This window comes from Ictalurus punctatus, chromosome 1, assembly GCF_001660625.3.
Source record: "Ictalurus punctatus breed USDA103 chromosome 1, Coco_2.0, whole genome shotgun sequence".
NCBI lineage: Eukaryota > Metazoa > Chordata > Actinopteri > Siluriformes > Ictaluridae > Ictalurus > Ictalurus punctatus.
In genome coordinates, this window is record NC_030416.2 from 21,341,771 (window position 1) to 21,485,949 (window position 144,179).

The window sequence follows — 144,179 nt, forward strand, 5'->3', positions numbered from 1 at the left end:
TCATTTGATGTGCACTGTGAAAGAATTGTGTGGATCATAGCACCCATTCTATTTCAGAAGTAATATCCTGTGGCAGAGTGCATGCAGTTTCATGTTTGAGTAAACTGCACATTCTTGCCATCTGTGCTTGTTTTAGTTTAATGTGAATATTTTGTAATGTTCAGTTTTAGTTTCAAACACAACCTGTAAGTGTAAGACTACTAAGAACTACTGATGTCCAAAAAGCCCCTGTGCATCTACTACCTGGGCATGCTTTAATAGTACAACCAAATCATTCTTTTGCTTTGGATAAAATGCTGAATAGTTTTTTTCCCATTAGACAAAGAACTCAATAATAAATATAGCTGCAAGCAGCAAAACATGGGTCATGCCAATTATCAGCACCATGAGCAGCAAAAGCAGCTTTGTGAAATATTTTTTGTTAGAGTCTGATGAACAGTGTATGAGGAGTTATAAAATGTAAACTTTCAATCATAAAAAATATTTATTTTAAAAATAACTAAAAAATAGCTGCTACTTAGAAATTGTGTCCAGTATGTGGTGCTGTTCTGAAACTACTCCGGTAGCATCTGGGCATGATGGCTATTATGCAGGAAAGCGTTCAAGAGTTATGAGCCACAAAAGCTGTTTTTTTTTACTATCTCCTGACCAGTAGAGGCAGTGTGCGGAAGCTCTGCAGGTAACCTCAGGGCTTAATGGTGATGACACGTACCAAGTTTTGTCACAATCCCTCAAAGCATTGCGGAGATACAACCTCAAGTTAAATTTTGCACTTTCTTCAAATTCGTTGAAGCACCATTCGAAAATGGTAGGGTTTATCAAAATTATGTGAATAAAATTTTGTCATGATTGCACCTAGATGATGCAAGCCAATTTCCATGCAAATCGGACAAACGGCCTAGGACGAGTTAGAAAATGTAGGTTTTTCAGAAAATTCAAAATGGCAGAAAAATTTTCATGATATGGAAACTGGAGTGGTGCACTTGAATCATCTTGAGCCAAAGAATCAGAGGGAAAAGGAATTTTGGTTCTATGATGCACAGTTCAAAAGTTATTAACATAAACATGAGTGCAAATTTGAACAGTTGGTGGCACTAGAGGGATTGAGTTTGAGAGTCCAAATTTGCTGTATTAACAGAACAGACTGTCCTCTACCTGTGTGCCAAATTTTATAACTTTCCCCCAAGCAGTTCTATGGGCCGCAATAGACTTCCAGAGCGGAAGAAGAAGAAAACTAACGAAAACAAAATGGGTCTTTGCCCTTTCGGGGCTTGATCCCAAAAGTAAGGTCAGCTCAGCTGACACCAAAAGGATCAAAAAGCTTATCAGGAATGCTTGATACATATTGAGTGTGTAGCCAGACTTGCAAGAGGAAGTGGCTAAGAAGAGGATGCTGCAGAAACTCCTTAGCATCATGGACAACACTGCTCACCCGTTCCATAACACAGTTCTCAGTATTTTCAGCAAGATAATCAGACTACCAAAGAGCAAAACAGATTGCCACAAGTGATCTTATCTCCCAGTGGCAATCAGACAACTTCTCTTTCTGCAGGAAAGGGTTTTCTAAATTGAAATGCTGTTTGAAGTTATGTTATAATTTTTGCACATGGACATGCAAACAGTATTTCTATTTTTTATTACTCATTATACATTAATATTATAGGTTTATATTATAGTGCATTTTCTTACCAAACACATTCATTGTTACTTTTCCATTGTTATTTGTACGATCTTGAGTATGTTGGCACAAAACCTTTCTTTGGAATCAATAAAGTTTATCTTATCTTAAGAAAAAAAAAAAAAAAAAAAAAGGCTATGCTACAGGAATCCCAGAGAAATCCCACTCTGAGAACCACTGGTCTGGGCTAGTAGTAGTGATTTGTGCTTACTTCTTTATATATATATATATATATATATATATATATATATATATATATATATATATATATATATATACAGTATCTCACAAAAGTGAGAACACCCCTCACATTTTTGTAAATATTTGATTATAACTTTTAATGTGACAACACTGAAGAAATGACACTTTGCTACAATGTAAAGTAGTGAGTGTACAGCTTGTGTAACAGTGTAAATTTGCTGTCCCCTCAAAATAACTCAACACACAGCCATTAATGTCTAAACCGCTGGCAACAAAAGTGAGTACACCCCTAAGTGAAAATGTCCAAATTGGGCCCAATTACACATTTTCCCTCCCCGGTGTCATGTGACTTGTTAGTGTTACAAGGTCTCAGGTGTGAATGGGGAGCAGGTGTGTTAAATTTGCTGTCATCGCTCTCACACTCCCTCATACTGGTCACTGCAAGTTCAACATGGTACCTCATGGCAAAGAACACTCTGAGGATCTGGAAAAAAGAATCGTTGCTCTACATAAAGTTGGCCTAGGCTATAAGAAGATTGCCAAGACCCTGACACTGAGCTGCAGCACAGTGGCCAAGACCATACAGCGGTTTAACAGGACAGGTTCCACTCAGAACAGGCCTCGTCATGCTCGACCAAAGAAGTTGAGTGCACATACTCAGCGTCATATCCAGAGGTTGTCTTTGGGAAATAGACGTATGAGTGCTGCCAACATTGCTGCAGAGGTTGAAGGGGTGGAGGATCGGCCTGGCAGTGCTCAGGACATATGCCGCACACTGCATCATATTGGTCTGCATGGCTGTCGTCCCAGAAGGAAGCCTCTTCTAAAGATGATGCACAAGAAAGCCTGCAAACAGTTTGCTGAAGACAAGCAGACTAAGGACATGGATTACTGGAACCATGTCCTGTAGTCTGATGAGACCAAGATAAACTTATTCGGTTCAGATGGTGTCCAGCGTGTGTGCCGACAACCCGGTGAGGAGTACAAAGACAAGTGTGTCTTGCCTACAGTCAAGCATGGTGGTGGGAGTGTCATGGTCTGGGGCTGCATGAGTGCTGCCGGCACTGGGGAGCTATAGTTCATTGAGGGAACCATGAATGCCAACATGTACTGTGACATACTGAAGCGGAGCATGATCCCCTCCATTCGGAGACTGGACCGCAGGGCAGTATTCCAGCATGATAACAACCTCAAACACACCTCCAAGACGACCACTGCCTTGCTAAAGAAACTAAGGGTGAAGGTGATGGACTGGCCAAGCATGTCTCCAGACCTAAACCCTATTGAGCATCTGTGGGGCATCCTCAAACGGAAGGTGGAGGAGCACAAGGTCTCTAAGATCCACCAGCTTCTGTGAAGCTCTGGTGAACTCCATGCCAAAGAGGGTTAAGGCAGTTCTGGAAAATAATGGTGGCCACACAAAATATTGACACTTTGGGCCCAATTTTGACATTTTCACTTAGGGGTGTATTCAATTTTGTTGCCAGCGGTTTAGACATTAATGGCTGTGTGTTGAGTTATTTTCTGGGGACAGCAAATTTGCACTGTTGTACAAGCTGTACACTTACTACTTTACATTGTAGCAAAGTGTCATTTCTTCAGTGTTGTCACATTAAAAGATATAATCAAATATTTACAAAAATGTGAGGTGTACTCACTTTTGTGAGATACTGTATATATTTACAATATGGACAATCTTGCACCTGATAAGTTGTGACTATCTACTATTTACAAAACAAAAATCTTAGTTTTAGTATTAGAACTTTGTTGTCATGAATGGTAACGCTTTACCATATCAATGTCCAGCCATATGTTCAACCCTTTAGATGGCTAGAGCAGGGCTTTTCAAATTTGTTTGGCAGGTGTGTGTGTGTGTGTGTGTGTGTGTGTGTGTGTGTGTGTGTGTGTGTGTGTGTGTGTGTGTGTGTGTGTGTGTGTGTGTGTGTGTGTGTGTGTGCGTGTATTTTTCCTAATTTTAAATAGTCAAATAATTTGTCATCCTATCTCATTATGTCCTAAGCCTTGCACCTTCACATTTTACTAATCTGCCTATGAGAGAAACACGTGAGGAGAGTGCACCATGAAAATTATGCATGGCACACTCAGACTGTGGAACTGCCAATATCAGTTACAGTACTTAACAACTTGGTTTGCTTATAGCAAGAGGATGTGTGTGTTTTTTCCTTCTTTTTTCTCTCTTGATAATCCTGTCACATATTGAGTAACAGACAGTCTGTTATAGCAGTGCACACTGATCATTGGCTAAAGATTCAGACTAGTCATCATGTCCTGCTGCCCACCCTGTCTTTCGTTCACCCACACAGCCAACACAGTAAGGCTTTTGATGACATTTTATAATAAGCAATACTGAAACTCTTCTATTCATTTGTATAGTCGTGGGAGAGACATTCTGCGCCTACACATGAATCAATGAATCACGGTCACATTCATTCCCAATGAGAACTCCAATTTGTTTGCCCATTTGTTCTTCTTAAACATATGCATATACTCCAATTTTGAGTTCTCACTTTTATAGACATCAATGAACACTTCTCCATTTCTATGTTTCTGTTTACATTAGTGAGTGTGAATTGTTCACTGATTTGCAGTCACTTCTAATGGCAGCACTGTCCAGCCATTTAAATCACCATGATGAATGGTACTAGTGGGATTGCATGCTGCAACATGACATCAGAGTGAAATGAGATAAGTCATAGCTAGGGACAATTTAGTTTAGCCAATCCACCTACTGGGATGTTTTTGGACAGGGGAGGAAACCAGACACATGGAGAACATGCTAAACTTCAAACAGAGCAGAACCAAAGCTCATGATAGAACTAGGCACTCTGTAGCTGTTAGGCTTCAATACCCACTGAACCACTGTTCGGCTTATTATAAAAACGATCTTTATATGTAATTCCATGTCTTGCGTTTTATTATAACATTTTACTATATATATTCCTATATATATATATATATATATATATATATATATATATATATATATATATATATATATATATATATATATATTTCCTGCTATGCATAAATTTTAATTTTAATTTTTAAAAACGTGTCTTCCCCTTAGAAGGGTTGCCTACTCACAAAGGATGATTCACTCAGTTTCCACCCAGAAAACTGTGGGTCGTCCAATTTTAATCCACTGGCTGATAACAAGTATCATACTGCTAAATGCAAAAGCTGCGCTGAGTCAAGGCAGGAAAATGAAACCAGCTATGAAAGAAAGACTTGTATGTTGACAAGCTGCCCACTCTAAACTGAAGCTGCTGGTGTAGGTGGGCTTAGTGAGGAGACACTAAAATAGCACCTCTCATGGGTGCATGAAAGAATAAGGACAAGGTGTCAGAGATGTAAAGCTGGTAGTCTTTGCATCTCCACAACCAGTTAATCTGCTTTTCTAGCTGTTTTAATGTAACAGACATCAGGGGCAAACTGGGGCAGAATTAATCCTGCTGAAAAATCCATCTTGGTCTGACCAACTGCCAGCTGCAAAAACACAGTCAACCTGGTAGACCATCTTTGCCAACTGGTAAGTTATTTTTTGAACCTCCTAATTACTTGATCAATTAATGTTTGAGATTTTCTGACTGCCTTACTGTTGTGCTATTTTCTTTAAAACATCTTGACTCCAGTGTCACTTTAACAACACTAGGCACTAGTTTGACCAGCTTGCACTGTATTTTGGAAATTGATAGCTGGTCAGTCCAAGATGGATGTTTAACCAGGAAAGGCATGATTAAAAACCAAATGACTTTTTGTTTTGTTTTTATTTATTTTAAAGTTTTTTATTACTCATTATACATTTATATCATAGGTCTATACTATATCAGCTGCAGAGTCCAAGCTGGATCTTTCAAAAGGGAAGGCATTATTAAAAACTAGCATTCACCAAATGACTCTTATTTTGTTTGTTTTTGTTTTTATTTAATTTAATGTTTTTTATATAACCCATTATACATTTATATTATAGGTCTATATTATATTAGCTGCAGAGTCTAAGCTGGATCTTTCACCAGGGAAGGCGTGATTAAAAACTAACAGTCACCAAATTAGTTTTTTGTTTGTTTGTTTGTTTTGTTTTGATTCATTTTAAAAGTTATGTCAGTAGTTTTTCTAAATTATACGGTTATGTCAGTAGATCACAATCTAATTCTCATCTGTTAACTCCTTGAATGAACCCATATAGAAGACAAGTGAGCGTCTAAAAAAACAGATTATGGGGATACATGTTTACGCCTGTTGTATCCTCACTCTAATCTATAAAGATTATACTGTTAAAAAAATTATTTAACAACTGCTTTGAGAAGAATGCTTAACATGACTGCACGAGCGAGGCTTTTTTTCGGATGCAAGCCAAGGCCTGTAATTGGCTACATTAAGAAGGGGGCAGGTCTCCCGCCTTTATTGGCTGAGCTGCACTGTCACTTATCCTACGTGCGTCATTTCCGTTGTCAGGTGGTGCTGCTATGGAAAGATGTGATCAGCAGTCCCAAGAAGGCTTTTCCTGATTACCAGTTTCGGTAATGCTGTGAAAAAAAACGTGCATTTTGAAAGACAGGCTGCTTTGTGGTGTGGAGGAACTGTCAGTGCACCGCTCCTCGCTAAAGATTTGGACAAAGATGTCAGCGGTTGTGTAGACAACACAGGATATTCCCCCGGCGGTTTTTAGCTAGAGGTGAGTTATTAAATGGCCCGTCAGTCAGTGGACCAAGCTTTGCGTTACAGAGCCTAGCTAACACTCGCTGATTAGCTAGATAGCTACATATATCTAATACGTTGTGTCCGGCTAGCAGGCAGCTCATGTAGTTTTCAAAAATATTATTGTTTGAAGTATTGTTTGAGCTCTATAGAGGTATTAGCTTTGTCCTCGAATAGCATAGCTTCGAGTAAGTTAGCTAAAAAAAAGTATCAGCTGGAAATATTAGCTCTGTGTAGCTAGAACAACCCAAAGACAGTTGGTTTGGCTACAGAAAGAAATCACATCCACATATTTACAAGTTTTACATGTACACGCAAGATAACATTTGACTAACTGATCTCAAATCAGCATTCAGTGTAATCGACCAAGCAGCAGCCAAGCGCTGTTCCTTTCTTCCTTTGACCGATCTGCTCCTAATCTCCAAGTGCTATGGCGTTTCCAGTCAGAACCATTAGCGAGTCTTGCACGGCAGGGGACTTGACCGAGTGAACTAGAAGAAGTGTCTGCTAACTGACTGTCCTCTTGCACATTAATTTACGTTCACGTGAGCCACCGATTCGGCTACAGTTTATAGAGAAGGTCTCTCGTTGTTGTAGGCTGCTACTGTGCTGCGGTCTTGGATCAAATTGCTGGTGCATTGGTTTTTATTTTATTAAAACAAAAGAAAACGGCTCGACCTTTTAAAAGCACGAGAGCAGGTCCGTTGGAAAATTGTCGTCTTGTTATTCCACACACACGGCTGAAACTCGTGGCTTTAAATTTAGCTCCCTGGTTAATGAGACTGGCATGTGTTTACAAAGCGGAGTACACACACACCAGTGACATCATTTCACACACAAACTAGCGCTTTAGACTATTAACAACTTAAGACTGGCTAAGCAGAAAACGCACTTCACTTTCTACACAAAACGTATACGTACATGGTCAAACAGTTTCTCTTTGGACTCCATTGTAATTTCCGTTGTGTGCAGACGTGACCTACAAAACTCTCCAAAACCCTACAAGATAAAGCGTGGACATTGGGTCATTTCGCAGAGCTGTCAATTAAAATATCTCAAAGGGTGATGTCCATGTGATCATGTCTGTCGCATTGTCAGCAGTCTGGAGCTAGACAAGCATCCATGATGATGAAACTGAGAATTTATGTACAGTGGCAGCCAACTGAACTCCTACTCCCTCTAGACAGGCTGTGTACACTGCTGGAGAATGGCTTTAAGGGTTTTGTTTTGTCCTGCTTCTTCTTCAGAGGTATAAAACATGAATTGTACCCCAGATACCTAATTCTCCAATAACGGAATGCTAAGTAAGGAATAAAATATGATGTGACGTTATCAGGTTAAAATCATCCACGGCTGACTGGTTGGCTATGAAATGTGCTTGATTATTTTCCTATAACAGCATGTCTCTTGTGTTTTTTACTGCCAACAATTTTAATTTATTAATGATCATGATGTACTTTTTAAACCATTTAAAGCTGTAGAATATTTGCTAAGCAATTTTGCTAACTGTTATCGTTTACATTAACGTTACCAAGAACCATAAAGTGCAAAGTCCTGTCATAAAGATTATCCTGCGGCGGAAAGCTTACAAAGCACTGACACCTGAGACTGCTTCCATAATGTTAAATGGCTATAGAAAGTTTCACTATCATGTTTTTCTTTGAAAACTAACAATACCCTTTTATACACTTACTATTAGTTTTTGTAGGTTTGCCATAGAAGTCCATGTGAATGAGTTGATACTATAGAATTGATAACAGTAGAGTGAGGGCATTTACATAAACATGTGATTTGACTTACAGTCAGAACTACAGTCAGAGTGGTGGTGCTATCGAAAATTAATCAGATTTGAGAAAACAGCGCTGTTGTATAACTACATTCAAAATGTAAGGTCAGTTCATGTGACTTATTTCATTCCGACTAATAGCCTGAGTTTGTTTGCATTATTACGTTGCTTATCCTAATTTGAAATGGATTTATTTGAGATTTGTCTGGGTTGGACAAAGGACTGACTGCTACTAAATGTTCTCCTCCTGTTATGACTTTTTCTGATGTCACACAAGTATGTATCTAAAGGCATTTTATTAATTTTTTTCCTGACTAGTCTTTCGTAAGTGGGAACCATGCAGTTGCTTTGTGAATCACACTTTAATATTAGGCATGTACTTCCTTCTTACAAGAACTAGGGAGAGAGTTTCAGCAAATTATAGAAACCAGTTTTTCAACAAGATGAATAGGGAAACTTCCCCTGGTATACAGTATATGACCATAGAGTTTTACACTTTGGTCAGGACTGGCTGAATCCTAAAGTAATCTGTTTTTGAAATGTTTGTGAGACTGAAGTTACTTGACCAATGATGAATTTGCAATCTTGTGAGCATTTTGTGCCACTCATGTACACTTCACATATTAAGAATGAGTGGAATGAGAGGGAAAAGGTGTATAGAAACAGCAATCCACCATAAAGTCATAGTCTGTTTTTGTGGGTGTTTTTTTTTTTTTTTTTGTATTATTATTATTATTATTATTATTATTATTATTTTTATTTTTTTTCCATTGGTCTGTGCATGCTGGTGTACAACTCATTCTTTTTGCATGCGGTCTCACTGAATTTAAATGTCTGCAGTATCATTCATGCATTTATTCCCATTGTTTTGCTGCAGTCTCATCTGGAGATTTTTACCCCAGTAGCCATTCTCTGTTGATGCAAATGGACCTGTGATGGCCTGCCATTCATTCAGGGCCACCGCTGTTGGCAGATCTTGTGATTGTCATTAAGTGGTGGGGAGGGGTTATTGCTTACTAAAGCCAGCTCCCATCCCCCCCACATAATTTTTTTTTTTTTTTCCTGCTGGTGACTCACCCTTTGCTGCCAGTCTACTGGAAGCCCTCAGTAACACTGTACTGAATGTCTTCTTTCTGATTTGAAATGTGGTGCGCCAGGTTCTCTCTGTCAGGGTTTTGCTTACTACTGTACGTCAGGCGCTTAGTGTCTCTGCTCAGGACCCGCTGTTTATTATTATTATTATTATTATTATTATTATTATTATTATTATTATTATTTGCTGTAGTGGGGTTTTTTTGTGTGTTTTTACGTTTGAATAAACGTTTAATTTTCATGTACATATGTAAATCCACCCCATTTATGACATTTGAATGCTTTTTGCTTATCTGCTTCTTTTGTCTTCACAGATCTGTAGAATGTCTAGACGCCGTGTTGCAGAGAGAGGGGCAGGAGAATCATCCGGCAGGGCAAGCAAGCTCCTTTGTCCTGGGATATCTGGCAACAATGCTAAGAGAGCTGGACCCTTTGTCTTGGGTAAGAGACCTGAGGCTACTGCATGAAAAGTTTAGTTTCACGCGTGTGTGCTAGTGAAGGTCAGATTGAATCGGTGGGCTGCAAAATGGCAGGAATTTTTCATGTGAACATCTGAGACTTCAGTTCTAAGTCTAGCAAGGTGGTGTTTTGAGATAGGATTTAAATGCATGTTAAGGTGTATATTAATTAAAAATAACCAAGCAATTTAATACACCTTGTAAGAAGTGCAGTGTAAGTTTACATTTGGGCTGGAGGAAATTGCAGACCACTGTACAAACAGTACCATTTGGTCTAACACCAGCTGTTAAATCCCTCCACCTCTCTCTGCTAACAGGGCCTCGACTGGGAAACTCTCCTGTGCAGAGCATAGTTCAGTGTCTGGCCAGGAAAGATGGAACAGATGACTTCTACCAGCTAAAAGTGAGTTTACTAGTAATTTTAATCAATAACCTCCTCCTGTATATGATGTTTGCGGATGCAGTACAGTTCCAAAAGACACCGGTGCTTTTGTTTTAGAGTTGATGTGAACCTTTTGACCTTCTAAATGGGCCTTTTTTATGACCTCCTACAAGAGATTTGGCTGATTTAAAGTTGAGATTTGACCAATTCCCTTACTTTATGAGGTGCTATTAGATAACGAGTCAAGAAGCCTGTAGAGACACTGCCCTAAGTGAACCTTTTAATCCCATTCTCCTCCCAAGAGCCTAGTGTGTCTCATCTCTTAAGTGATGAAAGATCTTATCAGTTTGTTGTTATCATTATCAAGAATTCACAACTGTGATGGTAAGGTTGTTGAGAACCTGTGGATGCTTTAGAGTATGATCTATTGAGGTCATGACCTCTGTGCTTTGACCGGTCTTTAGATTTTGACCCTAGAGGAACGTGCTGACTCGTCTGGAGAGACGCAGGAGGAAAGGCAAGGCAAGATGCTGCTGCACACAGAGTACTCACTGTTGTCTCTCCTTCACAATCAGGATGGAGTGGTGCATCACCATGGACTCTTTCAGGTATAGACAAAACAAATGCAAGGCACATGCCTGTAGCTAAAATAACTGGTTAAATGGCAGGGCTTTAATAGGAATTTGTTTTTAACTCGTTATGTCGTATATCAAGATTCCTTTTTTGCAGCTGCTGCGATTGGACTTGGTTTGTTCCACAAAATCCTGTTCAGTCTTCCTCCTGTGTTATTTGTAATGTAAATATTACTTAGACAGGAACATTTCTCTCCACAGCTCTCAATATGACTCATCAGTTTAGTTTCTGTTTGAGCCAGGCATTCTTTTCCCACTCACTCATCAGTGTTTCTGCAATTGCCTCTAATGCTTTTCTTAAAGCAAAGGAAGGCTTCACAGATGTACTGCTTAGCTTTGGGTTCCATTCATATCAAACAATCATATTGATTGATGTATTAACTCAATCAGACTCCTGTCCACTGGGCCCCTAATCTTTGGCTAACCTCTGAGTCTGCAGAATCTTTCCTCAGCCCATTCATGACAACAATGTTCAGCCATATGTTCAACCCTTTAGATGACTAGAGCAGGGCTTTTCAACTTTGTTTTTCCTAATTTGAAATGGATAAATCCTATGTCATCTTAACTCATTATGTCCTAAGCCTTGCACTTTCACATTTTACTAATCCTGGTATTTTATTAAATAATCGTTGCACTACCACGCAGAAATAAAATATCAAGCCGAACTTAACTGTCTGTGATATTCTGAGAGAACTCAACAGCAGTGGGTTAAATGACATGTAAAGCTTATCCATGAGGTTCTGCTTCTTAATCAGGACTAAAGCAGTGGTGTCTGTCTGCTGCTGGAGAGTTGAATGTATCTCAATGTTTAACCACTGACATCTATTAGACATTCTGAAGGACCAAGTAACATGAAAACACGAAGACCATGAAATTATTCACAGTAGCTGTGCATCAGCGAACGCGTAGCAACTACTCATTCAGTCATTTTAACAATTCATTCACCCCTCTTCAGTATCCAATTGCCTACTTTCAGCAAGTCCCCATACCCCCCACCCCCCCATGCCCATGTCCTAAACCATTTTGCTTGTGCACAACACAATGGGAAGCCCTGCAACAGCATATGCCATAAATTTCATATGTTTCATATTGGGCTGCAGAAAACCATGAGCTATATATACTTTTAGGTCATTTTCCTCCATCATGCATGTATATGTTTGTGTACATATATTTTTTTAAAAAATAATAATTCCCAAAATTTTGTCTGCACTATGACTCATTGGTTTGATGTACTTTTCAATGATGTTTTGTTTTGTACTGCAAGAAAGTATTTTCTCAATTTCTCTAAAATTTGGAAATGACTTAAAGTGGCTTTTTTGTTGTTGTGTTTTGTTTTGTTTTGTTTTCCTATTCCTTTTATTGGTAACTTTTCTCTTTGGTTCTCAGGATCGCTCCTGTGAGATTGTGGAGGATATGGAGGCCAGTAGAGCACGCAGGATGAAGAAGCGGATCTGTTTGGTGCTGGACTGCCTGTGTGCTCATGACTTCAGTGACAAAACAGTGGACCTCATCAACCTGCAGCACTATGTCATCAAGGAGAAGAGACTTAGTGAGCGTGAAGCCATTGTCATCTTCTGTGATGTAGTGCGAGTGGTTGAGGCTCTGCATAAGGTGAGCAGTAGCTTGTAGGTACGATTACAAAATTCGTTTAAAAAAAAGGGGGGGGGGGGGGATACAAAGCCAGACATTTGATAAAATATTGTCTATATGCACATATCTCTTCTCATTTTAAAGTTTTACTTGTGTTTCTCTCCGCAGAAGAACATTGTGCACCGAGACTTGAAGCTTGGAAACATGGTGCTTAACAAAAGGTAAGACTTCCTTGCTGATTCCTTTCTTCTTTTACCCGCTGTGTGGAGCTGAAAGATTTTGGCCTTTGGGCAGACTTGAAGCCAATGCTTATTTAACAGAGAGAAGCCTGGCCTTGTCAGCCTGCTCTAAGCTCAGGAGAATAAAGGTGTGATTCAGTCCTGCGGTTGGGATTTGTTAGTATATTCCTGTGAAGATAAGGCAGTGTGCAACATGCCCATTATGAGTTCTCTGGAAGAGGGAAAGTGTAGTGTGGAAATCACACACGGGAGTTTGTTCAGATCAGTGAAATGCAACCTATAGACCCTACAGTATTCAAACTTTCTGACATTATATGCTTTTCCAGACATTGAGTAATCTGTGAAATGGTATTTATATATATATTTTTTAATTTCTCTATCTACTGACTGACTGTTCACGCCAATGCAGTTATTGGAAGGGGTTTAAATAAATAAGATATGCACCAAAAAAATGAAAATCCCAATTTATTGCTGTTCATCTGACTGCATGTGTTGCTTGAGGCCAGGTTGGGACCACATGAAAACTCCCACAACTAGTCTAAACTTGGAACACATTCTGCTGTACCATGTGAGTCTGACGAATGTTTCTCCTCAACGCCAGCTTATAACTTACCAACTGTGACTGTCATGAATAGTTGATTTTCAGACCTGAAGTGTGTGTATAAGTAAATTTCATCAAGCGATGACGTGAATGTTTGTGTGCTTTAATGTAAAATTAAATTTGCGTGAAAAAAATCGCTGTACATAAGAAAATGCTGAATTGTCAGCAAGGCTAAATTAATTGGACCACTTGGAAGCAGCACATGAAGTTCCATTCATTTAATTCTACATATACACACACGCACGTGCACACAGATGTTCACATGTCTCCTATGGTGTTTAAAGTGACTCTGCCTGGTTCAGTGGTGCTGGAGAGCAGAACAGTCTGTCCCAGCTGGAGACAATACAGAATGCTGCCAAAGAATCCATAACTCAGAGCTGAGTCACACACATGCGCACACGGACGTCACTCTGGCACATCTCTCCCCTCTGCAGTTTTTCCACATACCCTTTCATCTTCTCACCCTGTTCCTTCTGTTGATTGCGAAATCAAACCTAAAAGGAGATGAGGATGTAATTTGTTCTGATTTGGATCAAGACTATTTAAGGGATTCTTCAAGATGGTTTTGACGTTTACAGTAAAAGAAACATGAGATCTTGGTGATTCATTTAATGAGGTGACCAAGTTGAATTATTTCCCCTTGATTATGTTTGATTGAATAGACTAATTGATTGGGCTAATTTAAAGGCAACTGATTGTAGAATAATTTGAAACAAGTCCAATGTACTTCTTTCACAAGTCAAATGTGAGGTGTTTGAAGTTATCACGTTGTCCAATGTTTATTTCAATCTGAAATGTCGCCTAAAATTTCACCTCTTTTATAATAGAAGTGATTGTGGTGGAGGAAGATCACATTAAGTACAAGCCTTATGAAATCTCAAAAATACAGCTGTTGTCACTATGATGGACTGTTAAGCAAGAGGTTAACAAGTGGTGTTTTTGGTCGCTGTGTGAGGTGTGTGTGATGTCCATTTACTCACACTTCTCAAGCAACTGCTTTCACCCTCTCATGTCCTGCTGAGCACACACACACTTTGCCTGTCACTAGGGGTCCTTAGGGCTGTTGATACAAAAAGACCACTCTGTTGGAGTGAACTTTAAGTATCCCCCCCCCCCCCCCCCCCTTTGCAAATGGCAAGTTTTTGGAGGGGATTTCTAAGAACCATTCTACATTTCTACTGTGCATCTGCACCTGTGCTTCCTCACGGTGTTTTTAGTTGTTAAAGAGGCATTGTATAAACTTCCAAATCAGCTTGCATTAGGCACAGACCCATTATCCTCTGGACAATGAAACTTTTGTGTCTGTTTTTTGATTTAAATAGGAACCTGGTTTAGTCTTTCTTCACTGAAGGCATTTCTTAGTGTGAAAATCCCATGTTGTTTCTCGCCTGGAGGCCAGAAATTTCCATACATAAAAATATTTTAGCTTTTCCCATCAGAGCAGTGGTTTTGTTATTTGCCGGCAGAGGAAAGAGTGCCATCAGTTTGCTCGCATGCAAAAAAAAAAAAAAAAGGAACTCGTCCTAAGGGACCTTCATGAGGGTAGCATGCAGACTAGTCTTTCTCACAAAAATTAACTCAAGCTGTCTATCATGTGACTTTTCGACTTTGTCACTATTTTGTATGAACACAGAATGAAATGAAGAGGGTGGATTGGTTGGGGAACTGCGGGCAGTGAGGAACATGCCTCAGAGCCTTGGCGACTGCTTGCAGACTGAGGAAAAATGTCACCAAGACCCAAAATTAAACGGTGATGAGAAATCTGGACTAAAATCATGTAATGTGCCCTAAACTTCATCAAGACAGCTGTTTACCACATTGAAGCCGGAACAGATTCATAGCCTAGCATGCACTATGAGGCACCACATAAGTGTGCACTAGAACCTGACATTGTCTTTAAGGGGCAGTTTACATGACAATGTTTTCAACTAAAAACAGAAACTTTATGCAGTTTGGCTGTTCGTTTACACGACAGTGGCGTTTTTGAAAACTATGCCACAGTCGTCTCCGTGTAAACATACAAAGATGAGAATCTGTGAAAACGATGACTTCATGCACGTGCGTCTTACATGTTCAGTCGATAGGCGTGCGTGCAAGTACATCAGAACTACAGCATTTGTGCTGCTCAAGATTTTGAGTTTATTGATGCTTCTCCAGCAAAGTGTAGATTTACTGCAGCACTACTATGACCAGCTGAGACGCATTTGTACATATGCCAAATTGGTAACCTGCGTCTACGCCGACAAGCGGCATTAAAATCTTATTATCTTTTGTAATTGTATGTTTTGGAGTATATCTGTATCCTTTTATTGCTAATAAAATATAGAAACCAGACTGACTGCCATTGTCTATTTGCACTATTTTGATTTTTTGGAATTTCAGTATTTAAAAAATGAACGAGCTTTTTAACAGAATTCTGACCTGGAGCACAAGAACGGCTAATAGATGTGGTTGAAGTCAGAATAACTTTCCACAATGAAAAAACCTTTATGCACACTTCATGTACATTTACAATGTATTACATTAGGGAAGTGTCAACATTTATTAACCAAAAATAATCCAAATATATCGTTGACAAGTGAGTTTTCACATTTCCTTATGACTATGAATAATTTTACAAGTCTAACTACTGAGATTCTAAGTAACTGGAGACAGAACTTTTCTTTTTTTTGTACTCCACATAGATCACAAACCACTGAAATCGTTTGAGAAATGTAAACGTTATTGTGCTTTTTATCCAGAAAAAGCACAGCTCCCCTGTTTACTTGTTTGTTTATAGGGCTGTTTTGCCCAGATCAATATGGCAGACACATTGAAGTGAATGCTTATGTGCATGTTTCTTTACAAAGTGACATCACCACCTACTGGCCTGGCATACATAATACAGCGTTTTTAGTCATTTTCGCGGATCCATTTGTACGGGGATCGTTTTGACAGCGTTGTCGTCTGTGCATGAAACTTTTCAAAAACGCTAAGGAAAACTTTTTAAATTTGTAGTACATCATTGTTATGTAAATCTACCCTAAGTCAGTGAGAAACTATCCCAGGGAAAACTCTGTGTATCTGCAAGCATCCTCGGTATAGCTCTTGTGAGTCATTGTCAGGGTGTGAAAGTGAGAGAGATTTGGGGAAGCTAAAGAAGAGGATGTGACGAGTTCTGAATAAAGGTTTGCGATCACAAGCTACAATGACTGTTCTTTTGGGAAAGCTGTACACCATTCTGTGTTGGAGCAGACATATTAGCTGAGCAGCTTGTTCCATGTGAGTTAATGTGGTGCGTGCTCTTGTGTGCATGCATGTTAATTGTGTGCGTGCATTAAAATAGCTTTGATCACATCCCTTTACTGTGATAAGTTAGTCATCAAAGGTCTTGTGTTAAGCCACAGGTTGACTCACTTGTTTGTCGAAGAGCTGCTTATGTGTGTGCTGTCCTGTTTAGTTATGTTCTGTGTAAAGACAGGCTATTACAGTTCTCCCTCACTAGTGCTGTGGGTCTCTACCACCCACGTCAGTTTAGTCGTGGTGACATGGACACAAATACCAAACATGTTCATACAGATACGTTCAGTGCTCATCTAGCAACAGTGAAGTGTGTGTGTGTGTGTGTGTGTGTGTGTGTGTGTGTGTGTGTGTGTGTGTGTGTGTGTGTGTGTGTGTGTGTGTGTGTGTGTGTGTGTGTGTGTGTGTGGTTGTGTGGTTTTCATCCTTGTCTCCCCCCCCCCCCCCCCCCCCCCCCTCCCCTGCTGTTCTACCTGTAGACCTTTTTAAAATTGTGGCCTTATGAAACACAAACGTTGCATATTACATACTACTGTTTTGCGATTCTAATTTTAATGATACATTTTATGAAACCCGATTCCTCTTATTGCCATACAAAGAAACAAGGTAAAAAAAATTCTGGCCTAGATATGAACTTTGTTCCATCTGTAACAGAGCTGCTCACCCTGCTCCTTTTCCTCAAAAGGCAAGTCATGTAGAATACATGTCTCATTCCAACTAGTTTGCATTGCAGACAGCAGAAAGCTTTAAACATTTAGTACACAGTCGGTGCTTATATTTAAAGCTACTTGCAATCTGTGAACCAACTGTGCTTATAGAGAGGTGTGTGTGTGTGTGTGTGTGTGTGTGTGTGTTGCAGAACTCACCGGATCACAATCACCAACTTCTGCCTGGGTAAGCATTTGGTGAGTGAAGAGGATCTACTGAAGGACCAGAGAGGCAGCCCAGCCTACATTAGTCCAGATGTCCTAAGTGGTAAGATGTTGTGCATGCAAACGTGTGAGAGACACAATGATTCCTACTCCACATCACCACTGTAATCAAACACTGCACTAATCATACCAGGAATGACAGCATGACTAAGGGTTATGGTTTTCCAGGGTAGCTTATGGCTTGTTTACTGTGCATCTTTGTGAGTTGTCCCTGTATTGTGATATTGGACATAAGTAGCAATAAATAAATCCTTTCCTTGATTTTTCAGTATAAATAACAGAGGTTCAGTAGGTTCATGGACTAAGATAAATTCCCTGTAGGTATGAATGTGTGAGTGTGTAAATGTGTGCGTGAACATGGTGCTCTCCACTGGATTGTTGTCTCATCCAGGGTGTATTCCCAGGAGAGAGTCTGGATCAGTTACTAAAAATGACTAAATGGGTATGTTTACATTCACATCAAATTCTATTTAAGGTCTATGTTTGTGTTGTGGCCATATTCTGAATACGATGTTTATATGGGAGCTACAGCTAAGCATCTGTTAGCACCTATAATTCCTTGCAGACTGAGCATGTGCCTGTGTCTCCTTTCAGTGGATTTTCTGAAGGTGTTTACATGCAACAAATTTTCAGGTTATTAAGGACATATTCCAGGGGTGGGAATCAGAATTTGGGCAATCAGAATATTGTCTTCATCTGAATTGGGCCATCGGATTGTGGCATTTACATGACTCAATAGTAATTAGAATATTGCCAAATTCCCATTAATATCGGAATATTTGCATAGTTATCATTTTTGCCTAATTGGCTAGTTTCCACCAACAGATCACATTTATTAAAATTGTCATTTGGTTGAAGGTGACGCATTTATAGGTCTAATTGTTATTGGATTAAACCCATTCCATTCAACAGACCAATCAAACCTCATAACTATATCAAAATTATTACATTTTGTTATTTAGTTTGTAATGTTGGGTTGTGATTTCCACCACTGTTAACTACAAAATAAAAATATTTAATCAAGTCCCGTTGACCCTCTTTGTGAACCAGTGAAAAGAATAGAATTAAGCCAGCTTTGTGTCTAAATAGCTTTTAGGTTGTATACATGAAATTTTGCAACACCACCACCTTCCTCATAGCTGTGACAGTCATCAGCTAACCAATCACAATTTCCCACTTCTGTTTTTCAGTACCTTCTAGGTGCAATTTACTGTAGTATTGTCAGTTGGAGTAAATGGTTCAGCGTTTGTTTGCACTCCTCCGTTCACATGAAAACAAAGGACTCGTAGATCAGCAGAACGTGACTAAAAACAATGAAGCACTGCCTGAATGAGTCATCACAATGAGTCATACTGAGGGGAAACTCCTCCTGCTTCCTCCTCTCTCTTTTGCTGTTCCCATCTTCCATTTTCTTTCCGTCTTTTAAACCCCCCCCCCCTCCCCACACACACACACACACTATCTTGCTTTAGTGTGTCTCCTTTCTTTTGTTTTATTTGTAAGGTTTTATTTTTTTAATATGCATTGAGTAGAAAAGTACAGCTGAACATATACTGCAGGCAGAGACACCATGAAGCTCCAGAGTAAACATGTATCTGACATACAGGATATGGCGAAGGTGATGATACTGGAGCTGTCATTAGTGGTGACTCACGCTTTTCTGCTGGTCATAAACAGGACATCCTTCTTGCTGTTGTAACATTTGTGGCCATTTTTTCGTATTATGTGCAGTACACTGACACAAATTTCAGTGACTGTTGCATTGACTCATGTCTTGGATGTACAGATGAGCGATAGGGCAGTATATGCCAGGGGTGATATGAAAGTGTCCAGTCCTGCCAGTGGAGTTTAGCATTGTTTAGATTGTTAGATTTCCCTGCACACATACTGAGCCTTGTAGTGAACTCTCTAATAAAACTTTTGTACCTCCAGTGGTAACTTCTGTCTCTTGGACCTAACAGTGTTGAATATTCTGTTGCAGGTCGTCCATACCGTGGGAAGCCTAGTGATATGTGGGCTCTCGGTGTGGTGCTGTTCACCATGCTGTATGGCCAGTTCCCCTTTTATGATAGCATACCTCAAGAGCTCTTTCGCAAGATCAAGGCTGCAGAGTACTCCATCCCAGAGTGAGTGCTACACACATGAACATTGACTCCTGCTCAAAACCACAGGAATAATTTTATTTTCTTTTTAAATATCCATCCCTGTAAAGGCAAGGAAAAATACAAGTAACGTACACTGACCAACCACTATATTAAGAACACCTGTACATCTGCTTATTCATGAAATTATCCAATCAGCCAATCATCTGGCAGCAGCACAACACATAAAACCATGCAAACCATACAGGGCAAGAGTGTCAGTTAATATTCACGTCAAACATCAGAATTGGAGGGTGGGGGGAATGTAATCTCACTGACTCTGACTGGCATATTTTAAACAAATTAAAACAATTGAGTTCCGAATAGTGATCCTGATAAAGTTGTGTGTCAGCTTTGTGAGGGAGCTTCACCCGTGAGGATGTTGTTTTTTTTTTTTTTTTTTTTTTTTTTTTTTTTAAAGCACAAATGGGATGATGTGTCTGCATCTCTGAAATTCTAAATAAAGACTAATTATTTACTGAAACAGTTTAATATTACCTTTTGAGTACATGTATTCAGAAATCAATTTATTTAAAAAATTTTACATTTGTACATTGTACATATTTTTCTTACTGTTTTAAGATAGGAGTGTCGTGATGATGAAAAATTACGTGTTCTGTTGTTGAATTTAATTTGTCTCTGATGCGCATATGCTCTTGTGCAGGGACGGCCGCGTGTCAGATAACACAGTGTGTTTGATCCGTAAACTGCTGTTGCTGGATCCCCAGCAGAGGCTGACTGCAGCGGAGGTGCTCGAGTCTCTCAGTGGCATTATTGCCTCCTGGTGTGTATCACAACTCTGTCTCCTAGCTGCTCTGATTCCTGCTCACATCCTCTCCGTTCACAGTGCCTCTCTTAAAACTCTAATGATTTTCATGGGAATATTATCAGAAACATTATCTTAAGCTATATTTATTTAGATTATTTTTGACCTGGGGCTTGCTCAGTCTGTCTGATGCTTACAATGCTTTGCTCATCTGTCCAACACTATTAAGACTACACTACTGGTTATGCCTTAATGCATAACATCTTGTAAAGCTGATGCACATGGTGGCTGTGGGTTTCCTTACGGCTGTGCATTATTGGGTTTTGTTTTGCCTTGCCTTCATTGTTTTCTGTAGATATGTTTTCCTGAATGCAGTTCTCAGAACCTGGAAGTACATTTCAGCAATGAGTCTTGTGACAAGTGTTTTATAGGAGTCTTACTCATCAACCAAAGTTTAGTTCCAGGCAACAAAAGTGAACAAAATGGACCTTTTTAATTATTGTGCAGCTTTTTAATTAACAGTGCTTGCAACATGTTCATTAATTGGAGCTTGGAGCTTTATTTAGCCATTTATGAGGGCAGAAACACAGCAGGATTTATAAAGTCATGATTAGCTCCCAGGAGTTAATGGACTCGCTCATTTTGTCTGTCGAGCTGTGAAGAAGGCCACAATACGCAAACCTGAATAGCTTTTGCCAGCAAATAAATTATAAGTGCCTTTCTGTTGATGACCCCCACCAGTGATGGGCAGCCAGTTCAACCAGTGACCAGTGGTCATTTGGTCATGATGTCAACAAAAAGGCAGCTTGTGTGTGTCTTTAACATAAATCACAATAGTAGGAAGAAATTAATTCATTTCTTAGGAAGAATTAATTCTTGAGATTTAATTAATTCTCATGAATTCTGAAGAAATGATCGGCTTCAATATCTCCTTGTGGAATATGAGTTTCCGTAGTGTGATTTAAAGATTTGTGATGGAAAAGGCAATTTAAATGCAAGTCGAAATTAATGTAATTCTGCTGACAAAAAAGCTGGTGTACTTTTGCCTTAATACAACATGGACAGTTCAAGATTCCGACACTTCTTTTTAATTGAATTTAAAAAGTTGTCATTCCTTTGTCCATCAAGAGCAACAAAATGGATCCTGAGTTTCTTTGGTCATGTGGGTTTTTTTTTTTTTTGTTGTTTTTTTTTGGGTAGGCATTCTGTATCATCCATGAGCGGCCCTCTGCAGGTAGTACCGGACATCGATGACCAGCTCAACCAACCCGACCATCTACAGGAGGTCAGTGCCTAGATGGCTGCTTGGTGTAAAATAAATAAAATAAGACTGTTAGTTGGTTGGTTAGTTAGTTAAAGAAATCACTTCAGTGAAGCATTGCAAAGAACAAATCTGTGGATATGCTTCAACGTGCCTTAATCGTCTCTGTTTTGTTCAGGTGAAAGTAACAGAAGAGTCGTCACAGTACGAGTTTGAGAACTACATGCGCCAGCAGCTGCTTCTAGCTGAGGAGAAGAACACTATCCATGAGGCCAAGAGCTTCCTGACCAAGAGACAGTTTGGCAGTGTGCCACCAGTGAGGCGCCTGGGTCACGATGCTCAGCCTGTCAGCCCTCTAGACGCAGCCATACTGGCCCAGCGCTTCCTCAGGAAGTAGAGGATCACTGTGCACAGGCCGTGACATGCAGCCGGATTCACATGTGCGTGTGGTTGCTTTAAAGAGCATTTGGGTGACGAGATGCAGCATTTTGGACCATTATCTCTTGTCTGCTTCTCTCACTGGTCAAAGAAGGTGACTCTAGTTAGGGCAACACACAAGACTTATGGGTTCTGAGCCCCTACCAAACCCCCCTCCCTGTCACTCTGCCATACAGACATTAGCAGCAATACCGGAATTGAATCATGTAGCAAATGGGTGTGCACACGTGCATCTCACACACCTCTCATTCTCCTTTTCTACTCTCAGCACTTTCCAAGGGGAACAGCTCAGATCACCTGACCTCAGTTGTCATCTCACCATGTGTTCCTCAGTCCTTCAGTCAACCACACCCATCCATACTGAGCTCCATCTGCATCCACAATTGCAAATCTACCTCTTAACGTCTCTGTTTCTGTCTCTCAGTCCGTTTAGAACTGTGCTCTCAATATTTTTGAAAAACAGGTATCCAAATGTGGGGATATTACCACAAGCACAGGTGAAGAGCATTATTATTATTATTATTATTATTATTATTATTTCTATTTCTTCAGAGTTTTGGCATGACAAAACCAGCGATAAAGTTTTCTTCATAATCTGAATAAGCTTTGCTCCCCTCTCCTGTTAGAAAGGTAGCATTTTAAGAACATGTTCTTTTTCCCCTGCCTTTTTATTCATTTATTCTTGTTTGCCTAAGTTCTTAAGTTATAGTATAACACAAGGACTCTGTAGGCCTTCCTTGCTTGATTGGGCATTCACAGGCAGCTAGCTTTGTACAGCTCAAAATCTAGATGCCAAAAATAGTCCCAAAAGCTGTTGCTTTGCGACCTGTTGCCCTGTGAGGTACGATATTCTCCCCTGATCAGCTAAAGGTGCAGTCGGCTGCAATGGACAAAATGCTTTTGCTTTTCTTTTATTACACCTCAATAGAGAGTTGTCTTGTACGTGTGAATTTCTGAAATTCAAGTACATGCCTTCTGGGTTTTGTTCTTATGATTGCCTGTTATTATCTGAGGTCCTTGAGCAACCAGAGATGATGTAAAGCTGTCAGAAGCAGGATGGTTGAGGCTGCAATCATGTGGAAGTTTAAGCTCCATTAGGCCCCGGAAGTGCAGGCTTTAATCTCTTCCTTGCCCCTGTGGTGATCACAGCCAACATCTTGAGCTGCCCTTTTGAAAATAAGCCAGCACTCCTTTTCAGCCACACCATATCAAGCCGGAACCTTGGCTGCCCTTCTGGTCAATGTTTTGTGGAATGGTCACGAAAACTAAACCAAGGAACCCAGGCATATATACCATACCCTAATCCCCATCTTCCATTTTTAGTGCCATTGTCTTTATTCATCATGTATATAAAGATTATGAGCGCAGTTCTCTTGATACATTAATCACATTTTTATGTTTTTCTCCTCACTTTTGTTGAAAGTTATCGGATATAAATATTTACAATCCTGTCAAACTGTTCACCAATCCAGTCTAAGCTACTTGTACAAATCATTGCCACAGAATATCTTGCCTTAGATTCAGATTTCAACAGTGAGTGGTGATTTTTGTACCTTTTGGTGGTCTAGTATATTTTAGTAAACAGGTAGTCATCTTGCATCAGCCTCTGAACCTGTGACTTAGCTTGTGAAGGCCTGCCTGATTCACTAATATTGGGGGGGTGTAATCCAGTACTGTAGGCCTCTGAGCTTCTCAATGGTAGTTTGTCTTTTCTTTTTGTATTGTGCTCAGTTTTTAAAGTGCAAAGCAATTTGACAGAAAGCATGAGTGAAACTGTTTAACTTTGCTTGGTTTTAATTTTTCAAGGGTGTTCATTTTTATTTATTCACTGTGTACAAATGGTCTTGCTTCCAGGTGTGAAGTATCATGAGATCATCACATAATCCAGTTCTAAAGTATTGCTGTGATCCTGTTTTTCTTTCTTTTTTTGCCCAGTAATCCCCAGTGAAGGCTTCCTTTTTTTTTTTTTTTTTTTTTTTTAATTACCCTTTTTGTCTGAGTAAATGTCACAATCCTGATGGTTTATTAAGCTACGTTAATAACAAGACTGACTTTGCATAGCTCTATTTTTAGACATATGAAATTATAGCACATTGACATTAAGGAATTAGGGAGAGTTTATCCTGCAAGTTTAATACAACACACTCCAGAGGCCAGTGTGCAAATTCCATCCTGATGTAGCTGTACTAGTACACCAAGGCATTGACATGAGGAGTATTTTATCAAAATAATGTTGCCTGCCACTATTGAAAGCATTAGTGTGCTCCCACCTCAATGTGAATATTTTTTTTTTAACATATTGCAGTATTGTAGATGACTTGTGAGTTTTGTGTGTGGCAGTTCAGGGGCAAGTACTAGGTCCCCACGAAAATTAAAACATCACTGCATCCATAATTCTTGAAGAAAGGCAGTGTAGTGACTCCACATCTCCATCATCTTACCACAAATCTGTGGGTTTACAATGTGATTTGGAGTGGTTGTGTAGTCAGTACCTTAATGTAGGCCATAATTGTTGTTGAATGCCCCATGTGAGTGTCTTAACAGAACCTCTCTGCATACATTTTTTTTTTTGCGCCCCCCCCCCTCCCCTCCCCCTCTTGTAGCACCAAGCTGTGTGTTTGCAGCATGACACATTTTTGTTGAGCTATATTGTTTTTGTATAGTAATTAATGCATGACTTGGACTTGCAGGATGTGCCACAAGATCTCTGCATTTAAATTGCCAGAAAATTCAGGTGTGGCTGTAGGTGTCTTTTAAGAAGTAAATTGCATTTGTAATCCAGTTGAAAATACACTAAAAAACAGAAGATTCAACTCAGCGGCACTAAATTGGGAGAATTTATTTTGAAGTCAGTAATTTTGTTTAGAGGTATGATGAATATTTTTTTTTTCTTCTACTTTTGTCCTGTCATATAAACATGTCCGCTAACTGGAAAATGGTGTAAAATGAGATGATGGTGAAATTAGTTAAAAGCCTAAATGTTCGGTGTTGTAAGCTGCTTGTTTGGATAGATATCAAAGAAGAAACTGGGTAATTGTACAGAGATAAAAACAAATTTGTATAAATGACATATTTTTGTACTTCATAAAATCTCTACATGCATGTCAGCAATAAATTTGATATGGAACATACCGGCTTACTTGATATTTATCTGATTGTGAACATGTGTATATGTACCGTATGCAGTCAAATTGAGGTATTTGAGGAAGTGGTGACGAGCTTCTTTATTATCGATATTATCAAACTGTTTATAAATTCAAGTTTAGTTTCTGAAGCATAAAAGCTTGGCCTAAATATGTACTCATACAAACGTGATCATGTAAGAGCAGCTGATCGGTTTAGAATAGCATGCCAACAAACCAAGGCGTTACATATTCAGCATGTGTCATTTGGGTTTCTTGGAGGAGACTGATCCAATCAGCAGATAATATGTATTGGACACTAATTGATGTTGCAGTTCTCAATGTGAACAAATGTGTTATCTTTCAGGTGCCCTCTAGTGGAATACTAATGTCACACAGGATGAAGTCAGAGTGAATCTACAGGACATGCTTGCTGTTAACATAAGCAGGATGTCTGCCCTTTGTCATGGTAAAATAATTTTGTTGGGGCCCTTAAGAGCCACAAAAGTTAAAAATGTATGTTCATTACGTTGTAAAATGCCTATCAATCTACTGATCTATCGTTGCAAGCAAAAAAGTAACAAATTGAAGAGGGGGAGTCTCGCATGCAAATCTAATTGAGTGCCATTTTCTACATGAATCACATTATCATGGTTTTCCTAATCACTAATCTATTCTTCAGTGGATAGGATGGGAGAGGCTCTTTGTAGAGGTGCCAATAATTTGGAAATCAGTGTTCTGCAAAATTATATATTTCTCTTTTTTTTGTGCTAATTTTCATGAAGGGTACTAATATTTCTGTACTTCATTATATTTAGCAATGACAAGTGCTGATGACTGAAAACATGTTTAATTAAAATACGTAATTGTATTGTATTGCAAGGGTGTCGCATTATACCCATGACTGATTGAATATGAACAGTGAAGAGATGTGAACTGTAGATAATGGTCCAGATGTGGAGGTTAGTATACTTCAGTAAGCAGTGTGTGCAGGACCAGTGAGCACATGCTTCCTCTGGAAAGCTCAAACAGGCATTGGACCTAAAGACGAATGCCCTTTCCTCACTAAGTACCCAACGCTCCAACTGGAAGGATTCAGTTTCCCCAGTCCAAGTACATCAAAATAAGATTGCTTATAGTTTCTTCTTTTCCTTCCAAATGAAAGTGAAGATAATAAATTTACATATACATCTATATTTAGTAATTTAGCAGATGTGACTTACAAAATTTGCAAACACATGTAAAGAAATCTGTGCTAAATATATGGAAAATCTGTAAAGATTTTTAACCTCACTACAGATTATTGCCACTTTGTACATGTTCTAAAGTGGTCTAAAGAATAAGGAAAATTACCTGAAACATAAACATAAAGCTTGAGTATTTCCAACACTCTTCAGTAAAATTGAAATTTACCACACTGATTAATTTGTTTAATAATTAAAATTTTTATAAATTAATTAGGAAGCAGTTGTGGTTGGCTGGTTTCATGTGTCTTGGAGGAAGCAAGTGTTAACCTTCACCCTCCCTGGTTGGTAGCTCCCGTATGATCGGGGAGAGCTGGCTCGTGGAAGGGAAATGGCAGGTGAACAAATCTGGGGGGAACAAAAAAAAAAAATCTGTATTTCATGCAAATAGTATTATATTAATAACTATACAAATCCCTAGCAATAATATGCAATTGAAATTCTAGGATGTGCAGTGTTTTTATTATGGGGTCATTAGTTGTAGCTTTATTGGTTGCATCATTTTTCAACTTAATTCATATTAAATTCCTAGAAATTACTCTTAGTTGCTAAAATCCCTACAAATATTAGGAGATTGGGTTGGCTTGGTTGGAGTTGCTGCCCCATGATGCTTGCAGATGTTTCTGAATGAAATTCACGCTCTACCCACTTCACCCTCCTCCACCTGATGCTCTCCCATGTTCAAGACAGAGATCAGCAATATCTCTCAGTGACTTGTCCTGTTATTCAGTTCAACATATTTGCCAAAAAATGCTTTGTTGCAGTTTGGTAATCTATTCTAAATTGCTGACCTAGAAGTTTCCAATGCCTTGCCACACAGATAGATAAGTCACTCTTAGTTGTCTGAAACATCAATTTGCTGTGGGGCAGTGGTAAATAATTTACTCACAGTATAGTTTGTGATATGACTTTAAACCTTTTATATTTGCTTGTTTTTCTTTTTTACTTTGACTCATTACCCAATACCCCAGTCTTTGCTTATTGGCATATGGCTTTAATCTTTGATTTGTTCATCTAAAGCAATTACAAAGGTGAGAAAGAATGTGCAGGACTAGAAAAAAAAACATCCATGACAAAATGGCCTCTAGGATTATTTGTGACTCACCCACCCCCTTTCTGCCAAATAAGAAACATATTTAGCAGTGATGGGTTTTAATTGCTTTGACTCCCACTTTTCTTGGATGCCAGAGCATCAGGTACTCCACCAATATCATTTGGAAGCTTTCCAAATGTACCCATGGTACAAGAGCCCATAAAGCTGGTCTTAAATCGGTAAACACTGTTATTTTTTTGCTCCAGTGGCCTAAACAATTGTTATTAGCCTGTCCGGATGTAATGTGAATTCTATTTTTAACTGAAAATTGGCAGGATGCGAGGATGCTGGAGTGTTTTTTCTAAATATCTCTGACTCCACTGCATCCTGTCAAAGTTTGAATTCATTTGTTCACATGTTGTTTTCATTATTCTGTGCTTTTGTGTGCAACAATCCAAGTCAGATTATATAATATGCAATACAGTGCTGTGAAAGTATTTTCCCCCTCCCGATTTCTTCTTTTTTGGTGTATAACTCGTACTAAATTGTTTCAGAAATAAAACTAAATCTAAGATAATACAAAGGCAACCTGAATAAACACAAAATACAGTTTTTAAATGATATTATTGAAGCAAAAAAGTTATCCAATACCAACTGGGCCTGTGTGAAAATGTATTTTCCCCTGTAGTTACTAATTCCCCAAATCTATGAAACTGCGTTCATAATGTGGTTCAGCTGTATTAGACACAACCAGACCTGATTTACTGCAAACCCTGTTCAATCAAATCAACACTTAAATAGAACATTTACAACAGCATGAAGTTGATGAGGAAGAAGGTGTTTGAAATACATCAGTCTGTGAAGGGTTACAAAGCTAATTCAAAAGCTTTGGGACTCCAAAGAAAAACAGTGAGAGCCATTGTCTCCAAATTAAAAAACTTGGCACAGTCGTGAACCTCCCCAGAAGTGGCCAACCTTCCAAAATTCCTCAAAGATCACAACAACGTCTCATCCAGCAAGTCATAAAAAAGCCAAGAACAATATCAAAGGACGTACAGGCCTCTCTTGCATCAATAAAAGTCACTGTTTGACTCCACTATCAGAAAGACACTGGGTAAAAATGGCATCCGTGGAAATGTGGCGAGGTGAAAACCACTGCTAACCCAGAAGACAATTAAGGCTTGTCTGAATTTTGCCAAAACGCACCTTGATGATCCTCAAACCTTTTGGGAGAATGTTCTGTGTATTGATGAGTTGAAAGTGGAACTATTTGGAAGACAGGGGTCCCGTTTACATCTGGTGTAAACCAAACACTGAATTCCACAAAAAGAACATCATACCTATGGTCAAGCATGGTGGTGGAAGTGTGATGGTGTGGGGATGCTTTGCTGGCAACTTGCAGTAATTGACGGAAACATGAATTCTGTTTTCTACTGTACAAAAAAATCCTAATGGAGAATGTCCGGTCTTCAGTCTGTAAGCTAAAACTCAAGCGCAACTAGATTATGCAGCAAGACAATAACAAGCTAGTTTTACCCATTAGCTCTGTGATGCATACTGCCCACCAGCCATAGAAAGACTCCAGTTTCAATGGACACAGCTCTCTTAAAGTGAATCATCTTCTGTGTAATTGACAAACAAATCAGCGTTAGAACTAAAGGCTGTTTATTCCCTGTGGGTTTCTGTAGAGGACTGTCTTTGTATTCGGCTTATTCACTGCCCCATTCTGGGGCACCATCCTTTATTCAACCCCAAAGCTTCACTGATTCTATTACACAGAAGCCCAGATGCAGATTCAGTCAATGAAAGCTTCCTGTCTTTGTAGGGTCCGTGCTGTTTTATCCTCTATGTCGCTGCCTACAAGGTTTTTCTGCTTCCAACAATGTGTATGTGTACAATATGACTGTCCTCAGTTCTCTAAGGAGATCCATGTGCTGATTTATTGCTTCTATCACCGGAGGGCTGTGGCTGAGCTGCCATAATTACAGATATGCCATATGCAGTGTGTGTGTGTGTGTGTGTGTGTGTGTGTGTGTGTGTGTGTGTGTGTGTGGTGTATTTATCTGTCTGCTGGCATTCCGAGTGCAAGTAATTTGCTTGTTTGATCATAAATTTGATCAATCCATTGACAAAACTTGATTGTGAGGGGAGGAGTCTAGACACAAGTAACTGATCATGAGTGTATCCTAAAAATCTAAAAAGGTCACAGTAGTTAACTGTTAGTCTGTAAAACACTCTTCCTTTCATTGCTAGAAAAAAAAGGCAGTTATTGAGAGTAATCATCTGTGACTCGTATCCCTGAGTCTTCAGAGTCAGTAGATTCTTCTGGGATTTCTTTTCGTTTTGTTTTTTACCTCACTGTATCTCTGTGTATTTGGGAAAGCTAATACAAAACAGAAGTGAGGCTGCCCTTCTCCAAATGCCTACTAACTATGAACATGTGTTTTGGGGAGACAGGTTGACTCTTTCAATAGGTGCCCTTGTTTCTACTGTCAACACAAAATTTTGCCAACACCATTGGAGGTGGACTTGGATGGTGTTCTATTGCAGTATGTATGGCTGCATGTGTATTTTTAAGATATTTTAGCCAGTATCTTCACGAAGCTTGTGTAGAGTATATACTATATAGTGTGTGTATACTATATAGCCAAAAGTGTGTGGACCTTCCCCAAATTGTAGCTACAAATCTGGTAGTGCACTATAATATAGAATGTCTTTGTATGCTATAGCATTAGAATTTCCCTTCACTGGAACTGACGGGCCTAAAAATGTTCATGTGCATTAAGAGAGGAGTTAGGAAGACATGGTTTGCCAAGTTTGGCAGTGGAAGAACTTGAGTTACCTGCACAGAGCTCTGAACTCAACCCCACTGAATAACAGGATGAATTGGAATGCTGACTGCACTCCAGGCCTCCTTGGCCAACATCAGTACCTGACCTCACTAATACTATAGTGGCTGAATGAACAAATTGTGAAAGCCTTCGCAGAAGAGTGGAGATTATCAAAGGGGGACTAAATTTAGTATGGGACATTCAAAAAGCACACATGGATATGATGGTCAGATATCCACAAATGTTTGGCCATTTAGTGTATACTGAAGATCTTAGAGTAACAGATCTTGGAGCAAAGCTTTCACAATTCTCATTAAAAACATTTTCTCTAAACAGGATGTTGCTAATAATGAATGACTGCTAGTAGTAACAATTGGCATCATTTCACTTGCATTCTCTTACTAGCATTTTTAGTACTTTTGGCTGTGCCACCAGTTTAATCATTATCTTTGAAACTGTTTTGGGGTTTATCCACCTAATTGGAATAATTATGCAAATGTATGTTTTTGCACAACAACTTCTTCCTCGTTTTACCCCACCTGCTTCCTCCATCAAACACAGAAACACAGTAAATAGGTTACAAAGAGGCTAAAATTAAAATTAAAGAATGAGGTGTGTGTGTGTGTGATGATTCCAGCTGTCTCCCCTCATGCAAGCAGCAATGTGCAAAGTGAGCCAGAGGAAACACTATGCTCAGCTTCCAGGAGAACTGAGAGCCCAGCAGGGAAAAAAACGGCAGGAAATGCTCAGCACAGCAGCTCCACTCAGGTCAATTCTTCAGCAGTGGGAGTTTAAACAAAATAACGCTTTGGCCAACTGAGAAAATAGCATTCCTTCCATATGGGACATGAACAACAGCCTTCAAGTGAAATCCAATAATGTTTTAATCAGTGACACTTTGGAATGTGTTTCAGCAAAGCCAAGTGTCTGCAGCCATTTGTCTTCAGCAGCAATGGATGGCTTTCAGGACCCCTAGAGACCTTGGCTTTTATTTTTATGCAGAAAAGAGTTTATATGTGAGTTAGTATGTGAGTATTAATATTACAGTGTAAACTAGTGCAGTGGAATGTTCAACTGTATTAGCACCAACATTTTCCTCTTTTTCTCTATTGTTCTCAATATACAAACACACTTTTTAATCTGGTCATTTGAAGCAGTAAACAGTGTCTTTAATGAAAGAGCCAAAGTGCCATTTAACCTCATTAATCTCACTGTGGGATCCATCAAACTTTTTTTTGTGTGTGTGAGAGAGAGAGAGAATGAGATGTAAGCTGCACAGTAGGTGACAGTAAAAATGCATGGATCAATCCATAGATCCTGTGACTGTAAAGATGAATCTTAGTTTCCAGTCAAGGAGAAGATGAGTTACTGCAGCCTAGCTGGGAATAACAACTTGCACAGCTCTGTGGCAAAAGCTGCTATTTTTATTGGTCCCATTCTGGTGCTGTTGTCTTCCCACAGAGCGAAAAGTACAGCTATGTGCTCATTATGGTCTTCTGTGGGTTACACTAAATGGTGACGGGCCCTGTGTGGGTTTGGCTGGATGAGGCACAGTGATGGACAGCCTCACTGGGTGTAATTGTCTCTCTGTTTTTTTCTCAGCGTCACCACAATGTAGCTTGGGTGGAGTGCTGGTGGCCTCATTTGTTGCCATTTTTGCTGTTTTGGAGGGAGATGCTAGCATATCCTTAGAAGCCACAAAGGAGACAGATATAGTTGGGGACTGCCAGGACAAAATCTACTGTGGGCATTCCAGTGGCTTGCCACATGAATGTATAACTTGTCTTTAGGATCACTGGGTCACATCAGCAAGTTTGTTGCTATGCAAAGAGAGATGGTTTATCAGGTGCAAAAGGATCATCAGGTTTTTTTGCTTTATCCTTGCATTTCATGTGATGATGTCACATCATTTTGAGGACCAAATAGGGTACTGACTTCATCAATGTTATTGTATATTCATTCATTTTCATTTATTCTGTATTCCCCAAGTAAGCATGTCCCCATGATGTAAAAGAAAATGTGATTCATCAGACCAGACCGCCTTCTTCTATTGCTCCATGGTCCAGTTCTGATGCTCATGTACCCCTTGGAGGTGCCAGATAACACAGCACACCTTCAGAGTTCCTGTGGAGTCCATGCCTCGATGGGTTAGAGCCGTTTTGGCAGCACAAGTGGGACTTACACAATATTAGGCAGGTGGTTTTAAGGTTTTGGCTGATCAGTGTATATTTGGAGATATACCCAAATAAGGTGACTGCAACAGAAAAATCATGTAACTAAAATGCTAGGATAGCCAGTTAGCTCTGATAAAAAAGCAATCATCTATGAATATGAGCATTAAATGAATAATGACTTTTGGGGTGATTATAGGGTAAATGTATGAAAAGATGGAGATACTTTATGACTGTGAGTAATTAATAGCAGAAGCAATTCTACCCTCTTATTTATTGTGCTTTCAGAGAAACATTTCTGCTTCTTAAATTTTCACTATCATTATGATTCTGTTATTTGGTGTTCACTATCTTTGTTTGACATTTATCTATTGTGAAATATAGCAAATAATTAATTATTAATAATTAAATAATCACACAGTACTTTAGAGAAACTTGGTAGAACTCAGAGTCTCTGTAATATTATGGAATGCATGTAATCATAACAAGAGGATAAGCCTGTCCCTACTCGGCTTGAGAACTCAGGATTTTGTCATAAAGGCCATGTCTCTGAGGACACTGGACTCACAGTCTGGTGTGATTCATTAAAAACATGCCTTTGAGATGATGCTGAGGGCCCACGGGCTGCATATTTCCCCAAAACACAGTGGTTTCCTGTAAATACAGTGGTGCTTGAAATTATTTTAGTTCATATTTTTGTATAATGTTATCCATAATATAATATTTTTTGTCTCTATTGTTTAATTGGGTTCTCTTTGTCTACTTTGAGGACTTGTGTGAAAATCTGATGATGATTTAGGTCATTTATGCAGAAATATAAAAAATCACAAACTTTCAAGCACCACTGTACAACTGTGTGATCATATCATAGAAAAAGTATTTCATATTTGACCAGTAAAATTCATCTAAAAGTACATATTTGTGATAATACATAAATTATATTCTAGCATTTGTATTCTGTAAACTCCCCCTGTCTGGGCAGAGTGCCTAATACCACAATGAGAATGGAGATTGAAATTTATGTTTGATGATACAATGCATTAGTGTTGATATTTGGAATGTCTTTATAGTCATTGTAAGCTGTGTATGTGAGAGTGCTTTATGTATGCACTGTTAACATTATGCTAATGTTATAACGGGACATTGACGGAGTTATTGCACATATCTGAAATATGCAGAGGGAATGATATATCTTTAAAGAACTTCTGGAAGTCACAGATGGTTCAACTTAAGAAGCAAAAAATAACAACAGTAAGGGATCTGCTGAAGATCTACAGTATTAGTTTGATAAAATCTCTTCCTGCCATAATTAAATCCAGCTACCAAATATGGAGTGTTTTTAGGTAGATTTTAGAAAACAAGGAAAGAGAATTTAGATCCAGACTGGAAGCTGAAACAGTCATAAATCAGTATCAAATAGAAAGTTCTGAATTATATATATTGCTGGAGCAAATGCACAAGCAATTAGTCAGCACATGAAAAAGAAATACCAGGATTGGACCATAATACGCCTCCAGGGAGAAAAATGGAAACACTTCATCTTATATTGTATAGTAAGAAAAGCAGTGCCCCCCCTGAAGTTAGCCAGAACAATAATAATTTAACTTTAACATCTGTTAAACTGCTTCTATGTCTTGGTTCCAGCCCTGAACTGTATTGTTCTACTTGGAATCTGGAGCTGAAAGACGGTCCGGGTGTAAAATATGCTTTAAAGGCAATATGATTAGCTTCTGTTCTGGATTAACCAGCACATATAGCGCCTCCACACCTTGCTAGACTTTCTCTACACTGACCCAGATTAGAAGGGAAGTGTTTGTGAACATGAAACTCTGTTTAGAGACAAAAGACACACCGTAAATATTCTTTACATGTGCAGTACATCCTTCTATAAACTGTTACAATCAAAGGTTACTTGGAAAGACATTTTATTTCTGTTTTGTTCCAGATATTTCCAATCATGACTAAGAGAGAAACAGATTTTTGGAGTCTTACTTTTATAATTACTTATATAATAGAGGATTGTTCTCCCTCTGTGTATCCATGTCTTGTTATGGTATGTCAACCCTGTGAATATGTACTTTTGCTTAAACAATATAATATAATTATAATAACATAACTAAACATCTCTGGAATATCACTTAACTATTGTTGGCTTGTAGAGATGACTTTTTTTCCCTGTCTGGAGAATTGCCAGAGTCAATAAAGCTTTGGCAGGTGGGAGGAAGTTTTCCTTTTATTTTTTCACTTAGACAAAGTGTCAGCTGTGTTTACACATCTCCTTTAAAAGCAGACACTCACCCAGCTACTTTTGAATTTTGATAAATATTTAATCCACAGATTATTGCCTCATATTTCAAAGGTTTTCATTTACATCAGGCAATTGTGCATTATATTAAAGCTACAGTGCATAGGATTGTTTTTGCTAAATATGAAGACTAATATGATTATTGTGCTAGGGAAGAAAAAAAATGCTTAAAGATGATGTTCTTGAGCTGCTGTGACAGTACAGTAAAAATAGTAAATAGTAATTCCCAGTCGGAATGTATGAAGGGTTGGATCATAATTGGTGGAAAATTTGTACTTATACATCGTACTCCAGCTCAGACACACCTAATATCATCACGCCTCAGTTTTAGGCATGAAAATTTCCAAGTACAAAATGGCAGATGGGACCTGGCCGCCAATCAGGAGGGAGAGAGAGAGAGAAAGGTAAACAGATATGAGTGAGAGAGTGAAATAGTCTGATATACTGCAAGGGAAAGGGAATTAGGACTGAGCTTTCTCTTTTTTTCTTTGTAGGACAGGTAAGGAGTTTATTTGTTGTCTTGGTGGGAAGCCTATGAATGATAGATGATGGTCAGCTGATTTATCCCTTTTGTGGTGTTCATATTTGTAATCCAGTTGAAAAGTTATTGAGATAAAGACCTCTGGGGAATTAGTAAATTTGTGAGATTTTCCATATTTTTACATTTTAAACTCGATTCAGCAAGCATACAATGTCACCAATATGAAGCATTCATATTGTAGCATTTACACAATGAATTACAAATCATGAAAAAGGCATGTATAAGCAAGAAAGAGTAAATTACAACTTTTGAAGCTACATAGAACTCATACATTAATATCTGCATTTGAATTTAAAAGGTAAGTTTAGTTTAAACAAGAAAAACAAAGTCCACATCTTTACGAACTTCACAAGAAAGCATAACATTGAGGTTTGAGTACGAATTAATTGTTGTTTATACTATTTTTGCATTTGCATTTACTTAAAGCTTTATATTAATCCTTCCAGAAAAGCACAGACACACAAATTTCCCCATGTGGCTCATAATTAATTAGTCATAAGCATGTGAATGTTATGGTTCGGGAGGAAACATGGCAGTGCGCTGTACTGGGCCAGTGAGTTTGGGGATCAGTGATGCATGAGGGATTTTGTCTGTGTTCCAGCTGGCTCAGAGATTATTTTTTTCATTCTTGCTACCAGCACTAGTGCTGAAAAACATCTGAATGTTCTCAGGATTCCTACATGCATTTATCCTTTATCATATTCATTCTGTCATTCTCATAAACCAAGCCTGTTTATATGGTAGCTGCAATTCTACTGACAACATCATTTTGTTAAAAGCTTGCACAGCCAGCACAAATAATCCACTTATGAATGAGTTCTTTCTCCATACTCATACCAGCGTTGTTCTTTATGCCTGTATAATAGTGTGTCATGATGATGCGTAACAGATGATAAGAGAAGACTATCGGACTATAAGAGAAGACTATCGGCAGTGTGTGAGTGGAACCATCTGCAGGGTTCTTTAGTAAGAGTGCGTTGGGGGCTCTACACTCCTGCTTCGCTTGCTCTCAAACCACAAGTGCATAGTTGGAATGCAAAGTGTAAAGAGAGCCTGCTTTGGCTTAGGAGCAAAAAAGTCTGCACTGACTAACGGGATGATCAAATTCCACCACTTCTTATGTTCACACAACCCTGTTCCAAGTACATTTGGTTGCAGGTCATTGAGTTTAATGAGCCGTCTACAGTCCTGAGTGCTGAATCTGCAATTCCCACCAATTTGGCAGCATGACCTAAAACCCAATTACTGTTCTTGGCTCAGATGAGTGCGGTAACTAATGAAATTCAGGTTGTCTGTGTTGAGTGTTAAAGAATGTGCTTGGATAAAATAGCATATGGTGTTTATTTTAATGATTGTGAAATTGATAGAAAACTCTCGTCCAAATGTATTTATTGATTGCTGTATCCCTGTACATAAGCATACAGAGAAACATAGCATTATGTTGAAAAAAAAATCTCAAGAGAGCTCACAATGCTGGTTATTTATGGCGTGATAGTTTTGTTCCAAACTCCAAGGAAGTAGTGTAAACAGACTGGCACAACAAACATTGACTGCACACAAAACAGATGATTTTTTTTCATGGGAGCTGTACTTGCGCATTCCAATGTCACAAGCTTTACTGCATTTGCCAGTGGATTTTCTAATCCAGAACTTTAAAATACAGCATGCTTCTAATGTGAATAAAACAGGTCAAAATGTATTTGTTCTGTGTTAGAAAAAAAATACCTGTTAAAAGATGCATAATGAAACAATTATTTTATATGAATAGTTATCGTATTACATTATTCAGTAACAAAGAAAAAATTGTAATAATGACAAGTAATGCCTTGTACATACCACACCTGGTAGTAAATTATAAGAATAGTACTAGATATGTACAACAATACTTGGTATTGTATGGGGTAAATTTATAGATAGTCTGGATACTATAGTTGTTTTTTTTTTGTTTTTTTTGTTTTGTTTTGTTTTGTTTTTTACACAAGGGAGACATTTTATTACAGAATCCCACCCAAAAGCACAGTGAATACAGTGAATACAGCTAAGATGGTATTTATACAAAGTGCTTTTGTCTGACTACTCACTTGGTCATATCAAAAAAGTGATAGGAACAAATATAAATAACACTTGATGCAATTTGGAAAGATGGAAATGTAAGTACATAGTAACTAATGATTAAAAAAGTATACAATACAATACTTGCCAAATGCCAAGAATTTGTTTAGGATTTGTTTAATATTTTGTTTAGAATGTGTTTGTGTTAGCTTTATTGTTAGCTCACATATACATACATTTACAATTTTTTTTTGTTAGCATTACACCATGATGATGATACATTCAGGGTTTTATTTATTTATTTTTTACATTACTTACTATCTACTTTCATATTGAACTTGTGCATCATCTATTATTTGTAAGTACTACATAATTACACATTGCATTGCTAGTTATTATTGCAACGTCACACCTTATACTGTTATACAAACATGGTCATTTTCACTTGCTACTATGTAGTCAACTTTAAAATTAATTATAGAAAAAATTTGTTTGTCACGTTGTCAGAAAAAAGCACAAAATCACCAACAGCCCTAGTTGTTGATACAGTACCTTTCTTATGCTAATATAAATAATTTTCCAAGCATGGCCTCTCCCAAACCACAAACTGTAACATAAAAATCATCAGCATATATCTGTGCACAAATTAGCATTATCTCTTGAACTTCATGAACTTTGGAAGAATTGGAACAGTGGTAAACATGTTAGTGCTTGCTTGGGAAAGTTGAGAGCCATGGTCTGCATGCAGGGGAACTAACGATTAAGCATTCTTGGTATTGTAGACATACACATAGTGTCAGTGTTTTTGCATGCAAGAGACAGCAGAGGAGTACTTAGAAACAGAAGGTTAGAAACAGAAGGTTTTTTGGGGGCATAATGTTCACTCTGGTGCTGTGCCAGCACGTAACACAACAAAACTCCCCAAAATTCCTCATTCTGAGGTTACTCCTCCTTTAGAATTATAATCATAAGTTAGAGTTGTATCCAGGGCAAATGCAGTTGCTTACTCCCTACAATTAACTGAATTGCATAGCATTTCAACTGCACAGTTCACCCATTCTTTTTTAAAAAGCACATGCATGTCAAAGAAATTAGAGTCCATCAAGGCTGACTCTGTGATAGTTGATGTGGCTTTGTTTTGTTTTGTTTTTTTATTGAAGTTTTACACCGTTTTTAATAGGCATTATGTGTCATGGTGTTGGTCTTGTTCCAGTACTGACTAGAACATAGATTTCCAGGCTTGCCCAGAAGGCATTTACTTTGTCATTTATCAGCTAGTCCCTGGGCAAATCATTTGGCTATAGAAACAGGCCAAGCATTACTAATGAGTCTTTATGTTTTAATTAAGGAGAAGGACCCAAGGGACATTAACCTCAACATTATCGATTTGTACAGGGTTAACAACTGGAGGGGAAGGATCCAGTTCCAACGGCGTGTTTGTTTTAATGAAGAGGTAGTCAGCAGGGAGGGATCAAGGCCGGTAGTGCATCTGACAGCGTGATGAGCGAGGTCACTACAACAGCTTGACACAGAGGTGTTCCAGGTGCTCACAGCCGTGTGTGTCTGTGTGTGTCTGTGTGTGTCTGTGTGTGTGTGTGTGTGTGTGTGTGTGTGTGTGTGTGTGTGTGTGTGTGTGCGTGCATGTATGCACTGCTTTTTGTCTGTCCTAACTTGTCTGGTTTTCAAGGGGGAAGGGCAGTGTTATGGATGCAGTGAAGTTGCTAGCCTTGCTCCTCTCACTCTCCCCTATCATCCTCAGGTTGGAGTGTCCCTATTATTACCATGATCACAGATCTGACAGCCACAGCTCTCATCACTGCTTCAAAGATAAGATATAAATCAGAACACTAGCTCCTCCTCTAATGCGTTAGATCTAGTGGAAGGGATCTTGTAATAACGGAGTACATGTGGTGTGTTGTGTTAAAAGCAACACTTAAATAGGAAAATAATAGATGTGATACACTGCACTATTTATCTGAAGATTTAGCACTTTCGCTAGTGCAAAGATGTCTGAAGGATCCAATCTGTCACCAGGGGGGCTTTCAAAAGGTTTTGATTATTGCAAATAACAACTTAGGAATGGTTTAGTGATAATTTTAAACAGGTCTCTCATCCTGTTTTCATCCTGGATGATGATTGGCTGGCAGCAGAACCTTATAAATCTTTTTTTTTTTTTAAAGTTTAACTGTGACATTTAATGTTAAAATATTACCACAACTTCACAAACAATCTACCAACCTGGGAGGGTGGGGCTAGCATGTGCTTCACATCACATCTCCACACTGTTGCTCATACAGCATCACAGTTCAGTGTAACACATTCGGAGGAAAGCCCTATTCTGCATGCATGAACTCACAGATACCCACAACTGACTAGTGTCGCTCTGATAGACAGGGGAGAGAGAGTATGCCATCCCTCCAACCCAGAAAGCATGGCTAATTTTGCTCTCTCATGGCCACAGACGCTTTTCTGTTGCACCACTCAGCAGCCGTGGTTAACCCATTTTTAACCAAAGTGCCAGAAACTTATAATGCTAAGGTCACTCTATATACCATCAAAGAATCTCAATAATCAAGACAAACCAGTCTGCAACTTTGCACTCTGTAGAACAGTTCAGCATATAAACTAAGACAGCTACAAAGTTTATCTCTTTATTTATCCAGTGTACACTGTATCTCAGGAAACTGTATCTGTGTGTTTATAAAGAGACAAATATAGTAAAGCTCAATATCCTTTCGAGAAGAAAAATAACCCAGGAAGCAGTTCAGCAAAGTGAAGAGGTTAGAGTAGAGGAATGAAAGAGGTGAATGGTCAGTATGTCAACTCATGTCCCTCGGGGGGTGATCACTGAGCTATGAAGTCAGATGAGGCAGAACTGAGTCATTACAATGTGTGGGTATTCACAATTTCACTTGTCCTCTGTCCGTCATAGCAGTGACAGCCAATGTCTCATCATGTAGGCATTCAAAGACACATTTAAGCTGTAGTAAGGAACAAATGAGGACAATGAACAAAAGGTGAAAGGCCAATAAAAACTCAATTCTTGATTGTGGACCGTGATAAGTTTAAAAATATATATTTTTTTACATTGGCTTTTTTTGTTTTCAACTAACGGGAATGCTTGAAGTTTTAAAACATACATGGACTAATTTCCTGTTGGTAGACCACCATGTTTACATGTCGACCAAACCAGAATGGTACAAAACAGTATTGTTGGGATTTCCATTTGGACGAGACAGAGTGACTCCCAGTTGTGGTTAAAATGCAGGCCTACAGCATGGATCAACCTCACAAGAGTCCAACTCACTGCAGCACCACTGTCTGCTTAGAAATCATGATCATTTATGGATGCACATGTGACTGTTGTGAAATGTTACTTCTTCACCACTCTCTTCTCTTTACCCTGCAGAATTTAGATCCTCCTTGGTGTATTTTTTCCATATGACTTGGGTGTGGATATATACATTTTTACCTTTATAGTAATAGTCATATAGTCACAATTATGTTTGCTTTAATCTTTAGGATCAAAACATAATTTACAACCAAGTGTTCAAATGTTGCCTCTAACCACAAAGCTGTAATATATATAATAACTAACACATTTGCCAGTCCCTATTGTATTAACATATGACCTTGAGTTAAGAAGTTATTCTTGGTATGTATGGTGCAGGCCATCATGGAGACCAAATAAAGATTATATGCCTTCGAGAATTCTCTAATGACGTTCATATTCTCTAAAAAGTAACCAATTTTTTAAGCACTTTATTATTCCTGTCATGAAGACATGTCTCCCTAAGCTATATTACTGAAAAAAATAATCTGGAGGTAGAATTTGCAGTGTCTTTTTGAAATAAAGGAATGTTTGAATGTTTATTAAATCTAAATTTGCAAATGTCACCAGCCTCAGGCATTGCTCAATAATCTTTTTTGGAAGCTGGGCTGGGGAGAAAAAAATAGGACATGGTCAACACACAATTTCTTTGAGCTCAGGAACTTTAAACTATTGTATTAATATTAGCTACTGATGAACGATACACAAACATGAAGGTTTCCATAAAATCTTAAACATTTCTCTCAAAAGTAGAGTAGCTAAACAGACATGTCTGTGAGGATATTCAGTATATTAAATAGGCAAGGCAAAAAGACTAGTCAAATTTATCTGTTTAGCTGAGTTTATACAGTGAGGCAACTCAACATGCTTCACAATGCAAAAAGACAAGATATAATGGAATAAAACAGATGCAAATACAACAAACATAATAAAATAAAATAGCAATATACAAACAAGTTGGAAGAAAAATTAAAAGAAAAGCATGCAGTAAAATAGACCAGATATTGTGCAGTGCAATGCTAGCCCTGAGTGCTCATTTAAAAGGCACAAGAGAACAGAAAGACTTGACATAAAAAGAACAAAATTTGGGATGGATCTTAGGTCTTCTGAAAGTTGTTTCCAGCTATGGGTAACATAATAGCTAAATGTAGCTTCTCCCTGTTTGGTCCTGCCTCTAGGCACCATTAGTAGACCTGCTTTCATAGATTCAAGAGACCTGCTTGGTTTATATTATTCAAAAAATGGTTACGTCTATCCACACACTGAATAAGCTTGAGTTTTTAGTGCGATTCATTTTGGAATTTTTATTGGACCTTGTAAAAATAACAAAGTTTAAATAAGTATGTGGCTCTGGACAGTAATGAACATAGCGGCCACTGTTGTCTGCAATTATCCTCCACAGAAACTGGACCATCTCTTTTTGTTCGTGTGTAATTACTGTTTTAGATATGTGAATTTTTGGCACCAGTTTCCAGTAAATTCTGTTAATGACTCAGCTGTAAACTCAAGGCCTGCCAGCAAAAAGGTTTTTGAACAGCAGTATAACATTTATATTACTACACATTTATACAGTATTATGATTAATTAAGGGTTATTTAATTAGCTAAATAACCCTTTCTGTCTTTTGTTTGTTTGTTTGTTGTTTATTGTGACATTCATTTTTCAAGGATTCAAACATGTCCTTACTTTTTGCTCACTGCCCAATCCTTTTCATTTTGCATGCACAACTAGTCAGTGTATATATATATATATTTTTCAGATACTCTATATTTACAGTGCAATGCATGGCAGGAGCATGCCTGCCTGTAAAGGTGATAAACATTTTAAGTAAACCCGCTGCCCCTTGCCCCTCCAAGTCCATCATCACACTCACTCAAGTTTATACTCCACCCCCCACCCCCCCTTCCTCTCCTCTCTCAGTTAAGGAAAGAACACTGAAGCCTTTTATTGGTTCAGTCTTGGTGCTCTGGGAGCGTTGCTGAACATGGACAAACCACATTGGTCCCCCCAAGAGATTTCCTGCCTTAGCCCTCCCATCTAATACCAAACAGACTTCTCCTTCTGCATTCGCTTTCCTAGCAGTCATGCCAGAAGTCTTTCCACATTCACCAAAAACAACATTGGACAGGCGATCAGCACATAGCTCTTAACTAGCTCACGCTCCTTCTACAATAACAAGGGTTCCATAAGAGTGGAAAACATATTTATGTGTTCTTAAGAACACCAGGCCATGAATTCCACTGAAATGTTTCATCCCTCCTTCATGAACCCTTCCAGATACCACATGTTCCACCCAAATGCCTCTTAAAGAGTGGACTTTAAGAGATAGAGGGGTTAACTGGCAGAGACATGTTTTTTTATTTATTTATTTTTTTATGTAAGATGTATTGGGCTGTACCTGTAAAATGTCGTCTTTTTTGGGTGGGATTGTTTTAATAAGTAGGTTCAAAGAGCCAGGAGTCTTCCAGTGTACTAATAGTCTGTGGGGTAGAATTTTCCAAAACTCCCACATCATTAGCAATAGTGCTGAAATTTTGATATCAGTTGAAACGAGTCATGAAGAACATGTTTATGTTTCAAAGTGCTTGAGTTCTTGATTAAACAGAGCAATGAAATGCCTTCCACAAATCCCCTGCTATTTAAATATATGGCATTTTGTAGAGATTACTAACCCACTCTTATTATGCCTCTGTTTCACTTTCACAGCTTGCACTGCAAATGCAATTGTGCTGTAAATTAGTAGATTAGTAGCTGATTTGTGAGATATTAACTGTCTTCAATTCTAGGGTTCACAGAGCATTTAGTTTAGCTTTAGCTTTTCTAGCATATTCAACCACATGCCTAATATATAAACTGTTTTCCATCTTTAGAAGTTCTCTATGCCCCAGATCATTTAGATTAATCAACAGCATTTTCACTGCAATGTTATGTTATGTTATTCATCTTCAGTTTCATAACGGTTTTATCTTTGTCACGGTTTGTGGGGGATATGAATCCTATTCCAGGAACTGGGCATGAGGCAGGAACACACATTGAAAGAGAGAGTTAGCCAATACACATTATATGCTGCTGCACTGAAAGTGTGAACTAAATCCCACATTCACTTAAGACCTATATGCCTGTTAAGCATTTACCTCATTTCACCTTCTTTTTTGATCCTTCTGGACAAGTACTGTCTTGTTTCACCTCCCACCTCCACCCCTCATTATATCTCTCACAGAGACAGGTAGACAGTATTGAAAGATAATGCTACTTTTTCTCCTTTCTCCTTTCATAAACCACTTTCTGAATACAAATGCAAATCACCATGTTCATCGGCTGAGTCATGATACAAGGAATGCTCAAGCAATCATTCTGTGACTCTAAAAGGGAGCATTGGGTTTATGATAAGTCAGCCATGACAGCCCACAAATCCCTGAGCCTATCTCCTCTCTCCCCTACCCCGCATTCCCCATTAGCTTTTTACTGGAGTGTAAATCAGCCGTGGGGACAAGTGGACATCTGCCAGCCAAGACAAGATTCAACTCAGATTGAGAAGTGAGTAATCTAGAATGTTGCTCCTAGAACAAATGGAGCAATACTTTTTCAGCCCTCCAAAATTCATGGTCCTTCCTTCTTCTTCTCTGGCCAACCTTGATAATCCCAAAGAGACTGAAAGGGTCCTGCTGCTGTTTCTTATATCCTGTAAATAAAGGGTTGAGGAAGAAATGAAGGCATTTTGATTGAACCATTCTATTAGTATCCTGCCCTAATATAGTAACACCCCCCGCCCCCTATTTGCATACATGCAATAAAATCTTGCACTTTCTTGTTACTTAGTCATCGATTACATTTCAAGGAATAAAAGTATATAATTAATGGCCTTCATGAGAACCATTTGATTACAGTATGGACTGAATCATTTCTGACCTTCATAGGCTGTCTTAAATGGTGGCGCTTAAAATTATGGTAGCAAGATAGCTCAGATTGATGCAAACATGGACTTGCTCATGCATGCATGCATGCTCCTTACTTCAGGCAAGAATGGTCGGGTTTCATATCTTACTCACACCTACATAGGGGGCAATCGGGGATCAGGAGGGCAATAGGGGATCTGCATGGATTAACACTTCTGTGTATGTTTTTATTCAAGTTAAATGCCTTTAAATATATGTCAGAATGCCATAGGTTTTTTAAAATTATACAAATGATATTTTAGTGATAATGTCTGTGTCCTCCTAAAAATAGTCCAGTTGGTTAGTGTGTTTTCATCTTTATATTGAATGTTCATTACGGAGACATACTTGTTGCTTGAAGCAAATGCAGAGAAAACACATGCAGCCTTTGTTAAAAAGACAACAAAGAAACAAAGAAAGCTTGTGTTTTCACATTTCAGAGTACATTTGAACATGAACACACCCATTTTAGTCAATGCTTTAGTCATTCACTTGTACTGTGAAGTTTTATTCAGTGTGGAAAATCTTAGTTAATTGGTCTCTGGCTTTCTTTTTCTAACTGTTTCCTTAACAACACATAAAGCCTCCCCCCTTCTCTGCTTTCCTTCCCCCTCTTCTCAAACCCTGCCCATTTTAGACGGTTCCTCCTTTTCCCCCCTTTTCTCCTGTTTGCTGTCTCACTGGCTCTGTGACACTCTTCCTGCTGTTTGTAAGGCACGATTTGGAAGGAGAGAAATCTGTCATTACAGTCTAGCTGCTAGAGGAAGTCACCAGCTCTGGGCTCTTGGACAGCAAAATTAAGTCTTTTAAGTATACTTACTACTGAGAAGACCATAGATTGGATGTTCCACTAGGAGTGTATTCAACAGTGCTGGATGGTTGCAATTAGGAGAAACACTGCAGTATTTGGATGAAGTGCTACATGTGTGGAATCAAATCTGGACTTCAGAAACTTTATGAAAAAAATTATTTGCTGAACATTTATCATAAGGTTATTCCATGGTGAGTGATTTTTAATCTTCATGTTTGGTTCTGGCTCTGGTGGCATGCAGCAATGTAATGTTGTTGATAATTTTGTATGTATTCAGTGGTAGTTCAGTATGAATGTAACATCCTTTTCCCAACTATATTTGCTGCTCTGGATGGAAGAACATCATTCCATGGAGATATTACACTTCTGTTCATAAAACATGTTATGATGTAAATCTACACATCTGGAATTGCAACTGATGTATAAGAGGTGACCTTTTTTTACAAGCAGTGTTTTCAATGTCTCTCTTAGTTCAGTACACAGAACAACATGTACAAGTTATTTTTTAGCACTGAATTTCATATGAACTGGTAGAAATTAGTAAAAATGTTAGCTGTGTATGTGTGCTCAGCATCTTTACTATATTGATGAAACAAACCTGTTGCCTGTCCAGAACTTATTTGAACTGATAATACGGTAATATGAACAGACGATCAGAAGTTGTGCCGATATAAAAATGTGCATTTTTTTTTTTTTACACTTTTATTTAATTTGAATGTGATAAAGAGGCCACATTTGTTTTGACACTTTTTTTTTTTTTTTTTTTTTTTTGATTGTTGCATGGAGAGAGAAAAAATCAAGATAAGCTCTACATCTGCTTTTTGTTTTGGAATGGCTGACATACCAAAATCAACTCTCTGAAAGCACCCATATCCTAACCCCAGTCATGTGTGATTCACTCTGACTGCCCTAGCTGTTTCTGGTTCTAGAGGTTAACATGCTCTTCAAATTTAGGTAAACAATAGATCAGTTCTTATCCTTGAACTGCTTGTCTAAATTCCTTCCAGTAGCACCATTCTTGCTAATGCCCCCGCACATTTATACACATAGTGAGCGACATTTCAATGATGTGACAAACCAATGTTGGCAGAAGCAGAGATCTTGACATCTGTACAGCATTGTCTAACTCATTTCATAATATGTGCTGGTCTAAAGAGGAATACAACCATAAGATCATTCACTGAAAGAACATTTGATAGAATGTTAAAATCACCTTGGGCCCTAACCTTCCCTGTTTCCTTGAGGCATGTTCTGAAGCTGGCTTTTTAGCATACCCCAAACTTTGGCTTTCTTCATTACACGAAATCCAAATATACAGTGAATGATTGGTCATGGTCCGGTTACACTGCCGCTTCACAGCTCCAGGGTCTCTGCTTCGATCCTGAGTTTGAGTTACTGTCTATGTGGAGTTTTGCATGTGCACATTTGGTCCACAGTGGTTTCCACCGGGTTCTCCGGTTTCCTCCCACCTCCCGAAAACTATAGGGGGGCTGGAGGTTGTTTGGCTATGCTTAATTTCCCCTAAAATGATTGTGTGAATATGTGAGTATGGTGCTCTGTGATGCGTCCCATTCAGGGTGTGTTCCTGCCCTGCACCTATTGTTCCTGGGATAGGCTCTGGATCAACTGCAACCCTGACTAGGATAAAACAGTTACTGATGATAAATGACAGAATTAATTATTAATCATTCATAGCCACTGTTTTTTCAATACATCATTAAGCTGTTTAAGAATTCTATTCAGTCAAATTTTGAGGGCAGTAGTGTACTATGTGCACATTCTCCATGGACAGGAAAAAGCTAATAATGCCCATGAGAAAGGCAGACCACATGTTTTGCATTGTACATTAATATGGGGCGGCTGTGGCTCAGGTGGTAGAGCGGGTTGTCCACTAATCGTAGGGTTGGTGGTTCGATTCCCGGCCCGGGTGACTCCACATGTCCTTGGACGTTCTCGTTCTTGACGTGTCCTTGGGCAAGACACTGCACCCCAAGTTGCTCCTGATGGTAAGCTAGCGCCTTGCATGGCAGCTCCTGCTACCATTGGTGTGTGAATGGGTGAATGAGACACAGTGTAAAGTGCTTTGGATAAAAGTGCTATATAAGTGTGCCATTTACCATTTAATATGAAGGTTTGCATAATATAGCCAATATGTTATTGTGGCTTGCTGTGGCCCCTGTAGAGTGAATGATCTTCAAATCACATCATGTTCTATTTGTGGAATTTGAGTCTGATATTCACTCTGATATTCACTCTGCAAATGTGTCTACAAGATCATGCTTTTCAAAGTAACTTTTTTCGTAATATTTGTTGTTCTCCATTTGCATGTGTGTAATAGATGGGAAAATACAAATATTTATGTGCCTGATGTTGATGTTGTATTTGGGTTACAAGTCTCTGTAGGGATATAAAAACTGAGGAATGCAAAGTCTATCCAAGATGTGCTAATATCCATAGCTATCCAACATGGAGTGAAAAGTGAGCTATGTGTTTTTATGTTCTCATTAGAAGTGTAAAAGAACTGATAATAGGATGTCAGACTGCCAGGTCTACTATTGATGGAGCCATTCACTGACCAAAATCTGTTAGATTTAAGATTTGCAATAATTCTTCAAATCAGGAAAAAATTATCACAATTGGTTGGTAGAGTGGCATAGTGGACAGAGTTGCTGCCTCACAGGTTCCCAGAGCTTGGGTTAATGTCTGTGTTGTTTCTGTACATTTTTTCTTTGTTCTCCACATGGGTTTTCTCTGAGTTCTCCAATTTCCTCCCACTTTCCTAAACATCCTCGTAGGTGGGTTATCTATGCTAAATTGCCTCTAGATATGAATGTGTATGTGTCCATTCATGTTAATGTGTGTGCATGTTGTCCAACCCACGGTGTATTCCTGCCTCACTCCCCAGTGCTCCTGGGATAGACTCCAGATCCAATGTAACCCTGACCAATATTACTGAAGAGGGATGAATGAATGTATCACAATGTTTTGTGTATTGCTTCTTATTATCAGTTTGGGGTTTTTTCATATTTAATTATATAAAATTATGTAAAGATAAATGTGTCTGTTCAAAAAGTCAAATGAATGAACAAGTATGCAATGAAAATACATATGTACTCAACTAGACTTGCTGTAATTTGATATTAGACTAGATCTTCTATTTCATTTTCAAATAAAGAGAGCTAATAATCCAGAGTTATATGCAAGCAAATCCTTTTGAAGAGAAGCATATTTAAGAGTAGGGTAGTCTCATAGTATTAGTTTGGTGTCTATTCACCCAGCTGGCATGCAGCTTCAGGGTCAGCTCCATTTTGTGTGTAAGGGTCAAGGAGCTGATGGCAACCACATGTCTGACTTGGTTCCAAGTGAAATACCACCCTCACAACAGAGTCAGTGGCAGAGCTCAGAGTATGGGAACCACTATAAACCACCAGTGCAGAATGATCTATCTTCTCTCCAGTCAGTGGTAGCCAGGGCTGTAAAGGAATTCTAATGAAACTCAGACAGCTAATGCTTCTGCCATGGACCTCCACTGAATGTTTTTGCAGGTAAAACAGTATGTCCTTGTGTTGTAGAAATGTGTCCAGGTTTATTGAGTGGGAAGTCACCCTCAGCATCACTGTGGTTTCAGGCAAAAGCTTGAACTTCCATTATACTGTTTCTTACATATTGAGTGCTTCTGGACTCGGTTGGTGGTCAGATGATCCTGACTGGCTTGCGTCATTGTAGTCATTAGAGACTACATGCTGACATGGTTACAAATAATCTCATGCTTGACAATTCATAACAATTCATACACCATTTGTAAATAAATAAATGAAATAAAAATTTTATTACTTTATTCTAATGAGGTTGAATGAAATCTCAGCCACATTGACCTTGTATGTTCCAATTCATGATTTTTAAAAAATGAGATCAAATTCAGGTTCAGGTTCAGCAGTATTTTAAGGTAGGCAAAGAAAATGAATGGTAGAGTTCAATACAGGTTCCCAGATCATATTTATCTGAGGTCAAACTCTAATAATAAGACAAACATAATGTACAATTGTAATAGATCAGTAGGAATATGACAAGTCTTATGCAACTCAATTGTTGAAGTAATAAAGCAAATGAATTCCTTGTAGTTGCAAGGTAATTTCACGGCATCAGAAATGCCAAGAATGAATAAACACCAGCTATCTCCATAGTTCCTAAATTCTATTACCATTCTAACTCATTGAGTAAATTCCACTTATTCACAGTTATTATGTTTAGTAAGGCTTTGTGAGGGAGTCTTGTGGTCAGATCCTTTCTGAATGATTTATGCCCTCTGTATAAGCCTCTGTAAAAAGGGGAGCTTCTGTTCTGTGGTTTAGAGGAGGAAATCTTCTTCTTTAGAGGTTGGCCACAAATAATTTTATGGGTAAAAATGGTCTACTGTGCTTTTTCTTATATTGACAACTTTTATAATCCACACCCAATGTAAAAGTTTAAGGATAATTGAATAAAAGACAACTGTCGTTAGATATTTAGTTTTGTATACAGCACACATAAATAAAGTTACAGCACTTTGTTGCATGTAGACCTGGATGTAGACAGTGGAAGGAAATGCTATTGTGGTCTACTTATTGTGGGAAGCAGCAAAAATATCACCTGATATGATGGTCCCAGGACTTCCCTTGCTGCTCCTCCTTTCACACACAAAGCAAACAACCCAGTATCCAAAACAGAGACTGGCCTTTTCCCCAGACGTCTTCTGTGTTTGCTTTGGAACTGATTTGAATAGTGATAGTACCCTGGTCTCAGCTGTTTTTCATATTGGTTTTTAATATATTTATGTTATGAGCAAAACTCATTTTGTAAAGATAGTCTAAGCAAATATAATTGCCTGCTTAAACAGTTTCCATTAATTAATTAATTGACAGTGGTCTCACCAGTAGTGTAGCTCAAGCTCACTGTAGATGAAGTGAAGTTTTTCATTTCTCTGTCTTTTCAATATTGCCAATCAGAGTAGGAGTATTGCATTAGAATGCCAATCTTTTATACAACCTTGTAGCAACATCTTCACTGGATAAGCAAATTAGGTCAAACCAAGACAAATGCACAACTATATCTGGTATGCAGCTGAAGGTTAGGCAGCAAGGGGTCTGTTAATAATTTCCTTCCCATGGGAAAAACAAAATTCAAGCAAAACTTTAGGGGAGGTTAATGAGTGTTTTGATAGGCTTTAAACAATACTCTGACTGCTATTATCTTTCATTTACAGATACCGGGGCACCACCCAGGATTGCTAGCTAAGGTTTCCAGCCAATACAATATGACAGGATTAATAGACCTGTGGCGTGCAACTGCATTCCCTTATTATTTGTGTGTGTAAAATCACAGTCTGGTCAAGCTAGCCAGCCATATAAACTGGGATGTATGCAAGTTGGGTGAATGATCTAATGCCATTATATTTGATTTCACACTAAAAAAAAAAAAAAAAAGTAAGGATAAAAGGCATGTAGGAAAACAAATATACAAACTGAAAAAAAAAATTAATAAATACAGTGCTATGAAAAAACATTTGCCCCATCCTGATTTCTTCTGTTTTTGTGTATATCTCAAACTAATTTTTTTCAGAAATTAAAACAAATTCTAAGATAAAACAAAGGCAACCTGAGTAAACCAAACACAGAATTCCACAAAAAGAACATCATACCTATGGTCAAGCATGGTGGTGGAAGTGTGATGGTGTGAGGATGCTTTGCTGCTTCAGGGCCTGAGCAAAAATTGAGGGAAACATGAATTTGCTCTCTACCATAAATCCTAAAGGTGATGTCCGGTCTTCAGTCCATAAGCTGAAACTCAAGCAACTGGATTTTGCAGCAAAACAATGATCCAAAGCATAGGAGTAAGTCCTAGTCCTAGAAGTAAGTGACAGACTGATCTCTAGTTATCGTATGCATTTAGTTGCAGTTGTTGCTGCTAAAGATGGCACAACCAGATTTTATGTTTAAGGGGGCAATTAGTTGTTCACATTGGTGATAGGTGTTGGATAACTTTTTTGTGTGTCAGTAATAAAAATTAAAACTGTATTGTGTGTTTACTCATGTTGCCTTTGTTTTATGTTATATTTGTTTGAAGATCTAAAACTATTCATTATGAGATATACACAAAAACAGATAAAAAAATGCATTTTTCACAACACTGTACATAATTTTTATGACTATTGTTAGTTAAATTATAATTAGCTTGTTTGCAAAAAGTTGTCAGTTTATTGGTTGGTATGGTGGTGCAGCAGGTAACACTGCCACCCAACAGTTCCAGGGTTCCCTGATCAATCTTGAGCTTGGGTTACTGTCCATGTGGAGGTTTTTTCATGTTCTCCCAATGTCCACATGGGTTCTCTGGTATTCTCTCATTGTCCAAAAACATAGTAGGTGAACTGGCTACACTAAAATGCCACTAGGTGTGAACAAATGTGTGAATGGCTATGCATGGTACCCTGTGATATACTGATGTCACATATTGGGTGAACCCCCCCCCCTTCTGTTCCCAAGATAGGCTCCAGATGCAGTGTGATCTAGCCCAGGATAGTGGTTACTGAAGATAAATGAATGAAAACATAAATGAACAGAAATTTGTTTAAGCACTACAACCACTAATAAAGCTTCTGGTATGAGGTTTAAGCAAGGGCCCCAAGTTCCCTTTTACCTTAGAAAATCCAGATGGAACAATGTCTAATCAGGTAACCTTTAGAAATCCCTTAATTCAAAGCTTCATCCACTGAAAAATGTGACGTGCAGTTTCCTGTGAATTCTGTAATGCCTCATGTCACTGTTGTAGGCAAGTATTTGTGCCAGCATATACTAGATGAGCATAATCTGGCCACACTCTTCTGATGTCATCTATAGGGTTCATTCCCATTACAACCCCATAGATTACCTCAGAAGGCATCAGGATCAGGAAACAGCATTATGGTCCCAGGGAATGAATAGATACTTCATCTGGCCCTTTTACAAAAATGGGAGAACATGTCATGACTGCAGATTTAGAGGCTTTGTGGTTCTCTATGACAGAGGTATCAAGCAGGTATGGCTGCAAGACACACTCACACAGGATGCTGAAAGACTGTAAAATGTTGACATTTGGTTTTGATTTCTGGTTCATGCTGTTTTTCTATTTATAATTGAAATGTTAGTCCAAAAACTGGTGGTGTGTTTTATTTTTACTTCAGTGTATTTGCTAACCTTCCTAATTATGACAATGTACCCGTTGGTAGAAAGTACTTGACTCCTGTTACCTGGAATTTCCACTTCTCCTGCTGCAATGGTGACCTCTCACTCAAGTAAACACAGAGTAAACTGGAACAAAGGGATTTTCAGAGTCAGCAGTATCCAAATCTGAATAGTACAGCCAAAGGGCTCTGTTAAACCAACTTGTGCTGGCAGTTCCCACCAGCTCCCCTCATGACCATAAAACATCACTCAGACTCTCTACATTGTGATTTATATTTCTGTCCAGATTGCTGGCAACTGGAAAGTAGTTCAGAGGCACTGATATGTTAATGGTGCCAAAGGTACTATTATTCAGTGCATTATTAAAAATGTTACTCAGTAAGCTTTCATCTACCATTTTATTCATACTGCAATATAAAATATGAATCAGTTGTTTAAACCAAGCATTTTATATTCATTTGCCTACAGTCATGTGAAAAAATAAGTGCACCCCATATAAGTTGTTGCCTTTTTTTTTTTTTTTTACTTATTTGGACAAGCAAACACTGAATCCTCATTGAAAGAGTGCCTATTAATAAAGTTGATACACTCTATCAAATGACATAAAATTAACATTTTGTAGCAATTTTCACAATTTAAATAACAAAAAGGTGTGTTGTGTCATCATGCCAAGATCTAAAGAGGCCTTCTGTAAGGCCTTCAGAACAAAAGGTTGTGAATGCCTATGAATCTGGCAAAGGATTTAAAAAGATCTCCAAATTATTTGAAATACATAATTCCTCTGTAAGATAATCTACAAGTGGAGCAGATTTCAAACAACTGCCAATTTGTCCAGGACTGGCCATCCCAGCAAATTAATTTCAAGAGCAAACCTTCTGATGCAAAAGGAAGTCTCCAAGAACCCCAAAATTTCATCACCGGATCTGCTAGTAAGTTGTGCAACTGTTGGTGTCAAAGCGCATGCTTCTGTCAGAAAAAGATTGCAAAAATTTGACCTGCATAGGAGGTGTGCCAGGAAAAGCCTTTGCAAGACTACAGTTTGCTAATAAGCATATAGGCAAAGGCCAGACCTTTTGGACAGACGAATCAAAGATAGAGTTGTTTGGCCACAGTAACAGCAGACATGTTTGGCACAGACCAAAGACAGCTTTTCAGGAGAAGCACCTCATACCAACTGTGGTGGAAATGTTATGGTTTGGGGTTGCTTCACTGCCTCAGGGACAGGACAGATTCAACTATGAATTCTGCATTATATCAGAGTGGTTGAAGATAATGTGAGGCCATCTGTCCGAAAGTTGAAGTTGAACAGAAATTGGACCTTTCAACAAGATTATGATCCTAAACACACTAACAAATCCACCAAGAAATGGTTCAAAAAGAAGAAATGGAGAGTTATGGAATGGCCTAGTCAAAGCCCGGATTTGAATCACTTGAATCTTGCAACTGAAAGAATATTGCATGGAAGAGTGGTCAAAATTCCAGCAAGCCTGGTGGACAATTATGCAAAACACCTACAGAAGTTATTTCTGCTGAAGGGGGAAATACTAGCTTCTGAGGCCAAGGGTATACTTACCTTTTCCACAGATGAATATGGCATCTATTGATATTTCTTTTGAATAAATTATTAAAAATGTTAATTTTACTTGTGTATTCAAGTATATCAACTTCATTGATAGGCATTGTTTCAAAGATGATCAAATGTTTGCTTTTCCAAATATGTTAAAAAAAAAAAAAAAAAAAAAAAAAAAAAAAAAAAAAAACTCCAACAATTTCCATTGGGTTTACTTGCTTTTTCACATTAGTGTAAGTTCTCAGTGCAAGTTTAGGCTTAGTCTTATTCTGACTTCCTGTGTCCACAAGTCTAGCACTGAGCCTGTCATTTGTTTGCTTTGCAGTTGTTTGAATGTGGCTTGGTCAGACATCAATTTGTGCATTTTTTAAAAATATATTATTGTTTCTATTTGCAGCCAAAGGACCTGACCAATCAGAGGCTGGTGTAGCAGATCCAGACAGGGTGAAATGCCAAGTTTAAACCAAACCAACCAGTATATCATGAACATAATCTGAGGGCATCTGTTTATGGTAAGACACTTTGCCTGCTGACATGATGCCTTCTGACGTTTTTGTGTTTTCTTTGATAATCATAATATGGGAAAAAGTACCTGATCTAACACATCGGTTTTATAGTAAAATAATTTTTTTACTATAAAAAGTGTTCACCTCTTCCGTGAACACTTAACTAACCCCTAAAATGCCAACCCCACATTAAAAACACACACACACACACACACACACACACACACACACACACACACACACACACAAAAAAAAAATCTTTTCTAGAACTCAAATATAAATCTTATATGGTAGCACTACTTGTATTGTTCTCCACTTGATATATCGCTTTGCTTGTATTTCCTCATTTGTAAGTCACTTTGGATAAAAGCGTCTGCTAAATAAAAGAAAATGTAAATGTAATTTGTAACAAATAATGTATTTTTATTGAAAAGTTGCCGAGTAAATTTATGTAATAAGAGCATGAAGATTACATGCTTATATGCAATACTGAGTTTTTGTTGTCCTGACCGTATTGCATTACATTTTGTATGAATTAATAATGTAGCCCCAGTGCCTCGCTGTCCATGTACAGCAACGATGAGCTTGGAAAACAAGAGCAAGTAGGGTTAGAAAGGCCAAAGTCAGTAGGAAATGCTATGTGATGCTGATGGATGGGAAAAATGTGTGTGAGGGTTGCACAGGAAGTCTGGTAAGGCCCAGCAAGAGTCCTCGATAACCCCCTATTAAAAGCTTTGCCAGTAAGGCCACATGACCTGAAGCTGCATATCCTGTGACGCAATCTCCCTAGGAGTGTGGTTGGACTGTAGCCAAATTTCCCATCATAGAACTGGAAAAGGAATGGAGACATGTTGACTCAATTAAGCTAAAATCTCTGTAAGCACTTTGTCACTCATAGAGCACAAGAGGGTGTGGTTATGCAGGGGTTTTTTTTCTTAATAGGAAACTTGACACTTTCAAGCATGTTTACAATATGGAAAGTTATTCATTGCCTGGACAGGATTAAAACACAATGGAACCAAACAATCCATTGACAAAACAGGGGTATGTCATGGAGGATGAGTCTGTGGATTGTGTCCAAAAATAAAAATGCAGCCAGCAAACAAGCATTCGTCTGGCTTCTATACACAGATTACAATTCATGGAGATTTGCAGAGGAAAGAACTTTTCTTGGCTCTTGCCAAAAGTGACCCCCATGACCACAATAAAAATGTTTCACATGTCCTCTGGTCTGTAGAATTGTATACTCGGAAAATCTGAATCGACAAAGTCCCCTTTGTCTGTAAATGCCTAATCCACAAATTCCACACCCATATGCTTTATATGAGATGGTCACAGTGTTTAAGACACACCAGAACACTCTGTGTGTCTCTTTCAGCCATCATTTAGATCCGTTAAATACACTTAGTAAAAGAGGAACTGTGCATTTGTATGTTCTTGTGTACATACATGTTCTTGTCTACATGTCATGAGACATACACATGCAGTGAATTAATGATTCAAATCAACACATATTAAAAGTCTGTCATGATCAAAGCAGATCAGCAGATGTTCTCCCTGTGTACTGTACATGTGTGTTTCCTCTGGGTTCTACAGTTTCCTCCCAGTCCCAAAAACATGTTGGTTGGCAGACTGGCTATGATAAATTCCTGTAGGTGCACGTGTGTGTGCACATGGTGCCATGTGATTGACTGGCATCCTAACAGGGGTGTATTCCCTACTTACACCCCGTGTCTCCATGATAGGCTCCACCTGTCCTTTACTGAAGATAAGTGAATGAGTAACATTGGGCAAGGATTTTCTCTCGGCCAAAACAATAGCATAAATTCCAATATGATATAATATTTTTTTTAAAATGTGTTTGTGTTTATGTTTATGTATTGACCTATCAGGTGTAAAAACTCGTGACAAAGCCAGGATGGATGCAAAAAGGAAAGAGATGGACCTTTTGAGCAACAGTATTGCTGCCTATGCTCACATAAAAGGTTTTATTATTATTATTATTATTATTATTATTATTATTATTATTATTATTATTATTCAATAAATGATTTATTTCACATTATCAATATAAGCTGTATATTTGCACCTTTTAGATAATCCTGAGAAGTTTGGCCTCTACTTTGTCATTGGTGTGTGTTTTGGCCTGGTGCTTACCCTCTGTCTGTTAGTGATACGAATTTCCTGCAAGCCTCGAACTACAACTGCGCCCCTCACTCCAGAGAGAAAACAGCTGAAGGACTTTTGTGAAGATGATGAAGATGAAGATAGTGATGATGAGGAGGAGGAGGAGGAGGAGGAAAATGAAGACAAAGTAGGAGATGTGGAGGCTACTATTACCCACTGCAGCACAGAGATCCCCATGGGCAACCACCACAGCACATTGGATGGAAATGTGAATGTGTTTACCTCAGCAGAGGAGCTGGAACGAGCCCAGCGCCTGGAGGAGAGAGAGAGGATCATCAGGGAGATCTGGAGAAATGGACAACCAGACATCCTGGGCACAGGAACTAGCACCATTGGAAGGGTGCATTACTATTAACACTCATTAGAATTGAATGTAGTCCCAGAACAAGACTTATAAAGAAAATCTTGGACTAATGTATTTAGTGTCCAAGCCCACATGTAAAACAGTGGTAATCATACTTACTGCACAAGAGCATACTTTGGTGCTATATTGTACAATGAGACTGCGCAGATGTTGAGGAGAATATCCTAGTAGGTAAGATAGCTGTTTTCAAATGCACTCATAAAAGTCACATTCACCTTAAAGTTTTTTTCAGGGTTTAGAATCAGGTTTTGTACAATGATGCTATCATGATTTCTAGTGGTCAGCCAATTGCACCACTCCACTATACCCTTTGTTCTGGGTTTTTTTTTTTTTTTTAAATACCCTTTGCCTTTTGTTTTGTATAAATAGTGTTGTTAGTATTATGCAAAGTCTTATATTACATCAGTAAATTCTTATATCACATCACTACATTTAGACTGACAGCCCTATCATTGGCATTACTTTTTTTGTTGTTCAACATATATCTTTTTTTAACTAGGCTTAGGCAATTGGGTTTGTCAAGTAGTCTATCAAATGCCAAATGTTCTATCACTGGTGTTGCATTTTATTCCATCAAAAGATCAGACACTGCTTAAGTTATATTTTTATATGGGCCAAAATTACAGTGTCCTCATTGTGAGCAGACCAATAAACATTCTTAAATTACTGTTTAGTCTGTAAGTTATCAATCCACTTTTAACCATTTGTTATAGTATCCACTCCATAGTTTATGTTTGCTCTTTTCTGCATGAAGCATGTGAGAAACCATAAAATCATATTACTTATAGTCCCAGGAAATGAAAGGAATCTGTTTACAAAGGTCTATAATTCACATGTTGTGAATGTAATGCATATAGATATAAATCCATATAGTAAAGCATACCTGCAACTCATAGTCCAGTACATGAGCAACTCATGAGTTACTGTACAGAGTGTCACTAATTCAATTATTCAAGGTCACAATGGATCTGAAGCCTGTGCTGGGAACAGTGGGAGCAAGAATACACACAAGAGTTTGAAATATTAGTCCGTTTTATAACATATCCAAATACAGTTGTGTTCTGATGAGGAACAGAGACCAAAGCTCTTGCTTGGTCCAATATCTGTTTAGTGCAAATATTTTTTTTCTGCAATACTGCAATAAAATATCAAATATATTAAACTAAATTTAAAGTACAGAAATTATTATTGTGTTCATCATGCTCAAGTTGAACCATTTAATATTGTGGATTTTAATTTATCTTAGGAATAAAACATAACCGCATGTTTCTTGCTAAGAACAAGATGCAGTTATGTCTTATTTAATAATAATCATTTAATAATCCCTTCTGAGGATCATGAACTTGAATTGTAATGTCCGGCTAGACTGAAGTGCAGGGTTCAAATTATGTCGTAATTGTGTGGCAAAGCACCAAACTCCATTCAGAGCTGGAATATATGGTGTTATCTGTCTCAGACAGTGATGTCTGAACAGAGTTGAACAGGAGCTGCATGATACAGCTGATACAGTTCAGTGATGTTTTGTAAAAGGTTTGGAAGGGTAAGATGGGGATGGGACTTTGGTATTTGGTGGTGGTTTTGAAATGATAATGAGTTGCTTTTGGCAAATCTGTGAACCCTTTTAGTCAGGAAATGTTATCACAATTGGTCACAAAAGACACATTTGAGATATATGAAAATACCAGGTGTGAATGTCTATCTGTCTCAGATGCTCAGATCTGAACAAGGCCTAAGTCACAAAATAATACTACACAAAATAACTGATAAATGTCACCCTCTTGATGTGAACAAGAAGTATTACAACTGAATAAAAGTTTGCAGTACCAGCTACCCAAATAACATTTGTTACATGGCATATGTGCCTACCATAAAAAGAAGGTAAGTCACTTAGAAAAGATGGATATATTCAATGTGTAATGTATATGTAATACAATCTTTATAAACTCAGAGACTTATCCGCAATATTTAACGTTGATAAATCAACAAGCCACTTAGGAAGTGTGTCAATAAATCAGAGTAATTTGACTATTTTTTTATTAGACTAGTTAATTGCAAGCAGGGACACTGAATATTTATGAACCATTAGTGAAGGGTTTTTGTTTTATGCGTGTGTTATATTGTAATAGGCAATAAAGGTGATATCTCACTGTGCACTGCATAAACAATTCAACAGCACATGACACTGTCCTATAAGTTACTCGCATATAATTTATAGTAAATTAATAGGTAATGAAACATAATATTTCTTCTTATTCTGTATTTTTCTTAATCTGTAATATCTAATATATTTATATATATATATATATATATATATATATATAAAACATTCTGCAGATCACCATTGAATCTATAATTTAAAAAATGGACAGAATACGGTACAAGCATCACTTTGGCTAAAGGAGACTGTCCACGGAAAATCAGTGAAAGAGTAAGAAGGACAGGAGGGCAGAGGATTAATCTATGGGTTTCACACCAGTGGGGCTGAATATGTACAGTATGCAAGCACAAGTTTAACCACAGCAATCACAATGAAGGCTGAACAGAAGGACATCAGTAAAGCAGTCAGTCCCTTTGCCACAGAGATCTATAAAAAACATAAATGCTACTAAAATGTCACTTTCCACTTTTTTATTTATAAGCAAGCCCAATGATGGCATGCTATTTTACAAAACTTTTCTTTATTTATTCACATGCAGCTATTAGCAGCTTTTAAAAACAAAACAAAACAAAACAAAAAACCTCCACACAGTCAGCAACCCAAACTCATGATCAAACCAGCAACCCTGTCACCGTGAGGCAGCAATAGTACTCGCTGTGCCACCATGCCAAGTACCCAGAAATGTTTTGTATAAATAATAAAATATATTACATGGGTGATTCTATGTCACATTAGTTATTTGTAATGCATCCACTTTTATTCCATCACCTTAAATTCACAAATCATAGTGAAGCTCTAGTGTACAAATCCTGAGAAACATTGCAGTTCTGTAATAACACACAGCATAATCCTTAACATAAAAAAGCTTTGTGGTCCTTGTGGTGTACACAATTAAATAGACACAGCTTTAAGATAACTCAGTTCAAAGTGAGGCAAGGTAAGAAATGGGGGAAAATATAACACTGGTTCGGACAGCATGTACAATAACCTTTGAGCTTTAGGAGCTTTTTCAACCAAGTACATCTTAGCAATTTTAAAGTACTTTTAAATTATTCTCATCATTCTGTACCACATCATTACATATACATTTTTTTGTTTTGTTTTATTTAAGTAAAATACACTAATGAGCCATCTACCACCTTGGAAAACATAGGACTAGAAAAAAAAAATGGTGATACTATACATCAACGTTCGCTTAACTGACATAATTTAATGCATTAGTTAACATTAACAAACTATAAACTTCAGCATTAATATACCAAAAGTAATTAAAAAAAAATAAAAAATCAAGTTATAAAAAATATTAACTGAGGCTTACAGGTGTAAGTATTAGAACTTGCTTTTCAGTCTCACTTAACAACCTCACACATGTTCATTAAGGTGTTGTTTCATTTAGTCATTATGGGCTTAATTTTACTCACTAATGGTATGAACATTGGTTAACGGATAGATAATTTTGAGTATTTGGTTTATTTTTTAAAAATCAATACAGGTGTTAGTTACTTGGTTAATGTTATTTATGGTATATTAATGCTGAAGTACAGTACACAATTAGTTCATGTTAACTAATGTACTAAACAAAGACGATAATGATATGTGTGCCTGGAAAAATGGCAAAGTTATTAATAGCTGTGATGAGATTTAAAGATAATTGATAAAATACCATTTAAAATATGGGCTTAGACATCAGATATTAAACTAGAACATTATGATCTTTGGAACACATAGTATGAGGACTCAATGCACACAAAAAAGGTTCTTGGTGTCATAGAAATGTTCTATGAAAATAGAGACATTTATCTTTTCCTATAACCAATAATTGCTATTCAGAGACCCATTAGAATACATGCGCACTTAGGTTCTCCCTCTTGTAAATACAATATATATATAAAAGAATGATTGAATCAATAACTGCTGTGAGGTCTCATGTGTGGGTCTCCAGGTCAGTCTGTTTTGTCTCTTCACTCATACTGTGTGTCACGGTATCCTGATTCAGCATTCCACTGAGAGCAGCACGGCACATTAAAAACACAATCTCAAGTCCAAATCTTTGCTGAGTTGTAGTTACTTCTCCCTCCTCAGCACTTGTACTTCATCCTGCAAACAGTGATCATTTTAATAGCTGGACAATATAATAGCTGGACTTATTGCAGACACATAGAGAAGAAAAGGGTTTCCCAATGGATGATGGATAGTAAATGGATATAGCTTTCTACAAGAGTCCACTAAGAACTTTTAAGGGTTTCTTTAATCTAGATTAAATAGATATATAAACTGTGTATAATTAAACAGCAAATATGAACTTTAGATAAAATATTCAATATAATGTTTTGATATGAATGCTATTTAGGCTTTAGGAATACATTAATCTTGACACAAATGTAAAGGTTGAAGATAATGGTGTTTTGAGTTGGAATTGTTATAAAATATCATAACTCCTGATAAGCTGTTTCCATTCATAATGTTAAAAAAGTCTTATTGCCCTGTTAAAGGTGAACAGTCGCATAGCTAAGTGAGCATAAATGTGACCTAGAGGTTGGTAAGAATGTTTTCTAAATATTGTAATAACAGAATGATATTTTGATCTAAATATTTTTACATGAATCCAGTACTCCACTTACCTGTAATTTCATTCGTTTACTCCTTTCCTCATTTAGCTCGTCTTTAAGCTCTTTCATGTCTGTACTGTTTTAAGAATCACATGTTTTATATCATGATTATTACACATGACCTATATACTGCAGTTTGGTATTAGAATACTAAAATCCGATGGCTACTTTTGCTAGTGTGTAGGAGATACTCACTCGTGCCGGGTTTTGAACAGCTCCATTTCCATGCGCAGTTCTTTCAGCTCAGCAAGAACCTGATCCAGTGTTGGCTTCTCCACTGTTGGTTTTGTCTCTATCTCAGTTTTAGACACAGTGGGATTCTGAGGTGCTAAAATAGCAGAGGTCTTGCTGTTCAATGGTAAATTATTTCCTGTGTCCTGCAAGACATTTTTTTTTTCTTAATTATAATTAGGGCTAAAATATAAAAGTGCAATCATATCATTACATGATAAATAAATCTGAAATGTAATATCTGGCATAGATAATGACATTGACAAGATAACATGTATAGTAATATATGCTAAATTCATACCAAAAATCAGAAAAATAGAGAAATCAGTATTTCTATTATTATGTTTAATTATCCTAACTAAATAAATTAATACTTGCCCAGCTTTTAAGGGATTTGATATAAGCAGATGCACTGTCATAGCTAAAACTACACTGGCATGCTGTATGGCAGAGGCATTTAAACTGGGGGATGGAATTGCAGGGGGGTACAAGTGAGGGGTAAGATGGAAAAGAACAAAATTTATTTTTTAAAAGACAGTATCAGACCTGCCAACCATTATGCATTTTGCATAAGAGTTCCAAGTATCCAAACATCCAAGTTTGCTGGAACATATCCAACATATCCAAAGGAGCTGTTTAAAATCTGCCCCCATTTCACACTAGTAACGTTTTGCCTGTGCTTACAGAGCTTGTAACATGTACTAATGCAGTGTTCTATCAAGGTAAATGGAAAATGTTTTGTTTTTCAGCTGAAAATGTTCTCAAAATACTGGGAAAAATACAGCCTAACTGACCATAATATGCTTTTTGTTGCTAGATTATCATATTTTATGCATATAGTTATAATCATTGGCTGCAGGTAATAGATTTTCTGTTGTGGATGAAAATTCTGATTCCAAACCTTGGGAGGAACTGTATGCTTTTTATCAGCTCCATCTGTTTCTGTTGATGCTGATGCCTCATTTTGGTTGGTGTCACCAGATGGCTTTGGAGAAAAATAAGGGAGTAGTCACATTTCCAACAGATTTACATTTGCAGTTGTAGGTCTATGATAAAGTGCTGTCCATTAGCAAAATATTTTGACCATTTGGAACCATTGTCATATTCTCAATACTGCTATACTCCCTGTATTTAAAGAGTCTTCTATAGTAGTGTGCAAACCTAAAATCTACCTAACATCCACCCAACACTAAGCAATTGGTGGTTAAATCAGACTTACCAACTACATGATACCATGTGTTTTAAGATAATATCTCACATGGAAATTATAAGACCTGTGGACTTCTTGTACCCACAAGTGTAACTTCACTTATATTTGTAAAACTTAACCATCCTTTCAAAGGAGTTTTCAGCTTTTATAATGAAAGGCATCTTTACTTCCACTGCACAAAATATGATTTATGTTTTGAAATGTCAGTGTATCTCATTTTATATTGGGAATACAAAATGCATACTATAATGTAACATCATTGAATTGTTTTATTATTGAAAGAAAATGATTTTTTATTCACAATTTTACACTTAATAATAACCTAATAATCTAATTTAATAATAATCTAAAAACAAGTAGAACTTGTCTGGATCAATTTCAAAATCTAACTAGTTCATCTGCTGGTTACAATGACAATTTCACATAAATCCTAACAGTTATCCATGTCCTCTGTGCGCAAACATTTTCACATTTTCACAAGTAACACTGGCATTCTCCTGAGAACAAATCGTGCTGAACTGATCTGTTTAATTGACCCTAACACACCTGATTAATCCAGGGAAAAAATATCATTAGTTATTGAAAAGGAGGCCCTGGAATAGGAATAATTATTTTAGTAAGTGACAGCAAATGACAGTTTTTAATGTGTACAGGAAACACTTACAGGTGTGTGTGTTGGTGGTCTCCTCTGTGGAGGTTTGGCCCTGTTGGCTGTGGGATGGTTGAGTTTAGCAGAAGACACATCGACACCATCAAACTGGTCTGAATCTTTAGGCTTACTATCTGTGGGTTTTGGTGAGGCAGGAGGCTGGTCATCACTTGGCCTAAAAAAAGAAAGTGTATCTTTGTCTAAAAAAAAAAACTGTGGAATTGAAAGTTGCCCACATGCTATGACCCACCTACATAACGTATGTTAGTAATGTTGTAGGTGTACAGAAAGTGGTAAAACTAGACACACCAGAACACCAGAGGACTTTTCTTCGCATGACGAAACGTGTGGTTTCGGCCTGTGCCATTAATCTTTTTGTGCTGACCTGCAGTGATGAGGTAAATGTCATGCTCAACCAACCCAGAGCTACCAATTCTGAACACCAACTCCTTCCACAACACTCCATTTTAAGTTGTTTCCTTTTTAATATTCATATACTGCAGTGTTGTTGAATTCTAGATTATTGATCAGAAGCAGTTGATTACATTTCTGTAACAGCAGCTCTGACCATAGTTCTGGGTGTAAAATCACAGATTTATATTAATGCACTCATACCGATGTACTATTGTTTCTATATTAACAACTCATTCACAGGGACTTGTGTGGCAGATAAGCTACACAATCTAATGCTAATTATAAATAGATAAAAACAAATGTTATTTAACAAAGAAAAATTTTGCTCATTGATATTAGGAAGCTTTCTGCAAGTATATGTTCATTTAACATTTATGGAGGGAGTCTCAAGTTTCAGCACTTTGTTACAATTGTTAAGTTTCCTGCCACTGAAGAATCTTTAAGAGAAAGGACTTTGTGCTTTGTGGGTTCTTTGTAATTGTATTGTATTCCATTCTATTTTTATTACTCAATATCTGTTCAACAACAGAGACATTGGACTATTCTGAAAATTGTATGCATGATCCATTTTACATGCGGCAAAATAGTTTGGTGGTTGCTTCATCCATAACACATGTTTTATAAATGAATTGTTTTAAATCACATTGTTTAACATTATGTTTGGATTACATTTCCCCCCCATTTTGTCCCCAACCTTGGTAACCTTGGTCACTATTTCCACCCACCAGCCTCATTTCATTTGAAAACTACCAACTGGGGAGGATGAAGGCTAACCTCTGCTTGCTCCAGGACACTTGAAGCCAGCCAACCACGTCTTTTCAAATTAGTGCACATGCTGCGTCACAAGGCATAACACACTCGTAAAAAAGCACTATCTACCCTCTACCACATACATGAGCTCACAGACAATCGTTATATATGAACACATATCCAGAACAGGAAACAAGCTGCTTATACTTGTTTATTTTCAGATTCGTTTAGTGTCTATTTAACTCCATTTGGCTCTTCTGTGGGCCTGGCATTTAGCCCGTATCCACTGATATATCACCTTTAATACAATGCAAGTCAAGGAAGCTAAATTATATCTATAAATCTTGTAGGGCTGACATATTTACCAGTTTCTAAATATATAATTTCCAAAAGGACAAATGTAGTTTCTACTGCAAAGAGGAAATTTAGTTTTGTTGACTTACTTGGATGTAACCTTCTGTGGTTTATCTTTAACTGGAGGCGGTGGGACTTTGAACAAACTAGGCAGCTTTATTTTACCAGGAACATCACTTCTGAGATCTCTGGCTTCCGACTTCTCATCTGCACACAGAAATAAATTATGTGATTGCTTTTCTAAGCGAAATTAAAGCAAAAGGTCTTATAGCAAAAGACAATCTCACGGCTATTACATTTCTGTCCCTTTTGCTTACTTATGCTGAAGATGTGCACTGACAGATTTATCTATTTATCTGCATTGCATGTGTATCATAATAAGTGAAAATTAATACATCCATTTGGAGACAATTATCTCAAGGTTTTATGGGCAATAAATGAGTAGACATGGCATGTTTAAACTTTATAGTCTGTTTGCTTTAAATAGAATTATCAAAACAAGCATAAATTTCTTCCAAGCCAAGTTCTCTTACCTTTGGTTTCTGTCTTTGTGTGGACTTCAGTGCTGCTTTTATCCATTCCAGAAGCTTGGTTTACTGTTATACCAAAAGAGAGATGTTAGTGTGAAAAGGGTTGCATGATAGCACGATTAAGCATCAGTCCCATAGATTGTTTAACATATTTTCAAACAGTGTTAAACTGAAAAAAAAAAATAAATAAAAAAAAAAATAATAAAAAAAAAATCTTAGAGCATTGGTTCTTAAACTGGGGGACACAAAACACTGTCATTCTTAAAAGTGGGCTGTGCTCACAAAAAGGTTAAGAACCGCTGTTTTAGAGCATTCTGAAAATGACAAGAGGTCTCCAAATACCATGGGAATATCAGAGTGCCTTAATGAGGAAGAGGCCCACTGTTTCCTGTGTATGGTTAAATTTACCTTAACCATTTAAAGTTCCATCTTATGATTCCATTATTCATTTTCAAGATTATTAGCATAACTGCTATTAATTAATCAGTAACTACAATAACACTGATAGGAAATGTCTATAGTTCCAAGGGTAATAAATGTTCCCAAAGTGGGGCCACTGGGGGTCCTATTCACAGGTCCTCGGAGTTTAAATGCTTGAGTTTGTTTTAAATAAACAACCTGGGAAATGACGAACTGTGAAATAATTTGTAGTGATTTAATGATAGCCTGTGTCGAGCTAATGGATAATTTAACATTCTCTGTTCAATTGTATTCAGGATTTTCTTCAAATCCTATAGAAAAAATGTTGGTACCCTTTCTGCAAACAAAGAGCAGAAAGGTGAAATTACTTAAGAAAACAATATGACACTTGCCACATTCATAAAACTTTGTGACTGTGCTCATAATTATTTGTGATCTGCATAAATATGACCTAAAACATCATCAGAGTTTCACACAAGTCCTAAAAGTAGACCAAGAAAACCCAATTAAACAAATGAGACAAAAATATTATGTAATATTGGATAATTTTCCTCAATAATTTCCTCAAAATGACCATGTATATTATGATTGTTTCATTTGTTTAAGTGGGTTCTCATTGTCTACATTTAGGACTTGTGTGAAAATCTGTTGATGTTTTAGGTCATATTTATGTATGTATATATATATATATATATATATATATATATATATATATATATATATATATATATATATATATATATATATATATATATATATATATATATGTGTGTGTGTGTGTGCAAAAGTGTCTGCACATGCAAAGAAATGCTGTACAGCAAAGATGCCTTCAATTATTTGTCTTGAAAAATTCAATTTAAATTAAAATATTAGTCTCCAGTGCAGTTTTATTTTTAAAAAAAAATAGCTGGTAAGTTTTATTGAACATCTTGCAGAACCAGCCACAGATCTTCTGTAGACTTTGACTGTCACACTTGCTTCTTATTTTTTCAGCAAAACCCAGCAGCCTTCATTGTGTTTTTGTCTGAAAAGTGGTCTCTTACATAATATGCTGCTTTCTTTAATGACAAACATTTTTCTATAACATTTAATTTAGTGCTAGAAAACTAATGTTCGGGAATCTAAATGTTTGTTTGTTTGTTTTTTTGTAATGAAAAATGTAGAATTCATAAACTAAAAAATCTGTAACAAAGTTTGTACTAAAAAACTTTTTGCTAAATTGTTTCAGAAATAAATCAGAAATCTAAATAAAACTAATATAAAACTAATATAAAACAAAGGCAACCTGAGTAAACACAAAATACAATTTTTAAATGATAATGTTATTTATTGAAGCAAAAAAGTTATCCAATACCAAATGGGCCTGTGTGAAAATGTATTTGCCCCTGTAATTACTAATTCCCCAAATCTATGAAACTGAATTCATAATGTTGTTGAGCTGGACCAGACACAACCAGGCCTGATTACTGCAAACGCTGTTCAATCAAATCAACACTTGAATAGAACTTTTTCAACAGCATGGCACTGGTTAAAAGGTCTTACCCAGTAACACACTATTACAAAATCGAAAGAAATTCCAGAAATTATGAGGAATAAGGTGATCGAAATACATAAGTATGAGAAGGGTTACAAAGCTATTTCAAAGGCTCTGGGACTCCAAAGAACCACAGTGAGGGCCATTATCTCCAAATGGAAAAACTCAGCACAGTAGTGAACCTTTACAGAAGTGGCCATCCTTCCAAAATTCCTTCAAAGCACACAGCACCGACTTATCCAGGAGGTCACAAAAGAGCCAAGGACAACATCAAAGGAACTCCAGGCCTCTCTTGCATCAATAAAGGTCACTGTTCATGACTCCTCTATCAGAAAGACACTGAGAAGAGTGGTGAGGTGAAAACCACTGCTAACACAGAAGAACATTAAGGCTCATTTGAATTTTGTCAAAACATAACCTTTATCCTCAAACAGGCAGTTCATGCTCAAAAACCCTCCAGTGTGGCTGAACTAAAGCAGTTCTGCAAATAAGAGTGGGCCAAAATTCCACCACAGTACTGTGAAAGACTGATCTCCAGTTATCGGAAGTGTTTGGTCGCAGTTATTGTTGCTAGGTGTGGCACAACCAGATTTTAAGTTTAAAGGGGCAGTTACTTTTTCACATGGGTGATAGGTCTAGGATAACTTTGTTTTGCTTCAAAAAATAAATAAATAAATAAAAACTGTATTGTGTGTTTACTCAGTTTACCTATGTTTGCCTACGTCTTTTATTTTGTATTTCATTTGAAGATCTAAATATTATATATATATATATATATATATATATATATATATATATATATATATATATATATATATATATATAATGAGTTTACTAGGCAAAAGTTAAGTCAATTTACTGAAGGTCTGTCCTTAACTCAGCTATACATTCAGGTTAAATGCAGAAAATAATTTTATAATATCATGGAAGTACTTTACACCATCAGTTTTCTACTTAAGGCTAGTTAGTTAGACTTATCCATACAATATCAAAGCTTTAATACCATTTAGAAGTGCAGTGCACAATCCCATCCACTTCTGTGTGTTGTGAAGTCTTAACCAAGTTATATTAAAACAGTAAGAGCTAGGCACTGAAATAAAATTAGAGAAATACTATACAGTAAGTCAGTCTGTACATACCCTCTAAAAGAAATCAAAGTCTTGGTTCCAGCATCTGTCCTGACCTTCTAAACATAGAGATGCCTGTAAATGCTTCCTTCTTCTCCCCTATACTCAGATAATATGACCTAAGACAAGCTTACAACTTCCTGTCAAGTGAAGCGATTCTCTGTGAGCTACTTCAGAAAAGATGTTCAGATTTTTTTAGAATGCAGGAAATGCTGGTTTGTTTACAGCTGCATGTTCCAGAAATAATAATAATAGGGAATATTTTGAGGATTTGAAATATAGGTTAATGTAGACATATTGTTTATAATGCATGAGCTTTTTGAAGTCCTGCTTTTTCAAATGTAATGAATAGAAAAACAACTTCAGAATCACAGGTGTTCTTAGCAATTTTAGTAAGCTTATCGACGTTAAACAAAACCCACTTCCTGTACATGTTGTGTCAGCTATCACTGAGCATTTCACATCCTTTTTTCGACAAACTGAGAGTTTAAACCAGTTTGTCAGGTGTCTTAAGAAATATTAGGTTACACTAAATATTGAATTGTGTCTTAAAGGTTCCAGAACTGATATTTATGTTGAAGGTGTTGTTGCAAATAGCATTAGAGTACACAAATAGGCATCTATATATATATATATATATATATATATATATATATATATATATATATATATATATATATATATATATATATATATATATATATATATAAATATATATAAAATACATATGTGCTCCAATACTGTGATTACAGAGCATACTTAACATTGTGTTCAAGATTCAGAAACAGATAAGCCTATTGTTGATTCATAAATGGCATGGTAATTAATAATTTTCAAAATTTTAATTAAAAAAAAATTGTTTGACTGAGCCTATATTTACAGTATAAACTGGAGGTCCCATAAATAAAGCTTAAATGGTTACTGGCTCCACAACTCAGCAACAAATGAGTGAGTGATTGTGAGGGATGATCATATTTGAGTTCATGTTTATGTACTTCTGTATATTTTAGATTGTCCTAATTTTATGTAACAACTGATTTTGCAGTTATATCATACTAAGATACACAGTATGTGTTTTCTGTATATTATATTACTTAATATTGTATAATATAACATGATAAATTAACACTGATTGAAATTTTCACAGACTGAGTACTGAATAAAGCACTAACCACATACAAAGACATTTCTAAAGGACACTGGCATCTGTTCTAAGCATGTTAATTACAATAGTTTTGCCTCACTGTAAACATGTCTTAGACAATTAAAGATATACTCTATATGCCATAAGATGTCATCAAACCCTATGCGAAGTAAATTTGTTTCTTGACACACAACTCAACATGACTCAGTCTTCAACATTAAGATCACTTCTACATGAAAACATATAATTCCAGAAAAAAAAACTCCCAGATCTGCTATTAGAAGTGTGGCAATTGTCTTACCTGGATGCTTTTCTGTGCCACGTCTCAGTGGTGGTTGGCTTTTTTCCTGACAAGGGAAATACAACAAAATGGATTTAGAGACTATTTTGGTTTAATGCTCTTTCCATAGTGGAAAAATTTTGTTACTGACTTCCGCTTTCCTTATAACAGATGTCTCTGATTCATTCCCATTAAACAAGTTTAAAATAACAGGAAAAAATGCAATCACAGAAAGTCCACAGTAAAGTTAACTGTGGGAACACAAACAAGTGGCATGCTATCTTTTACTTGCATTAAAATGTAATGTATAAATGAATTAATCTACACACTGAACTAATCTACAAACTTTGGTAAAAACCTATAAACAATGTTGATACACTGCCATTCTTGGACACAGGGCTAGCCTGAGAACTTCTCCACCCACTCACTTGGAGAGCTTCCACTGGGATTATCATGACGAAGTTGTCAGGGAAGAAGCCCCTTCGGCCATTCAGTTCACCTTCCCACCATCCCTCATCATCGCTGACCTTCAGCATAGAAGAAAAGAGCAAAAAGTAAAACTCAGACACACACACTTTCTCTGGAAATAAGGAAGCACGAATGAATGAAGAAATATTATATTTTCAATACTGATGGAGTACATTGGGTAATAAAAGAATGTAAATTAAGGTTGACTGCTTTGGTAATCTATTACATAAGTTGAACTAGCACAACATGAAATGTCTATATATATATATATATATATATATATATATATATATATATATATATATATATATATATATATATATATATATATATATAATTTTTATTATTACTACCAGTCAATGGTTCCTTCCACTCATAGGAACAAGGAAGTGAGGCAGGCAGCAGTGTGACAATTGAACATCTGACACACAGGCCAAGACAGTAATGCAATCAATTAAATCTATCTCTGATGTCAGACCTTGTTGATGATGGTGACAATGTCTCCCTTCTTTAGATCTAGTTCATCCTCAGCAATGGCTGTGTAGTCGAACATGACTTGGCAACATTCTTTTACTGTCAGACAACAAAAACAGGAATGTCTAGTGTTTCAAGCTGGTCAACATTGTGATGGTACTCCAAACCAGTTGCTGTAAATGTATGGCATGTTAGTCATCACAAGCAAGGCGAATGGTGGCAGACATAAGCACATGCATTTGGAACAGGTAGAGATTCAACATCATGCATAAGCACTGGTTCATAACAAGTGAATTCTAAATTTTATGGTGTGATGGTTCAAATTAACACCCCAATGGTATGCAGTAATTTGGGGAAATCCCAGGAGGCACCACCCAACAGTTGTCAGAATACACCTAAGCTCATTTTACAATACAGCTACATTTTAAATTACATTAAGTCATCAGAACAGGCCCAACAGAGTTATATAAAATCTTAAAAATTCACTAGCATTTTGTGTATGTACCTGATCAACTTACTGTTTGTCTTTTTACGTATACTTGCTCTCTGCTGTTGTCCTCCCTGTAAAGAAACAGACTGATCAATTAAGTTTGTTTCAGTGCCACAGCTTCTTCTGGACAATGCTACAATGTGCTGTGCTGTGCTGTACCTCTTTAATGAATATGGCCTCAGAGAGTTTAGCTCTGCTTCTCACATCTGCATATCATAAAAAATGCTTTAGGGAGACATACTGTAGCAACTTCTTATATGCCATCCATCTATTTTCTATACCGCTTATCCTACTGGGGGAACCTGGAGCCTATCCCAGGGAGCATTGGGCACAAGGTGGGGGAGACCCTGAATGGGGTGCCAATCCATTGCAGGGCACAATCACGCACTACGGACACTTTGGACATGCCAATCAGTCTGCTGGGGGAGGAAACCGGAGTACCCTTAGGAAACCCCCACAGCACAGGGAGAACATGCAAACTTTGCACACACAGGGTAGTGGCGGGAATCAAACCACCAACCCTGGAGGTCAGAGGCGAACATGCTAACCACTAAGCCATCATGCACCCTGCAGCTTCTTACATTTCTTTATTAATTTGATTGAAATATACAACACATTATGACATACTGCATATAATGTCAAAAGCTATAACCATACCTTTTGGACAGACAAAAATTTCTTTAACAAAGTTTGATGGAAACACTCCTATTTTTCCACCTTTTTTCCCCATCCACCATCCATCTTCAATCTGTGAACAGATTCACAAGCAAGTCAGGAAAGCCATTAAAAAACATGAATATCTTCATGTAATATTACTCATTACTTAATTTTTATTTAATATTACTCAACTATACCAGCAAATCTCAACATCTACACATGTATACAGTGCTACAGTGGGTAATATTGGCACTACTGTTACTCTGTAGAGTCACATGCTCTCCCAGTGGGTTTCCTTTGGGTTCCCCGGTTTCCTCCCACCATACAAAAACAGTGTTAGGTGTTAGTGGTAGTAGTAGTTGTATGGTACATTGGTGCTAGTTGTGTGTGTGTATGTGTGTGTGTGTGTGTGTGTGTGTGTGCATGCCTGGTGCCCTGTGATAGACTGGTTTACATTCGTAAATATGATCTATGTGAGAAGCATGTTGCACACTACCTCTCTGATTATCTCTATAGTCTCGCCAATAACTAGCTCGAGTTCATCTTGGTGCAGTGGTGTGTAGGAATAAGTCACTTCACATTTCCTGCACTGCTCCTTCATCATCTTTGCTGGAATGATAAATGACCAGAGAAGTTATAACATGCTTGAGAATTCCTAGCATTCTGTCAAGCAAATAGAAAACTCAAATGTCTCAAATTTTAATACTTTATTTATAGAACAGTTTATGCACTTATAAATAACATTTATTTGGCTTTTGTCATAGGATGTGGTCAAAGTGAAACCTTGGTTGGAAACCTGTTTATCATGTTGTCATGGCATACACTTTTGACCTACTTCATGCTTAAGTATTTTGCTGTGGCTATACAGGAAATGGTATTGTAAAAAGTACATACATTTTCTCATGCTTCGTGGCTCCCTCTTACTGTCTCCTTTCAAGGAAATAGGCACCTCCTGTATTGGCAGAAATTCAAAGTAAGTAAGGAATGATTCAAAAAGAATCTGTGACTTTAAAATTTAAAGGAAACAAAAGAAAACAGATCAGACCTTGACAAAGTTAGCAGGGAAGATGCCTCTCTTTCCCCGGAGCTCTCCTTCCAGCCAGCCCTCCTCACTGGACACTGTCACATTCTTCACCACATCGCCTGCATGCACTGTTATCTCATCCCCCATTGTTCCCTCAAAGTCTAATAGAACCAGCACCTCTGACATAGACATAGGGCATAGAGTTTTTACCATCAGTATATCAATGGTGGTACAATTTAACTTTGCATGTTGCTAAAGCTCATTTTAGTCTCTTGTTCAGTGCTGATGCCTTGGCCATAATTGCTGCTATGTTAAAAACAATGTATTCTTTTTTCTTTTCTTTTCTTTCCTTTTTTTTTTTTTTTTTTGCTGCCTAGTTAATCCCTCAGTCAATATATTAAAGGTTGTTTTCAGTTGTAGCCTGTTCACCGGTGTATTAAATAATGTTATCTTAGTATGCCTTCAGCCAAATCAAAACTGTCTGTCTCAAACAAGTAGCTGGTTTAGCTTGCACAGCAATGTGTTTCAACAGGCCAGAAGGTATGTGGTATGTGGCATGTAAATCCAGGTTGAGTTTCACTCAGGAGTTGATTGCACTAGCTGTAGTCTTTATTGAAAAGACTTTACAGACAGTTTTTCTATACACTTAACAATATAGCAAGTGTCTTATCTGCTGTCATTATAATTAATTATAATTGAAGTCATTATAGGGAAATATCCACTCTTACAGAGTCACTTGGAGAGGTGAAATTCGGGAAGAAGTTAGGACAAAGTCAACAATCTCATCATACTTTTATGTATTCTACCTCCACAAGACAGAAATAAAGTTTCTCTTCGAAGTAATCTACTCACAAACAAATCCAAAACGAAGGGCTTTTTTAATTAAAGATGGTTTTGGGTATTCTGACAGTGTGAATATTTAGGACTTAAATAGGTTTATATGAACAGCAAGAGATCCTGAGTCCTGGTACCATAATATTATGAAACTCGAAATCATTGTGTGTGGGTACTTCATAGAGAAATGCTTTCATTTCAAATGTTTATGTTATGCCCAAGGCTGTGTAAACATTATTATTTCATTGGCTATTATTTATAGTTTGATTATTATTATTTATTTATTTATTTTTACAAAACTGACAAACAAGGAAAATTGAAAATTGTCCAACTAAGTGTAATTACCTAAATTACCTGAACACAAACTTACCTGAACACTGAAACAGATTTTCATTATATTGGTTTCATTTTCATTACATTTCCATTATATCAATGCTTTTATTTCCATATGATAACCCATAATTGATCAGTTCTGTTCTAATAATATTGACATATACTAAAAAAGTAGAACTCTTCATCTTCCATCCATCTTAAAATCTGCCTCATATCAATCTTAATATCTACAACCTGTGTAACAATCTGAAAATGACCACAAATTCTGTTCCTTAACTGTCTTACATACTTTACTGACCCAATGTCCATGAACTGACTATAGAAAAAAAACTGTACTCTATCCAAACAAAAGCAGAACCTGCTTTTAAACATTTCCACCCATAAACATGTAGAGACTTACCCATTGCACCAAATGTTTTGATTAGTCCTCTAGTTTAGTGTCAGTAGACTCTGGAACTGCCAGAGCTCTGTGTGATGTCAAATTGCTAGTACCAATAGCACAAGATACATAAACACACCAACGGCAGCCTCGGTCGTCCTTTCTTTAGTCAAATATTAACTCTGAGGCAGTCTTCCTAGCTAGTCATGACAAGCTAAAATACGGATTCTGTTTGTGTATATGCATGGGGAGGGGGGGGGGGAGATTAACGAAGAGAGACAAACAGGTGTAACAGGTTTCTGTTGGAATGAATGTATGAAGTACCTATAAAGCTAAAAGAAGCAGAAGGAGTTGAATCATGATACAATAAGTCTACCCATGTTTTTTTTTTTTTTTTGACAAATGGATATCTAGGTCTGTGATATTGTCACCCTCAGTATTTATTGCATGTTGTCAAATGCTTTCTGAGTTTTGCTGAACTGAATCTAAGCTCTGACAGTGTATTTCAGTTAAACAACTAGGGTTTTGTGGGGGGGGGAGTTTGTTTAAGAAATAAGTTTTTTAACATTTCAAACTGGAAATTAAAAAAAAATATCCACTAATTAACAGCAGCATGATAAATTCAAACTATCCATCTCCATCTTCTACTGCTTACTCCTTTTCAGGGTCACAGGGAACCTGAAGCCTATCCCAGGGAGCATCGGGCACAAGGCAGGGTACACCCTGGACAGGGTGCCAATCCATCACAGGGCACAATCACATACACACTCACACACCCATTCATACACTATGGACACTTTAGACACGCCAATCAGCCTACCATGCATGTCTTTGGACTGGGGGAGGAAACCGGAGTACCCGGAGGAAACCCCCGCAGCACGGGGAGAACATGCAAACTCTGCACACACATGGCCCTGGCGGGACTCCAACCCCGGACCCTGGATGTGTGAGGCGAACGTGCTAAAAATTGAAACTATTGTTGTGGCATTTAAGACACAGGAACCTTGTAGATAATTAAATTAAAACAAAATCTATGTTAACCCCCAACAACAAACTAGCTAAGGCATAAACCGATTGTTTCATAGTTCATACTGTACTTATATAATTGTGTTTATTGTATATTATCTTTGTTATGCATGATTTTGACACAGGGCGCACGGTGACTTAGGTGTTAGCATATTTGCCTCACACCTCCAGGGTTGGGGGTTTGATTCTTGCTGCTGCCCTGTGTGTGCAGAGTTTACATGTTCTCCGCGTGCTGCGGGGGTTTTCTCAGGGTACTCTGATTTCCTCCCCTAGTCCAAAGACATGCATGGTAGGCTGATTGGCATGTCCAAAGTGTCCTTAGTGTATGAATGCGTGTGTGAATGTGTATGTGAGTGTGCCCTGCAATGGATTGGCACCCTGTCCGTGGTGTGCCTCGCCTTGTGCCCAATGCTCCCTGGGATGGGCTCCAGGTTCCCCTGTGACCTTGTAGGATAAGAGATATAGAAAATGGAGGAAGGGTGGATTTTGACAAACTACTTAACAACTATATAAAATCTGCATTGTACTTGGCATAACACTGTGTGTGTATGAATTAATATGTAATAAAGTGTAACTCTTATCAGCCAGCACTAGACTGTACCATGTCTAAACTTAACCAGGGGGTTCCATTCTGATTCCTTTACACAGTATGTCTATAAATTAAATGGATTATGACGTTTCTACTGCACTCTTTCCTTATATGATGATTTTCAGAGGTGACACTTACTTACACACATATTGTGCAAGCTTGCAGGCCTACACTATATACGTCTATCATCATTAAAGCTATTTTCATGTGCTGAAAGCTTCTTTTCATTAGTTTCTGAACCCTTGCTTCATCAAGCTGTACAGTATATCTTTTCTAGTTCTAAGGTCATTTATGAACTGTACTGCTAAAAATTGGCATTTGAGTTATCATTGAGTCACTGGCACGTCCTTGTCCGTTAGGAAACCAATCCAGAAAGCTACATAGAAGGAAAAGACTGTACACATCACAGGTCAGATTTCTACAATGTCAGTCAAGATACAAGCTTAGGTGTATAGGTGGATCCCCTGTTGATAAGAAAAGATGTACCTTTATTGTGGTGTAACTGAATATGTGAAAGTAATGCTTATTCTTCTCAAACCTTGGCTTTCATTGTTTGAAAGCCTGGGTTTAAATGTGAGCAATGTTTCAATGTGTACACCAACACAGTAACTTGAATATGGGTATGATAAAGTACTGCAGATATTTATTGCATGAACAATGAGCTATACGCTGAGAGACCAATCAGCTATAAATACACAGCACTGACATACAAGGACATGAAGACATGGTCAACATGGTGAGAAAATCTTTAGAAAAAAAATTAGTCTCATGACAAATATGCATCACAGCAGAAAATTAAATGCAAATGGTCATTATACATGACAAACAGTCTTAATTTGCATATTTATTTTACTGCCACAGTAGACCCACATGAATCTATGATAGAGCTGACATGAGTTCATGATGGGAGGTCAGAACAGACCTCTGTCCAATGGAAAATCATACCCTAGTGTGGTATATGGTACAAGTCCAGTGAGAGTTTACTTTAAATCAACATCAAATTATTACATTTAAGCAAAATCAAATCAGCACATTCAGGTCTGAAGGTATCTCTTGTATTGTACTATGCTTTAAAGATCAATGTTGAATTACTGCATGAAAATCAACTATCAAAGGTGCACAAAAATTCTTAAAAAGTGCTTAAATGTTTTTATAAAATGGGTTAAGAATATCCCAAGTAAAAGAAATAGCTGGGCTTCTAATGGTCTCCTATGAAGTAGACTTAGATGTACTAGAGCATCCCAACCCTGTTGATAAGTGCAACTGCTAACATTGGTGTATGGTGTATGGATTCAGTTCCCTGGTCTCATACACCAACAAAGGATAGGGTTGAGAGTTCTGCCACATTGGCAGTGAGGGAAAGCTGCCAATTAATCTTCATTAGCCCCTGCTCCCTAGGCAATGACTCATGCACTGTTTTGCTCCTTGTGGTCCCTGCTGCCTGGTTCACCATCATCACCACTGGCCTTGAACTTGTCATGGCTCCAGCTAGAGTTATTAGTGGTGATGGAAATGGTGGGCCTCCGTAGGATAAAACGACCCTTGACACGAGGGATGGCAGACTGGCCACGCCCTTGGGTGTCCACCCACTTTCTCTGACCTTCAACAATCTTTTCATCTAGCTACAAAACATAAAGTACAAAAATTTGTTATGCTCAATACTGGTTGTAACTACATTGCTTTTAATTATGGAAATGAGTAAATATGTAATATTGAAACTGAACATTAAGACATAAGAAATAGTAATTGAAGACATAGAATTTATTTTCAATAGTGCAGTGGGATTATAGAATATGTATAAATATCACAGTAATTTAGAAGTAAAATGTGGGAAAATGTCTGTAAAGGTCATGTTTAATAACTTTTTTTGTATATGTTGATAGGGAGTATATTTATACAATTATAAAGGAGAACAATTCATTTGGTTTTGGCTAAAAATGATATTTTTTCTTTGGAAATGAAAATGTAAAGTTAGTAATTTACGCCCATTAAGACTTTTTAAGACACTAAAAAAGGGTTACATTCAAAACCTAATGTTTTTTTTATTAGAGCTTCACTGGTTAGCTAATACTAGCATTATTAACTAGAAGTGGTTAGCATTGACAGGTATCTGGAAAGGTCTCTAATATTCATATAATCCATTAATAGAATATTTCCAACCTGATCTTATTTGAAATGAGGAAGGATGATTTCATTAGATTGTATAGAAATTATGTTATACGGAAACCTCACTGTCTTATTAATAGTACTTAGATTGATTAGAACTTTGTTTGTCCATATATTGGGATTAGCTTTTGAATTTGTTTTTCAGTGTGACTCAAATGAAGCTTTTCTCAAACAAACCCCTCAACTTTTATTATGTACTTTTATTATGTACCCCGTACCAAGTCAGGCTGTCATCGCAAAGTCTCATTAAGTGAAACATATCTCTTTACAGTATTTTTGTTATGTTTTTTGGATAAATACAATGTTAGTTTTATAGAAAATATATACTTTTATAATAAATGTATATTTTTTAACTTCCATAACTGCCAGAGCAAGTGGCATCCTCTGGAGGATTCATGGTGGGGGAAAAAGAAGTGTTTCACTAAAGTTAATGAAGAGATCATAACATACCGGGTAATATTTCTTGCTTTTGGCCATTTGCTCTGAATCCCAGTCCATGTTGTTGGAATGGCCTGGAACATGAGCATTGCTATTGGACTTTCTATCATTTCCAAGGCAATTCACTCTGTTCCAACCCCTACCTCGTATTCGGAAATGCTGCAAAATACACAGTAGTGTTAATACTGTAAGTACAAAGTTAAGTGTGCATAGTGAGCAGTTAATTTAAAAACTGCACACATACAATTTACCTATGAACTTACTGTAATTTGTTATTTGTAGCTTTCTATTCTATACTCAGCAAAAAAAGAAAGTTTTCAGGAGACTGTATTTTAATGACAATTTAGTAGAATCCAAATAAGCTTTACAGATCTTTATTGGAAAGGGTTTAAACAAAGTTTTTCATGCTTTTTCAATGAACCATAAACAATTATTGCACATACACCTGTGGAACAGTCCTTACAGGCAGTAGGTAATTAAGGTCACAATTACAAATAACTTAGGACACTAAAGAGACCTTTCTACTGACTCTGAAAAACACCAGAAGAAAGATGCCTAGGTTTCTTGCTCACCTGCGTGAACATGCTGTAGGCCTCCTGCAGGGAGGCATGAGGACTGTAGATGTGATGAGAGCAATAAACTAAGGCAGTGCTATAGGGAGACAGGAAGGACAGCTGATCGTCCTTGCAGTGGAAAATTACATGTAACCGTGTGTCCCCCAGATATGATCGAGAATCTGCACATGAATCGGTGAAAGAGTGGAGTAATATCTCACAGCAATAACTGACAAATCTGATGCAGTCCATGAGGATGAGATGCTCTGTAGTACTTAAAGCAGCTGGTGGCCACAAGATACTGACCGTTACTTTTAATATTGACCCCCCCCCCTTTGTTCAGGGACTCATTATCCCATTTCTGTTTGTCAAATGTCTGTGAAACTTGTTCAGTTTATGTCTCAGTGTTGATTATTTTTATGTTAATACAAAAATTTACACATGTTGAGAAATTTGCTTGAAATAAAAGCAGTTGAATATGAGAGGACGTTTCTTTTTTTGCTGAGTATATATGGCCTATTCTGCACAATTACTGTGCTATTCTGTTTGCAATTGAAAGTTTAAAAAAAAAAAAAATAGCTTCTACAAACCATGGGAAAATCAACTATTACAATGCAAAACATACCAAAGAAAAGAATATGTGAATATTAATGCATGCTATATAGTACATTTATTGACATTTATGACATCAATTGTTAATGTTTTTGGCTATTGTGTGCTTTTTGAAAAAATGGTCATGTTGTTTATGGTGTTTTAATAGCTGTAGTGCATTTTAGTCATGGAAGAAACTCATGTACAACGCTTTGTGTGTGTGTTTTTTTTTGTTTGTTTGTTTGTTTGTTTTTTACAGAAATAGATATGAACAAAGTAGTTATTAATGTCTGTTAGCAATTGTGAAAAAACTTAATAAATACTTTTCTGATAATTTTGCATATAATTTTGCCCAAAACAGAGGTGTGTCTCAGTTATTTCTTACTTGGATTTGGTGTTTAGACTTTTGCCAGGGCTTAAAAGTAAGTAATTGTTTCCCAGAGGCAATTAAAAAAAACTAATTTAAAGGTCATTTAAAACAAATGCCCACTCAGAAATGCAATTTTATTTAATCTCTGTATGCTTTAGCATTCACATTTTTCTTCACTGAAACTAAATGGCCCAGACTTGTTTCAGCATGACAATGTCCCTGTGCACAAAGCAAGGTCCATAAAGACATGCTTTGCCAATGTTGGAGAACTGGAAGAACTTGAGTGGTCTGCCCAGAGCTCTAAATCCCAACTGCACCCCAGACCCAACTTTAGTGGCTGAATGGGCAAATCCCCACAGTTATGTTCCAAAATCTAGTGGAAAGCCTTCTCAAAATAGCGGAGTTTACTATAACAGCACAAAGGGGAAAATCTGGAATGGCATATTCAGCAAGCATATGTCTGTGTGATGGTCAGGTGTCCAAATATGGTTAGGTCACCAAACAATATAAATACATTACAGTATGCTCATGGAGAAATCTATAACACTAATGAAGGCTTACAAATCCTCCATGTGCCTGTCCCGTCTCTGTGGATTCAACACATTTTCTGCCCTGCAGCTGGGCCAAGCTTTTCTCTGTAGACTTCGTCTCCTCATCACGAACAAAGGAAGAGGAGGAGGAGGAGGAAGAGGAATTAGAACGTTCTCTTTTTTTCTTGCTTTTTCTGGAAGATAAAATAAGAGCAATTGGCTGAAATAGCTGGTCTATGCTTAATGGAATTAGCATCAAGCACAAGTGCAAACAATATTCTGGGGGAAAAAAGCAGAAACATCTTTTCTTTCTAGAGAAGAGATATGTTTGATGAATATTTAAAGACAATGTGGAATATAATATTAATTTATATAATCATATGGCTAAAATTTTAATTGGATAGTAATCCAATATTCTTAATGATCATGCTGGGGCAATATTCCTCAGTGTCTTATATATACAATATATAATGCTATAGAACTTACTTTGACTTTTTGTGGCATTTGGATGATTTCTCAGTTAAGCTTTCCATGCTTGATTCAGGAGATTGCCCTAATTCCCCTCGCTCTTCCTGTTTCTCATTTGTCTCTCTGCTTAAATATTTTTTGCGCTGCTCAACATTCATCAGAAGATCCATTGCATCTCCTTTAAACTGTTTAACTTCAGCCTGTGTTGAGGAGACAAAAAGACGTTGTGGCCAGACTAAAGATTAGTGGTGTATTCTAGTGGCGTCCTTCAACATTATATGGGAAGGGACCGAGACACAAGACTTCACAAATGATTTAATCATGCAAATGGAACAACTAAGTGAATTTTCCTCAGGTTAAACAGGACACTTGAAACCCATTTTTGCACTAACAGAGAGCTTTCATTCATCTTTAGAAAAAGGATCATTCATCTTTGAAAAGATTAAAGCCATCAGGACCTTAAAGGCTTCATCTTCAATTCAGGCGTCCTTCCACAGCTTAACAGTTTTGAAACATTGTAGAGAACAAGCAATGGCAGATTGAGAAAGATCAAATTACCACATCACAATACTTTCAGTGGACATGAAAGTATTTTAAGGTTTTTTTGGCTTGTTTTGCTCTGTTCAGGCTTTGAAGAAGAATACTTACTATGATGTTTGATAAGAGTCCCTTGACTGGCTTTGCCATGGGAGCAACTGGTCACTTCCATTTATGACTGCTCATTTCTTGACCCAACTGCCTTAGGAAGGCTTGTACCCACAGTAAATCATAACCATCAAATGTTGTTGGGAAATTTACAACATAATTAACTGAATGTCCCCCTTTTCACATCTCACTTTCATTTAGTAGTGAGCATATGTCTCTCTTGCAAGAGAAAAGCAGGGGCTTAGCGAGAGAAGGGGGGATGCTAACGATGCTCTGGCTGGCCCACTCTTGCAGCATTCTTTTCCAAAACATGGCATATTTCAAAATTTTCTGTCACCTTGGAGCTGCTCTCCCCGGAGCCTTTCAACTCATCAAACAGGAATGAGTGCCTCATAAAAGCACTGGGAGAAACATCAATTCTCCTGTGAAAAAAGGTCAAAGAAAGAAAGAATTTTGTAATTTTTACAAACATCTAGTTCCTTGCAAGTTTTCATGGAAATAAAGATCCTAAAGATTGGGCTACTGCAATTTCTCAATATAAAGATTATTTTTATAATTATAAAATTATTTTTCAATACCTGTGTATCTCTGGACTCTTTCTTGGCTTCATGATTTCTTTCTCAGCTGCTAGTCTTTGGTACATGGTAAACCGATCACTTAGAGTTATTCCAGAAGAAGAGAAATGTTGCTCTATAGGAGATAGATGTATCTGGTTAATGATAATAATCAATTTGTGTCTAATGTTTGATCAAATAAATATGAACACTGACACAACTAACCCACACACAATAATAATAATTATTATTATTACTATTTAAAAAAAATTTATACCACTTGCACAATACAGATGATTCCTTATGAGTTTCCATACGAGTTTTGAGATAAAGTGACATGTCAAGTCACAGTATAATAGTATCCCAGTATTCCAGTGGCCACTGACCACCTTCTATAATATGCATATTTTTATTAAATTATTCGTTCAGATCTGATTGAATATTATTGCTCTTTAAATAATTGACCCTTGGCTGTGGATATGGGGATGAGTATAGTTTTAATAATACAGTTCAAATAATTTATAGTTTGCTGAACCTTTTTTTTTTTTTTTTTGCATCACCCATGAAGAGTGAAGAAGAGTGCTTATTTATCTGTTGAACCACATATAAAACAATGCATTGTTAAAGATGGAATCTGAAAACCATAACCACAGTGTTCATTATATCATAAAGATTTTAATCACCTGTTATATAATGGACAATTGAAATGACATGCTGTGCAAACAGCTCTTTTGGGCTCCTGCATAAGTTATTACACCAACGGTGCTGAAGTCCCTTTTTATCGCAATGCACAAGACTCATAGTATTCCTCCAATCATTAGACAAAACTGATGATCTGCAAGACATAAACAACAATTAGTAAACAGTGCATAATTTCTCTGCAAAGAACAAATAGGCAAAAACAACATATACTGTAAGACTAAACATGCTGTACAAACCAAATGTGACAGGAGAATTTCACCATTTATTTTATCCAGAAGATCATTGCTGTGCACTGGATTTTGGATAAAATATTTAAGTGTCTGCAGTGTCTCATCATGATGAAAGAAAAGGTGAAAACAAGTTGAATGGTCATTTCTGTCTTCAAAATATAAATACTTTCTGTATGTGCACTTTGTTTCTTTGGTAATTGAGTTATTCACACAAGTCTTCACTGTTCTGCAAAATGTTTTAGGAGTGAGCAAAAAATGATTGAATATCAGGTTTGTCTTATCTGCTGATATTGTCAATGTCTGTTAAAATCTATCATGCTAAATCTACCCTGTAATATGGTTAGCTAGGATAAATCATTACATTTATACTGGTATTGTGTATCGGTCTGATAATGTCTTAGTTTATTCATAATCTTACTGCTAAAAATGGTCTGATTCCAACATCCGATACCACATGGTACTATGTGATGTAAGCCTAGTGTACAATGTTGTGCTAATGAACAGACAACTTGAAATGACAGCAATCTGGACATGATTAATATTGGCAACCAAAGGAAATCAGAGTTAGCCCAGTAGCCTTAATGTGCTTTTCATGAGCACTATTTAAAGTTGGGAAGGATAAACAGAGCTAAATTAAATGGTCTAGGACATCCCTAATTAATTAATCTTTCTGCAGCAGTATTGATATCAGTAAAACATGTACTTGTACTCATACTTAATCTGGGGAAAAAGTAGTATTCCTCCTTTTCCCCTTCTATTCATTTTCCACAATGTCACACCCAAAAGCAAAACAAAAAATCAGGAACAAATACACAGACAGAAATAAAAATGGGAATCATCACAGAATTGCACATTTTAACCAACAGGGATTGGAGGCTAATCATTGCATGATTATAAGTTATATAAAGAAAAAGACATTAAAGAAGAGAATAGTAAGTTAGAAATCAAAAGCTATGCTTCAGCATGGATAGAAGGATTAGCTCAAGGTATTGTAAAAAGAGAGGCCAAGTTTCCTCAACTACTAATATTGTTTCTGCATTTTGCAGAGTTTAAATGATTTCCTAAGAGGTTAAGTCAAGGTTTTATGGATATTTTGGTTCTGTCTTTCCAGTTACAAAATCGTTTCACTTTGGCAATAGTTAGCGACGTTAATGTGAAAGCTGAAAGATCTGTGAAAGATGTTTAGGTATAGGTATGTGGATATGTCACCAAATAGTGCTATAATGGGGCATATACATATAAACAGTGCATATAAAGCCATTTGGGATTGGCCTTACTTGGTGATAGCAGATTTTACATGGATCGCATATAAGAAATCAAGCAGAATATCAGTGAAAATGTCTGGGTTACACATGTAACCCTGTTCCCTGAGACATTGCGTTTAGCATAACAGTATGGGAGCGCCTTTCGCGCGTGACCGGCATCTGAAGCTTGTGTAAAATCATGCCTATTTATAGGACTGCCATTATCAGGTGACATGGCAATTAAGCGTTATATAAATATGGCACCTGTGAACTGCGCCATCAGCCTCTATTATCTGAAGTGAAGACGCAATTCACAGGCCTGCCCTGGTATGACAAAGTTACGCGACGTTTCGTTCCCTTCTCAGGGAACAGGGTTACATGTGTAACACAGATGTTCCCTTTCAAAGGGAACTTCGACGGTGCGTATAGCATAATACTATGGGAACGAGAATACCCACTCCGTCATACTGAGGGTACGCCCTGTTAAAATAGACTCAAGCCTGAGGGTCACTGCAAGACACTCGAGCCCGGGGTGGAATGAATATCCAGGCTGTAATAACGAATGAATGTGTGTGGCATAGACCACCCTGCAGCAGCACACACATCCTGTAAGGATGTGTGTGCTGCCTTTGGACAAAGCCTTTGCGGAGGCGAACACCCTAGTGGAATGAGCCTTTATGCCCAGAGGCGTAGCGAGATCGCGCACCTCATAAGCAATAGAGATTGCTTGTGTTGTGTTGCTGTGCTGCTTTGACACAGCATCACCTCTTCTGTCACCACCAAAGCAGACCAGCAGCTGATCCAACTTACGCCACTGGACATAAGTACAGAGAGCCATTACTGGACACAGCAGGTGCATTCTCTCTTGTTCCGGTGTGGGGAATGGAGGAGGACAGAAAGCCTGCAACACCACAGGGTGGGCAGCCGATGTAGGCACTTTAGGAATATAACCCGGCATAAGATACAGGAAGGCCTGGGCTAATCCAGGGGCAAAGTCAAGGCAGGAAGCTGCAACAGAGAGAGTTTGTAGATCTCCTACTTGCTTGAGAGATGTCAGGGCTCAAATGACAGACCTTCCTGGACCACAGAAAGGTCCCAGGAAGGTATGCACAGCCTGCAGATGGGCCCCAGCCACCTGACACCACGCATGAACCTCAAAGTTAGAGGATGTTGCCCCACAGAGGCTCCATCAACAGGGGCATGGCTGGCCGAAATGGTGGCCACCTAAACCCTGATTGTAGATGGATCCCACCCCGCTGAGAAACGTTCTTGTAAGAACTCCAGGACTGTAGCTATTGTGCAGTTCACTGGGTCTAGCTGACATTCCTCACACCACAAGACAAAAAACTGCCACTTGAGTGCATACAATTTCCTTGTGGATGGTGCTCTAGCATTTAACATGGTCTCTACAATCTCAGTTGTGAGACCAGAATCTATGAGCTGGTGCCCGTCAGGGGCCAGACCCACAGTTTCCATAGTTCTGGCCGAGGGTGATAAATCAGTCCTCCGGCTTGAGACAGTAGATCCACTATAAGGGCTCAAATGGGGCACCTAACAGACCTTTCAGGACTACAGAAAGGTCCCAGGAAAGTATGCATGTGCTGCAGATGGGCCTCAGCCACCTGACACCACGCATAAACCTCGAAGTTAGAGGATGTTGCCCCACAGAGGCTCCATCAACAGGGGCATGCCTGGCCGAAATGGCGGCCACGTAAACCCTGATTGTAGAAGGAGCCCACCCCGCTGAGAAATGTTCTTGTAAGAACTAAAGGACTATAGCTACTGCACAGTTCACTGGGTCTACAGTGGATCCCTGTGGATGGGAATCTCCCAAGGAGTGCCATCTAGCAGGGATATTATCTCTGAGAACCATATTCGAGCTGGCCAGTAAGGTGCTACTAGCAGCAGACATAGACAATTCCTGGGCCTCAGCCCCTGCCTCAACAGGATGTCTTCCCCCATATTCCCAGAATGTACACTGCACTCACTGACAAACTTTCCTTCTGCCCAGAGAAGAATTAGTGGCGCCCGCCTGAACAGGGGGCACGGACATAATCCTCCCTGGTGGTCAATATATGAGACCACCGGTGTGTTATCTGTAAACACATGGTGACCTCTCAATTGAGGAAGGAATTTCAGTGCTAGAAATATGGCCCAAATTTCTAGGCAATTTATATGCCGCTCAAGATGACGGCCGCACCAGAGGCCGTGAGCTGGACAGCTGTCTAAGACCGCGCTCCAGCCCATGAGGGAGGTGTCTGTCATTACCGTCTTACGCTAAGGAGACACCCCTAGAGTGTGACCCAAGGCTAGAAACCGGGGACACTCAAATTCTCAGAGCACGTAGGCATCACCGCATGACACTGATTATTCTCAGAGGTTTTGACCTTGGACGAAACCCCCAATTTCTCAGCCACCACTGAACGGTCTCCTGTGCAATAGGCCCATAAGCGCCAATAGTCTCCCAAGATCCAGCTTTATCTTGCTCAGTGTTGATAGGATTTACCCTACGCATGTTGGGGATAGAAACGCCCTCATCATAGTAGAATCCTTATAGCCCATAGAAAAGTTGTCCACTGCACTGGGGAAAGCATTCTTTTCTGAGGTTCAACCTGATTCCCAAGCTCTTCATGGGGGCAAGAACAACATCTCGATGTTGAACCGCCCGTTCCATGGATCGTGCTAGAATTAACCAGTTGTCCAGGTAGTTTAGTACACGGATGCCCTGGAGTCACAATGGAGCCAGAGTGACATCCATACACTTTATGAAGGTGCGAGGGGATAAAGATAGCGATATTTCTATGTGGAAATATGCACCTTTTAGATCTATCATCACAAACCAGTCCTCAAACTGAATCTGTGGAACGATAAGTTTGGGTGTCAGCATCTTGAACCTGTATGTCCGAAGAGTACAGTTCAGATGACGCAGATCTAAAATTGGCCGCATGCTCCTATTTTTCGCGGACCAGGAAATAACGGCTGTAAAAACCTCCCTCCCTCAGGTTACGGGATACATGTTCTATGGCCCCTTTGTCCAAGAGGGATCTTATGTCCTGCGCTAACGTCGGGCTATGGTCTGTGCTGACTACTGTGGTGAGCACACCTCTGAACTGGGGGGTCGAGCTATAAACTGGACCCAGTAACTCTTTTCTACGGTAGACAGAACCCATCGAGAAAAATTTGGCAGTAGTTTCCATGCTGCCAGATGGTCTTTTAGTGATGTTAACTATTCCACATTCTATTGGAGGGAAAGCATCAGATTTTCGTTGCCCTGTGACAGCTCGCTGACCAGAGAACACTGAAAACTTGGGGACCGCCTTGGCTAGGGGAGGCCCTACAGTAGCACTGGGGGCTAACTGCCCTAACAACCTCATGTCCCCTGATACGTCCCTCCATGGCCCCTCAGGACCGCTCTTCTTTGCCTGCTTGGCCTTTATGACCATTCTCAGATCAGGCTTAGTAGCAGGCCGCGACTGTGGCCACCCAGTTCCCCTGGCTGTCTGCGGGGGTTGGTAGGCTGCCATACTTGACTTCTGGGTCTCCCTCGCACTTGTGCTGGCCCGGGCTCCACTCGTGGATGCCTGGGTGAACTCAAGACAACAGGGAAGGAACTGGCTGAATGCCGACATATGTCAAGCTCACACAGCAGGTCTGCTTGGTAGGCCTGCAGCACTGTCATTGACTGCAGTGACCCACAAGCAAGACTACTACCGCATAGGCCTTGCCCACCAATGCCACGGTGGCCTTACACAGAGGCTTGGATGGCAAAGCCGGCCCCCCTAATTACCTGCCATCGATGGAGAGAGGTAGCTGGAGGAAGCGCCTCCTCCACCTTCAGCATAGCTAAATAGCCATGCTGTTCATTCCCCACAATGGCCGAATAATCCAACATCGTGGGGTTATAAATACGGCTTATGCATGGTTTTCCCCCAGAAGCCTGATATTTTGTCTTCTGGAAGAAAGGAGAGTTTCTACAGTGTGAGGGATTTACTTTCACTGGGGAGAAAAAGGCTCATCCAGCCTTAGTAATCACTTCAAGCAGCTCTTTATATGCTGCTCTCAGTTTTTAGCACATCCTTCTGGCTCCTCAGTGTCAGAGAGGAATTATTACTATTATTTTTGTGTGTGTGTTTTTTTTCCCTTTTGGCTTTCTATAGCGGAAGGAGGAGTCACAACGCGAGCTCCAAAGTCCAGCGGAGAGCCGAACCCAGAAGACAGAGCAAGAGATAGAGCAGCGCTTGTCTCCGGCTCCTCTTTCGGATCCATAAGAGATCCCCCGAACCTGAGACGGCCAGCCCAGATCCGCGAGGCTCTGAAACTCAACTCGCTTCGGCTTCAAGCCGAGCTGTTTCATGTAGGCATTACCATGCACAATTTTTCGAGGCTGCCATCACATGCTGCATCCCTAGACACTTCAACCAGAAAGTGTGCACTATTCCCTGAGATGAAACAGGAGCAAGCTGTAACACACTTCCTGGATTCTCTCTCTCATATTTTTCTCTCTTGCTCATTCCTTTTTTTCTTCTCTTTTTTAAAGGGATAGAAAAGTTCTGAGATTTTGAGAAAAGATAGCGAGGAAATGAAGCATCTTTTTGTTTCTTTACACAAACAACTGACATGCAGTTGTAATAAAGGCTGATGGCGCGGTTCACATGTGCCATATTTATATCACACGACATGCTTAATTGCCACGTCACCTGATCATGGCAGGCCTATAAATAGGCATGATTTTACACAAGCTTCAGATGCTGGTCACGCGAGAGAGGCGCTCCCATAGTGTTATTCTAAATGCAACGTCGACATTCCCTTTGAAAGGGAACATAATGTCTGTAAATAACTAATAACTGTGAAGCATTAAATTCTATGATAAAGTTGTGAAAACACCTTCCAAATCTGGAAAAAAAAAAAACCCCAGACATTTGAGAAGAGAAAAACTTTACAATAATTATACTACTAAAGATTACTGTGCAGTGATTCTAGCCAGAGACATCAATCAGGACAATTCTGAGAACATTGCATTTATCAGTAGTCTTCACTTATTCAAACTCCACCCATATATCACTGTTTATCACTGCCGGGAAGTAAGGGTAACCAAATGTAAAATGGTACTGGCTGACTTAGTAATGGAAGTAATAGCAATGTGGGATCATACTTAATTTATTAGCCATGTTGTACCATGCAGCCAGTGGAAAAGCACTATGAAAATAGGGAATTATTTACCTTGCCAGATCTTCACTAAGGGAATCCATCCTCAGACTAAACTCTCGTTCCCTTTTCCCTGAAGTCCTGGGTGAGGATTCATCACCGAAATTCATGAACACATCTTGTTCTTGGGTCTCAGAGCTCCTTCGTGAAGGAGCCTTGTATGTGGGAGAGGGGCTCAATGTCATTTTGTCCTTTCGTTTCACCTTTGAAGGTCTTTCAGGGGAAAGGTGCTCAAACTTACGTGCAAACTTCTCCCTCTTAGTCAGAGCCGATAGAATGCTTGCAGCCCTCTCCTTCTCTCGGTTTATTAGAAAGGCCTCAAGCTCATCGTCCCATGTTCTGTCATCCAACCTTCTCATATGTTCCTCAAACAATTCACGAACCGACACTGTGACTTTGCTTTTACGGTTAGGAACTTCATTCTCCTCAACGTTCATCTGTAAATGGCGTTCAGTTTCCTCACCATCTTCCTCCTCCCCATCTTCAGAGAGGATTGCTGGCCTGAAATTATTGGATGATGTGCTCCCCTTGAAACTGTCTATGTATTTGTACTTTTCACTCTCCTTTTTGTTGTTTTGTTCTGCAGGCTTGGAGAGTCTTGGACCAGATGACCAATCAAAAGTAGCCTCACATTTGCTATTTCTATTTTCAGGAAATTCATTTTCATTGTCTGCCATATTCTTCATGCTTTTATCTGCAAGAGCCTGCTTTTTATTCTTCTGCTCCTCTAAGAATCTGAGAAGCAAAAGAAAGAGACTTTGGCAGTTAATTATGCCTGACACAAAATAGTATCAAAAGAAAAAATACATTAACTCCAGGAAGGAAGTCTCTGGGAATTATATATTTGTCATGTATGTCGAAAATAATTATGGCTAATTTCTACATCAGACTTGTCAAGTTTGAGGCCATATAGTTGTAAAATTACCTTATTCACATCATAACTATAACTACTGTATACATAGTATACTATGTGTACTATGATTAACCATCTGACCCAAATATGACATGAGCTTCCCTGACTACAAACCTTCCCAGAAATTCATGATTGGATTTCTGTGAATGTTTGTTTAGAGATTTTTGTGAATTTCTCATAGAACTTTCTCAGAAACTGCCACTTTGTTGTTTTACAGTTACAGTATAATTTAAATGCAGACTGTTCTCCTAAAATCTATATCCAACAGTGTCCACTGCTTTTCCCTGTCTCACAAAACCACAAAGGGTTTGCAATGGGTTATTTCAGTTTATAGTCCGACCCAAATTACAGGGTCAAGAATGCATCAGTTTGGTAGAAAAAATACCTGTAGCTGCCATATATGGCTGAATCACTGAGTGAATCATTCTCTCTGGGTATTCAACGCAGCTAAAATCTCTGTACCCACAACACCTAACTTACAAGTACAAGCAAAATAGGATCAAATCATGTGCCGAGTAACTAGCTTACTTTTTAAAAGCTATAGAGATGGCAACCGTATCCTCTTCCTGGTCAGCGTTTGAAAAAAGCCCAAAGCCTGAGAAAACTGTTGTTGGACTTTTCTTTTGAGGGCTACTGTTAGAGGGAGTAGAAGCCAAATTCTGGCTGTAGGTGGCACCATTACTAGTTGCTCCTGAATTTCCAGGCACAGGACCTGATTCACTGGAGGCTGGATCATCCTGGACAGCACTGACAGCAGAGTGAATATGTGGACTGGCCCTCTTTGGGCTGCTGTCATGATTTATAGCAAACAGCCATGTTTTAGGGGCCTTCTCTCCACTCGTACTTCCATCTGCCTCTGGGTGGTGCCCTCCTTGCACTGACAGTGTAGCATCTCCACCTCCAGCTTTCTGGCTGTCCTTGGATGCAGACAGAATCTCTATTCCCGCCTTACAATTCTGCTTACCAGACACAGTTATCTGTCGAGATGAGCTGGAGGAAGAGGAGTGGTGTGAATGCAGTGATGAAGATCTGTCAGAGCGGTGTGATTGATTTTGGGACTGCGGGCTGCTTGAACGTTTCTTGGGGGTGCGAGAGCGCCCCCTCTTGGGGCTGTGAGAATGCCGCTTTTGCTGTTGCTGTTGCTGTTGCTGTGTCTGCGGCTGTTTCTGCTGTTTCTGCTGCTTTTGCTGTGGATATGGGCCAAAGTTTTGCCAGTTGTGTGATCTATAGTTATTGAAGTTATTGTATCCGCCCCCACCACGCTGAAAGCGGCCACGGAAGAAGCCTCGTCCTCTTCCCCGGAAGTAATAAGGCCTCCGGAAGCCTCTGTGGTAACCTCTGAACTCCCGATGGTTCTGATATTCCCGTGGATGTTTCCGTCCCCGGTTCTGGAATGGAGAATGGGATCTGGACCGAGACCGGGATCTAGAGCTTGAAGATGACAAGAACACAACTTGACTGAGTATATAGTTGGGCCAAATTTGCATGCTCATTAATATTTCAAGAAGGGATTGATACACACAGAGAACAGTTTAGGTCATCAGAAGCTAACTATTCCAATGTATGAGTTACATTTAGAATCTATTACAATCAAATACTGTAATAGAAATTACAAATCAGCATCACTTTGAGTATGCAGTTGTAGCTGCAGGGAGTATTTTGTTCACAAGGTGGCCCTAGAGCACCACATATCCCAAAACACAAACACTGGTCCCCTTATTCTCTGTTGCTGTATTATCACTCGCACACTAATTCATACATGATAAACAGCTGCTAAACTGCATCAACTACGATGCCCTCAGAATTCTCATAAATACAAATATTTACCCATGATTATGTGCACATTCAAATATGAAAAGTTCTTTGCATGGAGCATATGCAGAATGTATTACAATCATTCAAATCACATGAGCCTCTTTACTCGCATGCCACTTATCTAATATTTGCAACTGATTTTGAACAACAGTGTAATGAAACGGAAATTCATTTTAACTACTATATTAATTTGTTAGAAATTAGCTTTTTTTAAGTAGATGCAAAGCACATATACACAACACAATAACAATTCTTTAGCTGCAAGTTAAATTGGTTCATTAACTGCCTGTAAATAGTCTTGTTAATCATTTTAATACACATTTGTACTCACCCAGTGAGTTTTGTCATTGGAATAAAGAGAAAAGAGATACTCAGAGCAGCACAACACTCTTATAGAAAGTGAGAGAGGTTCTGCATCTCTTGTGCTGAGTGTGTATGGAAAGAGTCAGTCACATGGGTCATCTGGGAAAGATTTCCACTCTTATACTGCCAAGCAGGAGGAGGTTTTTTGACTGCCAGTTACGCCACACTATTCTTACCCAGAAAATAAAGCTAAGGGTATAAATATAAGAAGTCCTTTTTATATTTAAAAACAATGTGAATTTGATTCAGCTCTTGAGTGAATTTAACAGACTGATTTCACTGAATTCATATGCCTTTATACTGAGGATAAATGTTTTGGGCATTTCAGACTCTAGAGCTTTCTTAGAAAATGAAAATTACTGCATTACTAAAGGCCAATAAATATTCCTAAGTAAAGTAAATCTCAAACTAAATTACATTGGTGGCTGTGCATCCTTCAATTATTGAAATTATTATTAATAATTATTTATTTATTTATTTATTTATTTACAAATTGAACAAGATGTCACATGACTCTGCAAGGAATTATGTGGCGGAACCACCTTGTTCAGCATTTTGGAAAAGGCAAAACAGATCTATTTATATTCATAGTATAATATAGCAGCTGGAGAGAAATCTGGAAATTATCCTATTCAAACTGAAAATCATAGTCAGCCTTCATAAACCTACGATTTTTTTTAATGGTACAAATAGGATATGTTTTGCTGACAAACCTGAAACTTTAAGCTAAATCTAAGTTGGGTCATTTGGACAACCTTATATACTCAGCAAAAAAGAAACCTCCCTTTTTCAGGAGACTGTATTTTAAAATCCACATAAGTTTTGCAGATCTTTATGGGAAAGGGTTTAAACAATGTTTTTCATGCTTGTTCAATGAACCATAACTAATAATAATAATGATAATAATAATAATAATAATAATAATAAATGTTATTTTGTAGCGCACCTTTAAAGGCAGCTTCTCAAAGCCCTGTATACAAAAAAATTATATATATATATATATATATATATATATATATATATATATATATATATATATTATAAAAGTTAATAAGAATAAAAACAACAACAGTAATAATAATAATAATAATAATAATAATAATAAAAGTAGACATCAGCAGTTACATTTTAAAAAGTCCTTGACTGCTAGTTTGACATGTTTCCTGACAGCCGATTAATGGCCATTGTGATAAATTTTTCCTCCAATTAAATTCTGGCAGTGTCAGAAGATTTGAGGCACAGTCATGTAGTGTTGCTTCTACTACTCTTTACGAGTCTTCTTGAGTGCCTCTGTTTTTCGTGTCTTGACTGTCGTACAGTCTAACATTAATGACAACTGAGATCCTACAGTGTGACATGGCTTACTGTGGGGATCATGTTCGTACAGTCTGACAAGCAACAGTCGCAAAGGACAATTAAAAATCGCACAGTGTGCACCCGGCTTTAGACAGTGCTACAGGGAGACAGGAAGGACAGCTCTTCATCCTTGCAGTGGAAAATTACATGTAAGAAGACTGGGGTAACATCTCACAGCAAGAACTGACGAATCTGGTGCAGTCCATGAGGATGAGATGCACTCTAGTACTTAAAGAAGCTGGTGGACACACCACATACTGACTGTTACTTTTAATACTGATCCCCTCCATTTCTGTTTGTTAAATGTCTGTGGAACATGTTTAGTTGTTGAATATTTTTATGTTAAAGCAAATATTTACACATGTTAAGAAATTTGCTGGAAATAAAAGCAGTTCAATGTGAGAGGATGTTTCTTCTTTTTTTGCTGAGTGTACATAAGGTGACCTGGTCTGAGAGATAGCTCTTCCACAACATGATTTTGTTTTTACTATGGAATATGTCATTCAAATTAAGTTACACATAAGCTTTGCGTATGACCTCTGTTCTTTCTCTGTATTCTTCAGAACATCTATTACAAAGTTGAAACATTTATGGAGTGCTTTGTAAGGCACTGAGATCTTGAGGTTGTTTTTAAATGTTTTCATTTAAATCAATTCTCAAAGGACAACTATTTAAAAATGGGAAGCTGATTATTCTTTTCACAACAGATACTACAAGACTAGAAAGCAGTGAAGCCCTTCAGTTAAATGGCTTGCTACCCTGTCTTTTGTTTTATAATGCACTGAGGCACAGTATTCACTTTTGTAAATAAATACCTTGAGCAAAATATTCAACTGTTATTTAAAGCATGTAAGCAGGAAGAAAAAATCCATTCATTTGTTTAATGTAAATGTACTGTGCTCTCAGTTGTTGCTTAAACTGTTTTTCATTGAAACTGTGGCTTGAAACCTATACCTGATACTATAACTTATTTGCTCATTTTAAGACCAAAATTAAGGACCACCTGTGTGAGTATTTGTGCTTAACAACTTGTAACTGTAAAGGCTACAATCCCTAACCACAGGCTTTTTGGTATGTTTGAATAGGAATTTACCCATAGTGGTGCTTCCTCGACCGAGACTGTGAGCTGCTTCGAGACCTGGAGTAGGAGTGTGAGTCAGAACCTGATCTCGATCTGGAGGCTGAGCGTGAGTGAGTTCTGGAAGAAGATTTTGGTGTCTTAGACATCACTGCTGGAGAGTTTGCTTACAGGTTCCTGTCAGAGAATGCAACAGAAATCAGCCACTGAAAAACACATACTGATGGTACTCTAGATTTACTTACTAAGTTGGTGTTAATGGATTTTTGATTAAACATAGGTTTAAGGGCAACAGAAAGTATCATTGAGATTATACTAAATCATAAGGATACTTCTGTTAAGGATACTCTGGTACTTTCTATTAGAAAGGAACCACACTTTTATGTCAGTTGCATTGGAAAGATGGGTGGCTAAAACTGAGGAAGTAGTTTCCATATATATAAATTAAGCTTTAGTTTTGGTAGGGTTTGACAAATTGTGCCCCAGCAGTCAAATCTGACCTACCTTAAAATATTATTTGGACCGATAACAAAGCAGAAAGCGCTCCGGTCCGCATGTAAAATTATATACATTTAAACTAATTTGTGTGAAAAGTTCACTTCAGGTACAACTTTGATGCTTTGAACAACTGTATGCCAAGGCACACATTAATAAGTCCATGTATGTTGTATTTTGTCCTTTAGTTTGTATGATTTATGTTGTACTATAGTTCCATCCATCCATCTTCTACCACTTCTACTTCAGGGTCACGGGGCACAAGGGAGCACATGGGAGCATTGGGCACAAGGCGGGGTACACCCTGGACAGGGTGCCAGTCAATTGCAGGGCACAATCACATACACACATACATACACTACGGACACGCCAATGAGTCCACCATGCATGTCTTTGGACTGGGGGATGAAACCGAAGTACCTGGAGGAAACCCCCGCAGCATGGGGAGAACATACAAACTCCACACACACATGGCCCTGGCAGGAATCGAACCCCGGAGGTGTGAGACGAACGTGCTAACCACTAAGCCACCGTGCACCCGTTGTACTGAAGTACTATAGGGGGAAAAAAATAACTTGCCAATCTTTTTTGTCAACTATGGATTTAGGTATTTTTAGAGGTGCTGAAAGGGCATTTGGAGCAGTTGTCTATCATTGTCATTGTTGTCTCAGGTTTAAATGGCCTGGTACTTAGCATGTGATAAAGCAGTGAAAAGGGAAAATGCGTAATAAAGTAAAACAGTGTCAAGTTTCTTAAAGGATGACAAGCTTATTTGGGGCTGCTTGAACATTTCTTTGATTAATTATTACTAACTGTAGCCACTCAGCAATTAAACATTTTCTCACCATAAAAATAAAGGACACTTTTAATCTAGACTATGTACTATCAATAGCAACCATACAAAATAAATAAGAACTGAGGTGTATTAAATTTGTTAAAAAATGCTCATTTTTAATTTGCTAAAAATTATGATTATTCATACACATGGCAATTAGTCCAGGGTGAAAGATCTTACCACTCAACAAAACTGCTATTTTGTTTTTTATTTTTAACCTCATATAAGTTTATATTCTGATCATAGATTATACATGATTATCATTCATCCACAGGAGACCTACATCACACACATGACCTTACCACTGCTAAGAGTTAACATTTTATATTAATTCACTGCTAGAAATATTGTTTACATTGAGGCCCATCTGGATAAAAAAAAACTGCAGACCAAACACTGAAAGTCCACGTGCCATCTTTGTTCAGCACGCAGTACAGATTCGCTGTAGAGCCGCCCATTTATAAAGCGCAAGAATTTTTCATTTTGGGTAGCTGTTGCTTTTGGCTCATAGGACATAATTTCCTTCAGCTTCCAGACAGGGAGGCTATTTGCTAACTATGCAAACTGTTTGCAACAGTGTTGAAAATGTGAAAATTTATTGAACTGGGTTCAATAGTGCATCATATTCCTATATGGGAAAAAAAAAAAAAAAGAAAGAAAATTCTCAGTTAAATAACTCAATAAAAATACTCAATAAAATAACATTACAATTTTTTTTAATGACTGGTTCTTTTTTATTATTTCATTATCTCTATCCCTTATTTATTGAACAGTTGAGGCCAAAACTTTAAATGAATCTAGGCTAAATATTTACCATCTCACTGTTTCAGAACTCACAAATTTTGTCAATTAGGGCAGCTTTTTTTATTCAGAATTTTTGAAACAATTGATTAGAAGCAGACTTAATTCTGCATTAATTCACGATATTAGAATTCTAGTGGGTAAGATATTTACATGCATTAAGTTGCCTGTCTCTTTCACCAGTCTGGAAGATTCCAGAAATTGATGTAATGACTATCAGAAGCTTCTGATTGGCCACTTGTCATAAATAGTAGTTAATTAGGAGTGTACCTGTGGTTGGACTTAAGGGCCAGTGCCTTTTGCTCTTGATACTATGGAAAAATCCCAGCAACTCAGGCAAGACCTCAGAAAACAAATTGTGGACATCCACAAGTCCGGTTCCTCCTTAAGGAAGGTTCTGAACAACTGAAGGTACCATATGCATCTGAACAAATAGTTGAATGCAAATATAAAACTCTTGGGACACACAGGCACTGCATTATTCTGGAAAGAGGCACAAATTAACTCCCAAGGATAAACAAACTTTGGTCCAAAAGGTTCAACTGAACACCAAGACAACAATAAATGAACTTGTGAAGGATTTGGAGGCGTCGGGTACAAAAGAATATACATCCATCGTTAAAAGAGTCCTACATAACCATGGACTGAAGGCTGTTGTGCAAGAAAGAAGCCCCTAGTCTAAGACCAGGAATTTTTTTTTAAAACAGACTAAAGTTTGCAAGTGATCACCAAGATGAAGGCCTAGACTTTTGGGGGACAAAAACTGCACTGTGTAGATATAATGATCAGTGTTCCATATGGAGGAAAAAGGGTGAGGCTTTTAATCTGAAGAGCATCATGTTGTGGTGGTGTTTTGCTGGAAAGTGGATTGGATTGTACACTTCATAAAATAGATGGCATTATAAAAAAAGAGGATTAGTTAGAAATACTGAGGAAAAACCTCAAGACATCAGCCAGAAAGTTGAAACTTGGTCACAACTCGATCTTCTAGCAATGATCCTAAGCATAACTCCAAAGCTGTAACAAATTGGCTTTGTAAAAAAAAATTGTGGACTGAACTTAAAAAAAAAAACACACGTCCATGCAAGAAGGTCCACAAACCTGACTGAGTTACACCTGTTCTGTCTGTGTCTGAAATTGTGAGAAGTCTGTGGAACCCTAGTTGTCTGAAGCTAAGCAATTCACTGGCAATGCCTCCAAATATTAGTAACATGTATGTACACATTTGACCCACTGAAAATCTGTAATTGTATAGACAGGAAATGTATGTTAACATAAATGGTGTGAAGTTGTGAAAACTTGAGTTTATGCTAGGTGAATATAAGCTTAGCCTCAACTGTAACTGATTGAAAGTGACATCTGTTTGTCTACATTAAAAGAGCCCTTTGTGTAGTGAGAAAATTACTACTTTAACTAATTGTTGAGTTAATCAAATGTACTAACTATTAATTAATCACAGCCCTAATTACTGATGTAAAAGACAGACAAACCATAGGAATTTTGAAATTGCATTATGATATTTATACCACAGCACTGTTGAATTCTCAAATCTGATTAGCATTGGCAAATTTTGGTGGTATAAGAGGAATAAAACACTCTGGAAGACTACTGTTAAAGGAAAATAACCAACCTCAGGGTGGTTATGGCCCTTAGTTATTATCATATGAAAAGAGGCTAAGACTGACATTATGTTCAATGATTTGGAGTTAATAATAAATCTAATTGCATTTTAGTTGGCTATGAGTATGTTGTATTTGTTCACATTAACAAAAAAATCAAGTTTCTCTTAATATGTTATAATAAATAAGCAAGTTGTCTGTAAATGGAAAATCTTATTAATTTCACTTTTCTGAAGAAGAACAACTGTATTCTAGGGGTGGGAGAAACAATGAGATGCTTTTCAAAGCAGGAGATTAGTAAAGAGCAGCTGTTCCCAACACAGAATGTGCTCCATGGCCCTGATTTGATGTAAAAATAAATAAATAAATAAATAAATAAATAAATAAATAAATAAATAAATAAAAATTTAAAAATGAAAATTAATAATAATACTGCAACAAATAAATTCTTGTGCATTTGTTACCCACAAAAACACACACCACCTCCTCCCCATGTCCTTCATGTTCTTGCTCTCTATCTCTAAAACACACACACATGCACACACATGCTAACAAATGCCTCATGAAAATGGCAGCTTAAGCCTTATCACCTGTTCAATTGAGGGGGTTCAAGCTGATGCAAACAATTGTAAAGAAACCTGATATGGCAGCACTAAGCACCCACCACTCAATCAACTGCTCCACCATTAAGGCCATGGATATCACATAGGCAGCCCCAGTCACGTTTGCTATCTATGTAAGACAAATGGGGTATCCGCTCCTACAGCCAAGGTAATAACAAAAAAAGCATTTGTTCCATTAATGTACCAAATGTGGTCAAACTTTTTTTTTAGCTTTCAGTCAATACAAAGATAAACATTAATAGAACATACAGTACTGTGCAAAAGTTTTAGGCACCCTATTTTCTTTAGTACAAACTTTGTTATAGATTTTTAATTGACAACTTCTACATTATCGAGTCAGTACAAAAACATTGTCAATCATTTGTTTTCCAACACAAAATTAAATGTTACAGAAAAATGTTTGTAAGTCAAACATTTTTTAATGTTTAAAAAACATTTGCTTTTTTAAAAGAAAGCAGTATATTATGTAAGAGACACTTTTAAGACAAAAAATATAGTGAAGGCTGTTGGGTTTTGCTGCAAAAGTAAGAAGCAAGTATGACAGTCAAAGTCTCCTGAAGAACTGTGGCTGGTTCTGTAAGATGCTCAATAAAACTTCCCAGCTAATTTCCTTATAAAACTGCACAAATTGTACCTAAGACTACTAATTTATTTATTTTTTAAAGCAACAACATAACAAATATTGACTTTGTTTCATTTATTACTTTTTCTTCTCTTGATAGTTTTTTTTATGTAGAAACGCTGAATTTCATTATTTTTGAAGACATTTTTGCTCTACAGCATGTGCCTAAGACTTTTGCACAGTACTGTATGTATAACTGAATAGAATTTCTTTCTTGTCATTGTATAATAAAGAAATGTTTGGTTATAATGATTTATGGTTTAATCCTTTGTGTTCATCTCCAAGATTTGGATTAACTGCTGGGTTTTCAATATCAAGCTTATGTAGAATTACATAAAACGTGAATCTGTAAAAATTATTTGTTTATTATGATACTGAATTGAGACATGGTGCAATCAGATTTACTGAGCAGAGATGCCCCCAGTACATTCATGATGTACAACACATGGCTTTCCTCCCACAACCCTGATGAGAACATTCTGTTTACAGCATGATGGAGAAAAACAAAACTCCATATCCCCACACACAATGCAGTTTTTCCTTGTATTATTATCACAGATTGTTTTAGCAAGCTATTTTAAAGTCCACAATAGGTAGTTGGACTTTATTCCAAAATATCTAAAACAGAGTGGACCACAGGTGGTGAGTGTTCTTGTGGAACTGGTAGAACTTAGTATATAAGTCTGACAGAAAGTTGAGGTAGGCTAATGAGGATATTTCTGGATATGTTACCATAAGTTAAAAATAAGTTAAAATATTAACTTATACCGACATTTACATCACTGTTTTACTGCTAAACCCAAGCTTTATGTTTATGTTAAGTCAGAATGTGAAGTTCAGATGGTTAAACAACCAAAAACCCAGACATAACCCTCCATAAACTAAACAAAGACAGATAAATAAAAATAGACACCAGAATCTGATTATATAAATATATTTGTGAGGATATTACTCAGATATTATGCAAATGAAAAGTAACACGTCTATGAAAAGTTTACTCTTCTACTACCACAGTATGGTACTCAATACTGTATACTCTGTAACTTTTATTTGTCCAGTGTTTTCAAAATCTGAAACATAAACATTGCGTTTACAATAGCATACACTCTCAAAAATAAAAATATTAAATTAGATAAGAAAGATATTATGTATCTTTCCTTGTTCCTGGGGTGGTACGCTTACAGGTACATATTTATTACCTTTGGCATATATATTTTACATAAAAAGGTGCATATAGTGTACCATTAAAGCTTTACTTTAAAACGCTACTATGACTTAATTAAGTACTTTAAATCATTTTTAAAGGTGCACAATATCCTTGTGACCAGGTAAAAGATTAAAGGTAGTGGTACCACACCAGTGACTAGGAAAGGGTAATTAGCTACTAGTTTACTACCAAAAGACAACATTTCTTTATCGAGTTGTGATTTATGCTAGCAGTGTTATAACCTCCTCATAACAATAAAACAAAACAAAAGTATGATAAACACAAAGATACAGAACATTTGAACCAATATGTGTCTGCATAGCTGTACATGAGCAGTATGTACCTATAGTGTACTTAATCAGCATAGACATTTAAATAATAGTTAAGAAGTCATCAATAAGACAGATCCTCATATTCTCAATACCTCAGAAAAGGAACCATGGCGCAATGCACATACCAAATAAAGTTTCACTGCTAAATTCTTATAATTAAAGATTGGTGTTGTTGATAACTTTGTATACGTATGATCTAAGTAAGTTATGAATCTTAAAGGTACTACTTGTTAATACAATCAGTGGACGTTAGTGCTATAAAAAAAAACATCTCTATATTTCTTAGAAATCACTCACCGACTTTGCCAGATACCCGAATCGGATGTTCTTCGAAAGGTTACAATCGTCTTTGCTTGTCGTTCATTCAGAGTCCTCGATGACGCTTGGTTATATATACCTCTTTTTTTATTATTATTATTATTATTATTATTATTATTATTATTATTAAAAGAATAATAATGAAGACATCAAACTTAGAAATTCGGTAACATCCAAATATCCTCTTTCAACAGTTTAAACTTCAGCGTAATGTACTGCAATATCGCTTACTAAATGGCATGCGCCTTGATCCACGGCTGCGTTATGAACCGCGTATAGACTGGAGTATAAGTGCAGAATTACTCAAAGGCGCCGCACATGTTCAGTTTGCCTCCTCCCCCTCCTCCTCTATGGCACAGACAAAGCGCGCTACTGAGGTGAGGTCCCAAATCGCGAACCCCCAGCACTCGATAGTAAGCCAAAACACTACGCAACCAAAGCATGTACCGTAGGTGGCGTACTATTTTGACATACTATTTAGTCCAGTATTATGGGGATGGGGTTGGACGGGGTCCAAGTTTCGCTTCTACATTCCAGTCTGTCAAACACGTAGCTAACAGCTTCCCTGTCTCTTCAAGCTTGCTTAACTCTTTTACAGCGAACACTAAATTCCTACTTGTAAAGAGCTATTTAAAAAAGGTTAATAATTTCAATCAGGAAAGAAGTCCTGTAGCTATACAACCTTTTCACCTGAGTTGAAATAGTTATATATAGTCTTTTAAAAAATGTCAAAATGTAATTGAGTTAAACTATTAACATGCTGGTAATATATAAACTATATAGCCAAAAGTATATGGACACCTGACCATCACACTCATATGTGGTTTTTCCCCAAACTGCATGTTAGTAACCACAAAGTTGGAAGAATGTGGTTGGAACAACCACAGTTGTCTAGAATGTCTTTGTAGGCTGTAGCATAAAGATTTCCCTTCATATGAATCAAGGTGCCTAGCTCAAATATGTTCCAGCATGACAATGTACCTATGCACAAAGAAAGCTCCATAATGACATGGTTGGTAAGGAATTATGGAACTCAAATAGCCTGCACAGAACCCTGACCTCAACCCCATTGAACATTTTTGTGATATTTAGAAATGTCGCTTAATGTGGCTGAATGGGTAAATCCTCACAGGCACCTTCCAAAATCCAGTGGAAAGCTTTCCCAGGAGAGTGGAAGCTGTTACAGCAGCAACAGGGGAACAACTCTATATAGATGCCCATGGTTTTGGAATGGGATGTTCAAGTCTTTTCATAAATGGAAATGTTTTGGCTCCACCATGACCCTCTGACCTGTGTTATTAACAATGTGTTTCCATCAACAGAACTGTCGCTCAATCAATGTTTTAGTTTTATGCACCATTCTGTGTAAACTCTAGAGAATGTTGTGTGTGAAAATCCCAGGAGATCAGCAGTTTCTGAAATATTCAAACCAGCCCATCTGGCACTAACAATTATGCCAGGGTTAAAGGCACAGAAGTCACACTTTTTCCCCATTCTGATGTTTGATGTGAACATTAACCGAAGATCTTGACCTGTATCTGCATGATTTTATGCATTGTGCTGCTGCCACATGATTGGCTGATTGGATAACTGCATAAATGAGCAGGTGGACAAGTGTTAATATTAAAGTGGATAGTGAGTGTATATAACATAATACCTTTTTAGTTATTTTCAATATAGCTAGTGGATAACTGGATAATTGATGTGACTCTGGGACCTACTTTGTGTGGCAGGCTCTAATCTTTACACCCTTACTAACATTCAGCATATTAACACACAATTCAAAAATAATAATGTAAAAAGTCTGCATTAAAACAAACTTTCCAGCAATAGAACATGAGCATGATTGTAATAAGACTGGTGTAAAAAACATTATGTAAATTTGAATGCCTGCAACACCGCGTCAGAGGTTTGAATAAACAAATGTGGTTTAAAGTGAAAATAGTGCACATGTACACATATTTACAGTCAATTCCTAAACAGTTAATTCAATATTTTTGTTAAACTCCTTGAATTCAAACTGAAAGTCTACACTTCAGTCACATCTTGATTGCTTCATTTCAACCCATTATGGTGGTGTACAAAGGCAAAATTACTCAAATTGTCTCACTGTAATGTCTCACTGTAATTGTTACTGTAATATAATGAAATTTACTGATGACTTTGGGTGTAGTTTGTTCTCAACTAAGATGATTTAATGCAAACTGAACTTTTCAAGTTGACATTGTGACACTGCCCAATACCACAATGTTTTTGAACTACTGTATGTATGTATGTATGTATGTATGTATGTATGTATATATGTATGTATGTATATGCTCTATATCTACTCAATGAAGTACTTTATTATTTATATCACCACTGTGGCCCAGTTGTGTTATTATTGCTTTTCCATTTTCCTGAAATCTATCAACCCTATATACATAGTGGAGAACTATTAATGAAATGGTTTATACATGGAAAGATATGCATAAGAGTCATTACAGTGCTCTGCTGACTCCATAACCCAACAACCTCCGCAGCCTACAAATATGGCCACCTCGAACTACACTCGCCAGAATGCACACACTCACACACGCATTGGTACTTTACGTCACTGTACAGTAGTTACACAGTGGTTTGTATCTACATGGGAAGCGGTAATTTTATATACCTGTGAATTTCAAGCAAAATTCAGGCTTGACTAATATTTAAGTAAGATCAATGACAATATGAGAAAACACTTTCAATATAAAGTTCAATACAAAATGTGGGCGTCCGTGGCTCAGGTGTTACAACGGGTTGTCCACTAATCATGGGGTTGGCAGTTCGATTCCTGGCCCACGTGAGTCCACATGCCGAAGTGTCCTTGCGCAAGACACTGAGCTCCAAGTTGCTCCTGATGGCAAGTTAGCACTTTGCATGGCAGCTCTGCTACCATTGGTGTGTGTGTGAATGAGACACAGTGTAAAGTGCTTTGGTTAAAATAGCTATATACAGTGAGGGAAAAAAGTATTTGATCCACCAAGCATCAAGCCACCAAGCACTAAGTCATGTTTTGCAGAGGGGTCAAATACTTATTTCCCTCATTAAAATGCAAATCAATTTATAACATTTTTGACATGCGTTTTTCTGGATTTTTTTGTTGTTATTCTGTCTCTCACTGTTCAAATAAACCTACCATTAAAATTATAGACTGATCATTTCTTTGTCAGTGGGCAAACGTACAAAATCAGCAGGGGATCAAATACTTATTTCCCTCACTGTAAGTGCAGACCATTTGCTATTCCAATAGATACATATTATTGCTGGCAATAACAGTATGTTCTTCATCATCTTTCGGACAATTGCCTATGTGATTTCACAACATTTTATTGGAGAAGGCATCTTCAAGAGGATATAAACATCATAATTGTTACGTCAGAGTGTAGTAGTATTAAATATAAGAAGACACAGCATCCCTCTGTTGTCCTTCTTTCTTTGTGCCTTTATATATGCCTCATTCACATTATTAATACATGACTTAGGTCTATTACACTTAACAAAAATTTTGGATTATTTGTACTCTTTGATCATTTGAAGGGATTTAGGATTGTGCATATGTGCAATGCAAGTATGTCAATCACATATTATGTGTGTTTGGTATCTGCACTGTAAACATTGTAAAGGCATTTTTAAAAGATTTTTATTATCTTTCTTTGCACAGGACTCATCAGAGTGGTCCAACATTGTAAAACCAATTGCACTAACTAAAAATCCATGCAGTGTCACTGGAAAAGAATCAGAGCTAAAACATAAAATGTTTCATAAAATGTATCTGTTAAAGCAAATGTCATATAAATTACGTCACATTGATCATAAAACTTCCATTACATTGCAACATGTTTTAGGTTTGTTTTTGTTCAACATAATAAGTCAAGGCAATCCAGGATCCTTTGTTCAGTGTTTAACTAACTTTCAGTTTGTGTAACCACTGTTTGTTGCTATAAGTGCACCTTCATGAGCCCAGCATTCATGCCATCTTTCCCCCTTCGCTCGAAATTCTGATATTCCTATACAAGTCTTCCAATCTGAACAACTCCCACAGTTGCTTCAAACAGCTGACTGTGAAAATAATAAGGTCTCAATGGATTCACATTTAGGAGCACAAAAATGTGACTCATCATAGAGCCCAAAGGGACAACAACCCTTACTCAAATTGGCTGTCACCCAATTTAAACAGTATCTGTGAGGAACAAAAGAGGTGAATGCAGGAAAACTAACTTGAGTAAGAAACAAAATAAAATAAAAAATAATAATACATTTTAAAAAAAGTAACATATAACACATAAACTGTATTTGTAGAAGTTTGGTTTATAATATTACTACAACCATCTATATAAGTTTAACATACAAACGTGATATATTTATAATATTTTTGTTGAATTCTGTTAAACCTTGCTCATGTGGACTTTCTATCTACACCTCTGAAAAGCCAGACATGCTTTATATCTGGCTGAGTAATATTCAAACATGAAACATTTGCATAGTAAAATATTATGCTCTGTGAGTCAAAAGTAACACAAGTTTTAAACATCACATTCATGCAAGCAAAAAAAAAACTAGCTATTTTTTTGGTCAGCTTTAATGACAAAATATTAATTAGCTGATAGTTGTTTTGTGATTTTAATACATTAATCCAATTATTATTTTTTAAATGTATTATAAAGCCTTTTAGTAGACACAATTGCATAGTATTGAACTATAGCTAGATTACTCAGTTACAGGTAGTAGCATGGAGATTTGTGGATGTCATTAAACCACTTTTTGTAGTATATTATATGTTTCTTGCAAACTTCCAGTTAGTGCAAAAGACTCTGGTTGGCTGCTCACAACATCAGAACGGCTTCACACAGCTATTCTTAGTGTATTGCCACATGTTTCCATGTCATAGACCTCACTAGTCCATACCAGATTGTGTCAGCACTGACTGGGAGTGGAAACCAGAAAGGTAACAGTCTGGAGGATTTTATCAGACTTTAATTAGAATAATCAAACTCAATTGTTAACTAAAGGGATTAACATTTCAAACATTCAGGTACATTGCATCATTGCCATGGACAATAAGTGAGGTAATTAAATTAAGTAAAATGTATTAAATCTATAGTATAATATAGGTGAAAAAGTATACTTTATCTTATAATGTAAATATACAGGAAACTGCATTTCAGACTCAGGTTCTACTACATACTGTGTCTTGTCATAATGATGAAAATCATTATGTGGTAACTGATAAAACGTTCTTGGCCTTTCAGAAAAGTTTGACATAGGCTTGAATGGTTCACAAACCCCAGCAACACTTCTAGTTTCAGAATATCTGTTTGCTTCCTGGGTGGGACTCATGTTCAATCATTTGAGAACAACAAAGTTCACTGCCAAATGCAAAATGCTCAACAGAGAATTCTGTGAATCTGTGAATGCTTTCAAGAAAGTGCCTGACAAGTATCTTTATCAGTATTGCACTGGACTTTCAAATTCATAAAAGCCTGGAAGATGTTCACCTACTGTGTTGCATTCTAAACTAATGCTATATATAGGACAAACACTATTTAGAACATAAGGTACAATCACTTGTAGGTTTTGTTACATAATAGAAGTATAAACTGCAATATCGCCCTGGCTTAGTGCTCACCTGTCCCCATATGATTGATATATATATATATATATATATATATATAGTACCAGGAAGTTGGTGGTGTGGTCTCAATGACTCATTGGGTTGAACAGTGTAAATGATCTGAGCATTAGGGCTTTGACGCAAACTTTGACAACGCAGACTATTCTGATAAGGTTTTGTTTTAGTGTGCTTAATAGAATATCTTGAGTAGTTGTGCCGCTGTGAGTTTTGAGGTACCAGGAAAATAATGAGTTTATGTGTAATCTCTTTATGTGATTATTTGTGTGGAACATGCTACTTCTGTTTGTGGTCTGGGGTTTTTGCATATATTCCTACATGTGGAAAAGTTAGTGTTTTAATATAAGGAAGTTGTTGGAAACACTGCAAAAGAAAAAGAAAGATAGAAATAGGGCTTTTTTTCAATTGTCTAAAATGTTATATTGTACATAGTCTTTATCATACTAGCTTAATTAAACCTTATGGTTTACAATGCTTTAATGCTGCTAATACACTTGCTGTGAGGCTTCCGTGCAAACTAAATACAAATTATATCACCCTCTTAATGTCCAAGTCTAATAAAAAAAAAAAGACATTTTATTTAAAAGAGCAAACAGCGGTGAACATTGTAGTTCCTGCTCTGTTTAGAAAATCCTCTCCTAGCTAGACTCTGGCCTTGGCCAACTTTAGTTTCTAATCCCCTACTTACAGCTCCTTGCCAACTATCCAGACCTAAATAGAATCTTCATATAATGCAATGTGGGATACTCATAAAAGCTCTCTATGAAATTTACTCCAAGCAGCTGGGTGAGGTGGAGTTACCGCTAAAGAGCCTTTGTGTTAAAGGGATTGTTAAATTACTTTTTTGATACTGGCATATCTATAGCATTTATGTGGAAAAGCTTTAAGTTAAAATTAAACTTAAAATATCGGATGGATAAAATTCAAAGCGGTTGAGAGTATGAGAGAGGCAGTAGGGAACATTGTGAGTTGGGTAACTCTCCACCACTGCAGTTATATTTATAATGCTTATGACTTTGATTGGGTCATAATTCATGTCAGCAGGAAACAAAAGCAACTGGTGCCATCACTGGAACAAATACTGATGACAAACTAGCATGAAACGTCAATAGAGTACACTACTATAGCACACATTTATAATAAAAAAATTATAAATAAAAATAAATAATAAAAAAGCAAGTCAACAGAGAAACATCAATTTTCTTGTTTATAACCTTTTCCTACAAATGTCATGAAATGCATTGATTGATGTATAGTGTTGGGTTTATCCACTCAAAGCATTCATTCAGTTATTCCAGTACAAAAATAATAATGAAGATGTGCTATGAAATGTTAAAATTACAGTGAAGTTTATAAATGCATAGATTTGACAAAATCTTAACACTATTTTCAAATAGCAGGCACTTCAATCTAAATTTGGCCACTGTAATATCAGAGTCATTAAATAATAGCAACACAATCTGATTTCCAACTATGAGTAGAGGCAAGCTACTAGCTTAACTACATTTAGCTTTGCCAGTACCTAGTCACTAGGTAGCAACATAGCATGACAAAACCAGTTAGCAGCGATTATCAGAAACTAACAGAACCAAGAGTAGAGGAATGAGTGCTCTCTGTATCTCTTGCTTTTTTAATTATTGTTGTTTTACAGGGGGGCATGTTTGCCTTGCACCTCCAGGGTTGAGGGTTTGATTCTCACTTCTGCCCTGTGTGTGCAGAGTTTGCATGTTCTCCCTGTGCTTTAGGGGTTTCTTCCGGGTACTCTGTTTTCCTTCCCTAGTCCAAAGACATGCATTGTAGGCTGATTGGCATCTTGAAATTGTCCGTAGTGTGTGTCCATAGAAAATGTCATAGTTAATTTTCCACAGATTGAAGTACACTATATGGCCAAAAAGTTTGTAGATACCTACCATCACACTCATATGTGCTTTTTGAACATCCCATTCCAGATTTAGCTCCCCATTGCTGTCATAATAACCTCCACTCTTCTGGCTTTCCTATAGATTTTGGAGTGTGGCTGTGAGAATTTGCACGTTCAGCTATGGTAGTGCATAGTGAGATCAGGCACTCATGTCAGGCGAGGAGGCCTCAGGTACAGTTGGCTTTGCAATTCATCCCAAAGGTGTTCAAGTCAGGGCTCTGTGCAGGTCATTCAAGTTCTACACAAGCCTTAGCAAACTGTGCCTTCATGGAGCTTGCTTTGGCACAGGGACATTGTCATGCTAGAACTAATTTGGGCCTCTTAGTTCCAGTGAAGGGAAATTGTAATGCTACAATATTCTTAGTAATTATAGACAATTCTTTGCTTCCAAGTTTGTTGCAACAGTTTGGGGAAGGCTGACATATGGGTGTGATGACCAGGTGTCCACAAACTTTAAGCCATATAGTGTACCTTCAGTGCAGTTTTTCTAAGTAACTTGTAGAGTACCTAGCTACTTTATAGAAAGGGTAGTTTGTAGCTTGACAATATAAAGTTTTTCATGTTTCAATTTAATTCAATTACATTTGAATAGCACATTTAATAATAGATATTATCAAAGAGCAGCTTTATAAAAATCAGGTGTACATTTAGATCCCGAATGTGCAAGCCAGAGGTGACAGTGAGGCATGAGGTAGAAACATTCAGAGGAACCAGACACAAAAGGGAATCAGTTTTCTTCTGGGTCACACCAGATAGTGGGATTGTAAATATTTACAGTCGTAGAAGAATAAAAACAAACAGTACTAAGTGTGTTGAAGTGATATTCCGTATGAGCATAGTGTAGAAGAGTTTTGGGATGAACGCATGACAATCTTTCTGTCTTTCTGGCATATTTCCAAGGAGCAAAAAGATTGAAAGAATGAAAGAAAGAAAGAATGAAAGAAAGAAAGAAAGAAAGAAAGAAAGAAAGAAAGAAAGAAAGAAAGAAACAAACAAACTCAACTGGCTCTGTCAGACTTAGATAAATAGTTATGTAAATGGACAACTGTGTTCCTTTGCATAGGCTTCAAGCACAAAAAAATACTCTACATAGGAAGCTAGCAAAGATAAGGATTGGCTAATGTTTAGCTACAATGAAAAACATGTTGATAACAGCCTTTTAGGTATTGGGTGCCTTTTTAAATTCCTCAATGAGCCTGTTGTTTAGATTTTTTCATGTGGAAGTTTAAAGTTCAGTCTTTCCTCATTCTACAATCAATTCTAGACATGATGCGGCTAACACTGCTACTGATAGGAAACTAATTTAAAAATGATAGCAAGCTTGTACTAATTTGTTCTGATTTATATAAATTTCTCATGAAGCCAGGAAATCAGGTGCTCAAAGAAAATCATTTTAAATATTGTATAACATTAAATCAGCAGTGCAAGGATACTCGAAGGCTCCTATGTCTCTGATGGAGGTATCTAGGAGACTAGATACCTCCACTGAGGACTAAGATAGATATTATTATTGAGTGTCATATAGTCATAGCCTGTTGTTGTACAGAAAACAAGTAGTGTGCTTGGAACAGTGATGTATGTGCCTGTAGGCAAGACATGAATCACAGCTGCCTCTTTCCACTGGGAACTCTCAAAGAGCGATAGATGCTGAAAGCAAATTATTAATGAGTGAGGACAGCAGCTGCTCTCTGCTCCCCAGATAAGAGTCTAACTCAACAAGCTACAAAATAAACCTGTTCCTCAATCCCATGGCGGGGAGTATGTGATCTGTTATTTCAATAAAAAGAATTACAAACAGAATCTCTGTAACGGCTACAATAACAAGGTTCTCTACAGTTGACGTGAAATCACAAGAACATGCTCTCTCTGGACCGCTGCACTATACACGTAACCTTTCAAGCACATCTGAGATCTTTGCACAGGTGGCTCTCAATTTCAATCCCCTGTGTGATGGGTAAATTTAGTGCCTGATCCACTGTTGCCCTCTCCCTGCACTGTCACTCAGCATTGCAAGCTGTTATCAGTCTCGCTTAAAGTTAGCGTTCCAGCATATCACTGGTAATGAGAGAAGGCCCGAAGGGTTGTCCAGTGGAAAAGGTTTAGTGTTGATTGGGTTTCTATCTTAAAACACACACATGGCTCCCACAACCTTACTTTTCTCCCATATTGTGGTGGTCCTTACTCAGTCTACTAATTATTGTTTTAAGAAGGTTATGTGTTTTATATGTCCAAAATTAAGGTTAGGTGGTTTAGATGACTCACTTAAATATGAGTCAACATGAGAAGGAGCATTTGAGTGCATTCCTACAAGCTCTATCATTAAAATCTAGTAAGTCCCACCACAGGAATGTTGCTTAAAGTTACCTTAAGGTGAACAGATGTGTTGACTAAATCATGTTTATTTATCAAGCTGTTCATACTCTTCATATTTTCTTTATACCCTGGATTCTCCCATAGGTCATCTGCTAGTTTGTAACATAATATCTGTATTCACATTTTGTGGACTGTTATTTATGTCAGTGTCACTAACTCTTGGGCTTGATTTTATTCACCAGCTTCATAGTCATGGTGTCTCTTTACAGCAATGCTCATTTAGGCCATATTTCTCCAGTGCTAATTAAGTAACCCAATCTCTCATTAAAATATATATACCCTGGGCAGGTGCCATTGTAATAAGATAATCAATGTTATTCACTTCACCTGTCAGTGGTTTTAATTTTATGGCTGATCGGTGTGTGTGTGTATGTGTGTATGTATGTATGTATGTATGTGTGTGTGTGTGTGTGTGTGTGTGTGTGTGTGTGTGTGTGTGTGTGTGTGTATGTATGTGTATATATATATATATATATATATATATATATATATATATATATATATATATATATATATATATATATATATATATATATATATATATATATATATATATACACACATACATACACACACACACACACACATATACACACACACACACACACACATACATACAGTATCTCACAAAAGTACACCCCTCACATTTTTGTAAATATTTGATAATATATTTTCATGTGACAACACTGAAGAAATGACACTTTGCTACAATGTAAAGTAGTGAGTGTACAGCTTGTGTAACAGTGTAAATTTGCTGTCCCCTCAAAATAACTCAACACACAGCCATTAATGTCTAAACTGCTGGCAACAAAAGTGAGTATACCCCTAAGTGAAAATGTCCAAATTGGGCCCAATTAGCCATTTTCGCTCTCCGGTGTCATGTGACTTGTGAGGGTTACAAGGTCTCAGGTGTGAATGGGGAGCAGGTGTGTTAAATTTGGTGTCATCGCTCTCACACTCCCTTATACTGGTCACTGGAAGTTCAACATGGCCCCTCATGGCAAAGAACTCTCTGAGGATCTGAAAAAAAGAATTGTTGCTCTACATAAAGATGGCCTAGGCTATAAGAAGATTGCCAAGACCCTGACACTGAGCTGCAGCACGGTGGCCAAGACCATACAGCGGTTTAACAGGACAGGTTCCACCCAGAACAGGCCTCGCCATGGTCGACCAAAGAAATTGAGTGCACATGCTCAGAGTCATATTCAGAGGTTATCTTTGGGAAATTGACGTATGAGTGCTGCCAGCATTGCTGCAGAGGTTGAAGGGGTGGGGGGTCAGCCTGTCAGTGCTCAGAACATATGCCGCACACTGCATCAAATTGGTCTGCATGGCTGTCGTCCCAGAAGGAATGCTCTTCTAACAATGATGCACAAGAAAGCCCGTTTGCTGAAGACAAGCAAACTATGGACATGGATTACTGGAACCATGTCCTGTGGTCTGATGAGACCAAGATAAACTTATCTGGTTCAGATGGTGTCAAGTGTGTGTGGCAGCAACCAGGTGAGGAGTACAAAGACAAGTGTGTCTTGCCTACAGTCAAGCATGGTGGTGGGAGTGTCATGGTCTGGGACTGCATGAGTGCTGCCGGCACTAGGGGGCTACAGTTCATTGAGGGAACCATGAATGCCAACATGTACTGTGACATAGTGAAGCAGAGCATGATCCCCGCCCTTCGGAGACTGGGCCACGGGGCAGTATTCCAGCATGCCTTGCTAAAGAAGCTGAGGGTGAAGATGGTGGACTAAACCCTATTGAGCATCTGTGGGGCATCCTCAAATGGAAGGTGGAGGAGCACATGGTCTCTAACATCCACCAGCTCCGTGATGTCATCATGGAGGAGTGGAAGAGGACGCCAGTGGCAACCTATGAAGCTGTGGTGAACTCCATGCCCAAGAGGGTTAAGGCAGTGCTGGAAAATAATGGTGCCACACAAAATATTGACACTTTGGGCCCAATTTTGACATTTTCACTTAGGGGTCTACTCACTTTTGTTGCCATCGGTTTAGACATTAATGGTTGTGTGTTGAGTTATTTTGAGGGGACAGGAAATTTACATTGTTATACAAGCTGTACACTCACTACTTTATATTGTATCAAAGTGTCATTTCTTCAGTGTTGTCACATGAAAAGATATAATCAAATATTTACAACAATGTAAGGGGTGTACTCACTTTTGTGAGATACTGTGTGTATATATATATATATATATATATATGTATGTATGTATGTATGTATGTATGTGTGTGTGTGTGTGTGTGTGTGTGTGTGTGTATGTATGTATGTGTGTGTGTGTGTGTGTGTGTGTGTGTGTAAAAGCGCCTAATATTGTGTAGGTCCCCCTTTGCTGCCAAAACAGCTCTAACCTCTCTAGGCATGCTGTGGTATCTGGCACCAAGACATTAGCAGCAGATCCTTTAAGTCCTTTAAGTTGTGAAGTGGGTCCTCCAAGGAGGCCACTGCCATTAGGGAATACCATTGCCATGAAGGGGTGTACTTAGTCTGCAACAATGTTTAGGTGGGACCCAATATTTCCCAGCAGAACATTACCCAGATCATCACACTTCCTCCACTAGCTTGTCTTCTTCCCATAGTGCATCCTGGTGCCATCTCTTCCCCAGGTAAGCAACGCAGATGCGCACACACCTGGCTGTCTACACAATTTAAAAGAAAACCTGACTCATCAGACCAGACCACCTTATTTTATTGCTCCACGGTCCAGTTCTGATGCTCATGTACCCATAGTAGGAGCTTTCAGCGGTGGACAAGGGTCAGCATGGGCACTCTGACAAGTCTGCAGTTACGCAGCCCCATATGCTGCAAGCTGCAATGCACTGTGTGTTCTGACACCTTTATATCATAGCCTGCATTAACAATTTCTGCTCCAGTAGCTATGTAGGATTGGACCAGATGGGCTAGCCTGCACTCCCCATGCACATCAGTGAGTCTTGTGCGCCCATGACCCTGTCGCAGTTCACTGGTTGTCCTTCCTTGTACCACTTTTGGTAGGTACTAATTACTGCACACTGGGAACACCCCAACATTGAGAACTGACTGTTCACTTACTGCCTAATATATCCAACCCCTTGGCAGGTGCCATTTTAATAAGATAATCAATGTTATTTGCTTCACCTGTCAGTGATTTTTATGTTATGGCTGATCGGTGTATATATGTATAGCTCTTGTAAACCCTAAATATAGAGTATATACCTTCTTGAGCTATTGTGTCCTTAATTTTCTACTTTGAAATACTTTGAAATATAATTCCCATATGTTCTAGACAGGATTTCTGTTGGTGCTCATACATTCACACCTGCATTTCCTTATTTTAAATATAAATATACCTTGCAGATGGCCCAGTGTGTAGCATTACAACCTCACAGCTCCAGGATGTCAGACTCAATCCTGAGCTTGGGTTACTGACTGTGTAGCGTTTCACATGTTTTTACTGTGTCTGTGAGGGTTTTCTCTGGGTTCTCCTGTTTCCTCTCACCTTCCCAAACATGTCAGTAGGTGGCTTGGCTATGCTAAATTGCCCCTAGGTGTGAAAGAGTGTGTGAAAGTGCATGTGCAGGGTGCCCTGCAATGGACTGGCATTCCTTCAATGGCGTATTCCTGCCTTGCACAAAACATAATGCCTAATAATGAAAGTTCTTATAGTTCAGAATTCAAAGTTAAAGCAAAGGCAGAATTTTTTTCTTCATTCATAAGTTGTTTTAGATGTACCTTATTATAGTATAAAACAAAGAGACAAACTAAATAAAAGCAAAAGTTCAAGATAACTAATGTTCAAGGTAAATAAAGAGCAACAAATGGCATCGGCGACTGTTATGGCTAACAAGATACAGATGTGTTTAACCATGCTTGGCACAAATTTAGTCAAGAGCCAACCTCAAAATAGATTTCTTGCATCAAACATTTAGACTCTATGTTACTCCCCTCTTTCTCCGACCCTTAATCTGATATATGAGAGTGTATTTTCAGTCAGGAGCTTCTGAGAGGAATGCTGTTAGAAACCACAATGAGTCATTGCTGGTTGTTCTCACAAAGCCAACCACCATGTGCATGTGCTCAGACAAAAGACACTATCCCAGGCAGAGCCACAGGAGCTGAGCCATAATGATGATGTCAAAATAAAACCAGCCTTTCTCACCATACCATGGGACCTGCCCCTTCTGTTCCATGAGAAACTAAGAATATCTAGAGACCATCTTTATTTCATTTTTGATGAGTGGTCATTGACCTTAGTAGGTTGTCCAAGGAACATCTGGCTTTGTGATTTAGCCTAAGGCCTTAGCCAGTCATTATATTAGTGGCAGGATGTGTTGTTTTGGAAGGAGGCTGTTCATGGCACTTCTGCTTTGAGATGGCATAGGGTAGGAGTTTGGTTTCTCATAAAATCTGCTCAGGCTGCACAGGCCCTTAGAGCCAGACAGACCCTCAGAGCTTAAACCGTAGTTATAATAAGAACTAATATGTATGACATGAAGATGATGAAGAGACAAGGAGAGGAAGGCCAAGACCAAACCTCAGACATGGAACATAGTAGTTCAGTTTCCTTCTCCAAGATTCACAAAACCACAGACAGTTATATGGGCATAAATGCATGAAATTAACTTAAACTATATTAATATTAAACATACAGTATATGGCCAAAAGTATGTGGGCACCTGAACATCACAAACCTATATGAATTTGTTTGACATCCCATTCCAAACCATTAATATGGAGTTTCTGTGGGAATTTGTGCCCGTTCAGTCAAAAGAGCAGTTGTGAGGTCAGGCACTGATGTTGGATGAGAAGGCCTGGCTTGCAATCAACTTTCCAATTCATCCCAAAGGTGTTCAGTGGGGATGAGGTCTGGGCTCTGTGTAGGCTACTAGAGTTCCTCCACACCAAACTCATGAAACTATGTGTTTATGGACCTGGCTTTGTGCACAGGGGCATTGTCATGCTGGAACAAGAAAGGGCCTTCTCCAAACTGATGCCACAATGTTGGAAGCATACAGTTGTCTAAAATGTCTTTGTATGCTGTAGCATTAAAATTACCCTTCACTGGAACTAAGGGGCCCAAAGCCTGAAAAACAGCCCAGACCATTATTCCTCCTCCACTAAACTCTACTGTTGGCACTATGCATTCCAGTAGGTAGTGTTCTCTTTGCATCCACTAAACCCAGATTCATCCATCAGACAGCCGGATAGTGAAACATGATTAATTATTCCAGAGAACATGCTTCCACTGCTCCAGAGCAATTTTTACACGCTATACACTTAAACTCACAGAGCGGGCCCACAGAGTGTTGGTGTGGTCTACTGCCTCAGCTGTTGGTGCTCGCAAGCGCTTCCGTTTCACAATAATAACACTAACAATTAAGCAGAAATTTCACAAACTCACTTGTGGCAAAGGTGGCACCCTATGACAGGGTCACGTTGAAAGTCACTGAGCTCTTCAGTATGACCCATTCTACTACCAGTGTTTATCTGTGGAGATTGCCTGGCTATGTGCTTGGTTTTATGCACCTGTTAGGAATGGGTGTGGCCATACTTTTTCCCCATACTTTTGGCCATATAGTGTATATTGCTAAGAAAATAATGATTTAACTTTCACCCCACTACAGAAAATACATGGCTGTGTTTACAGCTATGGTATGTAAGTGAGAAATCAGGTTTAAATTTAATGTGTTAAGAATGTACTTTTAGCACTGTGGTATTGTACTATGCTAATATTGTTTGCTGCCATGTCTTCAGGTTTCTGAGCACATCATGTAACTATAACTAAAGATGTGAGAAGTGGATAAACATGTTTACTAAATAGGCTGTTCCTCAGTGGATTCAAATGTTCCACAGTGGTGTTGTTGGAGTTGTTGTCCCTGAATGGTGTTCATACAGTCACAATTTCCAGGCAATAGTTGGCTATTCTTAATTATTGCTATTATTGTGTGACTTTATGTTTTGCTATCAAGAAGTGTCTAACTCATTGTGTCACTCAAGTTGAATAACCATGTGTGCTTGGTGCAGCACTATATACATGTGGGCAAACAGGCTTTCTGATTAGACTTAATTGTAGTAGTAGCATCTTTACTAATGACCTCAGCCCTGGGATGCTTTTCAGAATCACATTTCTGAATGGCATTACTGCTTACCGCAAATGAAAATAGTGGTCTGACATCATTAAAGGATATTAGGTTCAGGATGTTTGCAGATTCCCTCTGAGATATTGTTCATTTGTTATAATTTTTTGCCTTCCGCTACATCTGGTAACTGATTTGTTGGGAGTGTTTGCAGAGAGAAAAGAGGATTGTACCTTGTATATTATAACTCTGAAAATATAACAATACAATTAAGCACCCAAAGTACACAAGCACCATAAAACACAAACTGTAGCATTTTGCCAATCAACCAGTATAAATTATCTGTATGCTAAGAAATTCGTAGGACACAGTGAGCACTGCTAAACAAGAGTGAATTCCCCTCATGCCCAAAACCTGCCACTAATCAAAAATCCTTATTATATCAGTGAAATTTTATTTATAAAGTTTTGTTCTCATATTAAGTTTAAACAACCCATGGTGGATATTCACTCCAAGGTCAAGTATATAACAAGCTAAATAACAAACAAAAATAGTTTGAACCGAGAGTTTAGTTGTCTAACCTAAAATAAAAGTAAATAATATTCTACGCAGCCTCCTTAGCCCCAAGACAGGAGAAGAAAAGTAATCAAAATAAATGGTGCTTGTCCTCAAACTTCACTCTCATTCACTTTCAGTGACTGGTTTATCCTGATCAGGGTGCCGGTGGACCCGATGCCTATCCCAGGATCCCTGGGTGCAAAGCGGGACTGGGACACCAGTCTGTCAGAGGGCAAACCTCAAACCTGTTTCACATAATTTATTATATATCAGAAAATTACAGTTACTCTTTAACTGTTATTCTTAAACACAAAATAAGGGAGGGTCAGTTTGGTTTCTCCTCTTTGTCTCTCCTCTCTAGCTTAGCTTCTCCCTCAACTTATAGGCACAGCACCCTATTCAACCAATGATGACATTCCACATACTGTTGTGAAAGGAAATAGACAAAAAACACATCCAACCACATTGAGCATTACAAACAGTCATAACAGGACTTTTTTTTATTTTTTGCTAGTCAGCTCAAGGAAGAAAAATATGTCAGGGTCATTATAGCTATGTACTGTATATGTATAACAATAAGAGACTCAAGACAGAGGCTAGACTCTTTTGTGGGAAATTAATTCTAAGAATGAACTAACAGAACAAAAACTAATTTAAAGACAAGAGGAATGTTACACTTATTCGAAAAATATCTAAACAGATCACAAACAAACTATAACTATCATGAACCAGCAAATACATATGTGAAAATGACATTTGACTTCCAAATGCTCTTAGGAAGGCAGAGATTCAGTATAGAACAGAGTGGAGTGTTTGCATCTATGTAGACTTTATTGACTCTTTCTATTGACAAAAAAGGAGGAGCAAATAGAGAACCATACACCCTATTGTGTATTGAGGAAAACGCAAAACAGGCCAACCTATTGCAAATATTATAGCCAAACACGTATTATTTGCTTCATTAAATAAGCACTTTAGACAAAGTCTGTTCAGCTTTCACTTAAATTGAATCTTACTGCTCTGTACAGATCTGCATATAATGGCATATCATAAGAAGATGCCTGCAACAGATGAAACCACATTTTTTTTAGCTCCTTTAATATGCTCACTGGATGGCCGAAACCCAACTCTGGCACCAGTAACCAGCAGACATCTGGATTTTATTCATGGCCACATTCAGTTACTTAACCAGAAAATAATAATATCCGCAAAGCTACTCTAGCTGGAGCTCTTGTTCAAGATCTAATATGGAATCTTTATATCAGATTATGTAATATATCCACACATTACCAAGAAACATTAGTTTTACTTGATTGTCATATGATGTCGATACATACTGACTGTTGCCTTTTGTTAAAAATTTACATGTAAATTTTCTTGTCATTTATCAATGCCTCTCAAAAAAATAGAATATCGTGGTAAAGTAAATTTTTTCCGTAATTTAATTCAAAAAGTGGAACTTTATTATATTCTAGATTCATTACACATAAATTTAAATATTTCAAGCCTTTTTTGTTTCAATCTTGATGATTACGACTTACAGGTCATGGAAATCAAAAATCTAGTATCTCAAAATATTAGAATAATGAATTTATATTACAGAAATGTTGAATTTCTGAAAAGTATGTTAATTTATGCACTGAATACTTGTTTGGGAATCCTTTTTTATGAATTACTGCATTAATGCGGCGTGACACAGAGACGATCAGCCTGTGGCACTGTTGAGGTGTTATGAAAGCCCACGTTGCTTTGATAGCAGCCTTCAGCTCGTCTGTATTGTTGGGTCGGGTGTCTCTCATACACTCTCTATGGGGTTCAGGTCAGATGAGTTGGCTGGCCAACCAAGCACAGTAATACCATGGTCAGCAAACCAGTTACTAGTAGTTTTGGCACTGTGGGCAGGTGCCAAAGCCTGCTGGAAAAGGAAATCAGCATCTCCATAAAGCTTATCAGCAGATGGAAGCATGAAGTGCTCTAAAATCTCCTGGTAGACATTGCATTAACTCTCGACTTGAGAAAACACAGTGGACCAACACCAGCAGATGACATGGCACCCAAAATCATCACTGACTGTAGAAACTTCACACTGGACTTCAAGCAACTTGGATTCTGTGCCTCTACACTCTTCCTCCAGACTCTGGGACTTTGATTTCCAAATGAAATGCAAAATTTACTTTCATCTTCTACGTGATTGTGGTTGTGTGTACTGAACCAGACTGAGAGATTAAAGGCTCAGGAACCCTTTGCAGGCGTTTTGAGTTAGAGCTCTTCTCAGGTCAACATTTCTGTATTATAAATTATTTATTCTAATATTTTGAGAGACTGGATTTTTGATTTCCATGAGCAGTAAGCTGTAATCACAAAGATTAAAACAACAACAAAAAAGGATTGAATATTTCACTTTCTGAATAATGAATCGAGAATATATGAAAGTTCCACTTTTTGAATTAAATTACGGGGAAAAAAATACTTTTCCACAATATTCTAATTTTCTGAGATGCACCAGTAGAGGAGCCTATGGAGACCAGACAGGGTGAAAAATAACACATACAACATTTTCTTGCAAACACGTGTTTGGAATGTTCAAATGTGATGAAGGATGAAACATTTAAAAAAAATTACATAGCTGATATTATTGTCTTATATATTGAAGAATGAACCAAGGAGGCATGAATAAAATGCATTAATGGATGAATGGGCCAGGGGAGGAACTTATAGCCCACTGAAGATTAAATCGAAATAAAAGGCACACTAACCTCTGCTGCTGTCTTGGAGAGAGAAGCATGTTCTGCTCGTTTCTTTTTTTACACTGAGTGATATCATTCTTTAGCATTTACCTATTGTGCCAGAGAAAACTATTAGTCTGAATAGACCCAGTGTTCTGTTTCAGTCTGCTCTATAATTAGTCCAAAATGCTAGTTGCAGATGAGTTTTTTTTTTTTTTTGGCTTTTAACTTGCCTCCAAGGGTCAGAAAAAAAGGTTGCTAGCTATGCAAATTCATTCTCATCCTTTTCACTAATGCACACATGCACTAATGCAGTCTCCTAGATCCTCATACAAGCACTTTCTCTCAGTAGACACCCCACATTTTTGATGGGTCTAAATAAGCAGGCATTTGGTTAAAATGTTTATTATGGTCATAATGAGAATATTAATGATAGCATAGTTGTACTAACTCTAACAGGGTTTTCATTTGATAGTATTTTAGAGCCTGACTTACTTGTACCAGCATGAAGACATTTTTGATGGAGATTACAGAACAATTTTGTAAGATATTGGCATCTGCCAAATGCTGGAAATGTGTAGTAAATGTACAAATCTCACATCAGTCCTTCAGGAACATGAGATTATTTCATGGAAGGTTTACACAACTGAACTAAAATGGACTTTTATAGCTATTGTATAGTTATAGTTGTATAGAAGGTCTGTGAAACATGTCTAGTGAAATATACTATTTTACGTAGGATTTCAGCTACATGGTTCTGATGTCTTGTGTGTTTCTCGGTGCTCTCTATGAGTTTTGGTGAAATGCATAAAAATCACACTGAGCTTCACTTCTGTTAATGAAAAAATATCTTTATATTATTTAATCTCATGTTTGGTGACCACAAACATTTGGAAATCATTTGGGGTCAGTAACCTGGCTATAGTTTTTGATGTATTTTGCTCACTCAGAAATCAGAAACAAATGCCATCAAATCCTTTCTTAGCCCATGCCAGACTGTGCTATAGCTAGCACTTGGTTGGTCGTATCAACAGACTCTGGCGTGAGCATAACTTGGTTGTCCATGTCAGCAGACTCGGGCGTGAGCAGAACTTGGTCTTCCTTGTCAGCAGACTTAGGCGTGAGCAGAACTTGGTTGTCCCGGTCAGCAGACTCGGGTGTGATGAGAACTTGGTTGTTCGTGACGTTGGCTTCAGGCATGAGCAGGACCTGGTTGGTCTTGATGTCAATTTCAGGCATAAGGAAAATTTGGTTGGTCATATTAACAGACTCTGGTGTGAGCATAACTTGGTTGGTCGTGACGTCGGTCTCAGACTGGAACGTGGCGTTGAAGGTCACATCGTCAATCTCAGACTGGAATGTGGCTTGGAAGGTCACATCATCGATCTCAGATTGGAACTTGCCATGGGAGGTCGCCACCTCGACCTCAGACAGGAACTTGTCTTGGGAGGTCGTCTCTTCGACCTCGGACAAGAACTTGGCATGAGCAGAGCTTGGGTTTGCCATCTTTTCGACCTCGGACAGGAACTGGGCTTGAGAGGTCTCCTCTTTGACCTCGGACAGGAACCGGGCTTGAGAGATCACCTCTTCGACCTCTGACAGGAACTTGATTTGAGAGGTCATCTCTTTGACCTTGGACAGGAACTTGGCTTGAGAGGTCACCTCGTTGACCTCTAGCAGGGACCTGACTTTAAGCTGGAGCTCTGCAAGTGAGACCACCTCGTGGATCTCAAGCTGGAGCTCTGGAGCCGAGGTTCCTACGTTGACCTCTGGCTGGAGCTCGGCAGGGGAGATCACCTTGAGGGTCTCAGGTTAAAACTCTGGGAATGAGACCGCCTCGTGGGTCTCATGCTGAAGCTCTCGAGATGAGGCCGCCTTGAGCAACTTATGCTGGAGCTCTGGAGATGAGGCCGCTACATTGTCCTCTGGCTGGAGCTCGGCAGGTGAGACCACCTCATGGGTCTCAGGTTGGAGCTCTGGAGAGGAGGTCACCACATTGACCTCCGGCTGGAGCTCGGTAGATGATCTCTTGTGGAGCCATTTGTGAGTATGCCAGCTGCTCTTGAAACATCCTTGAGAGCAGTAATATGATTAATGTATCCCAAGTTTCCTGCATGTGGGACACTGTAGCTGGGCCTCTTTATAGCAGCCCTCGGTCTTGCAGGTCGTCATCACCTCCACCATTGCCCTGTCGGCCAGGGCCTGAAGCTGAGCTGTGAAGGCTGCCCTGTCAAGCCACTCATAATAGGTGTGGAATGGCAGGTCAGCCTTGTTCGTCACAATGACTCCCCCAAAAGTTGATCCGGGTCGTTGCTCTGCCCTGGATGCCCAAGCTCCTTTAAGAATAGTTCCACAAACTGCGTTACGTTATTGAGGGCACTGGACCCTGTACTGGCCAGATGCTTCGCCCAGTCACGGGCCGGGCCATAAAACCGGGACACCATGAACCCAAGCCAATGTCTATTGTCCGGCTTGGGGTGCGCTAGGCTAGAAAAGAACATTTGGCTGTGGAACAAGAACTGCCTCCGGTAGTCACACAATCCACAAAGTCACTGTCTTTGAAGGCCGAAAAACGTGCGTTCACCAAGCGCCAAGCGCTCGCGCATCTGGCTCGTGCATGTGCATGCTCTTCGGTTTTCCGAGCACGCTGCAATATTGCAGCGCTGACTCAAGGGGAAATCGTGACATAGGCAAACACAAACCCTCTCTGAGAATATATGTATTAATGCTAGTAAAAACTTAAGATTTTGTTTTGATACAGTATGGCTTCAAAATATAAATGTTATCTTAATATAATATAGTTTATCACATTTAAGAAAAAAGGAGTTGATATATGACTAATGTATGTTTAGTCAACAATAACTTTTTACTCAACAATAACTGACCAAAGAGGCAGCCATTGGGGTGCATAAAAGTCCACCCAAAAACACAGTATACACGTTTAGATTAAACATTAAATTAGTTGTTATGTGCTTAGTGATTCTGGTGCTAATTGGTTGGTTGATGTGCTTCAATTAATTTTCATCATTCCCAAAAGAAGTTAGCAGTTGTCTGCCACTGTACTATCACAGGGGGCGAAAATATTTCAATGATCTTAAAAATGGTAGCAATTAAATTTCTGTTAGCTCTTAAGAACAAAAGTTTGGACTAGTGGCAAGCATGTGGCGCTCTCACCCCTGTGGCCCAGGTTTGATTCCTAGTCAGGGAACCAACCCCAGCCACTGGAGGGTTGCACAAGCCAGTGCACTCTCAGTGCCGGTCCCAAGCCCGGAAAATGGGGAGGGTTGTGTCAGGAAGGGCATCCGGCATAAAACTTGTGCCAGAATCACAAATATGCAGACAGGTGAACTGCTGTGGCAACCCCAAACTAGACCAGGGGTGGGGGGAGCACCTAAGGAAAAAAGTCATATTAATGAGAAATCCAATGTAAAACTGTTGGAGAGAATGTTGGACAGAAATGCAGCTACATGACAGTTGCGCGGAGTTACAGAAGACTCGGTTTGTCAGATTAGCGATTTGTGCGGTGACGAGCACAATGGAGCTGACAGCAGTATTAGCATAAAAGTTGAAGCTTTGGAACCTGTTTAAAAGAGTGAACAGATGAGAGAGGTGAACACACTAAAGTATTAGTGCTGCAGCATTGGTCTCTTTAAGTAGGATTCACTTTGACTGGTCTCATTCCCACCGGCAGCACTATCAGCAGGTAGTTGAATGGCATGGTGGGGTAATGTAGGAAAGTGAAATAGACCAACAAAGTTTAAGCCAAAAAAAAGGCAAAATAAATCTTTAAGGCTACTTAAGATCATGTTAATTAAAGGATTAATAGGAAAGTCCTTCACTGTAGAGCTTTCCTTAAATAAAACAAGAAGACTCTCACATTTGCCTAAAAATATAAACAACAACATAATACATTGTCTGACTATAACCTGGAATGATAAGCTCATATTACTCTTCTACTGGGTGTCAATTCAGCAAGAAATCATTATCTATTATAATATACAAAAGGGCAGAACAAGGTCTCCAAGTTACAAAGTAAGCCTGATGTATGGCAAAATTATATATTATAGATAGATAGATAGATAGATAGATAGATAGATAGATAGATATAGATAGATAGATATAGATATAGACATAGATATAGCACATCTACCTGTTTTTAATAAACAATATTTCCTACTGGTTTACACTTAACTTATGTTAAGGACTAATCATGTTTATTTTAAGAAAGATCATCACATAAATATTTTGGCAATGATTTCTATTAGCAGTGGTTTGTGTAACTGGTTGGCAAACTCACAGACCATTTAACCCGAGTTGCTCTGGGAGGAATGTTAGATGGCAGGACATGATGTTCTATTACACACAGCTCGGTCTCCTTCCTCTCCTTTCCAAATGTCTCTTGAAGAACTCTGAGGTGTGTCTGAGGTTAAGTATCAAACATTAATTCAAAAGTGGGAAAAAAAGGCAAGATGCCCCCAAACCAGCCAGTGTAAAGTGTGTTTAGCATGCTGAGTAAACTGAAAAGTAAAAAATATCACTGAGACCTGAATATTCTGTAGTCGTGGCCATTTGATGCATCTTTTACTGTCTTTCCAGGCAGTAAATTATCAAGATCATACAGGTGGCATTTATTTAATACTTGGATTTTGAGAAATTCTTATACTTGGCAGATAACTGCACATCCCAAGGCTCAGATATCTGAGAAACATTAATTATTGTAATGGCCTCCTCTCATAGAGAAAGAAGGTTGGCTAAAAAGAGAGAGAAACATGGTGCAAGAATGGATAATCAAAAACATCTGTAAAATCTCTTTTAAACAGTTAATCCAAATTCAAGAGTGAAAAGAAAGGGTAATAGTACACTGAGCTTTATTATTGTATGGACTATTATTTATATAATAATTATAAACATTTATATAAAATATTACATAGGCAGCATGGTGGTGCAGGCGTAGCACTGGCAGAGTGTGTGTGTGATTATATATATATATATATATACACACACACACACACACACACACACACACTATCTCACAAAAGTGAGTACACCCCTCACATTTTTGTAAATACTTAATATATTTTCATGTGACAACACTGAAGAAATGACACTTTGCTACAATGTAAATTAGTGAGTGTACAGCTTGTATAACAGTGCAAATTTGCTGTCCCCTCAAAATAACTCAACACACAGCCATTAATGTCTAAACCACTGGCAACAAAAGTGAGTACACCCCTAAGTGAAAATGTCCAAATTGGGCCCAAAGTGTCAATATTTTGTGTGGCCACCATTATTTTCCAGCACTGCCTTAACCCTCTTGGGCATGGAGTTCACCAGAGCTTCACAGGTTGCCACTGGAGTCCTCTTCACTCCTCCATGACGACATCACGGAGCTGGTGGATGTTCGAGACCTTGTGCTCCTCCACCTTCCATTTGAGGATGCCCCACAGACGCTCAATAGGGTTTAGGTCTGGAGATATGCTTGGCCAGTCCCTCACCTTCACCCTCAGCTTCTTTAGCAAGGCAGTGGTCATCTTGGAGGTTTGTTTGGGGTCGTTATCATGCTGGAATACTGCCCTGCGGCCCAGTCTGTACAGTCAGTATGTCACAGTACATGTGACATGTCACAGAGCTGGTGGATGTTCGAGACCTTGTGCTCCTCCACCTTCCGTTTGAGGATGCCCCACAGATGCTCAATAGGGTTTAGTCCACCATCTTCACCCTCAGCTTCTTTAGCAAGGCATGCTGGAATACTGCCCTGCGGCCCAGTGTCCGAAGGGCGGGGATCATGCTCTGCTTCACTATGTCACAGTACATGTTGGCATTCATGGTTCCCTCAATGAACTCTAGCTCCACAGTGCCGGCAGCACTCATGCAGCCCCAGAACATGACACACACACCACCATGCTTGACTGTAGGCAAGAGACACTTGTCTTTGTTTGCCTTTGCATGTGCACTCAGCTTCTTTGGTCGACCATGGCGAGGCCTGTTCTGAGTGGAACCTGTCCTGTTAAACCGCTGTATGGTCTTGGCCACCATGCTGCAGCTCAGTGTCAGGGTCTTGACAATCTTCTTATAGCCTAGGCCATCTTCATGTAGAGCAACAATTCTTTTTTTCAAATCCTCAGGGAGTTCTTTGCCATGAGGTGCCATGTTGAACTTCCAGTGACCATAAGGGAGTGTGAGAGCAATGACACCAAATTTAACACACCTGAGACCTTGTAACACTAACAAGTCACATGACATCGGGGAGGGAAAATGACGAATTGGGCCCAATTTGGACATTTTCACTTAGGGGTGTACTCACTTTTGTTGCCAGCGGTTTAGACATTAATGGCTGTGTGTTGAGTTATTTTGAGAGGACAGCAAATTTACACTGTTACACAAGCTGTACACTCACTACTTTACATTGTAGCAAAGTGTCATTTCTTCAGTGTTGTCACATGAAAAGATATAATCAAATATTTACAAAAGTGTGAGGGGTGTACTGACTTGTGAGATACTTATATATATGTATATGTATGTATGTGTGTATATATATATATATATATATATATATATATATATATATATATATATATATATATATATATATATATATATATATATATATATATATATATATATATATATATGAATATATATATGTATATATGTAATATATATATGTGTATATATATATATATATATACATACATGCATACATATACATATATATAAGTATCTCACAAGTCAGTACACCCCTCACACTTTTGTAAATATTTGATTATATCTTTTCATGTGACAACACTGAAGAAATGACACTTTGCTACAATGTAAAGTAGTGAGTGTACAGCTTGTGTAACAGTGTAAATTTGCTGTCCTCTCAAAATAACTCAACACACAGCCATTAATGTCTAAACCGCTGGCATTTTATAAAAATAAAATAAAATAAAATACACACACACACAGTTTTTCTTGAAAGTTTGTGAACCTTTTAAAACTTTCTATATTTCTGCATAAATATGAACTAAAACCATCAGATTTTCCATCAGTCCTAAAAGTAGACCAAGTGAACACAATTAAACAAATGAGACAAAAATATTATTTATTTATTAAGGAAAATGATCCAATATTACATATCTGTGAGTGGCAAATGTATGTGCAATTGTTGATTAGTATATCTTGTTGATCCTGCACATCAGCTTGGCGGAATTTTAGCCCATTCCTCAGTACACAACCGCTTCAACCTTGGGATGTTGGTGGGTTTCTTCACATGAACTGCTTGCTTCAAGTCCTTCCACAGCATTTCTATTGGATTAAGGTCAGGACTGTCTTGGCCAGTCCAAAACATGAACTTTATTCTTCTTTAACCATTCTTTGGTAGAACAACTTCTGTGCTTAGGTCATTGACTTGCTGCATGACCCACTTTCTCTTGAGATTCGGTTCAAGAACAGATGTCCTACAGTTACCTTTAGAATTTGCAGAATTCATTGTTCTATTAATGATGGCAAGTCGTCCCAGTCCAGATGCAGGAAAACAGGCCCAAACCATGATACTACCACCAGCATGTTTCAGAGATGAGATAAGGTTCTTATGCTGCAATGCAGTGTTCTTTCTCCAAACATAACGCTTCTCATTTAAACCAAAATGTTCTATTTTAGTCTCATCCATCCACAAAACATTTGTCCAGTAGCCTTCTGGTCCATGTGATCTTTAGCAAATGCAGTCAGGCAGCAATGTTCTTTTTGGAGAGCGGTGGCTTTGTCCTTGCAACCCTGACTTGCACACCATTGTTGCTCAGTGTTCTCCTGATGGTAGACTCATGAACATTAGCCAATGTGAGAGAGGCCTTCAGTTGCTCAGAAGTTACCCTGGGTTCCAATAAACTGACACTCTTCATCACACCTGAGGTTTCTCCAAAGGCATAACCTCTTCTTAGTGGAGACTAAGTTGAGATTTATTATGAAAGTGAAAGTTGTGCTACAGTATTAATGGTGTTCAGTGATGCTGTTCAGAAGACAGTCATCCTGTTCTGAAAATAGCCAAACGGAATGCTGGCAAAAGCATCACTGGCCAGTGGCTTTCTCATAAAACTTTACTGTTAGGTGCAAATTATGAGACAAATACAAACAACCAATAAAAGCTGTACAACATACTATATTATCTGCTTTAGAGTTGTGTGGCAAATAGCAAAGACATGCATCAAGGGGTACAGGAAGCCACATACTGTATTTCATTTACATGCAAGCGAGAGAAAGCCACTCACATTCTGTACACACATCCCTGACAGCCCCATTCAATTTCCTCTTTCTAATCCACTGTTGTTTTCTTTTTCTTCTTTTTCATTTCAATTCCCCCCCACTCCAATTCCTCTTCTTTGAAAGAGGCTTGTTTTGAGTTTTCCATGAAAACATTTAATTTAAAAAACTGCCAATTCAGTGCATAGTTGGCTGATTTTTTATCTACACTGGTTGAAATTAAGATTTAACAAACACAGCCTTGCCAGTTTATATGGTACCTTGGCCATTCTATTAGGTATGCAAACCATTTACACTCATACAACCTTGTCTTTCTCTGAGGGAACCCTCAAATAGCCATATAAATGATGTTGTTCCCTTATCAGAAAATGTACCAAGCAGAATCTCTTTAAGAAGCTCAGAACTTAAGACTGTAGGTTCACATAGTAGGTATACATTGTTATACTAAGTGTAACCCATCTTTTACTCTGTACAATCCCCCACTACTTTATCCATCACAAGGAAGTGACCACCACTGACCACATATTATTTGGATATAGGATGATTTCTGCAAGCAAGAACACAAACAGAATGAATCACAAATTTTGTATTTCTGCATATGCAGATGGAAAACAAATCAACAAGACTGATTTGTCATATGAGCACATCTTTATTTAGAGCTGGATTCGAACAACATATGAAGCTTAAATTACACTAGGCCTCATGGTTCTTTGTGAAAAGGACACAAATTTCAACAAGTCCAATTTACTGCCGAGCTTCTGCCAATCCAACACCATCTGCTTGATGGCAATATTAATGGTCATCCCCTACAAACTGTGACCACCTTCTCAGTCACAACTAGTAATCTCCTTAAGGTTTCAACACAACAGATAAAGAGTGATGGCCAGCATGTTCAGGGACAAATCTTTGAACACAACCTCTCCAGCACAGATAGAAAACACTCAGTCGGAAAGAACACTCCACAGACAGAAAGCCAACAACTTCCAGCAGGTTTATTTAGAGTTTCAGCTAGGCTGTGGAGTCCTATTAATGTGCCGTCATCAGATAACATTTGTAAAAAAAAAAAAAAAGGGGCCTGTTGCTTGGGAGATAAGAGCAAGAGTGAGTGTGAGTGAGAGGGAGAGATTGGTGTTTAAAAGGGGCAGTATTTTGGCTGAAGCCTTTTGATGGTGCCGAAGTTCAGTGCAGCTCTGTGCCTGAGTATCCAACTGTCTCACTCTATAGAGTGACTTCACCATCTCCTTTTACTAGAGCATGCATGGCCAAAAGAATTGTCATGATTAAATTACACAATGCTTGGGATTCCACAAGGTCAAAGAATCCAGGAGTTTCAAGGCTGACTCAGTTTATAATACTTTTTTTTTTTTTTTTTTTTTTTTAAGAAAGGCAAACAGCTGAGCCATGGAGACAAGGCATATGAAGTTCAAAAGGATTATTTGCACCCAGTATGTTCATGGGGTAAAGAAAACATCCAAGCAAACCTCAAACCAAAATAAACCTCCACATTCTCTCACACTGTAGTGCTTGGTCAGCAGTTACAGTGTGGAAATTAAAAATATATTGGCTTGACAGCAAGCTTCATAGGATAAATCAATAAAGTGATCTGTGAGCTCGGCTGCCCTGAAGAGATCAACTGTGCACCAAACTGCCGGCATGTCCCATCACCCAACACCCAACAATTCTAGCGCCGCTTGAGTGACAGGACCTTTCTAGATTGGCAGGCTCTTTTTCCTGCTGTATATACATCAGAGCCTTGTAAATTGTACAACCCCCCCATTCATTCTTTGTGAAGCAATCCAGTGTCTTGGCAGTGTTTCATCACCATCACATAGTGACAGACACCTTCCTAAATATAAACCCTGCTTTTACCTTCCCACTCATGTCTCTACTGGTACCTACTACTGACATGAAGCTGACACAAAGAAATGACAGAAATGAACATACAGGAAAGCCATGCAAAATGTGAACTATAAAAATACATAATATTCTACAAAACAAAGAAAATTAAATACTAGCTACAATAAAAGATTTGACTTGATCCAGGAAGTAGTGGTGTTATGGTAGTACTGCCCTCTACTGTGTGAGAAGTCACTTTAATACATTAATAACTACTGACATAAAGCTGCATCTGATTGAGCAGGCCTGAACACTTTTCATAAAGTACAACTATGCATCCATAGGACATTTGAAATTTATTTCCTCCTTTAAACGGGTTGATGTGGGAACATGACTATGATACTACAGTGAGGGAAAAAAGTATTTGATCCCCTGCTGATTTTGTACGTTTGCCCACTGACAAAGAAATGATCATTCTATAATTTTAATGGTAGTTGTATTTGAACAGTGAGAGACAGAATAACAACAAAAAAATCCAGAAAAACGCACGTCAAAAATGTTATAAATTGATTTGCATTTTAATGAGGGAAATAAGTATTTGACCCCTCTGCAAAACATGACTTAGTACTTGGTTTAAAAACCCTTGTTGGCAATCACAGAGGTCAGACGTTTCTTGTAGTTGGCCACCAGGTTTGCACACATCTCAGGAGGGATTTTGTCCCACTCCTCTTTGCAGATCTTCTCCAAATCATTAAGGTTTCGAGGCTGACGTTTGGCAACTCGATCCTTCAGCTCTCTCCACAGATTTTCTATGGGATTAAGGTCTGGAGACTGGCTAGGCCACTCCAGGACCTTAATGTGCTTCTTCTTGAGCCACACCTTTGTTGCCTTGGCCGTGTGTTTTGGGTCATTGTCATGCTGGAATACCCATCCACGACCCATTTTCAATGCCCTGTCTGAGGGAAGGAGGTTTTCACCCAAGATTTGACGGTACATAGCCCCGTCCATCGTCCCTTTGATGCGGTGAAGTTGTCCTGTCCCCTTAGCAGAAAAAAAACCCCAAAGCATAATGTTTCCACCTCCATGTTTGACGGTGGGGATGGTGTTCCAGGGGTCATAGGCAGCATTCCTCCTCCTCCAAACACGGCGAGTTGAGTTGATGCCAAAGAGCTCCATTTTGGTCCCATCTGACCACAACACTTAAACCCAGTTGTCCTCTGAATCATTCAGATGTTCATTGGCAAACTTCAGATGGGCATGTATATGTGCTTTCTTGAGCAGCGGACCTTGCGCGCGCTGCAGGATTTCAGTCCTTCACGGCGTAGTGTGTTACCAATTGTTTTCTTGGTGACTATGGTCCCAGCTGCCTTGAGATCATTGACAAGATCCTCCCGTGTAGTTCTGGGCTGATTCCTCACTGTTCTCATGATCACTGCAACTCCACGAGGTGAGATCTTGCATGGAGCCCCAGGCCAAGGGAGATTGACAGTTCTTTTGTGCTTCTTCCATTTGCGAATAATCGCACCAACTGTTGTCCCCTTCTCACCAAGTTGCTTGGCAATGGTCTTGTAGCCCATTCCAGACTTGTGTAGGTCTACAATCTTGTCCCTGACATCCTTGGAGAGCTCTTTGGTCTTGGCCATGGTGGAGAGTTTGGAATCTGATTGATTGATTGCTTCTGTGGACAGGTGTCTTTTATACAGGTAACAAACTGATATTAGGAGCACTCCCTTTAACAGTGTGCTCCTAATCTCAGCTCGTTACCTGTATAAAAGACACCTGGGAGCCAGAAATCTTTCTGATTGAGAGGGGGTCAAATACTTTTTTCCCCTCATGAAAATGCAAATTAATTTATAACATTTTTGACATGCGTTTTTCTGGATTTTTTTGTTGTTATTCTGTGTCTCACTGTTCAAATACAACTACCATTAAAATTATAGACTGATCATTTCTTTGTCAGTGGGCAAACGTACAAAATCAGCAGGGGATCAAATACTTTTTTCCCTCACTGTAAATCTACCAAAATGTTATATAGCATTGGTGTAAATGATTGCAGTGGAATGTCGATAAGGATGTCTTGTGGATATATCCCACACATAAGGAATTAATGTGATGAAAGTGGTTGTAAGTCACTTCAGTGAGATGACCGCGTGTGGCTTTAAGAGCCAGAAACACACACACTGTAGACATACACCGTGACAGTAATGATGATGGTATAGCGGTCTTTCACAGGCTGCTGTCTATATCTGTATTCAGAACGCAGGGCCTGAGACAGGTATGGACCCACCACTGATGTGTTAATAGCAGAATGTTACAATCACATTCAGTTTAAAAATCATCTGTTCACTTACAGCCATTAATAATGCCTGTGAAGGGTATTAAGCCTTTATACTTCATATATACTGTGCATTTCATGTGCATGTGGTACATTGTTACACTAAGCCTAGTTCTACACAAGTTAATAATTTATATTATTGCTATTGCATTTTCAAAACAGCCTTGTGAGTGTGATTGTGTGCTGCCTACTTTCTCCAAAAAAAAAAAAAAAAAAAAAAAAAAAAAAAAAAATACAGGGCAGAAGACATCACTTCATCAGGTGAACTGATTAACAGAGAAAACAAGACTTTGATAAAGGTATCAAGAACAAGGGGTCAGGGGGCACAGTGGCTTATTGGTTGGCAAGTTTGCCTCGCGCCTCTGGGGTTGGGGGTTTGAATCCTGTGTGTTCGCCCTTTGTGTGCGTGTGTGTGTGTGTGTGTGTGTGTGTGTGTGTGTGTGTGTGTGTGTGTGGCTTACATGCTTGTGGAGCTTTCTCCAGGTACTCCAGTTTCCTCCAGTCATGTCAAAGACATGTGTTGTAGGCCAACTGGCATTTCAAAATTATCCGTGGTGTGTGAATGTGTGCGCCTTGTGCCCCAAGTTCCCTGGGATAGGCTCCAGGCTTCCCGTGAGCCTGTGTAGGATAAGCGGTATGGATGGATGGAACAAGGATTGTCAACTGGCAGACCGCAGTCCAGATGCAGACCCAGCAACGTATTTCAGAGGACTAAACCAAGTACCTGTAAAAGTACTGTAGTAGAGCCAATCAACATTTGGGGGAAAAAATGGGCAATATTTAGCGAATTCCGTAGCAGATCCCCTGTTGCAGCTGAAAGCAGCTCATCAGACCAGGCATGGTTAAAGTCATTAGTTCAGAAAGGGGTAGGTTTTCACAGATTTTGATAGATTTTTTCCTTTTATTTGACCCGTCCGGTCTGATTAGCAAACCAACACAACGTGGCTTGTATAAAATAAAGCTGACAACAAAAATAGAATGTTTAAAGTGCACAAAGAGTATGTGAAATTCAGAGAAGACAAAATCAGTTCAGAGTCCATGTCGCTAGTCAAAAGTGGCAAATGGAAGCACTATGAAATGAAACAACCACTTTGAATTGTCTTATTTATCACACAAACTAATTAATGTCTATGTATTAAAAGATAACTGTTGTCTCCATTCAGTAGTGTTGGTTGCTATCCAGAATTTTATGTAACAAGGCCTTTGTAAATGTTTAAGTGAATACCCATACCCATGATGGAGAACATCCTTGCACCCCAAGTTAATCATTATTGGGGGAAAAAAAAGATAAGATTAAAAAACAGACATGCTACTCCCCTTCATTCACTTTAATTTCACAAAGGTCTCCCACCTGTATTCCAATGTACACTATTCACATATAGCTGTACCCAGTAGTTACAATTCTCATCACATTAAATAACTAAACATTAAAAACAAACTAGCCAAAAGCACTTCTCTTTTTAACTCATGATAAGAAATACAGCCATAAACCATGTTTTTTTTTCACGTTTGTGTTTGCTCTGGTGATCACGGAGACGCATGGAGTGGTCTGCCCTAAGGTGCGAGGTCAGACTGCTGAGTGGGCTTTGGATAAATAGTGACAGAATGCACCTTGGTGAGGGTGAGGGTTTGTTAAGTTAAGCTTGACAGCAGTGTGGCTTCTTGTAAATCACACCCTTTTGCACAGGGCAGGTTCTAACCATGATGATGCTCTGGACAATCTAAACAGCAGTCAGTGATTGGGTTGGCACAGGTCTGGTCAGGCTGTGCTTCATCACACAATACCCTCCGGCAGAGAGCTGGGACTGAGGCAGACATCTGACATCACCTCTGTTTAACAGCCCTGATTCTCACAGCACCTCTAGAGGAGAAAGAAATGGATAGCACTGTGGTTAGAGGAGAAACTTTATTGGACAAAAGCAGCATTTAACAAGTGCCAGAAAGTACTCTGAGCATAGCACTAAAAAAAGTACCACAGCCTGTTGTGCATGCTCCATTCATTCCAAAACAGTTACACAAAAAAAAAAACATAGGGAAAAGCAAGCATAAAGGACATAATTTCAAATTATAGCAAGATGTGCGATCATTTTTTAGGCTAACGCTCTTGCTATGAAGTTAATATCTTGGCAATTATATTAGTTTTTATGTGTTCTCATTAAGCCTGGGCTGGCTTAACAAGAACATACAAAAACCAGTATAGCAATGCACACACCACATATAAATGTTGATTGGAAATGTAGAGCTGGAGTGACCTCTTCATGTTTGTTTTGGGAATAATTTATGGTCTATGCCTGTCTGCAGGGTAGCAGGTGGAGCTGTGTGCTGCAGGGAGCATGGAAATGGCTGTCACTATTGCTGACCAGGCCAATGAGAGGGGGCACATGGAGAGCCAGGCTCTAGTTTCTGGCCTCGCCTACAAGAAAGGAAAGATTGGGCCTCTTCAGCACCCCTCAGGGAATTCAGCACATGCCAGATCTTGCAGTGAATGTCTGCCAGGCACTTCACCCCTTCACTCAGGAAAAGTCCCAAGTGACAGAGGATTAAGCCTGTACATGTTGACCTGCTGTGTTCACCCAAGATCTGCAAAGAAATGTGGCGGAGCAAGAAAATGACCCTGCACAAATGCAGCACAAAGACAGAGGCAAAAAAGAGTGTGTGTGTGTGTGTGTGTGTGTGTGTGTGTGTGTGTGTGTGTGTGTGTGTGTGCGCGTGCACGCACGTGTGCCTCTACGATCAGAAGTCAAAGGAATTAAAAGATTGCCCTATGTGAAAAGGCCTGAAAGTAGTTCATATTGATGATTATCAAATTGAGCGGTTAATTAAGAAATAAAATCTCTACAACTCATTTCAATGGAGTGAGAGGTGGACAAATTAGTATCCCGAGTGCCAAGGAGAAACAATGTCCACAATAATTGTTTTTTCTTCATAGTTGCCCAGTGGACTATTAAGTTTAACAACAAGCAAGAATTTCACAGTTAACATGTTGAGGTCAGACCCATAAACTTCAGGAGAGGCCTAGGACAATAGCTACACTGTCACCCACTTCCCAGGAATTAACAGTCATTAGTTTCCCTTAAGCCCTGTTCACACGGGGACAATTTTCACAGCGTGAAAAATAGTCCATTTAACACCCCAAAGGCCATCAATGTATGTGTTCACACCCAGGTGTAAAACGCAAGGCATCAAAGTGTAAAATATTTTTAATGTCAAGAGTTTTTTTTGTACTGGCTGATCAATGAGATCTGAGCTTTTATTCATGTGCCGGAGCTGCTGAATTTACATAAAAGTATAACTTGATGGCACTCAAGTACAAAACTGTCTTACTGACGAAGAAGACGACGACAAAGATGATGCAAGCACCCACTATTTTAGTGAGAGTGCGCATAAGTGACATACCCGAAATAAAATGCTCACTGCTAATAAATCCTTCTGTCTACACACAAACATGGTATTCTTTGAAGCCACCAGATACAAAAATTAAACACTAAATACTACACAAGTGTATTTATTATGTTGTGGCTAATTTTTTGATGACACTTAAATGCAAGAGTATATTCTAAATGATCCATTTAATGTTCAGTGATTTCCTCTTTGTCTCTTCACTGCAAATGATAATCCGCTGATTGATAGTCCAGTGTATTTATTTTGCACCTGGCATATATATGCATATTAGTATTCGTGACCTCTTATTCAAACAGCTAAGTGTCCCATTATTGAGTCATCGTATTATCATATTGACCACAATAAAGACTATTCATATTCAACACATCATCAATTTGCAGGAACAATAACATTTTTGGGCACAACAATAGTTGCCTTATACCCCCTTGTCGCAATTCTTACAGATACAAGCTGGCAAAGAACATCTCAACGTGATGCAGCAAGATTAACCATCTGCAATGAAGCTTCATCTTTTGCATTAAATCACACAAATATTTACATTTTTAATTTTTGTTTCTTTTCTTCACCTCATATATAAGGTTATATCACCTCTGAGCTCACCTGCAACATGCTGTGGCTTCATAGGGCCTGCTTTTTTCAGAAAAGTGCTCCCACCATCAAAGGCCACGATTGGCTCATTAGGGATGTCAGACTCTGACCTCTCCAGCCCACTGCCATTAGCACCACCATGATTGGACAGCTGAATGATCTCTTCAAAATGGGACGCTTCACCACCTGGTAGTCCATTCTTGTGTGCAGTAGCCTGGATACCATTCATCACAAGGACTGAAGAACTAAAAACACAACACAAATGAGTTAATAGTATGAGTTACACAGCTAGGCAGCCGTTATCAAATCAGCTTCCTCCTACATTTTTATTGTTTTACAGCTCTATAAAAGTTGCATGCCAGATAATCACTGATTTATCTTAATGCATTCGTTCTAATATAATATAACAGACCATTCATGGGGCGGTCGCGCCACATAATCTAAGACTAAAAATAAACGGATTAAAAGGGCCTTATTTAACATCAACAAAAAGTATTATCATTGATTTGGATAAGTTTCTGAATGAAGACATTTGTTTAACATTTCTGTAAGGAGTCTCCAGTGTGTCAACCAGTATGTTTGCTGCCACAAGACTTCAGGACAGAGGAGTTTGCACTTCTCGGCTGGTTTCACTGTAACATGACAAGTTGCATTTTTTTTTGCATTGTATGAACTTCAAGAGAGAAGTTAATACAAACAAAAACAGAGGCTGATGAAGGAATAACTGCTAAAACATTAGTCATAACAGGAAGTAACTTGTGTTCTGCACATTCCACAACCTTAAATATAATTAGAAAGTGATAAAAAGTATGACAGGCTGCTCTTTAATCATTAGGAAACGTAATAATTGACAAATTTCTATGGTACAAGACGAATGCAACACTTCAGGATCTGCTGTTATTGGAAAATAATCTACAGGGCTTATATAAATCACTACTGCCATAGACTGAGCAAAAAAATAGCAATTAAACAAGGAACTAACTTCAACACATAAATATATGGTGAGCTACAAGTGTCTAATTACAGAGATCTTGGCTTTTTTTCTCTTTAAAAAAAAAAAAAAAAAAAAAAAAAAACAAAAAAAAAAAAAAGACCATTCTATTCACTTACAGTGCTGTGAAAAAGAATTTGTTTTATCTTAGATTTTGTTTTAATTTCTACTATTTCACAACACTGTATACCTTTTCTTTGGTTAGATTTTCAAATTTGAGAGTATTTAAAATTAAATTGTTTAATCTAACAAATAGCCAGAAAAAAAACAAACACTGGCAGTGTACATTGGAACCATAGCGAGTGGCATTTGTAACTCAGTAGAGGATCCTTTGTTCCAGAGAATTAGAAGTATAACCCATAAGGATTTCATTAATAAGCCATACTGTGCTGTAGTTTTATTTTGCCAATCACCATGTGGAAATCGCTTCACAGTGACAGTCCAAAGACACTCCACTGCCATTTCTTCTTGTATTACATAAAAGTTTCAACAAAAAAAGTGTATTGTTATTCACCTCTCTTTCCTTCCACTTTGTGACTGGCTATCTTGTTTCAGCTCTGTACTTGGAAGGTAGTCCTCAGATGCTGTGAGAGAAAATACCATATAATTACACTTCCCAAAATGAGCTGCACTACTGTGCCAGTTTGTTATAAGCATTTCCACCATCTGGTTTCTTTTATGATATTCTGTGTTTGCTGTAGTTTCAGACTGTAACAACTAGGTGACAGTAAACCCATAATAAGGACAGTGCTGAAAGGCTCAAATCTAGGCAACTACATGGATGCGCCACACTGACAGATGGCAGGTTATTTTCAAAAGGGTATCGATTAACAAAATTAAATCTTTTGCACTGATTTTTCACTGGCAGTCATAACCAGTAATAATAGCTAAACATGCTCAGACAGCCACACATATCCTTCCAATAAGAAAGCTGCTTAAACAAGTGAAACATGAATGCACAGTGTATATGTCCAGTCAAAATACTGTACCACACCACAACCTCAGTGTTACAGCACCACAAACCCACATACAACTTGTAATGATTCAAGCAATGGACACAGTAGCTGAATTTAAGAGGACACAAAAAATAAATACACGTTCAAAGGTCCTGTAGCCATACTAGCATCTGGATTAGATTTTTCTGCTCACATTTTGCATTTTGACCCATGGTTAAAGTTGGTTAGGATATGACTACACTCTGGTATATGCTATGCTTTTACAAATTCCGCCGCTGGCATCACATCTGTACCAGGTCATGGCTTCCACCCTGCTGGAATGCCGGTCTCCACTCCTGCCCTGGCACCACTTCACATAATGAGCACTGAAATCTCAGCTTTAGACTGGCATTGCAAGTTAGACACGTGAGCATGACAGAGAAGCACAATTGTGTGCATATGTTGTGTACACCAGTGGTGATGAAACCAGTATTCAGAACCCCAAGATGATCCAGATTTTTGCTCTATACCAACCTACACAACAGAGGGACAGGGCAAAAACTTGGGACCATCTGGAGGCCCTGAGGACTGGTTTGAAAACAACTAGAGTACACTTCCAAAAGTTTAGAAGCAACTATTTGAAATTATTTCTACCCCCACATAATGATATAGGATGTGAGACACCAATAAGACCATTACACACCACTGGAAAATGTAGAACTTAAAACTTATTAGCTTAAACACAAAGATAATAAACATGTGGTGCTGGTTGTTTGCGAATTGATTTCTTTGATAAACTTTAATAACATCTGGTGTGCTTCTGTAAAATTTTAGATGTGTACAACATCATATTGACTAAATAACCAATAACTGAGCAGAGATCCACTACTGCAGATACACTCTGTATTATACAGCCTCTGTGGCCATAGAGGATGTGTATAATGGAGGTTTGGCTTTTCAGGGAACACACACCATGTGGTCAGTTCCCTCACAATAGCAACTCTTGTTCTCAGTAATTTCATGTTGTGTAACAAATAAATAAATAAAAAGCTGCTCTCATAGACCAGCCTGCCAAAGAACAGAAAACTGTGCTGAGAGGGGGAAAAAAAATACATTAGACAATGAAATAAAGGCACTTTTCAACTGTATTGGAGGAAAAGCCTTCTAACTTATTTTTTTCAATAAGCAATAATGGCATTATTGTTAAGCAAAAATTTCACTCTTTTACCTTTATTGCTCTCTGATTCGGTTTTCGAACTTCCACCGTTAACTTGCGGAGGAGCAGAAGATTTTACGTCCTTCTGTGCAAAGAGGGAAAAGGAAGTAGAAAGTTTAATTAAATTGTGAATTTTTGACTCAATGGCCACATCATACAGAGTAACAGATTTGAATCAGAAGTCTACCTTTTCTGGGGTGTCTGTTTTGCGTGTCCTTTTCATGATTTCCTCCAGGCGCTGGGGGGGAGGTTGACCAAAAAAACAAAAAAAAAACCCACCAAATTCAACCAAAATCATTCATTCATGTATTATATTACTCTTATAAGGCAGTTTCAAATTTACATGGATTTAGAACAATATTATTACTAAATATACTATATATAAAATATAGAAAACAAAAGAATATGAATATCATTTATTATAAAAGTAACAATAATATTTATCTTCTATTCCAAATCACTGTGCCGAGGCTAGTGAAGAGCAATGTGCAGACACTTATATAATCTGACTGGAGGCTAAGCTGCTACAAAAAAGTGAGCGGATCCGATTAGAGGAACTGTAGAGTAAGATTGCATTTCCAATGAGGGTTAACACCATTGGAGCCAGTGTAGAGAGGGAGCCTGTCTCTGGTAAACACTCTGAGAGAGTGTGTGTGTGTGTGTGTGTGTGTGTGTGTGTGTGTGTGTGTGTGTGTGTGTGTGTGTGTGTGTGTGCGCGTGTGTGCGTGTGTGTGTGGTGTGGGCATGCTGGTCCCAAAATCCTGCACATACCCAGTAATTATGCACAGCTATTTTTTACAAAAAGGCACGTAAGTGCTACAGTATGTGACCAGTCACTAGTGGATGAAAGTGTCATGAGGCTAAAACACATATTTAAACATTTGTTTATGGTCAAAACACTCTTTGAAATGAGTGGCTTTGGTCCTACCTTCTTCCTCTGCAGCCTCTCTTGCTCCTCCTTCTGGAAGTGTTTCTCTCTCTCCAGACGCTGCCTCTCCACTTCCTCTCGGGCTTTGGCTTCGGCCTCCTCTTTCTACAAAACACACAGCTGTGACTGATGGAACAGATGTTGAGCTACTGCTGACCCCAAAACATATCGATTACTTCAGGAGTTCTCACTCCTGCATGTAATGTAGTGTCTTGTGTAGTTAACACTGATGAATTTTTTATTTATTTATTTATTTAAGGTTACTGTGTTGGACACAAGATGGTGCCAGTGTCAAAAAAAAAATACTGGCACATCTGAGACAACCTGACAGCTGCATTCAGAGAATAAAGGCCAGGGTTTTCCTGTGTGTGGTCCTCCCGCTAATAAAACAGTGCAAACCTGAAGATCATGTGACATCAGTGTTTTCACTGAGTTATTCTCCATTATTCTAGTATTATTCTATTATTCAGTGTGTTGGTGAGAGAGAGAGAGAGAGAGAGAGAGAGAGAGAGAGAGAGAGAGAGAGAGAGAGAAAGACAGACAGTGTGTAACTATGAATGAATAAATGAATGAGAGAGAAAGAGATTAAAGAAATCTATGTATTGTGTCTCCAAATAAATATCAAGGATATAATTAACCCTTGATACCCACTATTGAGTGACAAAGCAATATAAACCAATTCATTTTCATTCATTTTGTATGTGCACAGCACAGAGCCATGAGCTCAGCAACAGCTGAACAAACAAATCATTATTCTACATAGATTATTTGAATAGTTTAATATGACATGGTACTTTAAACCAGTGGTCACCAACCTTCTTCACTGAGATCAAGCTGTTTTAGTTGATCAAGAACTTCTTAGGGCAATGATTAGATGGTCAGGTGGGTACGATTATGGTTGGAGCTAAAGCCTTCAGGAAGGTTGATCTCATTGAACAGTGTTGGTGAGCACTGCTTTAACACATTAAACCATTCAGGCTCTGGGACAGTGGAGCATTATGATCCATGGACTTTTTGTTTAACAGAAGCAAGTCCAGAACTTGGACGCTTCAGTTCCATGACTCAGAGAGATGGCTCTAACCTGTCTCTGGAGGCGCTCGTTCTCTTCTTGTTCAGCTCTGGCTTTTTCCTGGGCCTCCTTCTCCTGCTGCAGACGCTCAGCTTCCTCTCTCAGCCTCTGCTGCTCTGCCATGAGCCGTGCCTCCTCCTCCTTACACCTGCTCTCTTCTGCCTCCCGCACCATCTGCTCCACCCTA

The 144,179-nt window shown here is 38.2% G+C and overlaps 5 protein-coding genes across 15 annotated transcripts in view; 2 read left to right on the plus strand and 3 right to left on the minus strand.

Moving 5' to 3' along the window:
• The first annotated feature begins 6,332 nt into the window (after positions 1-6,332).
• On the plus strand, positions 6,333-25,326 carry stk40 (serine/threonine kinase 40). Its single transcript, XM_017475482.3, has 11 exons — positions 6,333-6,575; positions 9,791-9,917; positions 10,252-10,337; positions 10,781-10,924; positions 12,335-12,559; positions 12,707-12,759; positions 17,517-17,632; positions 19,571-19,715; positions 20,395-20,514; positions 21,697-21,781; positions 21,936-25,326. Exons 2-11 carry the CDS (start codon positions 9,800-9,802, stop codon positions 22,152-22,154), a joined length of 1,311 nt encoding a protein of 436 aa, XP_017330971.1. The 5' UTR covers positions 6,333-6,575; positions 9,791-9,799; the 3' UTR covers positions 22,155-25,326.
• A 13,563-nt stretch (positions 25,327-38,889) lies between these two features.
• Positions 38,890-58,061, plus strand: eva1ba (eva-1 homolog Ba (C. elegans)). 3 transcript variants are annotated; one of them, XM_047157221.2, is made up of 4 exons: positions 38,890-39,037; positions 54,735-54,849; positions 56,736-56,828; positions 56,940-58,061. In XM_047157221.2, exons 3-4 carry the CDS (start codon positions 56,762-56,764, stop codon positions 57,383-57,385), a joined length of 513 nt encoding a protein of 170 aa, XP_047013177.1. In that variant the 5' UTR covers positions 38,890-39,037; positions 54,735-54,849; positions 56,736-56,761; the 3' UTR covers positions 57,386-58,061. The 3 variants fall into 3 exon arrangements, with proteins under 3 accessions (XP_047013177.1, XP_017331310.1, XP_017331301.1); XM_017475821.3 differs by lacking the exon at positions 38,890-39,037 and adding an exon at positions 45,422-45,762 and having other exon boundaries at positions 57,015-58,061; XM_017475812.3 differs by lacking the exon at positions 38,890-39,037 and adding an exon at positions 45,425-45,762.
• A 1,946-nt stretch (positions 58,062-60,007) lies between these two features.
• Positions 60,008-75,686, minus strand: sh3d21 (SH3 domain containing 21). Of its 2 annotated transcripts, XM_017475463.3 has the most exons (17): positions 75,485-75,686; positions 73,939-74,096; positions 73,788-73,845; positions 73,390-73,502; positions 72,894-72,984; positions 72,396-72,442; positions 72,265-72,307; positions 71,751-71,845; positions 71,233-71,331; positions 70,826-70,871; positions 66,303-66,365; positions 65,859-65,976; positions 64,267-64,426; positions 63,294-63,377; positions 62,357-62,538; positions 62,174-62,237; positions 60,008-61,649 (listed from the first exon to the last, which is right to left on the minus strand). In XM_017475463.3, the coding sequence occupies exons 1-17, from the start codon at positions 75,486-75,488 to the stop codon at positions 61,617-61,619; spliced, it is 1,458 nt and encodes a 485-aa protein (XP_017330952.1). In that variant the 5' UTR covers positions 75,489-75,686; the 3' UTR covers positions 60,008-61,616. The 2 variants fall into 2 exon arrangements, with proteins under 2 accessions (XP_017330952.1, XP_053538587.1); XM_053682612.1 differs by lacking the exon at positions 75,485-75,686 and having other exon boundaries at positions 73,939-75,469.
• Positions 75,687-77,699: 2,013 nt separating this feature from the next.
• On the minus strand, positions 77,700-103,540 carry thrap3a (thyroid hormone receptor associated protein 3a). 3 transcript variants are annotated; one of them, XM_017475438.3, is made up of 11 exons: positions 103,132-103,540; positions 96,316-96,477; positions 92,217-93,119; positions 90,791-91,510; positions 84,078-84,229; positions 83,419-83,530; positions 83,178-83,262; positions 82,214-82,395; positions 81,759-81,921; positions 79,695-79,841; positions 77,700-78,700 (listed from the first exon to the last, which is right to left on the minus strand). In XM_017475438.3, the coding sequence occupies exons 2-11, from the start codon at positions 96,447-96,449 to the stop codon at positions 78,485-78,487; spliced, it is 2,814 nt and encodes a 937-aa protein (XP_017330927.2). In that variant the 5' UTR covers positions 96,450-96,477; positions 103,132-103,540; the 3' UTR covers positions 77,700-78,484. The 3 variants fall into 3 exon arrangements, with proteins under 3 accessions (XP_017330927.2, XP_017330934.2, XP_017330940.2); XM_017475445.3 differs by lacking the exon at positions 103,132-103,540 and adding an exon at positions 100,641-100,660; XM_017475451.3 differs by lacking the exons at positions 96,316-96,477; positions 103,132-103,540 and adding an exon at positions 93,835-93,956.
• A 32,636-nt stretch (positions 103,541-136,176) lies between these two features.
• Positions 136,177-144,179, minus strand: part of map7d1a (MAP7 domain containing 1a) — a 52,498-nt gene continuing 44,495 nt past the window's right edge. For 5 of the 6 annotated variants that reach the window (XM_017475425.3, XM_017475409.3, XM_017475417.3 and 2 more), the window contains 7 exons: positions 144,005-144,176; positions 142,924-143,028; positions 142,183-142,233; positions 142,008-142,080; positions 140,359-140,428; positions 138,866-139,098; positions 136,177-136,724 (listed from right to left, as the gene is read on the minus strand). In XM_017475425.3, coding sequence (XP_017330914.1) covers positions 136,714-136,724; positions 138,866-139,098; positions 140,359-140,428; positions 142,008-142,080; positions 142,183-142,233; positions 142,924-143,028; positions 144,005-144,176 — 715 coding nt within the window. In that variant the 3' untranslated portion in view covers positions 136,177-136,713. The remainder of the gene's footprint in view (positions 136,725-138,865; positions 139,099-140,358; positions 140,429-142,007; positions 142,081-142,182; positions 142,234-142,923; positions 143,029-144,004; positions 144,177-144,179) is intronic. The other variant, XM_017475400.3, reaches the window with a different exon arrangement.

Bases quoted from the DNA above. Each gene is read 5' to 3' on its own strand.
- thrap3a (XM_017475438.3), bottom strand. From the start codon at position 96,449: ATGTCTAAGACACCAAAATCTTCTTCCAGAACTCACTCACGCTCAGCC. The intron at 84,230-90,790 runs GTAAATAATTCC...TATGTCTTGCAG, and splicing joins CTTAGTGAAGATCTGGCAAG to ATCATCAGTTTTGTCTAATG. The intron at 83,263-83,418 runs GTATTGAAAAAT...CTTTTTTCACAG, and splicing joins AAGAGTCCAGAGATACACAG to GAGAATTGATGTTTCTCCCA.
- sh3d21 (XM_053682612.1), bottom strand. From the start codon at position 74,130: ATGGTAAAAACTCTATGCCCTATGTCTATGTCAGAGGTGCTGGTTCTA. The intron at 72,308-72,395 runs GTACAGCACAGC...GTTTCTTTACAG, and splicing joins AGGCCATATTCATTAAAGAG to GGAGGACAACAGCAGAGAGC. The intron at 64,427-65,858 runs GTAAGTCAACAA...TTCTTTTTTTAG, and splicing joins CCACAGAAGGTTACATCCAA to GCCAAGTGATGACCAGCCTC.
- eva1ba (XM_047157221.2), top strand. From the start codon at position 56,762: ATGGATGCAAAAAGGAAAGAGATGGACCTTTTGAGCAACAGTATTGCT. The intron at 56,829-56,939 runs GTTTTATTATTA...TGCACCTTTTAG, and splicing joins TGCCTATGCTCACATAAAAG to ATAATCCTGAGAAGTTTGGC.
- stk40 (XM_017475482.3), top strand. From the start codon at position 9,800: ATGTCTAGACGCCGTGTTGCAGAGAGAGGGGCAGGAGAATCATCCGGC. The intron at 12,560-12,706 runs GTGAGCAGTAGC...TTCTCTCCGCAG, and splicing joins TGGTTGAGGCTCTGCATAAG to AAGAACATTGTGCACCGAGA. The intron at 17,633-19,570 runs GTAAGATGTTGT...ATTCTGTTGCAG, and splicing joins TAGTCCAGATGTCCTAAGTG to GTCGTCCATACCGTGGGAAG.